The 144,179-nt window shown below is 33.8% G+C and overlaps 10 protein-coding genes and 1 pseudogene across 11 annotated transcripts; 7 read left to right on the forward strand and 4 right to left on the reverse strand.

Annotated features, from left to right (window-relative positions):
• The first annotated feature begins 24,390 nt into the window (after nt 1–24,390).
• LOC146945760 (uncharacterized) lies at nt 24,391–28,413 on the forward strand. Of its 2 annotated transcripts, none has more exons than XM_085744039.1 (3): nt 24,391–24,838; nt 26,203–26,352; nt 27,269–28,413. In XM_085744039.1, exons 1-2 carry the CDS (start codon nt 24,439–24,441, stop codon nt 26,328–26,330), a joined length of 528 nt encoding a protein of 175 aa, XP_085600165.1. In that variant the 5' UTR covers nt 24,391–24,438; the 3' UTR covers nt 26,331–26,352; nt 27,269–28,413. The 2 variants fall into 2 exon arrangements, with proteins under 2 accessions (XP_085600165.1, XP_085600164.1); XM_085744038.1 differs by having other exon boundaries at nt 28,058–28,413.
• Nucleotides 28,414–29,706: 1,293 nt separating this feature from the next.
• LOC146945761 (ENTH/ANTH/VHS superfamily protein) lies at nt 29,707–34,193 on the reverse strand. Its single transcript, XM_085744040.1, has 15 exons — nt 33,942–34,193; nt 33,502–33,571; nt 33,088–33,185; nt 32,718–32,856; nt 32,481–32,608; nt 32,293–32,385; nt 32,127–32,177; nt 31,944–32,009; nt 31,798–31,863; nt 31,605–31,685; nt 31,281–31,358; nt 30,915–31,112; nt 30,747–30,825; nt 30,423–30,538; nt 29,707–30,336 (listed from the first exon to the last, which is right to left on the reverse strand). The coding sequence occupies exons 1-15, from the start codon at nt 34,029–34,031 to the stop codon at nt 29,911–29,913; spliced, it is 1,779 nt and encodes a 592-aa protein (XP_085600166.1). The 5' UTR covers nt 34,032–34,193; the 3' UTR covers nt 29,707–29,910.
• Nucleotides 34,194–37,116: 2,923 nt separating this feature from the next.
• Nucleotides 37,117–41,065, forward strand: LOC146945762 (ATP-dependent RNA helicase). Its single transcript, XM_085744041.1, has 2 exons — nt 37,117–37,482; nt 40,871–41,065. The coding sequence occupies exon 1, from the start codon at nt 37,205–37,207 to the stop codon at nt 37,469–37,471; it is 267 nt and encodes an 88-aa protein (XP_085600167.1). The 5' UTR covers nt 37,117–37,204; the 3' UTR covers nt 37,472–37,482; nt 40,871–41,065.
• A 1,907-nt stretch (nt 41,066–42,972) lies between these two features.
• Nucleotides 42,973–43,407, reverse strand: LOC146945763 (uncharacterized). The gene has a single exon (XM_085748097.1). The coding sequence runs from the start codon at nt 43,405–43,407 to the stop codon at nt 42,973–42,975; it is 435 nt and encodes a 144-aa protein (XP_085604223.1).
• A 2,694-nt stretch (nt 43,408–46,101) lies between these two features.
• On the forward strand, nt 46,102–52,246 carry PRHA (pathogenesis related homeodomain protein A). Its single transcript, XM_085744042.1, has 11 exons — nt 46,102–46,403; nt 47,465–48,008; nt 48,202–48,367; nt 48,462–48,585; nt 48,683–48,795; nt 49,247–49,585; nt 50,051–50,278; nt 50,403–50,492; nt 50,665–50,715; nt 50,911–51,147; nt 51,859–52,246. Exons 2-11 carry the CDS (start codon nt 47,488–47,490, stop codon nt 52,123–52,125), a joined length of 2,136 nt encoding a protein of 711 aa, XP_085600168.1. The 5' UTR covers nt 46,102–46,403; nt 47,465–47,487; the 3' UTR covers nt 52,126–52,246.
• Nucleotides 52,247–53,295: 1,049 nt separating this feature from the next.
• LOC146945765 (PKS-NRPS hybrid synthetase cheA-like) lies at nt 53,296–56,559 on the forward strand (annotated as a pseudogene).
• Nucleotides 56,560–57,978: 1,419 nt separating this feature from the next.
• On the forward strand, nt 57,979–59,886 carry LOC146945766 (uncharacterized). The gene is made up of 2 exons (XM_085744031.1): nt 57,979–59,256; nt 59,489–59,886. Exon 1 carries the CDS (start codon nt 58,218–58,220, stop codon nt 59,175–59,177), a length of 960 nt encoding a protein of 319 aa, XP_085600157.1. The 5' UTR covers nt 57,979–58,217; the 3' UTR covers nt 59,178–59,256; nt 59,489–59,886.
• Nucleotides 59,887–63,601: 3,715 nt separating this feature from the next.
• On the forward strand, nt 63,602–70,140 carry LOC146945767 (RNA-binding KH domain-containing protein PEPPER-like). The gene is made up of 6 exons (XM_085744043.1): nt 63,602–64,006; nt 65,211–65,463; nt 65,917–66,065; nt 67,722–67,979; nt 68,598–68,789; nt 69,524–70,140. The coding sequence occupies exons 1-6, from the start codon at nt 63,707–63,709 to the stop codon at nt 69,734–69,736; spliced, it is 1,365 nt and encodes a 454-aa protein (XP_085600169.1). The 5' UTR covers nt 63,602–63,706; the 3' UTR covers nt 69,737–70,140.
• An 8,602-nt stretch (nt 70,141–78,742) lies between these two features.
• Nucleotides 78,743–92,995, forward strand: ATLIG4 (DNA ligase IV). Its single transcript, XM_085744044.1, has 27 exons — nt 78,743–79,206; nt 80,036–80,127; nt 80,812–80,897; nt 80,974–81,110; nt 81,617–81,691; nt 82,346–82,437; nt 82,835–82,906; nt 83,745–83,824; nt 83,908–83,945; nt 84,027–84,033; nt 84,196–84,351; nt 86,046–86,121; nt 86,552–86,676; nt 86,774–86,808; nt 86,895–86,953; nt 87,717–87,800; nt 88,453–88,542; nt 88,632–88,680; nt 88,792–88,879; nt 88,990–89,193; nt 89,934–90,059; nt 90,148–90,247; nt 90,331–90,436; nt 90,648–90,778; nt 90,914–91,078; nt 91,252–91,407; nt 92,073–92,995. Exons 1-27 carry the CDS (start codon nt 78,874–78,876, stop codon nt 92,812–92,814), a joined length of 3,504 nt encoding a protein of 1,167 aa, XP_085600170.1. The 5' UTR covers nt 78,743–78,873; the 3' UTR covers nt 92,815–92,995.
• A 4,133-nt stretch (nt 92,996–97,128) lies between these two features.
• On the reverse strand, nt 97,129–106,888 carry LOC146945769 (transcription factor bHLH35-like). The gene is made up of 5 exons (XM_085744045.1): nt 106,732–106,888; nt 106,458–106,623; nt 105,444–105,677; nt 103,982–104,152; nt 97,129–97,505 (listed from the first exon to the last, which is right to left on the reverse strand). Exons 1-5 carry the CDS (start codon nt 106,803–106,805, stop codon nt 97,416–97,418), a joined length of 735 nt encoding a protein of 244 aa, XP_085600171.1. The 5' UTR covers nt 106,806–106,888; the 3' UTR covers nt 97,129–97,415.
• Nucleotides 106,889–132,532: 25,644 nt separating this feature from the next.
• Nucleotides 132,533–137,856, reverse strand: LOC146945770 (transcription factor bHLH35-like). The gene is made up of 5 exons (XM_085744046.1): nt 137,693–137,856; nt 137,419–137,584; nt 136,764–136,997; nt 136,058–136,228; nt 132,533–132,783 (listed from the first exon to the last, which is right to left on the reverse strand). Exons 1-5 carry the CDS (start codon nt 137,764–137,766, stop codon nt 132,694–132,696), a joined length of 735 nt encoding a protein of 244 aa, XP_085600172.1. The 5' UTR covers nt 137,767–137,856; the 3' UTR covers nt 132,533–132,693.
• Between the last annotated feature and the right edge of the window lie 6,323 nt (nt 137,857–144,179).

Consider the following 144,179-nt stretch of genomic DNA (forward strand, 5'->3'; position numbering starts at 1 on the left):
CTTTCCTCCAAAGACAAAAATTTTCAGCAGATAAATCACTTCGCCTTGTACTAAGACTCGTGCTTGGGGGGCTGTGAACCGTCATAATACTCCTAAAGGCTCAAAAGACCTTCATAAAGGCTTCTAGACCTTTCCAGAAGCCTCAATGCCCTCCAAAAGGGACTTAAAACCTAAAGGCACGTCCTTCGCAGAATGCTGCCTCTGTCTACTCCAACTTTCTAGAAACGCTCCAATACCCAAAACACCCCCACCACTTGCTAGTCAAGTAACCACAAATCAGGCCCATCAGAGGCTATAAATACCATCCTTGAGAGCATCCTCAAGGCATCCAATAATCAGTCTAAACTCTAGAATATGATACTTAACCCTAGTATCCCTTATTGTGCTTTTTGCAAGTACATACTAGTAGAAGTAAGAAGGCTACATTAAGTTTTCTCGAAGATAATGTTTGGAAAAATAGTAACTCATGGAGTAGTAATGGTTTTTCCCTTTCCGAAAAGGTATAATTCGAATCAATCTGACACCGGATGCCAAATCTGCACTATTCGTATTGAGCCTTTCTTGCGCGCCACTTTATCTTCGATACGTGCAACCATTTTGCCTACATCAATAAATCATTATTATCTTGTCCATGGGAATATATTCGGGTGAAGGGTATAAATTAGGGTTTATTATTTAGGCTAATTTATTTTAACCATTTGGTTTCTCTTTGTAAAGAACTCGTTGATATTAAATTATAGAGATATCCCTCATTCAAACGTAGGTCAAATTTTGGATCAAATTGAATGAACAAATATCGTTGTGTTTTTAATTCCTCTCTTTTCCTATTTTTGTGTTTGTTAATTTGATCGCTTTAATTTTGATTGGTGCTAATTTTACTCCACACATCAAAGTATTTGTGTGAGTTTTGATTTGAATTCACAACATCATGTATGCTTGCATGTTTTATTTCTATATCTATGTTGTTGTTTTTTATTGTAATCATCTACTTTATCTATAGAAATCGGGACGTGGGTGCCCCAAAATTTCTTAGAGTCTTAGTTGTGCAAATCACGATGAAGCTGAAGACGCAACGTGGAGGTGACATTAGTAACGATTAGAGGTAGTTGGGTTCGACGCCGTTGGTGGGTTTCAATTTAGAGCTTTTTTTAGAGTCTTATATGTTTACTTTCTTTACCTTTAAAATTGGATTGTTGTAAATGGTATTACCATGAGCAATGAATACACATACAACATTTTATGTTTTGTGAACTCGTTCCTAAAGGATTTATAAGATATGGCATTTGATCTTGATCGTTGTTTGTGGGAAACACTTTCGCAAGAAACTATTCACTCGATTTTAAATTGAAGACGACTGATAATCTTTTTAATGCAGGGTTTAAGTTGTGTGAAGAAATGCATCTTTGTTGTTATGAATTGAGATGTTACACTTACACTATCACCGTCTATAAGCATTCCATTCTTAAGTAATGGAATCTTGAAAATGATTTTTGCACTAAAATTTCGGTATTGTTTGTTGTTTGTTGGCTGCACAATGGTGTAGATGCAACTTCACCAAGCTTTAGCATTTGAGCTTGAGGGGTAGTATGTGCTTAAAAGTAATCTTGAAGATATAATTTTTCATGTAAAGATTCTTATAAGAAAGTTTTCTCGTGAGGAAATTGAAGAATTTATGCATGGTGTTTGCCTTTATATATATATATATATATATATTATTCGCATTTTCTTCACTTCTTGTTATTATGGAGCTGGGTAACACGTTGATGCTTTGAATATGCTAAGGAAGTCCTTACACTTACATTGTTACACAAACATGCAACAGGAAGAAAGTACATATATGCAACATGGTACAAGCCAAGATGGAGTATTGAGTACCACTATCATGAAAAGTTGCATGTATCATCACTACTTTTGTAGAAAAACTAGAAAAATTTGGTGGACGGTTATATCTTCCATTTCATATGGTAACATTGTTGGAAAAAATGACCCAACAACAAGTGTTGCATCATATTGCCTTAGACCTAATTCCATGGCAAAGAGATATCATCCAATTACGGTTAAGGTGATTGGAGGGTGGTTGCTAAGGTGGCCACTTTTGATAGGTTTGGTAACAAAAAGGAGGCGGTTAGAGAGCGTGGCGTGGGAGGTAAAAATATTGAGGGAGAAAAAAGAATTGATGGTGGTGGGAGAGGTTTTGAGGGAGAAAAAATTATTGTCAAAGAGGGATAAAAAAGAAAGGATGTAGGTTATGCTCAGGTGGTTCGTGGAGGGGATAGAGGAAATGTGGCGACGGAGGTGGTGAACGCGGGCAAAATGCTTATACCTAAGTATACAGCAAAGGAACATGACGTATTATGGGCTCGTAGAGGTGTGGTGGTTTCTATATTGAATGGTGAGGCAATACCGGTGTTACAACGTAGAATTTATGATGCCGGTTTCGAAAAGTTGGATATTTTACCATTGGGGGCGGATAAGGTGTTGTTGTGAATGGAAGATTATAGTGACGTTCGTAGTATTCTAACGGAAGCAGCAGAATTTTTTGATAATTTCTTTGTTAATCCTGTTAGTTGGAAAAAGGATTTGGTGGTCCGCGAGAGAGGTGCTTGGGTAAGAATATATGGAGTACCGTTGCATGCGTGGAATCAAGATTTTTTTAAATTATGTATTTGTGATTGTGGCCGACTTTTGAGAGTGGATGATTTTACGTTGGAAAAGGTTCGGTTTGATTAGCACGTGTTCTTATTTCAACGTCGTCATTGGAAATAGTAAATTCGGATGCAAAAGTTTTTGTGGATGGTGAAATGTTTGATTTTAAAATAATTGAGGAATGGGGGTTTGCACTAGGGGAGGATGCTTGTTTAGATGATATTGTTGAAATTCAAGCAGATGATGAATTACATTCAGAAGGTGTTCATGAAGAGGTGGCTGCTAATGGGGATGTGGAAGCATTGATGAATCATCTTTTGGAGGATTGGCAAAAGGAAGGGGCCATCGATGGTATTTGCAAGCCTGCTGGTCATCAAGATTTGGCATTGCAGAATTTACATCCAGTAGTGAAGAATGATAAAAGTTTTAGAATTTAACCATAAATCTTTAGATACAAATTATAGCATATTATCAATAATAAAAGAATGAATAAAGAAATTATGTACCTTGAATTAGGTTGACGAAGTATAACTGTCAGAAGGAGAAGGATGAGAGGGATGACTACCCTCATTCCGTTTAGCACCAGAATGTTCAGAAATAGTCAACAGTGTTTAATCGTCTGATGGGATGACGTTTAAATAGCTAAACGGCTGAGGGCAGGGACCTCTCATTGGGCTTAGCTAAATGGTCCAACCCATCACTGTCCATTTAGAAAAGAATAGCCCAATCACACATATTCATCAACTAATTAGTGCTCAACACAATAGACCATAATTTATATTATAATATTAACTTATAATAATTGATTATTGTCAATCCATAATTGATTAATTAGATAATTAATCTAACATTCTCCCACTTGGATGACAATACTCAATTACTAAAAGAATATAAAATTTCACTTGTCATAAAGAATTTAACTTTTAAAATTATATGTATGGTCAAAGCACTAATCATTCAAAAGAGAAGTAAGCTTTGATGCTGCAGAAATTGAATCTGATAGGGAAAACAAATCATACAGATCAAAGACTCACTTTTCTAACAAATGATGAATTTATAGTGACACTTTGAATTGAAGAGAATGTGTCATTAAAGAATGGCCCAAGCATTTTAAAAATGCTATAACAAACTCCCACTAACCCAAAATATCATAGACTTAATCAAATCATTATGAGTTACAATACTCATTTATATAAGTCCGTGGTTAGTGGTTCTGCCAATGAGTTTTCAATTCCATAAAAGTCATATATCCACATAGGTATAAGAATAGTAATTACTTATAGGGATAGCCTATAAAGAGAGAGTAATAACATTTAATCAAAATCGATAAATGTTCGTTGACATTCAATTAATCCAAGTTTTAGAAAAAATGTGACTATGAAAATCCATAAAGAAATAGGAAATTCAAGAATCTCCAAAATGGATTAACATAGACACTTAGTTTAAAGAAAAAACGAGATGTGGATTAATGTGGCCACTAAAATGTCAATAATGAACGAACATTTATGATTATCTCAGATTATAAGTACTACAAGAACACAATATTATACTCGATAGGAGTATTGATATTATACATTGTACTTATTATTTATGACCTCGTAAAATGTGGAATGTTGGTAAAAAAGAAGCACAATATATATTTGCATGCTAAGAGGTTATTGTGCATATTCCAACAAAAATGACTTAAGCATCTAATTATGATGCATATTGAGATTAAAAGAATTTTAATATATATCTCAATATAATAGAATGAGACTATGTTTAAAGTCTCTTAAACTATGCCATATATTATAATGTGCACAAGAGTATATAGCAATGACGAGGATTTTAAATTATATTTATATAATATTGTGTACAAATTTCTCTTGATCTCACATATATATAAACAAGAGTGAGATTTCTCATTTGAGCTCATAGTATATAGTATTGCGTACACACTCCCACTGATCCCACATATATATATATATATATATATATATATATATATATGTAAACAAGAGTAAGTGGGATTCTCATTTGTGATCACTGGTATATAGAAATATTTTAAATTGTAATATTCAACAGTGAGATACTTGATAACTAGTGCAAGATTATCAACATAAGTGGTTATATAATTTCAACTAACAGAGTTTCATGAACTCAACCACATATTTTGCACATTAGTATAGCAGAATTATTAACCAAGTGGTAACTCAAGGATAGTATGAAACCCCCATAAATACATATTTTATCAATGGCAGTTATTATCAAGAATTGAGTTTCGTAGTTAACCATATATTCTGCTTTTAGAATATTAAGGAGAATATAAATTTTCATTTAAGAATTATATAACACAACATCTCCTTTTCAGAATTAAAATTTCAAAGAATTTTATAAATATAGTAACCTTTATATGATTGAGTATGATGATTATATAAAAGGTTTATCATCATATGAGTGAGATAAGTCTCTAGTATTATAAAATAGGATATGAGACTATATTCACAGTTTTAATAACTAACTCAAAACTCAAATGCTACAATTATACTTACACACATTTGAGAAAAGATTAGGTTACACGCAGCGGAAATACACAAGACTTATATTTTATTATTATTATTACTGAGGATATAAGAGAAAATAGTCATAAGCTTCCATAAATATTGAAGAATAGAACTAATATAGAATATGTCAAAATATAGTAAAATGGTAAAATAAAATATCCCAAATATACCATTTATAATTATTTAGAATAATGGTTTAGGATTTTGGGATTTTGACATATTGTTTTTACAAAATGAGTTTACAATGATATAAAATAATATGGAAGTGTAAAATAATAATATAATTAATATCCTCAATATAAGTCTCTACAATTTTATATCTAAAGTTATGAAACAAATAAATATATTTGTTTATGAGATATAGTTAATTGACATGTAGAATTTCCCTTGCTTGTTGAAGAATTATATGTTCTCCACTTGGTGAGAATGATAGTTAAACTAATAAGGTATTTTTATTACCCACAAAAGGATGATTATGTTAAGTAATGTCATACCGATAGGGTATGTCCATCACGTTACACAATACATAGCAATGATTCTCCCACTTGATAGAGAATAGATAATGATAGTTGAATTAAAAAGTTTGAAAGATATTTTAAATAAAATATTCAACTATTTCTCTATCATAAAATGATATGTTAAGTAACGTCACACCGATAGGGTATGTCCGCCACTCACATAACAAAGGGATAATAACAATCCAAAATATTTATATATATACAAAATAATATTTAAATAGAAATTTAATTCAAAATTAGAATAATATTGGATTGCAAAATTTATATAGTTTGCTACATGTCTTTTAATAGAGTAACTTACTTATTGTAATCTCATTCGAGATCTTAAGGATAATAAGTAAGAACTATATCATCACAATGTACAATTCTTATGTCTCAAAAATTCAAATATTGATATGGTACTCTAATTATATTTGACATAAGTATAAAAATTAAGGTACATTGAATAATAGCAATTATATTAATAACAACACACCGATAGGGTTTGACTGTCACCAATATAATGCTAATCTATTTAGAAAACTTTGCATAATTGTATCCACGATAGGTGAGATTACAATTATACAAATCAATAATGTTTATGCTCAGGAGAATATGATAAAATAATATCATGCATAAACAATTGTTCTTAATTTAATCAACTTTGGTCATATTCAAATTCAAATAATAGAAAGACATGTTTAACAATATTTTAAATTAGCACATCATAAATATGACATTAGAATTTATTTATATGAAATAGTATAATAACAAGAGTTATTATTTAGAATACACGTGTGTCAATTAGTTTTCTATTTAATCTAGAGTAGAACTCTTAGAAATAAATATATAAGAATTATAGAGTTCTATTTAGAATATTCTTAAAAAAGGATTTCACTTCTATATAGGATATCATGATTGCACAACAAAAGAGAAGAATGAATAAATGTTTTCATATGTGTAATAATATACGATAAATCACAAGAGGATAAAAAAAATTAAATCAAGACTTACCTCGTAGTGTGTGACATTCATCCTTATCCTTAGAGCCAATGACTTTTGATGACTTAACGAGAATATCTTATAATATATTCATCTCAAAATATTCATCAATAGAGAATAAGCAATTATAAATAAACATATGTGAGACTCTAATTATAAATCAATATGATTTATATAAGAATTCAGATGCAAGGATGATACATATTTTAAAAATTGCCTCAATTCTTAATAAGTTGTTTTGATAATAGTTAACGGATAAATAACAAAAAAGGCGTACAAATTTTAATCCATAATTAGAATTTTAGCATAAAAAATGCAACAATGCATTATTCACTATATATAAAATATATAGTTTAATATTATTGTGATCCAAATATTTAATTGCGACAAGACACATAATTAGATAGTTAATGGTGTTTGTCACAAAATTTAGAGTAATAAACTACGGGTCTAGATTTAGAGAGTATAGTAGAAAGCATAATGTATATTAAAGAGAAATATGCCAATTTCAGATTTATATAATGAATGGCATATATAATATACAATTCACTATACTTATATTGAAAACAAAATATTATGAGGACCCTTTAAAACAATTTGTGACAAGAATCAAAGACAAGTGTCTTAGTTTAAATATGTCGCCAAAAGAATGATCAATTAGTGAACTTTGAATCTTTATGCTAAGACAATATGAATTAAAGAATATTTTATATTAGAATATATACAATGCCAAAATTATTTAAAATCATAGAATTTAAATCAATTATATATGGCATTAGAATTAGTAAAATTGAGCCTTTTATAGTAACAATTTAATTGATTAAATAGATAATGTTACTAATATAAGAGAGTATTTTTTTTTAAAACAGTTTAGGCTCAAATATTGAGAAAATATGATTTGAAATAAATTATTCTCAATTTAATTGATATACGACCTTTTTTTTTAATTTTTTTAAGATTTGACAAAATTTTGAAACCCATAAATCAAGAATATATATAGTATAATAGTCAAGTTATTCTTGACATAACAAATAATTTTGAGGGAATCAACAAATCTCAAAATATATATTAATATAGAATATTTGATGCAAGAATATAAGTTTGAGTCTAAAAATTTTCACAATTATAACACCTTAATAGAATAATTCACTTATGTGTTATTAATATAAAAGGGTGTTTTCTTATAGAATATTTTAGACTCAAATCTAAAGAATATATGATTTAAAAGAGTACATGATTCATGATAATTTAAAGAATATACAATTTAAAAGAGTGATTCATATTAATTTACATCAAATATTTAGAGATTTCATAAAGTAATTTAAATCCCAAATTTTATAGGGTATAGAATAAATCATATTTTTTATCTTCTTCTTCCCCGAGTCAAAATTAGGTCAAAATTAGGGATTATTCTCTCCTTGTGAGAAGTAAGTTTTCTGTCATTCTCTCCTTGCTAGAAGCTCCAACCCTTTACCTCCAATCCTACAACAATCCTTAACCAAATCTCCATGGCCTCTCTTCAACAACTCTCCTTGAGTGAAGAGGAGGAAGAACTTGAAATCTTACCTGATATTCCACTCCCACAGCCGGCTGACCCTAACCTTCGACTCATTGGTCGTTTCCTTACTAATCGCCCGATTCGAAACTACATGATGATGGAGAAGATAGAAACATTCTGGAATCCTCTCCGTGGTATCAAAATAGAGGAAATCGAACCAGGCCTATTTTCATTTCAATTTTTCCACCACTTAGATCTTCAAAGAATCCTCAAGAAGGGTCCATGGTACTTTGATAATCACCTTCTGATTCTAGATGTTCTCCCCGAAAACTATGCACCAAACCAAGTAACCCTCCAATCTGTCCCATTTTGGATCCATGTCCACGACCTACCTACAGGATGCATGTCTGAGAAAGTAGGGAAAGACATTGCAAACTTTATTGGTGAATTCCTTGAGTATGATGCCAAGAACAACTCAAACTATCTCCGCTCATATATGAAAATTCGAGTCCTGCTGGATGTTGGAAAACCATTGAAACGCATGAAAAAAATCAAGCTGTCGGGAGGGGAAACTAGGGTCCTCAAATTCAAATATGAGCGTCTAGGCAACTTCTGTTACTTTTGTGGCTTGCTGGGCCACATAGAAGACTATTGCGAGAAGCTGTATTCGATTGATTTAGATGATGGAATCAGATTATGGGGGTCGGATTTGCGTGTTGACAAGCAACGCTCCAATGGCAGCGGCGTTCACAAGCTAAGGGACGGTGGAGCTTCTGTTTCAGTTCCATCCTCAGCCACAAACCCAAACGGTAACGGCAATTCTGTAACTGTCCAATCAAAGGCAGCAGACACAAAGATGCTTGCAAATCTGTTATGTAACCTGCACTTAATGCGCCAGTCAACAAACATAAATGTGTCAGGTACAAATCAGATTAATGAGGAGACAATATTAGAGGAAAATAATGAGGCTATCATTGGCAGCAAACTGAAACGGTCAAGAGAGTTAAATGACACTGCTGAGCATCTAGCTGAGGTGAGTCAGCCACATCAGGTAACTGCTGATGTCAGTAATCCGAAATCCACCCATGATAACAACATCATCTCTCAGCTCTCCCATGACAGCAACAGCAACACCTCTGCCCCTATGGAGATCAATCAAATACCCAAGTATTTTTTATCGGTGGCGCCTGGCTCCCAGGCCCGCCGGGAGCAATGAATATAATCTCTTGGAACTGCCAAGGCCTTGGAAATGTTAAGGCAGTTCCCACCATAAAAGACCTGATCCGCGTCTATAAACCGGATATTGTAATTTTGATTGAAACACTTGTTGATGGAAATAAAATCTCTGATTTATGTTACACAGTTGGTTTTGATAATCACTTTTCTGTTGATCGAATTGGACGTAGTGGTGGGTTAGCAATTTTATGGCGAAATTCAGCAAACTGTTCACTGTTAAACTATTCACATAACTTTATCAATATGGTTATCCAAGATCCTATCAATGGTAATTGGAGACTCACTACCTTTTACGGCTATTCTGACTCTGGAAGACGTCGAGAATCATGGGACCTTCTTCGACAACTAAGCAGCCTTTCAAATGATTCGTGGTGTGTCATAGGCAACTTCAATGACCATCTCTCGTCGTCAGATAAGAGGGGGGTCCTGACCGCCCTTCGTGGCTCATCAGAGGGTTTCAAAATGCAGTTCATGATTGTCGGCTTCTAGACTTACCGCTCCTTGGTTATCAATTCACATGGTTCAAAAGCATTGGTACTGATCATTCTAAAGAAGCTCGACTTGATAGGGCGCTGGTTACCTCCTCATGGCAAAGTATATTTGCAAATTCCACGTTACAAACACTGGTTGCACCTATTTCAGATCATACACCTCTTCTGTTACAATTAGAACCCCTCCCTTGGAGACAACCACACCGAAGTTTCCAATTTAACAATGACTGGCTTTTAGAACCTGACCTTATCGACCTTGTGAAGACAAATTGGGCCCAATATCCTTCCACTAATATCATTACTAAACTACAATATTGTGTGGGTGATATGTCTACTTGGGGTCGGACTTCTGCTCCAAATTTTCGACATCGTATCAATAAGCTACGCGCTTAAATTGAAGACACCAGAAATGTCGCAGAAGATGCATCAGACTCGCAGCTAGAAATTATGCAACAAAATCTTGCTAACTTATTGCTCCAAGAATATAGCTATTGGCGGCAACGTTCAAAAGTCTTTTGGCTCTCAGATTGTGAAACAAATAGTAAGTTTTTCCACGCTTCTGCCTTTGCCCGTCGTAGGAAAAACTCTATTAAAAAGTTACGAGACGAAACCGGGAATTGGGTCTCTTCCCATGATGACCTATGCGCTGTCGTAAGAAACTACTTCACATCTATATTTACAGCAAGGCATGGTGACTATCGTGACATTATTTCCTGTGTGCAAAACAAAGTTTCAGATGATGACAACAACTCTCTCACACAGCCGTTCACCGAGCAAGAATTCCAAGAAGCTATTCTTAGTATGCATCCAGATAAATCCCCTGGCCCAGATGGACTTAATCCGGCTTTCTATCAACGTTTTTGGAAGGAAATAGGTGGAGATATATTTTCAGCTGCAACATCTTGGCTTGCCTCAGGTACTTTTCCTGCAGAACTGAATGCAACTCACATAGTGCTCATGCCCAAAGGTGACACTACAGAAACCATGAAAGACCTCCGCCCCATATCTCTCTGTAACGTGTTTTATAAGATTATCTCCAAGGTACTGTCTAACCGTCTCAGACCCTTAATTAACAAATGGATTTCTCCTAAACAAGCCGCTTTTGTCCCTACTCGCTCAATCATGGACAACGCACTCACTGCTTTTGAAATTCTTCACTACATGCGCTGCAAACATAAAGGTAAAATTGGTGATGTGGCTCTGAAACTTGATATTTCAAAAGCTTTTGATAGTGTTAGTTGGGCTTATTTACAAGCTATTCTTTGCAAGCTGGGTTTCTCTCCCCAATGGGTCTCTTGGATGATGATGTGCATCTCCACTGTTGAATACCATATAATTTTTAATGGTGACCGCATTGGTCCCATAACTCCTGAAAGGGGGCTCAGACAAGGATGTCCTTTATCTCCATACTTGTATCTTTTATGTGCTGAAGGTTTATCTGCCATCATTAAAAATCACGAACGTCGAGGCCATCTCCATGGTGCTCGAATATGCCGCACTGCTCCATCCATCAGCCATCTTTTATTTGCCGATGATAGCTTTCTTTTTTGTAAAGCTACAACTTCAGAAGCTCAGCACCTTAAAGATATTCTAATTGCTTACGAACAAGCTTCAGGTCAGGCGATAAACTTGGGCAAATCAGCCATAGCTTTCAATGCAAATACGCACCAAGACACCATCTCGTCCATCACCTCCTCACTCGGAGTTCACAATACTATTGGCAACGGTAAATACTTGGGGTTACCATCCATGGTGGGGAGAAGTAAGAAGGCCATTTTTTCTTATTTAAAGGATCGGATTTGGAAAAAATGCCAATCTTGGAGCACCCGATCCCTTCTCGCGCAGGTAAGGAAATCTTGATAAAATCTGTCGCTCAAGCTATCCCTTCTTATTGTATGGGTGCCTTTCTCATTCCTACTTCTTTATGTGATGAGATCGAGCGTATGATGAATTCATTTTATTGGGGTTCTAAAAAGAATGGCCGTCGTGGAATTAATTGGATGCGTTGGGGTAAACTCACTATACACAAAAGTTTAGGAGGCCTTGGCTTCCGTAATTTGGAGGCTTTCAATCTATCTATGCTTGGAAAGCAAAGTTGGAAACTCTTATCCGACTCCACCTCTCTACTCACCCAGATCCTCAAAGCTAAATACTTCCCGCGCAGGGATTTCTTGGACGCCAACCTTGGCCATAATCCAAGCTATACTTGGAGGAGTCTATGGAGCACTCAATCTTTACTTTCACTGGGTCATAGATGGAAAATTGGAGATGGCACCAATATTAATGTGTGGAAAATGCCGTGGATCCGCAACCTTCCTTCCCACAAACGCTCTACCTCACCCCCTCTTCACTATGAAGATCTTATGGTAAACGCTTTGCTTAACCCGACTCTGAATTCTTGGAACATTCCTGTCATACAGAATCTGTTTGATGTTACTGATGTAACCGCAATTCTGTCCATTCCACTTTTTGCTCGATCAAGAACCGATTCTCGAATCTGGAAGTCAACTGTGGATGGAGCCTACACTGTCAAATCAGCTTACCGTCTCTGCTCCGATCTTTTACTTGATGATGCACCTGTCCGTAACAATTTCTGCTGGAATTCTATATGGCAGATGCAAATTCCTCACCGAGTTCGCTCCTTTATCTGGTGGTTAGCACATCAGTGTTTACCTACCCGTGCAAACCTCATCAGCCGTGGCATCCCTTGTGCTGATTCTTGTGTTTGATGTGACCTCTTGGCTGAAACGCATATGCATTTCTTCTTTGTTTGCTCAAAAGCTGTCAAATGTTGGGAACAAATAGGCATCCAAAAGATTGTACTCGATCTGCTAGTGACAACTAATGACTTTACTTCCATGGTTTTTGATCTATTTGACAGGTTGCCCACACATCAAAGATATATAGCAGCTATGGTTCTTTGGAGTTTGTGGAAAAACCACAATTCAAAGCTTTGGGATAACTCAAACAACTCACTGGCCTACATAGTTACCCGAGCTAAGGACACTCTCAACGAATGGAGTTGTATGCAAAAAGCAAAGCTGCCTATCCAAGCTTCCATTATTCCTCATGCTTGGAGAAAACCTCCCGTGGGAACAATCAAATGCAATGTTGATGCTGCGTCTTTCAACAACAATTCAATTATGGGGTATGGTATTTGTTTTAGAGATTCCTCGGGATCTTTTATGTTTGGAAAATCTGATTATGTTTATTCTTCCACCACAATCCTAGAAGCCGAAACCATAGGCTTGTTGGAAGCTATAAAAATGGCCATCTTGTATGGAATGACTGCTGTCTTTTTTGAAACTGATTGTAAGTCTCTGGTTGACGCACTCGCCACAAACTCCAACCCTCATAATGAATTTGGCGACCTCATCTCGCAGTGTAGAAGTCTCTTACTTACCAGTCCCGACTTTGTAGTATCGCATATTCGGAGGCAAGCAAATAGTGTTGCTCATAATATAGCTAGAGCATCTCTATATCACACTAGCCCCCATATTTTCAATCTTGTACCAACAACTTTGTATTCGTTGATTATGAATGAAATGGCTTAACTTTGCCTTTGCTCAAAAAAAAGAATAAATCATATTTTCTTAAGAATATTTTGGGTGCAATAGAAATGAGAACTGTATTCCAAAATAATAGAATATTTATAAGTTAATAAGGAGATAAACAATTCCTCATTGACACATAATTATGGAGACTGAAATATGTCTCATGTGTCTTGTAAGAGTAAGGAATGTTCAGACTATACTATCTTAGAATATAATTAATTATCCCCATATAAAATTACATAATATATCTTCAGGTGGCAAAACAAATTTCAAAACTATACCAAAATATTCAGAATATTAAATTATTATTATATGGTAAAAGAAAATAAAAAAATGGAATTTTAAATATTGAACACGCACCCTCACGCGCTACAGCCGCGAGTGGGAATTTTTTTTTAATTGAGCGCGTGGGATTCACGCGCGTTGCATCTTCTTTGCCCGGATAGGCTTAAACGGGTCGCGATTGACCCGTGGGTGACCCGATTGTTTTTGATGATTTACACAGTGGAACACGGCGATTTTGGTACGGATCTTATCGATATTGAGAGAAGAAAAGAACCCATGTATTAATTTTGACAATTATCGACTTAATTGACAGATGTAAAGAATTAGGGTTCGTCATAAAATCCAAAATTAGGACAGTTTATTTCTCATATTATTCTTATCGATTCACTTTGATTCTGGGAAACATAGTCGCGGTGCCGTACATTGCATATGAGAAAAACGGATTTGGGGTCATATGGCAAAACAAAGAATACCAGACTCGTGAATCAAGATGGTGTATATGTTGTTCAACCGATTCAATTACATAATAATAAAATATGATTTATGTAATTAAACAATAGCCATAGATGAACAAAATACACACAATTTTACGAGACTAAATAATAGCCATAATTGTATCTATTTGGCTCTGATACCAATTGATAAAAGTTTTAGAATTTAACCATAAATCATTAGATACAAATTATAGCATATCATCAATAATAAAAGAATGAATAAAGAAATTATGTAGCTTGAATTAGGTTGACGAAGTATAACTGTCAGAAGGAGAAGGACGAGAGGGATGACTACCCTCATTCCGTTTAGCACCAGAATGTTCAGAAATAGTCAACAGTGTTTAATCGTCTGATGGGATGACGTTTAAATAGCTAAACAGCTGAGGCAGGGACCTCTCATTGGGCTTAGCTAAATGGTCCAACCCATCACGGTCCATTTAGAAAAGAATAGCCCAATCACACATATTCATCAACTAATTAGTTCAACACAATAGACCATAATTTATATTATAATATTAACTTATAATAATTGATTATTGTCAATCCATAATTGATTAATTAAATAATTAATCTAACAAAGAAAGGTGCAACATTGGTGGATAGCGCAGTACAACATGTCACAAATGAATTATATGATATTGGTTCAGCTAAAGTGCCTACAGCAGAGACAAAAATAGATGACGTGAGCCAATCAATTGGGTTTTTTGCAAACAAACAGCCAGCTGAAAGTGCATGTCTTCCCAAGGCTCGGCATGCTATTAGTGTTGAAAAGAGACCAGCAAAGCATACATTGTCATGTCCTCCAGGGCGTGCTCACTCGACATCAGCTGGTCCTTGGAGTTTGGAATGGGTTAATAGGCGTAAAATATTTATTAATGATGAGGACGGACCGCAAAAATGCAACGGGAGCAAAGTAAATTCACCTAGTATGCATAAAGCTTCTAATAAGAAAGGCAGTGGGTATCTTCGACATTGTGCACATAATTTGAAGTGAATTGCGAGACTTTCTGAAAAAGATCGTCAAGGAGTGCTCTATACCTTACAGAAGATCCAAAGGCGTCATAAAGGGATTTTTGAGGTTTCTAAAAATAAGGTAACTGTTAATGAAAATTCTTCTCAAAGTGGGTCACAGGCTTCAGTTAATAATGATTGGACGCATTGGTTGCTTTTGCATGGTAGTGATAAGGTCATGTCAGACGATGTTAGGGGGGTCGGAAAGAAGATGGGTTTGAATTTTCAGGGGGATAAAAATAATAAATTTGAAGTATTGTCTAGGGTGGGTAGAAAAAAGTCAGAAGGAAATGGGAAGGAGGGATAGGTGCGGTGGATGGTGTGAGGTGATGGGGGTGTGTGTTTTTTGTGATGAAGATTATTTCTTGGAATGTTAGGGGGTTAAGAGGGTTTGAAAAAAGAAGGGAGGCGAGTCATTTGGTGAGGGAGAAGAAACCGTTCATTCTTTGCATACAAGAAACGAAATTATCTGTTTTAGATGGGTTAGTTTGTAAACCTCTATGGGGTGATACTGCTGTTGATTTTTCTTATCAATCTTCGAGGGGTGCTTCTGGTGGCTTGGCTACGCTTTCGGATGTTAATGAGGTCGAGGTTTGGTCATTTTTCATCTTGAGCATGTGTTAGGGATTCATGGTCGTTTTGTGAAGTCTGGTGAAGAGTTTTATCTGTTGAATGTTTATGCACCTTGTGATATCTCCAGTCAACAAATACTCAGGTATAATATTTCTTTGTGGCTTGCAACTTTTTCTGACCATAATGTATGTGTGTGTGGGGACTTTAATTCTGTTCATTGTATTGTGGAACGGAAAAGTGTGGGAAGCTCAGGTATTCATGCAGGGAGCGCTCATTTCAATCAATTTATCGGTGGTAATTGTTTGATTGATTTACCTCTCCAGGGTCGCAGTTTTACGTGGTTTCTGGGAGATGGGAAATCTATGAGTCGGATTGATCGTTTTTTGTTATCTGAAAAGTGGTGTTTGACATGGCCAAATTGTTTTCAGTTGGCGTCAGCTCGCGGTCTTTCAGACCATTGTACAATTCAGTTGAGTATAAATGAAGAGAATTGGGGTCCTAAACCGTTGCGCATGTTAAAATGCTAGGAGAATTTTTCTGGTTACAATGAGTTTGTCCGTGAAAAGTGGAGAAGTTTCCAAATAGATGGATGGGGTGGCTTTGTTTTGAAAGAAAAATTAAAGTTAATCAAATTAGCTTTAAAAGAATGGCACCAGCGTCACTCAAAAAATTTACCAGCCAAGATATCAGATTTGAAGGACCGTATTACCGATTTAGAGATGAAGGCTGAATCAGTGGGATTGTGATAGTTTCAAATGTCCAGGGCCTGATGGTATTACTTTCGGTTTTGTTAAGGATTTTTGGGATGTGTTGAAGGACGACGTGATGCGTTTCTTGTCGGAATTTCATATGAATGAAAAATTGTCTAAAGGAATAAATAGCATGTTCATTGCGCTTATTCCTAAGGTTGATAGTCCTCATCGTCTTAATGATTTTCATCCCATTTCTTTGGTGGGTAGTATGTACAAAATTTTGGCGAAGATTCTAGCAAATAGGCTCAGAGAGGTGATTGACTCGGTAATTTAAGGTGTTCAGTCGGCTTTTATTAAAGGTCGTCAAATTCTTGATGGGATCTTAGTGGCTAATGAGATTGTCGATGAAGCCAGAAAAAGTAAGAAGGAGTTGATGCTTTTTAAGGTTGACTTTGAGAAAGCATATGATTCCATCGATTGGAACTGTTTGGATGAGGTGATGTTGAAGATGAGTTTTCCGACTCTCTGGCGTAAATGGATAAAAGAGTGTATTGGGACAGCAACGGCTTCGGTCTTGGTGAACGGGTCTCCAACGAATGAGTTCCCTCTGGGAAGGGGATTGAGGCAGGGTGATCCTCTTTCTCCTTTTTTGTTTCTTCTGGCTGCAGACGGTTTTGATGTCTTGATGAATTCTTTGTCTGAAAACATCTTATTTACTGGTTACAAAATGGGAACCATTGATCCGGTTTTGGTTACTCATCTGCAATTTGCGGACGACACGTTAATTTTGGGTTAAAAATCATGGGCCAATATTCGTGCTTTGAGAGCTGTTCTTATTCTCTTTCAAGAGTTGTCTAGGTTAAAGGTGAATTTCACAAAGAGTCAGTTAGTTGGTGTGAATGTTTCTGGTTCTTGGTTGGCTGAAGCAGCATTGGTTTTAAATTGTAAGGTTTGCTCAATTACGTTCATGTACCTTGGACTGCCTATTGGTGGAAATGCTCGTCGGTTGGCTTTTTGGGACCCTCTTATTCATCGCATAACTTTTAGACTGTCGGGGTGGAGTTCGAGATACATGTCTTTGGGTGGCCGGTTAATTTTGTTGAAGTCTGTCCTGTCATCGTTGCGTGTTTATGATCTTTCTTTTTTCAAAGCTCTGTCAGGTACCGTTTCCTCTATCGAATCTATTTTTAATAATTTATTTTTTGGGGGGGGGGGGCGGGGGGGGGGGGGGGGGGGCGGGGGGGGGGGAGTGTAGACCACATGAAAATAACTTGGATTGATTGGCAATCTATTTGTCGGAGTCAGGAGATTGGCGGTTAGGAGAATTAGAGATTTTAATAGTGCGTTATTAGGAAAGTGGTGTTGGAGATTGATGGTGGAGAGGGATAACTTGTAGTTTAGGGTGTTGGCGGCTCGGTACGGAGTGGAGGAAGGTCAAATTTGTGAGGGTGGCCGTGCGGCCTCTAATTGGTGGAGGGACATAGCCGCTTTGCGATCGGAGGAGTGGTTCCATGGTAATGTCAAGCAGTTTATCGGAGATGGTAAAAATACTTTATTTTGGTCAGACGTGTGGTTGGGAGGTTTGTCTTTTAGAGATAGACTTTCTAGACTTTTTGAGTTGTCGTTACTGAAGGGGGAGTCAATATTTAGAATGCATGAGTTAGGGTGGGGGTGGAGGGAGAGGCTTGGCGGTGGAGGCGGAGGTTATTTGCGTGGGAAGAGGAGTTAGTGGGGGAACTATGGATTTTACTTCAAAATGTCTCTTTGCAGGTTGGCAGAATTGATAGGACGTTGTGGACGTTGGAAACATCTTCCGTGTATACGGTTCGCAGCGCGTATAATCTTCTGAATGCTAATTTTTTCTGTTGATCTTGCGGTGCCCGCGTCATTTTTGTGGCATAAAGACGTTCCTTTGAAGGTGGTGTTATTTGCTTGGCGTCTGTTTCGGGATAGGCTTCCTACCAAGGACAACCTTTTCCGTCGTCATGTTATTGATTTTGAAGCTCAGGATTGCGTTGGAGATTATGGGGAAATGGAAACATCTTCTCACTTATTATTACATTGTCATAGTTTTGGGTCTGTTTGGTACTTTATTCTTAGGTGGCTTGGTATTTATTCTGTTATGCCTTTCGATGTACCTAGTCATTTTATCCAATTCAGCTTTTTAGGTGGTGCTGCCAAGTCAAAGAGATCTATTTTACAGGCTATTTGGTATGCGACCGTGTGGGAAATTTGGAAAGAAAGAAACAACAGGGTCTTCAACGATAAAAAATGCACAATTCAGCAGGTGGTTGACAAGATTAAGTCGTTAACTTTCATGTGGTTTAAGGGGAAATACCCCAACCTTCCCCTCAATTATCATGGTTGGTGGCTTAGTTCGTTTACCATTTTAGGCATTGGTTAATTGCTATTTTTTCGTTTCTCCCCGCTTTGGCGGTGTGGCTTTGCCTTGTAATTATAATCTGAATACTGTCTGGATTTTGGTGTTTCTTCCTTAGCACATCTTGTGCTAGGAAGGCCTTTTTGTTGTGGTAATGCATATTTCATTTTAGCCTCTTCAAAAAAAAGAAGATATTATCATGTTTCTCAGCATAACCAAGCCAAGTGATTTTGTCCCTTTTAGTTCTATTTGTTTGTCCCAAATTATTAGAATGTGGGCTAATTGATATAGCTAATTGATATTTTCAGCAAGATAGATGTGAAGTGAAGTCTTATTGCTTATTTTGCATTTGTTGCTTGGTGCAAGAATATGCAGAGCATGGGGGTGGATTTTAATTGTCCCTTCACATTATTTGATTTTTTTCTTGCTTCACCAGTGCCAAACTAATTGACAAAGCATATGAAATTTTGAAGGGAAAAAAACTAACTTTGTTTATATTAAAGAAAGAAGTGAATAATGAATGATTAATTTAGTCTTGTACTTGACCTTCTTCTACTGTATCCTTCTATTTTTTTGGCATTCTATTCCCTAAATAAATCCATTCAACGTTAATGTTTTGATCGTAAGTACGATCCTTCTCCATTTCTGTACTGTTGATTTTATTTTTATATTCTTTAGGGTTAATTAAGTTTTTAGTCCCTATAAATATTCACAGTTTTGTTTTTAGTCCCTACAAAATAAAACCACACTTTTTAGTCTCTGTGACATTTTTCTTAAGCATTTTAAGGACCAAAAATGTTGATGGAATTTTTTTACAGGAACTAAAAATGATGATAGAAAAATTTTATAGAGACTAAAAATGCTGATAGAAAATTTTATAGAGACATTCAAAACAAAATTCTAAATATTTATAAGAATCATTTACTTAATTAACCCTATTCTTTATCCATATCCATTTGGAAGCGCATGACATACGCACGCATCCAACCTTTTCTAGGCAATTAGATTTTTTTTTTCTTTTTTTCTTTTTTTCGATTCCAAAATAGTAAATCACTTTAGTACCATTTTAAGGATGTACACATTAAATTCTTCAAAAAAAAAAAAAGGATGTACACGTTAAAATCATTTCGATGAACAAATAAAAATACTTTTATTTTGTCAAAAAAAAAACTTTTATCTTATGTTTTAAATGAAAAAATATAATTTATCAAAAGAAAAATATAAATATAATTCATATTAAATCTTCCCCTAAAAAAATCATATTAAATCTTATTTTCAACATATAAGTGTATTTGATAATTTTTTATATGTTTAAGAGATGTGAGTTTAGTGCTAAAAGTTTGACAATATAACATCAAAGAGAAATATTATGAACTCTCTCTATAATATTCACTCTTTTATTAAGAATCCTCTAACCTTCAGGAGATCCGCCGCCGTCACCCTCCTTCAAATTCAAACCCCTATTCACAAGATGTAGAATCCTTGGTGGTGGTGATGCGATGACGCTCTGTTGTGATACGTTTTTCCGCATCTTGCATCCGCATCACCTTGTTAGGATTGCTCACGGTGGCCGCCGCGTCGGTGAGTGTTTCCTGGTGGCTGTTCTCGGTTTGTTGGTTCTTTTTCTCTTCTCCTTCCGACAGCCATCGTTATCTCTGTTTAATCCTCAATCGTCGCTTTTCCTTTTGGTTACGCCGTCTTCAAGGAACAGAGAGGTTTACGGTTGGGTACCCAGTACTGGATTTAAGTGTTTCGGTGCCTATGTTGTTATGATCTGTTTGTTTTAGTTTCAACTTGGTGGTTGTTTGTTGGTTGCGCTTTTCGGTGGTGGGGTGTTTGGGTGTACCTGGATGTTTGTCCGCGGTGTATGGTTTGGAGTTGTCTAGTTTCCTCTCTGGATCTGTTTTGGTATGTTTTTTGTCCGGCTTCGTCTTCGTTTGGTCTGATACGCTCCATATCTATATGGTTCGTTTTTAGCGTCAACTTGCAGTCGCGGTTGGCTGCTGCACCGAAGACCTCCTCCGTTTGGTCGAGAGAAATGGCGGTGACGGGGTGATGGTTTTTGTAGTGATGAAGAGGTGGTGTTACACGGTTGTTGGGTGGTTTTGTGGTGGCGAATGGGTGGTGATTTCTGTGGTGGTGAGGAGGTGGTGAAGTGTGGTGTTTAGGTGGTTTTTTGGTGGTGATTGAGTGGTGGTTTTGTGATGGTGATATGTTGGTGAAAGGCAGCTATTTTGTGTTGGTGTTATGGTGGTGAAAGGTAAGGATTTTTGGTTGTGTTGGTTTGTGGTGGTTTCTACGGTGGTGTTGAAACTGGGTCTTTTGTGTTGGTGCTCGTGGTGGCTGGTGCTGGTTTTTGTGGTGGTGCTTTGGTGGTGGTTATGTTTTTGGTGGTTTTCAAATACTTAGACGGTGTTGGTTGTTTCAAGAATTGAATTGTACATTGTGGTTTTGTGGGGGGGTGTGTTTTCTAGGTGGTGATTTACCTGTGTTTAACTGCGCCTTGCAAAAGAGAAGCAAAGTGCAGTTATACGGGTTTTTGGTAGGTTTGTTGGTTATTTTAGAGGGGTTTTGTAACGGTTTGGCACAAGATTTGTTTCTGCTATTGCGCGGGCATTTAGAATTTGGTTTTTGGAGATGACTTTCTGGTTTTGGTGTTTAGTTTTTGTTGGTTTCGGGGGCCCTTAGTGGAGGGTGTTTTTGGTTTGTTTGTAGAAGTTTGTATTTGATGTATGGGTGTTCCACATATATACGACACACTTTTCCTTTGTATGTTACTATTTAAGTCTCCTAGCCAAGCATTCCTTCTGCCTGCTAGGATTCTTTGCATTTTGAATAAATTTCATTTTAACTTCTTCAAAAAAAAAATATTCACTCTTTTATTATACAAAATTCATGTGAGTCTCGCAATTTTATGTGAGATTCTTATTACGTTAATGTGTATAAATTAGAACAATAGTTTTTATGAAATTTTGGTTAAAATTATTTTTATTTTGATTAAAATATAGTTATTCATAATTAGATATTTTGTACTTTCATATTGTAACACACTATATTTATCTTCTGTCTAAAAAATAAACAAAGTATACTTATTTTTTCAATGATACCAACAATATGAGAAAAATAATATAAATTCTTTTTTTTAAATGATATCAACAAAATAACATTTTTATAGTCAAATTTTTTAAGACTATAATTTGAAGTGAAAAAACCAGTTCAAAATCATGTATTCTCTTTATACATGTAGTATAGATGAAATTTTATGTTACTTTCAAAGTTTGAACTATTATGTCACTCATTTAACTTCATAAGCTTAAAAAATTGTTTGGTCGGCCATGCTTACAACGTTTTCCTATTTTTCAATAGAGTTAGAATTTTTTCATGCCGAAATGTGGGCATGTACCTAGGTTTGGATATGGTGTGGAGGGAGAACACCACTCATCTTATAATGGAGAGTGACTCAAAGATTTTGGTTGACATGATTACTAAAAATTACAATTTTAGTGGGACGACTCCTACTTTGGTTAGCCGTATTCGAGAGTTTCTGAGTTTGAGTTGGACAATCAAAATTATCGATACTTGGCGTGAAGACAATTGAAGTGCAGATTAACTTCCTAATTTCAGCATTTCGATAGATTTTCATATTTTAGAGACTCCACCTAGTAAGTTCAGAGTATTTTGTTTGATGACGTTTCCGGGACTTGCATGTCTAGAGACGTACATTTAATTTCTTGGTTTTTTTTTCTCTTTAGGCTTTGTCCTCTTTTGTAAATAAAAATAAATTATAACATATATGTTGAGCAAAAGACAACAAAATTTACAACTTATATATTTTAAAAAAATTACAACTTAAATATTAACAAAAAAAATATATATAACTTATACTTGACAAATAAAGTATTCGTAACTTATAATTTTTCTTATTTTCACCTTATTTATAATTTTTTTTTTAATTTATAACTTGTATCAAATTTGATGGATTCATGTATTTTTTTTAGCACTGTAAAAAAAAATACATTTTTTTTGAATAAAAAAAAATACATGAATCCATCAAATGGAGCGGATCTTTACTCAACTTTAATATTTTTAGGAAAAAAATCTATAAATATGAAACAAACACTCTCTTAGAGTTTAATTTATGAACAAAAAGTTTATACATTTCTCCCAATATTTTTCTTTTTTACAAACACATTTCTTCCAATGTCATTAGAGTTTAATTTAATTTACATGCATTGTCCGTTTATAAATTAGAGTTTAATTTAATGATGTATTGTTATATCAATCAATGAGACATGACATATCATGTATTTCTTAACTTATTAACTAATATGGTCATATATCATTAGGAGTTTAATGGTGGTGGGTTGACGGTTCAAAACAAATTTGTATACACAATCAATCAAAACATTTAAAATCGTCATATTAATTAATGTTTTTAACTTATGTGGCAATTCAGAATGTTTTGATTGATTGCACATGCAAAATTATTTTGGACTGTCAACCCACCACCATTAAACACTATTATTACATATAACATATATGTATAAAAGTGCGAATTTGGAAGCTTCATTCTTTCCACATGTACACGGTCAAAAGTGCTTATAATCACTTAACTAGTTCGGATGTGGCAATTGATGATCGCTGCAATCATATTTTATGGCTTAAGCAAATTCCGCTTAAGTTATGAATTTTTATTTGGCGTTTATTCCTAAATAGATTAGCAACTAAGATGAATCTATTTAGGAGAAATATCTTGGATTATAATTATTCTTTTTGTTCGACTGTTTGCGGATTGGTTGAGGATCAGAACCATTTGGTCTTTCTTGTGCTTTTTATGGTCAATTGTGGCTTCTATTATCGGGATGGTTAGACATCTCAACGACTCTTCAAGGTTCTTTATTTGAGCATTTTCTTCGGTTTGGAAGTCTTTGAGGTTTTTCCAACAAGTCTCATTTGACTTTTAATATTCTTTGGATTTCAGTTATTTTTACTATTTGGAAGGACCGCAATAAGAGACATTTTCATAATAAATTGGAACAATTTCTATCTTTATTGGAAAATGTTAAACTCCAAACATTTTGGTGGTTTAAATCTTATTATGCTCTTTTTGATTTTGAGTATTCAATTTGAAGGTTAAATCCTTTATTATGTTTTCTTAGCTACTTTGTGGTAGCTTGTGGATTGTCTTACTGTAACTTTTGGATATTTTAGCCTCCTTTGGTACATCTTGTGGTAGAGAAGGTTGTGTTGGTTTTTTAATATAATTTGTTTAACTTCTTAAAAAAAAATACTATATGTTTAAAATTTGTTTACACCGACGGTGTAGATTGGTTAGAAAAAATTAAACTCTATATTATTATTAGCTCATAACCTTAATTATCTTGTAAGCAAACTATTTTGATCCGTACACCGAAAACTAATCCTGTATCCACAGTTTTCTCTCTTTCTCTCTACAAATACCCTCTCTCTCCCACGTTTCTCTTCCATTTCTCTCACACATTTTTCTCTCCCACCACCAAAACCCAACCCACCAACCATGGCCAGTTTCATCTCGAAATCCAAAACCCTCTTCCCCAACCCATCAAACTTCACCACCCTCCGTCACCGTTCATCACGCGCCACAGGAAAACTCTACGAAATCGACACATCATCATCATCTTCATCAAATTCATTATCATCAGAGGGTGAACACGAGATGACACTGAAGCTGTTCGACGATTTGATTCATAGAATTCTCGTCAAAAAAGCTACACCTGATTGGTTACCTTTTGTTCCTGGATCTTCTTTTTGGGTCCCACCTAGGCCCACTCCTTCCAATGTTGTTCATCTTGTTCATAAATTAACGGATGATGAACGTCAATCGCCTTTTGAGAATGATGAATCTCCTTCTATCTCTTCTCTTCGTGGTTGGCCTTCGTCTAATTACTTCATTAAAGGTACAAAATTTTGATTTTTTTGCTTAATTGTTTGATGGGTCGATATAATTTTGCTTTAATTTGATTAAAAATGGTTTTTTTGATATTGGATTTGGGGATTTGTGGGGAATTAGGATAAAAGGTAGTAGATTTGCTTTAATTTTTCGCTTTATTGGTTCGTGGGTGGAGGGATTTGTGTCAAAATTAGGGTAAAAGGTGGTAATTTTGCTTTATTGGTTCATGGGGGGAGATAATTTTGCTCTAATTTTGATCAATTTGATGAAAAAAAGGGTTTTTTGGTACCGGGTTTGGAGATTTGTGGGGGAATTAGGGTAAAAGGTAGTAATTTTGGTTTAATTTGGTTTAAAAGGGTTTTTCGTGGTATTGGATTTGGGGATTTGTGGGGGAATTGGGGGTAAAAGCTAGCAATTTTGCTTTATTTTGATTAGAAATGGGTTTTTTTGGTATTGGATTTGGGAATTTGTGGAAGACTCAGGGTAAAAAGAAGGAAGATTTGGGATTTTACAAATTTTGATAGAAAATTACGGGGTAGTTTATTGAATAAGGATTTGGTGCTGTTATTATTGTTTAGAGAATTAATTGTAAGATAATGGTATTGGTATGTTTAATTAATTGATAAAAAATTTTATTTATTGTTTCATGGGAGGAGAAAATTTTGCTTAAATTTTAATTATTTGGTTTAAAATGGGATTAGAAGATTAATTGGAAGATAATGGCATGTTTGGGATATGGGGTTTCATTTATCCTTCTGAATTGATGAGATTGAATTAGGAAGGCGATGGTGGGTAGCACTTGGTAGAACGTTTCTTCTATTGCAAAATCTTTGCTAAAAGTGCTAACTTTTCGTTTATAGCAAGAGGATAAGGTTGTTTTTAAGTTTTAAAAAGTAGAGAAAAAACAATTTTATGATATGGCTGTGGTCTTCCTGTTTTTCAGAAAAGCTTTAAAACCAGTTCTTTTTTTGTTGGAGGGTAGAGGGTTGTTTGCATTTTCAGGAAACTTATCTAATTTTCTCAAAATGAGTATTATATAAGCATAATATCCACTTGTGTAATTATTTTAGGTTAACACAAAACTTGGAATCTTTAAAAAAAAATCTGTTTGCTGCTCCTGCCCCTTAAGGAATTGTATATTTATGATGTGACTGATCAGCATGTGCACTACAATGGCATTTGTGTATTTAACCTGTGAGCATACAGTTATTTGTTATTCAAAAGCATTGTGTACAAAATTGTAAGACTAATTATTTGACATTTGGTAACTGCAAATTAAACAATGAGTGATGCAATATGTATCTTTGTGGTCGGTGAAAATATTGATTTATTTATGAGCTCAAAATGTTGTGTGCTTCTCTGTGACTTCAGGGACTGTTCATGGTGGGGATAGTGGTGTGGAGTTGAAAATCCCAGAAGGGATAGAGGGACCGGTGAAAGTGAAGGTTCTGATGTTTCCAGAAAATTTAGCTCATTCCGAAGATGAGGATGAACCATAACTTAGCTCAGCCAGTTGCTGTGGTGAGAAAACTTGTTCTTTAGCTTGGAAGTTTATTGTTTGTTGATATTACACTAGCAGAAACCATTCTTGCTGATGGGCAACATAGGAAGTGATAACGGATTTCAAATCAAAACTAATAGGGGATGAGGGAATTTTTCATGTTTCATATGGATCTACCGATCTTCTAACTTGTATCTTTATACTTTTAGTTTACAACCTGCCTTTTGAAAGGTTGTGTATATGTATTAAACTAAATGGGAGTGACAAGATTGAAAGTCATGAAAAACCTGCCTTTTTAACTTGCTAATTATAATGCTTGCTTTTGAAAGGTTATGTATATATTAAACTAAAGGGGAGTGACAGGATTGAAATTCATGAAAACATGGTAATTTTAAAATGTGTAGTATGCTTCATAATTCATTCTTTCATCTTGCTTAGCTTATGTCCCTCTGTATTTAGTAATGTAATGGTAAAAAGAGAACTACGCTTGAGGGTTCTAGTTCCTCCAAAGTGAGCAATTTACTTTGGAGGATAAAGTTAAACTTTTCAACTATAGATGTCTAGTTGATACTGTATGTACACAGCACATGCATATGGCATCTTAAGAGTATTTATTAATAATAACCCAAGGGTAACAAACATCGATAAAGCATGATCAGATACATAAGATGTATAAAAATTAATTCCTAAAAACAAATATCAAAGATAAAATCCCTAATCAGGGAAAGATTTACTTCTTTTTTTTATGCAACAAGTAAAGATTTCAAAATACTAAATTATCATCAAGTTCTTGGGTCAAAAACAACCCAAGCAATCTAATCTATTATGTATCATTGTGTCTTCTTTCCTTACAATTTTATTTGTACTACTCAAACTTTTGAATGGTAATTTTATGTACTGACTGGCTCACATTCGCTAAATCTTATCTTGTGACAGGAAAATCCTATAATCAATACACAATCGTATACAGTTATCTTCCTATTTCCACAATACTGGTGTAAAATGTGGATGTTAGTGTTACTACTAATGATTTTGTACTGTAGGACTACAGAAGCATGTGTCATCAATCTTAGTATGTGTGTCTTTGGTTATCTATAGGACTACAGAAGCATGTGTCATCAATCTTAGTATGCGTGTCTTTGGTTATTACAAGTTTTGCTGTATATTCTCAAACGTTAGCAGGAAAGGTGTTGTTTGTTTTTCCTGTTGGTTTGGTGTCAGTTCGACATTTTTGCCAAGCTACTGTGAAATGATTCTAGGTTTGATACCCTGATAATAGTGTGCTATTTTATCAGGAATTTCTCAGGGAATATATGATTGATAAGGCACTACTTTGAAGAAATTTAAAGAAGTGTTAATAACAACTGCATCTTGTGTGCGGATGTTTTTTTCGCTTTTTTTTAAAAGATAGTATCTTAATAAATGCTAATCCAACCACTGCAGAACGTTCTCTTAATTTATCTTATGTTCTAACGTAACAATGTTTAGAAGATGGTATTATCAGTATTTCTGTTTTCTAATCTATTTCACATTTTGTAATGCCTAATATTTTATTTGTGAAACTGGTGACATCTCAAAATGTAAGAAATCTAAATTGTTTGGTGATCATATGATTTTTCTGATCAGAATGTTGAATTGTTTAGATCAAGTATGATTGTACATATTTGCATGTCTATCTGAGAATACCATGCTAAGCACTAATTATGTAAGATTTTCATGGTTCAGCCTAAGCTCGACGAGAAGTCCAAAAAATGCGAGGAAACAAAAAACTAAGCTGTTTGGAGTTTGAGAAGGGCAGTGCAAGCAAATGGAAGTTCGTGCAGATGCTGCACTGGTGATAGTTCTGGAATTAACCTTCTCACACTACTTGGTCTCAACTTTGATCTGTTTAATCAGTAGATGTTGAATACTTGCAATGTTGTTATTATGTTGAATCCTTGTAGGGTGAAATGTATGTATTTATCAAACTAATAATGCTTAAACATCTCGAGTATCCTTCAGAACTAGCAGGCACATGCTCAGTTTAGTGCATATATTATATTGTAAATATATCTATTACTAATAAACATTTCCTTTGGTTACTTATTCTGTTGATTTTTAGCGTTGGGTTGAATTCTACTATTTTTTAGATAAAGTGAATGTGTGTATAAAACATAAAACGTACTGATATAGCGGCCTTGTCAAAGGCCATAATGCTATGTGTATGCCAATGCTTATTTTACATTGTTATATGCTAGAAACACAGGAATGGAAGAAGAATGAGATAAAAAGTGAGTGAAGATAACTCGTCTCTGGTTTGGTACATTAGATGGATAGAGTTGATACAATAAATGACAGATTTGGATTTTTCGTGTATTCATGCAGCTATTGATTTAGACTATCAAATTAAGATCCTACTATTTATATTAACATTGTATTTTGGATTTGATTTAGATTGAATGTAAACTGTATTTATGCTATCTCAGCGGCAAGAGCTTAGTCTTGATTTGTTAAAGTTTTGAGGGAATATATAGGACAATGCATTTTACCAAGATGGTTCATATATAAAAGCATAGGGTCACCTTTAACTGCAAATAAACTATTTTTACGCAGTATCTTATGTATGCTATGGAGTATTGCTTGTATAATAAGAACTTTATCATTAATACCTATAGAAATGAAACGTGTTTGACAAGTGGACACAACCTCAGACATAAGAAGATTAAGCATGTTCACCTTAATTTTAGTCAAGAACTTGTAGCACAAGGAAATGGATCTTAAATGAGTCACAACATGCTCAGGCTTAGATACTTTAGAAATCAGGCTGATATCAGAAGTATTTACACTCAGGATATCTATGGATTCCTCCATAAATTCTTAACAAACTCAATCATATATTTAACTCAATCATCTCTTTAACCATAATCATCTCTTTTACCAAACAAAACCACATTAACTTCCTCTTCAGAAATGATCTCACTGAGCTTCTTTTGAATATGTTGCTCAAGAAGGGGAGGAGATACAATAGGACACCCACTCACCAACCTCACCTTCCTCCTTGAAAAGACCAGAGTAGAAAGAATATAAATGGCTGTAAGATGATCATTATTATCCATCTGATTACCATTAAAATTTAACTAGGATCAACCCTACATGAAGGCTAACGACCTTCTAGAGCTAGGAATGAAATTTCCATTGATTAGAGGGAAGGCTAAGAAGTTAAAGATACAATTGAAGCAACAAATTGTGAGTTTTCTTGGTCCACATTGTACTAATCTCATGGTCATAAAATTAGCTTAAAACTTATAAAAGGGTGCACCCTTAGCTCCATGACAGCAAAGATGTCATGATAAGCTACATCCAAATAATTTATCTAATTCAATGAATCAAAGGAATTTGAAGACTAAAACAATGGTTTGTGGCAATGAATAGTTTATCTAATACAAATTCAAACTTAACCTATGTGTACTAGGATATATCTAGGCAATGAAAAGTTTATCTAAAACAAATTATTGATAACTAAAATAAAAAAAAATACATATCATATTCACTAGTCAACAATGAATCAAAAAAATCCAAAAACAAGTAAAAGGAAAACTCTACATTAAATTGTAATTTCCTTGCTGGGGCATAGAATTATGAGGATAACTAGCAACAGGTAAAGGATCACCAAATGGATTATGAGCACCCATCATCTGTTGAGGATATTGAGCATGAGGTTGTTGTTGGTGAGGTACCATTGCCATGTTATGATGTTGTTGATGTTGTTGTGGAAACATCATTTGTTGTTGCTGCTGTTGTTGAAACGTCATTTGTTGTTGTTGAGCCAATAATGCCATTTGAACATTGGTTGGAGGTGCTATGTTTTGTGACATTGCAAATGGATCATGTTGATTGTAATGATCAAATGGATTTTGTACTGTCATTTCTTCATGTCCATAACCTGCATTTTGAAGTTGAAGTTGTCTCCTCGCATGTTCGTCTTCGTATAAGCTATCTAGTAATAGTTTGTCAAAACCACCGGCCTGAATCCAAATACAAAGGGTTGAAGAAAATATAAATGTTATTTTTCTTGATAAGTAATTGAAATTTGTATAGCAAAGAGACAAACCATTGTGCGATCCGGCGCTTGACTGGTGTGGTTACTCGGTGTTGTAACCAAAGCAAGTTCCCAACCAGTAGTCCCACCAATGTTACTCAAAGCAAGATTGTTTGAATTATTATTTCCTACATAAAATTTCAAAACCTTAGAATTAGATCAAAGATCAAATAACAAGTATAGTTTAATTAATTGTAAATTGTAGTTACAATCGTTGCAATAGCAAATACTGCAGTTGTTGCAATATGTACTGAGGTCATTGCAATATAAATGTTGTTGCAGTTTTTCAAGTGATTTTCAAAACATTGAAATTGTAATGTGATTTGTTTGACATACCACCCGGCGGTACGATTGCAAGGGCTAACGCATTGCTTTCTTCCAATTCTACAGCTTTGGGATTTATTTCATTCAAACCCTACATAGGGAACAACCATATATTCCATCAAATAAACATCACAATCGCGCACGCACCATTAGTTAGATAGGATTATAACCGAAACATACCAGTAAATCATCGGTACCATCGGTTGATATCAGTGGAGGAAGCTCAACTTCCTTTTCCTCTTCCTCTGGTTGGGTTTCTTCCTCAGGTACTTGCTCTTCCTCGGCAACTTCCTCCTCTTGTTTCTCTTCTTCTTTAGGATCTTCTGGTTCTTTTGGTTCTGATTCTTCTTCGGGCGATTCTTCATTTTGCTCATACTCCTGTGTCAAATGACATTTAAGAAACACGTTATACTAATACTCTATGCATGTGTGAAAGGTTATATAAAATGCATATTGGTCCATTGAATTTCATATACAAACATGAGGAATAATGCAATATAATGAACAAGTATTGCACATGAAAATTGATCATAACTTTTTTCTTACCAATCTATTGTTCACTGAGCCTGATTGGGGTGCTTCTTTAATATATTCTTCCATTGTAGCAAGAAAAGACGGAGGCGGCTGTTTATTGAATTAAAAAGCTTCATAAGTTTCTTCTGCTCATGGTATCACATATGAAGTATAAACTATGGGTCTGTTTGATTAAAAAAAATAATTAAGGTAGCAAGACAGATATTTATTCGACGTTTGATTTGAGAAGTGACGACAGGACTAAACAAAGTTGTTCACCAAACACCGTACACGATAAAAAGTTGTCCGGTATTTATTTTTTTGTAAATCAAACGGACCATAAGAAACAAAAGGAACCTGTCTTAGTGTTGGAAACTGGAAATTCCTAGCAAGGTCCAAGCCTTTGCAGTAATCATAAAATTCGGCAAGATTTTCAGCCTGCATAAGTTTGACAAAAGGATTATTCTTTCGGAAAATCTCAATGAGAAAAAATATTCGATTCACAATGGACAACAATAAGAACATATTTAAAGAAAACATCATTACAAACCTGTTGGCCAGCTCTTTTATATATATTTAAGGCCTTCACTGCTTCATGTCTTGAAGTTTCAAAGAACTGCAATTTTCAGTAGTACAATTTAAAATTCAAGTAAATTAACTAATCAAATAGAAAATTAAAAGTGAAATAAACTCTACCATGTCCACAAGATTGATGATTCCGTCATTGAGTGCACAATATATTTTGAAGCTCTCTTTCAATACCTAATAACATTGCCAAGAGCAACAAAAATAGTAACAAAACTAGACACAAGATTAACTAAAGAAAGACAAGACTCAAACTACTCTTATGTGGAATGTACAAATACTAGAGATGCATACCAATGCCAATGCATATTGTACTAAGTAATTGTTATAAGCACATCCTTCAGGCTGCAAAATGTCAAAGAAAATTAAATGTTACCTAAAATTCAAGAAAGTATAATAATTTCAATGGCGAGAGATTATGCGTGACACAATAAAGTGTTTTCATTCCATCAACTCATACCTGACAACCAATAAGACGAAATAAGAGTTGTTGCAATGCCGGTAGCTGCTCCAATAGATCATCATTAGCCAAGGATCGAGTTCTGCTATGGGGCTGTCAAAGGAAAAAGTTAGCGGTATTCTAAACATAAAAATAAGCTTTTTCTTTTGAAAAATTTGGATGTGAATATAGTAAGGTAATGCACAAACTTTAGGTTCAGTTGCCGACGATTTTACTAAACGTTCCGACTCAATGTCATATTTGAGGACTCTAAAACATTCAAGCCTTTCTTCTAAAAATAGTGCGTAGGTTCGAACCCATGCAGAACAATCCCAAGCTGTAACGAGAAAATTATTCGGTTAAGAAATGAAACAGTTAACATTGATTAAGAAAATGACCTAGAAGGCTTAAATCGTTGCAAAGAATAATCGAAAGAACTAATTTACCTAGAGGGCTTGAGTCATCTTTAAAATTGGATATTTGGAGAATATGTCCTTTTCGCGAGTAGTTCAAAAGCTCTTCTCTGAATGTAGGATCACCCTCTCTCAAAGTTCTATGAATCACTATCAATGTCTTTAAAGCAACCTGTTAATTTGTTATTCAGTTACAAATGAATGTTATAGGGTGAAGAATAGTCAATTTCTAAGTAGATTGTGCATAAAATCTCTCCCTAAATCATTTGAGGTGATATCATGATTAATGAACATGTCGTATTCAATTAATTTTGCACGATTTACACTACGAGAGTAACTAACTCATCGTTCATAGTCTCTTTGAAAAAAACCAAGCTATGAATATCATTTCGTAAGTTCTTACTATCCAACTTCGCGTTTTTGTAAGTCTTTTGGAAAGTTTATGAATGCAGTATGCCACATCCGCGCGTGGTTGGTGTGCTGATGTCGCATAGAATACTTCTGCATCAATGAAACAATTTAAGGTAAATTATACAAGTTAAAATAAACTTTGCAATGTAAAATCAAATCAATATCTTAAAACTTAACATTATATGGTAATTGTTTTTATATTTTCTACAACATTATACATCTTTATAGCATGGAAAATGCTACGTTGATTAACTGAAACTATTTTAGATGAATGTTGATCCAAACTCCGAAACTTGTTCTAAAACAAATGTCATGAGATATAGAAGATGAAAATGCAATATAACATCATTTGCATTAGAAAATAAATTGAGAATGATTATATAATGAGGTATATTTATCAACTCACTTCTAACATGACGTTCCTTTGGAGGATATTCAACATGATTGGTAGCTTTCACAATGGCAATATCCAACTCCTTCAAAAACAAAAGGAAGAAAGAAAAAAAATTGAAGAAACTTTTGTGGAAATGTAAGAAAATAAATTTAAAAAACTTAAAAAGTTAGCTAGAGATTCGTATACATATACACATATAGATTTGCAAAAATGTGTATGAAACAACTTCCATTGCGGTTGTAGTAACATAAAAAACTATGATGTCATGACTCAGATCGTGGTCACAACCTCTATTTAAAACCATGGTAAAATGTGACCGAAACAACCAATTATTGAGGTCGTAGAAACATAAAAAACTATGATGTCACGATCCAAAACATGGTAGCAGATCCTTATTGAAATCTTACGTGTTGCATGCATGTGTATATGTAAAAAAATGGAAATGAAATTACCTTGTATTCACTATTAACTTTGGCAAGGCCAACCTTGGTGGAATCCTTGAGAGCACCATAGGCTTTTCTAAAGCTCGTAAATGTTCCCATAAAAAATGGTTTTCCTTTATGATTTTGATGAAGGAAAGAGAGAAAGAAGAAACAATTGTGCTTTGTTTTTTGTTCTATCTACGTAAAGGGTATTTTAGAACTTTTACATTTTGTTGAGCCTAACCAATTTATGAATTTTGACGAGAGAATCAGGTTGAATCCTATGAAAGTTTCTGTAGGATCTAGTGGTTGATTTTTAAGAATAGTAAAAACCGGATTCTGTTTTGTTGCTACTAAAGTTTACCAAAATGCCCATTATAAAGATTTCACCTTGATAGAAGGCTAACTAACTTGAAAATATATTGCTTTGTAATATGGGATTTGTAGTGTAGATTGAATTTGACAAAAACTATTGATCTTCAAGATAAAAGTGTAATAATTTCTTTTTTTATTTATTTCATCATTCAATTAATTTGATTTTAAAATTACATTGTCGTAAAAAAAAATCAATTTGGTAATCAAGTTTTGTTTGCTAATGAGATTCAAATAAACATTTTCTTTTTTTAAAATAATGATATTCGTTTATTTAAATTGATAAAGTACAGCGTTAAAAACCAAAATGGATAAATTTTGGACAAACTTGTAGGATTTAAGTTAATAACATACAACAAAAAAATGTATACAAATAATATAGTAAAAGCAAAGTGACTGAAAGGCCTATGTCTCGAGATTTGCAGTGTTGACATCAAAGTCGTTAATCGAATTTGTAATTGATTGAAATTGATCTTTCAATAGAACTAATCGAGCACAACTCATAAACGGAAAATCAAACAACGTCACACCAAGACGACGAAATCACAAAAAACACAAAATAAAAACTTGATCTATGTGAAAATCACATATTTAAATTGGAGAAGGGGAAAATATTTATTAATTCAAGTGACATTAATGGTCATTTTACAATTGTCCTTAACGGAATTTGAATATTTAAATTGGAGAAGGGGAAAATATTTATTAATTCAAGTGACATTAATGGTCATTTTACGGTTGTCCTTAACGGAATTTGAACTTAGTATCTTGAGGTTACAATGATATGCTCTTCCCATTGAACTAGCACATAAAGTGAAAATCACTTGTTGAGATTAATAGAGAGAGAGAGAGAGAGAGAGAGAGAGAGAGAGAGAGAGAATATAGATGGGTGACTTTAGTAAAAAAAATATCCAAAACCACTCATCTCTAGTGAGTGAGGAAGAAAGAGACTTAGATAGAAGATGAATGTTCTCTCTAAAAGAAACTAGGGCCGGCTCAAGATTCAAATATACTCATTATGTTGTTTTGGGAAAACTCGTGTGACACTTTCTTTGAGAAACAAATCTATTTAAGGAGACATAATACATTAAATATAGACACCTCTCTTAGACCATGTTTGATATCATAGTAAGTTTGCTAAAATCATGATGAACCACACCGTGATTTTGCAAAAACTATACTATGCAACTTTTGCATAATCGGTGTAGTTCATTATGATTTAGTTTAACTAACGGTGATACAAAACATGAACTTACTGAATATTCAAAATGAAATTTGCCACGTTGTGAAAAATTATTCAATTTTGTATCCTTTTGTTGTATTATTCTTCTTCTTCGAGTAATAACTTGAGAGTGACTCTCAATCTAACTTTCTAAATTCTTATAGTATTCCATAAAATTGATAAGTACAAATCGTTGAGTATAAAATAAATATTTGAGTTTATTGTATTCATAGAGACTCATGCGATTTGATGCCTTCAAATATTATTATAGTTTTAAGTATGGAAAGAGGGTTGTTTGTACATGAAAGTTTGTGAAACTATAAGTTGAGAAGGTTGTGCTAGGATTAACTTATGCTCGTTAATCCTTTAATGTCTTTCCTTTATCAATTATGTACTCCTCCAATTTCAATTATATTTTCACCTATCTTCCTTTCTACATCTCGATGTCTCGCATATAAAATTTATTTTATTCATTAAGTTTCAATGTCACGCTAAAAAAGCTAATAAAATAGCATTATGTTCTGATAGTGTGTGTGGTTGTTTTGCAACTAGCATTTAGTAATGTTTTTATTCCATGTCTTTTCGGTAGAAAGTATATGTCTACTTCCTCGGTAGAAAGTACTAGCATCTAGATTTCTTCACCAAATCTCTACTTCCTCAGCCTTTTCATACTTTATTATTCGAATTTGGGATGATTGATATCTATCAACCTCCAACTTGATGGGGGATATTACACCATATTAGCTAAGGAAGGATTACTTGCGCAACAAATAATCATTAGACTGGTAGACAGTTAGTTATAGAATGGTTACTTGTGCAACAAGTAATCATGAGATAATTAAGAGTTAGCAATCTTGTGTTTGTTACACATGATAAGCTAACATAGAGAAAACTTGTGTATATATACAACTTCTGTTAACTAAATTCATTAATGAGAAATCTATTTTCATTCAATTATCTCTATTCGTAATAATTTAAATTTAAAAATTGGAAAATGAATGCAGAAAGATACTATCAGCTTCAATGCATTCCATCAATTAGACGATAAAATAAGTTCTATTTGATACAACACTCATTTCATGAATTTAATGTTGTTGAATGTGTGAAAAACAAGTTCTAGCACTTTGGTCATTGTGATTTGATGATTTCATTTTGCAACTGCTCATTTAGTTAGATGGTTTCATTTCATGATAAAATAAACGTTTAAGGCAAAATTAAATGTCTTTGTTTCTTACAATTAATCTGCATCTGATTCATGGCGTATCATTTGGACAATTCTTACTTATAGTGGTTAAGTGGTTCATAAGTTTGGACAAATGAAAATAAGTACGGGGTTATGTTTTATCATACACACTTCATCTATTCACTGCTGCACAAACAAAATTGTTGGAAAAATTCGTTAAATTTTGTACTCACTCGATGAAAGATCGGCATTGGTAAAGAAGAAATAAAAAGATTAAAAAATTATGGATGGCAAAATGAATTTGGTCCGTCGTTCTCTTTAGCTCGAAATTATTGCATAAGACAAGTGGGAAAAAAAAACCTCATGATTCGGGTCGGGTCACATGAATGGGGCAATAGACAAATAACACCTATTCACCCAATTTCATTTTCAACCACACGTGAAACACCGTTCATTTCTGTTTTCAGCGTTCCGAATCTAAATTTCTAGGGTTTGCAGAATCAATCGAGCAATTCAGCAATGGCGATGAGGAGATTCTACAGCGAGATCAAGGGGAAGAAGGTAACCGAACTCCCCGAACACGTGAAACCTATGCTTTCATTCAATTACATCAAGAATTCCATCAAGAAAGGTTTGGATAATTACGGTGAAAAATACATCGAAACTGATTCTCTTACACCTCTCTACCATGTTCTTTATGGTGGCATGGCTTTTTCTTACCTTGTTGCTCTTCCCAATGAGCGTCGTCATCTCGCTCATAAGGAACATGCTGAATCTCATCACTGATTCAGATTCAGGTTAGCGTTTTTTTTTTTTTTTACTTTTTTGATTTTGTAGATTAATTCAATTTTGATTTGGTTTTATGATGATTTTTTTTATATGGTTGGTTAAAATTTTGATGTTTGTATTGATTGATGTGGTGTTAGTGTTTTGCTTAGTGTATGTTTGGATTTACATTTTGGCTCTGCCAGAAGTGATTTTGAAGACTTAAAATTGATTTTGGTATGTATGGAGATTCCTGATTAGATTCAATTTTGCCTCTATTTTGATTCTAGGTGTGTATGATTGATTCTGACATGGTTGGTTGCTCTCGTGTAGAGTTGATTTTGGTATGTTTGGTGGTTTCCAATTAGATTCAGTTTTCCCTCTATTTTGATTGAAAGTGTATGTTCAGTTTCATTTCTAGAGGGGCCAAAATTGATTCTAAAGGTGTATAATTGATTCTGACATGTTTCGCTGCTCTCGTATAGAATTGATTTTGCCTCCAGCTTGAAATTGAAACTTTTGATTCTAGAATTGATTATAAAAATCAAATTTATTCAACTTACTTTTGTATTAATGTATCCAATCATAAACCACTTTGCCTCAACTCAATTTTAGCTGGGATGAGTTTACTCAAAATCATTTTTTCTCAACACAGAACCCAATTGCTTAGTGCATGTTTGGTTTCCTTTTTTACATTTCTATTTTATTGAATTGTGACCTTTGATTGAATTGAATTAAATCAAATGGATCTAATTGTAAATCGTGTTTATTTATTATGCTTGCATAAAAACTTGTTTTTATTTGATCATATTATGCTTAAGATGCTTTTATTGATTGGTGTGGTGATGATGTTTTGTTAGTACATGTTTGGGTTCACTTCCGGGAGATCTAAAAGTGATTTTTGTTTGTCTGGGGTTCCTGATTAAAACGGATTTTGACTCTAGATTTGATTTTGAATTGATTAATCCTATTGGTAGATGGTGCTATTTTTTATGTTTGTATTAGCTTGATCTCCTGCACGCCACCCTTTCCAACTTGCCCGTGTCAAAATTCTGGTGCTTTTTGTTTTCGCTTGTTTTTTGTTTTTTTTTACATGTATTAACATACTGTTGTTGAAAGATTTTGTGGAAGTATAAGTATTAAAACAAAGTTTGTAAATCATGGTGGTGTTGCGATCCTTGATATTGTGTAAAATTGTGTTCAAGTACTGTGATAGAGCCACAATTGTGGTTGCGATGCAGAGAATTAAAAAGCCTCCACATTGCAGCCGTAATCTGTTTGGCTTGGTTTTTCTTAACCTTAAACGATGCTTCTCCTAGGTTATATTTCTTTAGTTTGGCATTTTAAATCTATGTTTTGCTGGATTGGCACAGATCTATTTAAGCACGTTTTCTTGATTGCTTTAGCCTTCCAACCAGGGTACAGTAATTTTGATTCATCTAACTCAAGAAAAATGATGATAGTTTTGTATCCGTTGTTTTGCCAATAATTTGCAAGCTGACTCAATTTCAAAACTAGCTGCAAATACATTAGTTAATGGCAATCTATCTAATTAAAAATTATGTTTTTCCTGATTGCCAAGCTTTAGGTTTTATCCTAAGAATGTGATTGTTTCAATTATTGAAATGAATACATAAAAGATTTGATTTCTCTGCTAATCTCATTTGAGTGGAATCTTTTTGTGACGACGACAACATAAACTTATTTAGTTTATTTGTTGAATTGAAAAGCTTGACCTCCATGTTTTAAATGTTCTGTAATTCTGCTATTTGAGATCGGATATCTTGTGTTCTGTTTAACATGTCTGGATAGTTATGTACAAGTTATAATTAGTATTGGGTCTTGAGAACAATTTAGCTCTCTTGTATCTCCAATTTTCCAAAAGCGTCTCAGGTATAAGTAACACACTAGGACTTGACATCTCTTTTGTGATGGGTGCATTATAGTGGATTGAATGTGGCGGGTTTATAAATTTGATTGCAAAATCAATGAACTAGATTTTAATAACTTCATAATTTGTCATGCATGTTTTGTATTTTACCATAACTTGAACATTGATTTTAAAATGGATGGTCTTCTTTATTTACTTTGGCTTTGTTTGGGAGTTTGGAGGGGAGGGAAAGGGATGGCTTAGGTGGGTTTGAAATATAGAGGAAAATGTAGAAATATTTCACATTTTTTTTGAAGAGTATATTTTTAGAGAATGATAAATTAATATTTAATGCTTATGATTAATATATTTTTTATTTTAAGAATATTATAACAACATAAATTTAATTTGAATAATTCATATAAACCATCCAAAACCTTCCAATACAACTTTGGAGTTCCCCAAATGAGGAGGATTTTGTATTATGAAGAAAAACAAACCCTCCAAAGCCCTCCTCTCCCAATTTCCTCTATTTCTTCCACTTGCTCCTTCCTTTTTTCCTAAAACCCTCATCTCCCTTCCCCTCTAAACTTGTAAACAAAGCCGAAGGGGTTTTTAGTATGGTATGATGTCCAGTTTTGATATGTATGTTGTCATTTATAATTATAAAATGTCTTATTGTTTCCATTCTCAACTTAAGAACTTTGTAAAGAGGGTATTAAAATAAAGAAATGTATGGGTTAAGAAAATGTTTTATGTTTGTAATTTTAGTTTCCAATTACAATTACAAGTGTGATGTTAAACTGTTTCCTATTTTTGAAGGTTTTGGCCGCTTAGGTATGCTGTGTTTTTTATATCACCATTTTGTGTACTTGAAAATACACAGGAACAACATGGGACAGAACAGTTTGCTTTGTTATGTTATCTTTTATTTTACCTCTTTAAGTGGAATGAAAGTGCAACAATTTTTTGTCCCATGTCCTGATTTGTTCAATTCTTAATATGCACCAGTTCTCTTTATTTTCTCCCAGTGCTATTCAAGTAAAAATTATGTCACATTCTTGTAATCATTAGGGAAAACATTTCTTTTTTCTGTAATAATAAGGTTTTCTTGAGTCAAAGGAGCCAATATTTTCACCATTTCCCTCACAAATCCATGAAAATGAGGTAGTGTTTCACAAGTTGGCCATCCGAAAGGCATTTGTGCAGTATATGTATAGATTGTTGCGTCTGTAGATGGACTAAGATCCGTCTTATCCTTGTATGGAAAATTATTGGTGAAATAGAACTCTGAAACTTGTATGTTTTTTCCAGTGTTCATGGGATGTTGGCATATATAAATATAAATTGACTATCATCATAAAACTTATACTAACTATTCTCTCAAAAGACATTACATGCAAGCAAATTTCATTATCAAACGATGTCTGATGTAACATGCTGTTCATTGTCAATAGAATTACTTAATGTTGTTTATTTTTGCTGTTTCTAATTTTGTTTCATCATTTTGTTGTTGATCTCTAAAAAAATTTTCTTTTGATTGTTGGCAGGATCCTGGTTGTTGATTGGAGATGCTTTGTTTGCTCGATCTTTTTGTTTTAAAAATTGAAAAATGAAGGCAGAAATATACTGCCAGCTTCAATGTATTCATCGTGTAGACGATAAAATAAGATATATTCGATACAGCCTCAAATTTCTTGTGCTTTAAATTCTGTTGGATATGTGAAAAACATACTTGTTCGCTTCGGTCCTTGTGATTTGATGATTTCATCTTGCAACTGCTTATTTAATTGGTTTCATTTACACACTGTCGAAGACAACGTTTATCAAAACAAAATTGAATGTCTGTGGTTTCTTACTATTTGCATTAGAATCTTAGACCATCATTTGGACCATTTGCACAACTGAAAATATGTATATGGCATTATGTTTTTCCAGACACTTTTTTATTTTTAAATGAAACTGGCTTGGGGACCTGCATTACGCACCCTATGGAAATAGAAATTCAGTCCACAGTCCACACAAATATTAAGCGTCCACACTCTTTGTACACCTTCTAAGGTTTTACTATGTTCCGATGTGGACTTCTCTAATAGTTACACTAATATATCTTCGAGTGTTACTTTTCCCACCCTATGGCCTTCTCGCGTGCCCTGCAAAAATTCCCAAAATACCCCTACTCCGGATTACGTTTTCCGAACCAGATTGTTAGTGTTTCCGGATTATAAAATCCGGACATATTCGATATGCATATTTTGTGTCTTTCTTTGATGTCAAGGGTCTCTGTTGACCGTTATACGACCCCCGCGTAAGCTGAAAAGCAATTGCAGGGGTCGTATGAGCGGTCAACAATGACCATGACACCACAAACACTCCTAAAAGCTACCTAAAAAACTTAAAAAAATTGAAGAAAATGTAAGAAAGGAAGTGAAGAAGAATGAAGGAAAATGTTGAAGATCCAAGCCTTTTTATAGCCTTATATAAGTCATAGGTCTTAATTACAGTCAAATAAAACGTGTTACACATTCAAAACCGTAAAAAAATGCATTCAAACTCCACTAACCGGCCTAACCTTTGGTGAAACGTCACCGGCCAAAATGTTACTGAGGGTTTCCGGAAAATACGATCCAGAATGCATGCAGTGATTCCGGATTATATAGTCCGAACTTCACCTGACCCTTTATTTGGATCGTTTTCGTTGTGAATGCCTTGGAAAAAAATAGATCAAAGATACATAACATAAATAAAAGCAACATAAGACAAATAAACAGTTAAAAAAACCATAATAACATAAATGATGAATCTTTTGGGAAGGTGGTTCGAAGAGGAGCTTTTGAACTCGATCTTGCCGGCCTGCCAACTGACATGTTACGATCGGCAGGCCGACATGATCGAGTTCATAAGAACCTCTTCTTTGGAGTTAGATCTGCAACACAATGAAGCAAGGCAAGGTGTTTTCAAGAGGATTTCTTTGAGTTAGATCATGTTGCCTTGCCAAATGACATATTCATCTGGCAGGCAGCAAGATCTAACTCATAGAAACCTCTTGATATTTTTGAGTTATCTATCTACCAAGGAGGCATCAAGGACTATCTATATATTTTTGACAGCATGCTGAAGATCTTCATCATGCCGTTATATAGAGATCTATATATTTAAAACAGCATGAGAAAGATCCTCAGCTTGATGACAAAAATTTGCATGGTTTGCTTTGGTGTGTTTGTGTGTTTTGATGGTATTGAAGGTGAAAACCGGAGAGGATGTATTTATAGAGGTCCTTGGATGTTGTGGACCACATAAACTCTTAGTGCAATGTGGTCCATACAAAAGAATCGTATGCTGAGGCATTCCGGATTTCATTTTCCGGAATACACTTGCGCCCTGTGGTTTCCGGATTTAGTAATCCGAAAAGCATATATTTGGTTATTTTTATCACATCTTTGCCGTAAATTAAAACATAATAACGCCGCACGCAATTAAATTCAACAACAGATAACTAACACGCAATTAAAACATAATGCAACAACTTAATTCAACAACACATTACTAACACGCAATTAAAACATAATGCACCAACTTAATTCAACAACACATTACTAACACGCAATTAAAACAACATAAAACACGCGATTAATTAAAACATAACACATTATCATGGATCATTTAAACTAACTTCTTCCTCCTCTGGTCCTTCCAGCAGAGCCCTGATCTCTTCGTAGTTCCTGGGCCGGTGCAAGCTTTTCAGAATTTGTTCAGTAGATCTAACCAAAGAAGCGTCCAACTCGATCGGTCCTCTAGCGCTGTGTTGACCAAAGGCAGAGAACATGGTTCTCACGTCGTCGTCGTTTGTGAGTTTCATCCGGCTGAAGCGAAGAGATCCGACTGAGTCGCACAATGGACATCGATATTCGACACCGACCACCCTCCTTGTGTCTCTGCGGTTGAGTTGACGGTTGATTTGATCCAGCTCATCCTTCAGCCCGGAGAGGGTGACATCATCACGAATCCTAAACAGATGGGGTGGTGTTCCACCGTTGTAGTAGACTGTCGCTAGCTTGGTGTTCGGATCAAAGCCAGGGAATTCCATGATTTTTTTTCTGGTGTAGTTTACTTGTAATGAAAACAGGGCCCCTATTTATAGAGGTATTTGGGCGTGGTGGACCACAAAAATTGTCGGTGCAATGCGGGCCACACAGAAGAATCCAATGCTGAATCGATCCGGATTATACAATCCGGACCAACCCTCACCATACACAACGTCCCAAGTTTCACTTTGGGACACCCCATTATCGTCTTTTTCCGGAATACGTTATCCGGAGTGCATGTGTAATCCGGATTATATCTTCCGGACTGCACCAGAAGCTTTAGGCCGGTGGTCTGCATCACAAAGAAAACGTTTTTCAAACGTTTTGGGCGGTGGTCAAGTGTAAAAACACGTTTTTTGACCGGCATTGATGGCCTCCCACACGTTTTTTAACCCTATAAATATGGTTCATTTTCTCAAAAAATTTCACACCTTCTTCTTTCTTCTCTTCTCCTATTCTACAACGATGTGTTTCCATCATTGGCCTTTCATAGAAAGAGGCCTCTTTGGAAAAGCATCAGGGGTCATATGATCGGTCAATAGGGTGGGGGTCAGTTTGAATCTGAGGTTGGTTTGCCTGGGTGTCATGTTGACCATCATGGTCTCTTGTTCCCTAGAGGCACCTGTGCCCCCTCTGTCTCCCCACCAACAGATTTTCTTCTTCACCGCCATCTTCTTTCCTCCCACCCTCTTTCCTCTTCATCAGTGGCTGGAGTTAGAGCTGGAGCCACTGGTATAGCTTATGTAATAGGATAGGATTAGAAATAGATTTAGGATATTATGTAATAAGCTTAAAAAGCTTGAAAGCTTGAAAATTATTGTAATGTATTGTTCATATATTAATAAAATGATTTTTTTTTTATTTTTATGTTTTTGTCTTTTTATTTGTTTTTTAGTTTATTTGCATTTTCTTTTACGAATTGTAGACCTTACAATTGCAAAAGTTCTAATAAAACACTGTTCCGGATTATATAATCCGGATATATCTGCAAATTTCTAACAATGAAATTCGGAAAACAAAATCCAGACAAGGGGTAAAATTGGAAAAAAAATAGGGCGCGCGAGGAAAGGCATAGGGTGGGAAAAGTAACACTCTATATCTTCTCTTGTTTGGACTTGGTTTTTTTTCCTTCTTTCCTAAAATACTCAAAAAGTTGTGAAGAAAAGTATTGTAGTAGAATTACAATAATAAAATTCGAGTTGTTGTGTCCCGTGAGCGTTGGCAGGGACATAAACGTTGCATATTATATGCAGGGGTCGGGGTTCGAACTTCGGACACCCCACTTATTCATCTTTATGAGGTAAATTTCTAGCCACTAGGCTATTAGAAAAAAAAACTGTTGTCTATTTCTTCGCAAAAAAAAAAAAAAAGGATAAAAATGTTTAGCTTACTTACTTGTACATATTTCTTCTTCAAATGTCACCGTAGATATCAAATGTGATGTAGTACGCTTAACTTCTAAGCTCAGGTGAGGAAAAAAAACCAAGTCCAAAAGCTTTATTTAAATTTTGATATTTATATTGAATGTCTAAAAACATATTAAAAAATGAAATCACTAGAAAAAAAGATAATGAATGTTTAACTATTGATTTGTTTTTCACCACCAAAGTATAAAAAGCCATGCTTTGAGAATAGTGAACAAGTTAATTGGACGGTATAATTTGAGGGAAAACACACCTGATATGCAACATATGATGGCTAACACTCGATCAAAGACCGTTTGTAGGATCTGTGTTGATCAATTTGCTATTATGGTCTTATCAAAATTTTGTTAAGAGTCTCATCCTCCTTTAAAATGCAAGAAGCATTTAGATGGATATAATTTTAACCTACTATTTTAGTGTTTCTTAGAGAGAGATATTTGGGAGAGAAGAGGAAAGGAGAACTTGTTTTTATTTTCTTTTAGTGTTAGTCCTCATATTTTTCTTGATGTTCCTATCTTTCTTGCCCACTAGATAAATAATGAGATAAGTTGATTTCCCTATAAAAAAGAGAGTATACCATGTACTATATTCCATCTCATATCAAATATTTAAATTTTATTTTGCTTACCTCCTTTTATTTTTAACAAATCACGCAAAGAATCAAGCCATCTTAAAATTGTTCTTGACATGTATACAAGTTACAACCACAATTTTTTCTCCAAATGAAGTATGTTACTACTATATCCTCAAGTAAAAACTGTTTTAACTTCCTAAAATAACTTTCTTAATCTTTTGCTTATATAAATCTTTATGTTAGTCTTCCTATACGTAGCCGGTTTCGGGTCTAGATAAGAAGAAAGTGTTGTGTTAGGTCTCGACAACCAACATAAAATTTTGTCGATCTCTATGACATGAATCAAATATGTAATAGTATAAATGTTATATTGTTGCTCGGAAGCAACTCGTTGTATAGCTTAAATACAATATCAAATGAACCAGGATCGTTGTATCGCCTGAATGCAGTGAAAAGTAAGTAAGGTTTGTTAGTGGAATAAAACTCGTTGTTGTAATATTTAGCTTTGACAAGACTTTTAGGGAAATTAGGGCATAATTTGGCAATAAGATTGTAATCTGATTTAAAAAAAAATACTATATTCTTTTTTAAAAGTTACCCCAAATAGTAAATTTGTTTATTTTTGTGGTAAAAGATGCAAATTTTACTAAACCAAAGGGGACAATACAAAAACAAAACAAAGGTGAAAAACACTCTTCGATTTCACACAAAGAAAAAGACTAATAGAGAAGAGTAACAAAACAAGAAGAAGAACCAACACAACAAGAACCTTAAAGATTGTGATGCTTCGAGAGAAACACAAACACACATACCTAGTATCAACATTGGGAATCTGAAACCCAATTTCAATTTCCTATCCATCATTCAATCGAAAAGGGTTACTTTTTATTCATTCAAACTTCTTAACTTGTGTATAAATATAACTTTTTTTGTTCTTCATGATATAGTTCAAAGCAATTCAAAGTTCAGATCTTTAACCATATTTTCTCTTCAATTTCAGGTTAGTTTTGTTTCATTGGTGTTAAGTTCATGTGGGTTTGTCTTGTTTTGGATTTTTACTTGTGGGGCTTAATAAAGTCAAGGCCTTTTGCACATGAATGATGAATCCTTTTGTTTTAAATCAATTTTTCATAGTAATCACTTGTTACATTAATAATGAAAGTTATTGATTTTGAAATTGAATCAATGTTCTTGAAAAGATTGATGAAGCTTATGATTCTTCATTAGTATTGTTTTCAGTCACCGTACGTGTTCTGAGTCACGTGTTCTAAGTGACTCAGAACACGAATGATGACTCTGACCATGATTTGCTTGAATTGATTGTTCACTCATATTGTGATGTTTACTTGGTGATGTTACATTTTGGATGTGATGTACTGTTATTGTGTTTGATATATTCTTCTTTGATCTAAACTTGTTAGAATTTTCAATTTTTATGCAATTTATTACTTTTTGTTGATGTCATCGTCACTCATCGCCAAGGTGGTTACAATCGAGATTTTACGCAGAATTGAGAAGGGAAAGTAAAATTGTAAAATCTAGAATAGTAAATGAATCATAAGATTATACAGAGTTCATGAAATTCGTATGTATGCATATAAAATAACACAAGATAAATAAAGTGTCTACTTGTCTTTTCTGAAACCTATTAACTCTCTCATCTTTGTATGATTTTATATATGGATTTCATTTACTGTTAATATATATCATGCAATTTTGCCATTGTTGGATAGCATTTTCCATTCATTCGTTATCGTTTTATTGAATCTGCATTTAATGAAATAACAGACTTAGACTTACAGGACTTGATGATGTAATTTCGGCTGTATATAATCATTAAAAATGGCTGTGTGAATTCAGTTACATTTTTCTCTTCTGTTATCTTATTATTTTCTAACATGGATCCATAAGTCAAAGAACTACTTATGTATCAAACTATGAATGATTTATTTCATTGTACTGTTCATGTTTTTTTTACTGATAAACATTTTTTATACAATATGTGTTTCTCCGTTGGAAGAATTCATCTTGACGATCATCTTACTATTATGCCTGTATCAGGGTTGATACGTAAATAGATTAATATGCGGGATACTGAGAAGTTAAATAACCAAGGATCTACAAAACCGAGTAACACAAAGGAACATGTCAAGTTGAAGGTAGATTCCCCCCAGTTCAAAACAAGTAGCACAAAACACCAAAGGAAGAAAGACAGACTGAAATCAAAATCTCATAAACTCGGAGGTTGCACAAATGTGTCGGTGAAGACAGCTACTGATTCTTCCAATAAGGTGCCAACCAAGGATTCTTCAAATAAAAGATTGATTGTTGGACAAAGTCTACATAAAACTGATAGGAATTCAACAAAGATACAAGGAGGAAAAACTTCTCTTAATCATGATAGGAAAGGTGAGATAGATGTTGGTGATCAAGAGGAAAATATTCAAAAACGTAAGAGAAGGAGAAAGAAGAAAAGACAGAGACATGATGTAGATCTTGATGATACTGTACGCCTCCAGAGAAGAACAAGGAATATCTTAATCAGAATGAAGCAAGAGCAGAACCTTATCGATGCTTACGCTGGAGAAGGTTGGAAAGGTCAGAGGTATGAGGAAAATAAATATCGCTTTTATATTTTTTTTCATGTTTGATTAACAATATGCAAGTTTAGAACCTTTTAATCCATAGAATGAGATGCGCATTTCCTTCTTGAATTGTTAGTTATTAGAACTCAAAACTTGTAAGATAGTTTGTAACTGATCATTATTCTTTTGTATTTACTGAAATTCATGTCACAGTCGAGAGAAGATTAGGCCAGAAAAGGAGCTGCAACGAGCAAAAAAGCAGATTTTAAAATGCAAGCTTAGTATCCGTGATGCCATTCACCAACTGGATTCTCTTAGTTCAGTTGGTAGTATTGAAGGTTCTGTCATTGCTACAGATGGATCTGTTTCTCATGAACATGTGAGCAAATATTGAAACTACAAATGCTGTATCGCTATTTTTATGAGATGCCTCATTGTGTTGAAACATTTTTCTGTTTTTTCCCATCCTCTAGATATTCTGTGCAAATTGCAAGATAAACGAAGTTTCTCCAGATAATGATATTATACTCTGTGATGGCACATGCAATCGTGCGTTTCACCAGAGATGTCTTGATCCTCCTTTGGAGACTGAAGACAGTGAGTTCTGATTCATTCTTGTCTCTCAACTAGTTCAATCTTTAATGTGACACGGCTTTTCATTGAGAAAACATATATTGTTTAATTATAATTGCAGTTCCTCCTGAAGACCAAGGCTGGTTTTGCAAGTATTGTGACTGTAAGATAGAAATATTGGAGGCAACAAACGCGCATCTTGGGACTCATTTCCCCTTAGACAGTACTTGGCAGGTTTTTATCTATTTATTTTATGAGAAAAATTTGATGAATCGTCAAAATAGAACTTTTTTACACAGTCAATCAATCTCAAACCATTATTTGCATGACTTTTAAGTTAGGTTTGATTGAAGTCAATTTTTTTTATGATCCAACAGTTTATGATTAACTGATTTTGTAAAAAAACTTTTACACGGTCAGTGTATATCAATTAAATTCTTATCTTGCTGCCCTTTTTTCATGCACAACCAAATCTTCAGATTTTTACTTCCTTCTATTGGTCCTAATATTTTGAATGATCTAACACTCATGATTGACTGATAGTATAAAACTCCTCTACACTGTCAGTGTATATCAATTAGATTTTTATTTTATCACCCTTGTCTCTTACACAACCAAGTATTTTGATTTTCACTTCCTTCTATTGGTCCAAAAATAATAAATGTTTTTTCTGTCAAAAATTAAGGATGTATTCAAGGAAGAAGCTGCTATTCCTGACGGCGATGCTGCATTACTAAATCAAGAAGAAGAATGGCCGTCAGATGATCCTGAAGACGATGACTATAATCCAGAGAGGAAGGAAGAAAGCCATGGTGGCATCAACACAGAAGGAAATGATGAAAACGCATCTGATGATTCAAGTAGTTCTTCCAGCATGTGGTCTTTAAATGGAGAATGTTCTATGTTAGATGAAGGCATCAACCTTGAATATTATTCTAACGACCACATAGATTCTGATGAATCCGGGGAAATAGCATGTGGTCGTAGGCAGCGTAGAGCTGTTGACTACAAGAAGCTTTATGATGTGAGTATATTGAAGTTTTCATTCAATAAGCATATGTTTTCAAAGTAAAATTGAAATCTTTAGCAGTCATACGGAATTCACAAGTGTACTACAAAACATATATGAAGTATAATAAATGATCATATAAATAAAGGTACTATTTAAAACAGGTTAATTAAGTGCCTATTAGCATAAGCGGTTATCACATAAGTGCTTATGTATAAGCTATTCCTATAACAACAGATAAAACAAATTCAAACTGTTTTCATATAAGCTATAAGCTACTTTGGTATAAGCTGTAAGTTTTTTTTTATAATTTATCTTGAAGAGGTTATGAAAATAAGTTGAAACCGGCTTATGGGACATGTCATAAGCTATTTCTCTAAGCTCTCCCAAACAGTATCACAAGTACTTATGCTACTAGATAATCTCAAATAAGTTAATCCAAACCGGACCAAGGTTTCATTTAAGTTCCTATCTTTTCAGGAAATGTTTGGAAAGGATGCTCCACCTTGTGAACAAGTGAGTGAAGATGAAGATTGGGGTCCTGGAAAAAGACGGAGAAGAGAAAAGGAGTCTGAGGCAGTTAATACTCTTATGACTTTACATGAGAGTGAAAATAAATATCCGAATAATAAGAACAATGATAGAATAAAAGGGAATTCTTCAGGCATAAAAAGACCTTGTTTTAGGTTTTCACATGATGCAGTTGAGGTATTTATTGATAGCTACTCTTGTTGTCATCTTTCTTTATTGTTACCTCTCAAAGTTCCAACTGAAAACAAATATTTAAATAGTTGTATGCATGCTAATTCGTGTCCATTATGAAATTTGCCAGAAGCTTCGCCAAGTTTTTGCAGAGAATGAGCTTCCTCCAAAATCCGTGAAGGACGCCCTTTCGAAAGAAATGGGACTTGATGCTGCAAAGGTTATGCCTTAGAGTCTCGAGTCAGATTTTATTTCTATTTTAATCTGAATTTATCCCTATAAATTTGCATCCATCTCCGCAGAGTTATTTGCATTGCTTTTTGGTCTTTATTTGAGTTAAACAGTTCTTGATATGTCCAAACTTCCTGTTATTAACATGTTCGATAATGCAGGTTAACAAATGGTTCAAAAATGCACGTTACATGGCACTTAAAATGAGAAAGGTAAGCTTCAGTGCTATGCTTTTGCTCTCCTTTTTTTTTCTTTTATTAGTGACCTTTTGTAAGAATTGTTTAATTAGATGCAAACTTACGTTAGTTTTAAATCCTATAATAAGGCGTCTGATCATCATAGAATTTAATAAATTGTTTTGTTCTTGGAATTTGCAATAAACTTTGACACAAGTGGGTTTTGTTTAGCTTCAAGAAGGAGGACAACAGCTTCAGAGTATCACTTCTAAGAACTCAAAGGATTCTACATCACAACATGTGCAGGAAGAAGAGGTTTTGAACCCGAAGATCGCAAAAATTACTGTGGTTCGTCCCTTGAAGAAGTGTGAAAATGTTACTGGCAAAGAAAAAACAAAAGCATCTAGCAGTCCTTTGAAGAAAAAGCGACCAGAAATACCTCCACACTTGGGAGAAAATGGCAACAAGGTGCTTTTTTACTTATCCAAATGTCATATTCTGTGCATTTTTGTGCTTGAGAATGAACATTTTCAAAGAACAGAGAAACGTTCATGCAGTTGATATGAGAGGTGGAGAAGATCTACCGTGGAGTGTGGACCCCCTTGATAGGTGGTTTACCATGGACTGGTATCGTAAAATTGTTGGAAACTCACGCTCCTCGTTTTCTTCACTGCTGAGATGTAACATGATCTGTGTCGGTTTGACAAAAATAAAGGAAAACAAATATGAGTTGAATTAAAGCACACATATTTGTTTTCTTTTGTTTTTTCCAAACTTGACAATGATCTAGTCATTGTCTCAGACGTTACAGCAAAAAGGACTGTAACTTCTACTTTCAAGGACTGACATCAGTCATCGTTGAAGTTTCAGACGATTATCAAGTATTGATCCACTGTAGAACTTGCCTGAGAGGTGGACTAAATTGTTGCACCTGTTAAATGTAAAAAAAAAAAAAAGTAACATGTTTTCCCCTAATAGTTTAGCCTTTCGGGATGATTCGTGACATGGTATATAAGTTTTGATCATTATTAATCCAATAACTGTTTTTTATTTAGTTCGATAATTTATTATCATCGAATAACTATGAAAAAAAGTAACAAAGCTATTTATTCATCCGTGCACCTAATAACTTAAGTTTACGTGGTGACTGATCATGACATTTCAATGTTTTATCTTCAGGATTCCATGGAGGTCAGTGATGATGTTAGCTTAATGAAACTATTGCAAGAAAGGAAAAAGAAGGTAAGTTTTGCATTTGAAGGAGACTCCGAGGCAGCAGAGTTGGAATTTGAAAGACTCAGCAAAGTGAAGACGAAAATAGATAGATTGAAGCAAAGATTAACTGGAGTTCAAAATTGCAGATCAAAGGGTTCAGATGAAGTTCATTTGAATGAGCCATCTATTATGTATGTTCCTATAGCTGAGTTAAGGGAAAAGGTGAAATAGAAACTATATATAGAACAATATATTTTTTAAAACATTTTTGCATAGCAGGGTAATAATACATTAATGTATGGTTGTTAGTTTTGTGTACAATGAAATGAAGCAACCGGTTTGAAGTTATAAATTTTCTCAGAATCTGCAACAATTCATATTTTCATTTTGTTCTATGGAAAATTATGATTCATGTGGTGGTTGAGCTCTAATTGATGGAATTAATTTCGTAGGCTTCATTGTCAATTATGATTATAATGAAACTGGGGTGAATTCTAAGTTGGACTACTTTGATAGGTGGTCAATAATAGACCAATATTTGAAGATCGTTGAAAATTTAATTATGACAATTGTGGTCTTTTAAAAAAGTACTAACATAAAACCATTTATTCATCTTTGCTCCCGATATTTCTAGAATATGTCACATTTTAATAATTTTAGGGTCATGTTGATAAGTGTTCAAGAACAATATTTAAACAACCCATCAAATGAATTTGGGTCATGTTGATAAGTGTTCAAGAACAATATTTAAACAACCCATCAAATGAATTTGGACTAGAGTATTACTTTTCCCACCCTATGGCCTTCTCGCGCGCCCTATTTTTTTGACCAAAATACCCTTGACCCGGATAATATATTCCGGACAATATTCGGAATGTATAATCCGGACCGTTTGAAAATCACCCTGTCTCGTGAGGACTTGCGAAACTTGGGGTTGGTCAGTTGAAATACAATCCGGATAACATAATCCGGACATAACAGCTGTATTCCGGAGAAGATATTCCGCACGCCCTGTATTCGAAACGAGCGGGAAAAAGTAGACGTTTTTTTCCAGAATATGTAATCCGGAGAGCTAGGTTATATATAGTTCTCCAGAACCTAGCTGAAGCAGACCACCTTTATCAAAAACACTCCCTACACCTTTAAAAAAAACACTCCATTTGGGCGAAATCATGGTTTGGAGCAGCAATCTGGCCATCAAGGGGTGTTAACATCATCATTTTCGTCTGAATGCAAAGGTAATGTGTATATAAACCTTTCCCTAGTCGATTTTTAGGCGATTAAGCTTTGATCACGTTGTATGATCTTCACTGTACTTTTCCGGAATATGTAATCCGGTCTGTATTCATGCATTCCGGATAACATTTTAAGGACACCAGCAGTACAGAAACATTTTCAGTCATGGTTGTTCCTGTTGATCCCCCGAATGATGATGTACCTCAGAATGAACCTCCTGTTGTGGACCCGCTTCTTTTACTTGAATATGCGCATGATTCCAGAGATACGAAATCCGAGAATCCCCCACATCACCCCCGAAAGTAGTGGATGCTCCTCCTCCTATTCCTCCTGTTGTACCACCTCCAGTTGTTGCTGTTTGTATTGACCAGCGAGAACATTTTACCACCAAACGCAAGTTTGCAACACGGAATGATTTGTTGGAGTGGGTTCGACAGAAATCTAGGAAGCTTGGGTTTTCCACTGTTATTGGTAAATCCGATAACGGTGGCAACGGAAGAAATGCATTTGTTACTTTGATATGTGAAAGGGGAGGTTCATACACTGAGTACAAGAGAAAGAGTCGGCGTGAGATAGCTGGTTCGGTTAAATGTGAGTGTCCATTTAGGCTAAGAGGTTACTTGTTGACTGGTGGTGAGTGGAGCCTCAAAGTTGGTGATGGTAAACACAACCATGACATGACAGATGTGTTGAAAGGTCATAAAACCGTCGGTCGTCTAAACCCAAATGAACGTGTTCACCTTGAAGAGATGGTGGAATCTAATGTTCCTCCGAGGCAAATGCTTACCAACTTAAAGAAGAGGAACCATACCACTTCAACTACCATCAAACACGTTTATAATGCTACTTACAGATATAGGCGGTCCATTAGGGGTACGAGGAATGACATGCAACATCTCTTGAAGTCTTTGGTTGATAATGGTTACGTTTTTCATTGTAGGAAGTATCATGATTCTGATGAAGTCAGTGATGTATTTTGGGCACATCCAGAGTCTATCAAGTTGTTTAACACTTTCTCCACGGTGCTTGTGTTGGATTCCACATACAAGACAAACAAGCATCGTCTTCCATTGCTTGAGTTTGTCGGTAACACCTCTACCATGAAAACATTCTCCATTGCTTTTGCCTATATGATGTTTGAGAGGCAAGACAATGTTTATTGGGCTCTTGAGAGGTGTCGTGAGATGTTGCACTTCAAAGATCTCTATCCCAAAGTAGTTGTCACTGATCGGGACAATGCTTTGATCAATGCTATGGAAAAGGTTTTCCCTAAAGCTACTATTTTGTTGTGCTCATATCACATTGGACAAAATGTGAGAGCAAAGTGTAAAGTGGATTGCAAAGTGACGGATCTCAAAGGCAAGAATGGGCAACCGATTAAGCCTGGTTCGGTTGTGAAGACTATGATGGCTGCATAGATGGATATTGTGGACTTCGACACGGAGGAAGCATATATTGATAATTGGACCCGGTTCAAAGTTGTATGCGCAAAATTTCCCAAGTTTTTGGATTATGTTGAAAAGACAATTTTGGATCCGGTTAAGGATAAGTTTGTGAGGTTTTGGGTTGACAAACACCTTCATATGGGGAATACTACAACAAACAGAGCTGATTCTGCACACGCTCGGTTGAAAAAGTATTTGAGTAGTAGTATGGGTGATTTGAGCACAAACTGGAAATCTGTTCATGCCATGCTAGAGCTGCAACATACCGCAATACATGCTTCATTTCAGACGAGCATTATCATGCTTGAACATCGGTTCAAAGACAAGGTGTTGTGGTCTAAGTTGATCCGGAACATTTCAAGGGAAGCTTTGCATCATCTCGTAGTGGAGTACAATAAAGCACTTGAAATTGGTACGAATAAATCAAGATGTGGTTGTTTGAGTTTGATCACTTACGGATTACCGTGTGCGTGTATGCTAGCTTTGAAGATCAAGAACAGCACTGGCATTCGTTTGGAAGAAATTCACACCCACTAGAAAAGGTTGGGGTTCGAGTACGAGGTTGACCCGAAGCTTAAAAAAGAAGACATCTCTCTATTGCCAGAATGGGATATTCTCCAGGTATTTTTTCCCAACACTGTGTTAGTTTATGTTCTGCCCAGGATTTCTGTTTCTGTATTCTGTACTGGTGCAATCCGGATTACATAATCCAGACATAACAGATGTATTCCGGATTATGTAATCCGGATAAGTAGCATTTACGCCCTATGCAAGTGCATTTAAGGCTCATGCAAAGGGTGTATCGGGAAGTTCCGGATTATACAATCCGGATTACCTTCTCTATTTCAGATTGTATAATCCGGAAGACACCAGTAGTAACAGAATGACATGTTTCTGACTGGTTTTCTTCTGACTGTTTTGTTACACATTGTAGGCGCGGTTCAAGGACGCCGATTACAACATGAAAGTGCATTTGAAAGAACAATTCCGGCAATTTGTTTTACCGGAAACCACCTCTATGCGTCCACCGCCAAATAAGGTCACCACCAAAGGAGCTCCAAAGAAAGAGAAGCAAAGCATTCGATCGACAAGGCGGTCTCCTTCCCTATGGGAGATTGTTGACTCCCAAGAGCAAGAAACACAAGGTTCACAGACACGGTCAACAGGGACAAGTAGAAAGAGAGCACGGAAAAGCAACATGTCTCCTACTCCTCCTAAGCCAATTCCAAAAAATCCCAAGAAGCCAACACCCGTTGAGGTCCACATACCAAACAAAGACCAAATCCCAAATTGGATGCATGGCTTTATTCAAAAGGTTACGGATGTACCCGGTGATGGCCATTGTGGGTTCCGAGCAGTTGCGGTCCTACGTAACTTGACTAATGATGATCACGTATTAGTCCGGTACAACCTTTACAAAGAGCTTATCGGTGTAGAAAATGGCCGCTATCGGAGGATGATTAATGATGATAGGCGGTATAAAGAGGTCTTGGACGCTCTATCCTACTCCGGTATTGGCAATGCACCACCGGATAAATGGATGACAATGCCGGATATGGGGTTCCTCGTCGCACAGAAATTCAACCAAGCGGTTGTTGTGTTGTTCATTGGGAAATCAGAAACCTTTTTCCCTCTATGTGGTCCACCGCCGCCTCCAACTGTCGATCCGTTGATATGTCTGGCATATGTGAATGACAACCATTTTATGGCCTTGAAATTGAAGGATGGTTGTCCAATTCCTCCCACTTCCGCTCTATGGAGATAATACCATCGAGAGGATGCAGACACATGGCCTGATAGATATGTCAGTCGTATGGCAGATTATAATGAGCTAAGTTGGGCGGCGGGTGTAGAGGTCATAGAAGATGATGAAGAATTGTACGTTGTTGAAAATCTTGATCCCGATGAGAGGGTTGGTGCTGGACCTGCTCCTGTTGTGAAGGTTGAAGTGGATGATAGTCCCATTGATCTTTCGGTGCCATAGATTAGATATATATCATTAGTTTAGTTGAAATGTATATCATTAGGTGAAATGTGTAATGATATAAATTCAACTCTTTTTTGGTATAATGATATATATATAATCATTTTTTGAAATAATATTTAAGTTAATTGTCTTTTATACAAACATATATAATGATTTATTGAAAAAAAATGATAAAAACCACAATGACATGAAAATCTGTTTCAGTTCTGTGCACTGATTCATTCCGGATTATATAATCCGGAAATCCCCGAGGGTAATTTTGGAAAAAAATAGGGCGCGATAGGAAAAGCATAGGGTGGGAAAAGTAATACTCTTTGGATTATGCTAACAAGTGTCTTTAGGGTTCTTGTTAAAGAAACCAAAAGTAGTATGTTTGCATTGAATTCAACAATATTTTGACTTTTAAAAAGTTAAATTCATCATTTTTCACTATTTTCCAATACAATATTTCTATTTGTACATCTCCTTAATCAATACCCTAAAGGTACTCTTTAGCATTTTTCAATGAACTTTTATCATGGGAATACAAGTCAAACACTAGCAAAAGTAGTAGTAACAAACAAAAATTATGTAGAAATTTCTTCTTTTTTCAAACAATCTTCCAAAGACATTTATTAGCATTTTTTATACTTTTAAATTTAACTCACAATGTATGAATTCACTAAATCACTTGTTAAGGCAGTGCACCTAAAATCCACCTAAAACTAGATGTTGACTTGCACTAAAATGATATTTTCAAAAAGCTACTAATAAAATATCCACTAAAATAAACTTGTACCTTTTCATTTCTAAAAACAAAAATATTTTACAATTGTGATGAAACAAGTGGAGGGTGTTTAGAAGAACAACGAGTTCTTAGTACCGTGAAACTCCAAGAGAATGAAAACAAATTAACTACAGGACTTAGTATCATGTTTATTGTTTATTGTAGTTCAAAGGTATTTAACTCTATAATGCACAAAGCTATAGTAACAAAATGCTTATGGAGAACTCGAGTTCAATTTCTGGGTCTTTGATCAGATTATCATTATATGACGACCAAATTTTAGATTACTAGAGCCCCTTTCTCCTAAAAATTGAAGGATTAACAAAAAAAAAAAAAAATAACCTTTAAAAATAGGGAAATGTTAACCGGTGCCCCCGGGGCACTGGTTAAGGAATCAAATATGGTAGTATTTGCATTGAAAGTTGCGTAGTCAATGCATTAAAGGCTTAAAAAGTGACATTTTTAAATTAAAATTTCCTCTTTTGGCTATGAGCACTGGTTAACAAGACCCTAAATATTGTACTCTAGTCATTTTAGAGCTATTTTACCATTGTATCTTGTCTTATAAGACATTATAGGTTCATTGAAAAGAGTGGTATTGTCTTTTTCTTCTCTCATTAATTACTATAGTTAATATTCAACAAATTCCCAAGGAATCAAAAAGAGAAACTTGATGAACAAGGACACTATAGTAAAACAAAAAGGAACAAGTCAAATATTATAACCCTAGTAATATGTCTCTTCAACAGCATTGTCTCTTCCTTTGTTCTCATTTCCCTCTCTCACTCTCCCCACCCACTCTCTCCACTTTCCTTATATCTACCTCACATAGCTCCCACAATTTACCAACTAGGGTTTTGCACTTATAGAAAATAATCACGTTTTTCAAATGAGTTCAAGTTTAAGCGGAGGAACCAATTCACTAAATTTCAATGTTGTTATCAAAAAATCCTCATCCTCCACATTAACCTCATGTAATTCCTCTTCTAATTCACCTTCATCAACATTAACAATCTCCGAACCTAGCAATAACATAACCCAAAGCGCAATCCGAACCAAAAGACCCCGAACCAATCGTAAAAGACCTAACCAAACCTACAACGAAGCCGCTGAGTTACTTTCCAAAGCGTATCCGAACCTGTTTCGTAACCTAAAAAATCTACCACCGCCGTGCAAATTCACCAAACCTGTTGTAACGGAGTGTTGTAACAATGATTTCTTTGAACCGTTGTTGTTGCCGTTTGATTTTAGAGGAAGTGATTATGATGATGTGAGTGATTTTTTGATTGAAAGGAAAAGTGATTCTCAAACGCGGTTTTTCAGTGTTCGTGAGAAAGAGAAAGAGGAAGAGGTTTCTGGAATTGTGAATTCGGATGAAGTGGTGGAACGTGATTCTGGAGAGGAATTTGATTGTAAACTGATCTTGGAAGATGAAAAAGATGAAATTGAGGAAGGGATTGATAGCATCATCGGAGGTAGGGTTGAAAACTACTCCGGAAATAGCGGCGGAGATGGTGGAGAAGGAAGTTTCTGTTACGGCGGCGGTGAGAGAGTGAATCCGTGGTTTGGGCGTTTTGGCGGGAAAATCGGTATGACGAAAGCTCTTCGCCACGTCAGCGATGTCAGCTTGTTGAATTTGGCGATGGTTGATGTTCTTGAAATCTCGCCAGGATTGAAGAAGAAACCGGCGGCGGTGATTCCTATGCCGGCGGCGGAGAAAAAGAAGCAGAGGAAGAAAGAAAACGTGGAGAAGAGGAATTCGAGTTTGGCTTTGCCTCTGCGGTTGAAACTGAACTACGCGGATGTTAGGAATTTGTGGTCGGAACGGGGTTTGCCATTTCGCCGGTGATTTTGCCGGTTAGACTACGCCGGAATATGACGTCATTGTTCTTTGGTACTTGGCAGAACATTGAACTATTTACTACTACTACTACCTCCGTCCCGGTATAATTGACCTACTTTGGTTTTTCACACAGATTAAGAAAAGTGTATAAATAAAGGGGAAAGTAGAATATATTGTATTGGGAATAATAAAAGTAGTATTATTTAGTGTTATATTGTATTGGAAATGATGAAAGTTGTATTGAAAATTGAAATGAGTCAGTTATTTTGAGACACTTTTTTTTAGAAAATGGGTCAGTTATTCTGGGACGGAGGGAGTATTTATTTTATTTTCGTATTATTGTTGTTGTTATTATTATTTTTCTTTTTCTTTTTAGGTGCTACTCCCTCCGTGTCAAAATATAAGCAAAATTGACTTTTTAGATTCATTCATTTAATGATGTATGTGGTCCATTTATGAACCACATACATCATTAAATGAATGAACCTAAAAAGTAAATTTTGCTTATATTTTAAAACGGAGGGAGTATTATAGTATTAGTATTTCTAGAGGTTGTTAGTAGTGACATTTTAAGTGCAATTCTCAAAATGTTGTTTCTAATTTATGTGTTTATGGTTCCAAATAGGCATGGATCATGAATGAACACAACCTACTTGAAGAAGTGAACCTAATCTAATTGGGTGCTGTGTATAAGATCCTTGTATATTTTTGTGCATGTTTATATTTGTGCTTCTTTTAATATGTTTGTATTATTTTCTATGATTAATCAAAAAGGTTTAGAAAATTATTATTAGAAATAATCGCATCGGGGGGTTAAGTTTGGTGACTTGGTGTGTGTTTTATAAGACATCAGATAAAAGAAAAATTGTCAAATAGTGGTTAGAGCTTATATTTAGATAAATAAATGAAAAATTTGTTGTTCGAACTTTCATATTTACATATTACGGCTCTGTTTGGTAAGGCCACCAAATGAGCTTATAGCTTATAGCTTATAGCTTATAAGCTCGTTTGACAAAGCTCTGTTTGGTAACGATCTTTTACCACGAGCTTATAGCTTATTTCACGAATTTCCAGGAGCTTATAAGCTATTTTTCAGAAGCTATTTCAAGTAGCGTTTGAGCTTATAGCTTATAGCTTATTGTATTTTATTCCACTTTTGCCCTTGCTATTTTATCTAAAATCCCTTTTTACCCTTTATATTTTATTACAATCTGAAACATGTTACGTTAATGCTGAAACAATTTTCAATCCCATTTTTTTGTCACATGATTTTTTTTTTCATTTAGCAATATAAGTAATTTTTTTGAAAAATGCTAAATAGTATGGAACTTGTGGCCACGAAAATTCACGGACAGGCTAACTGCGGCACTTTTTTTTTTTTTTGAATAGTAAGTGATTTAATTAACTTTTTGGTTCTGATTTAATTAACTTATAAAAGAGAGTTTAAAGGTAAGTACTCTTTTTATTTTATTTTTTTTCGTGAAGGGTTAGCACTCTTTAATCTTTAACACTATTTTTTTTTGAGGGAATTAATCTTAAGCAAACGGTGCAACAAATTGAAACGGTGCTGACCACCTTTTTCTTTGGTTGAATTGCATAACAATAAAGACATAGTGCATAATAATAGATACCGTTCAGGTTGCTTATATGTTCAAGCGTCCGTGAATTTTCGTGAAAATAAATCCCGTACTATATAGCACTTCTCAATTTTTTTTTTACGTAATATGAATCGTAAATATAAGTAATTTTTTTTTACGTAATATGAATCGTAAATATAAGTAATTTTTTTTACGTAATATGAATCGTAAATTAAGTATTTTGACCAAAAAATAAAATATTAATTTATTAATCTATAAAATATATATTAAATTGATTAATTTAAATTATTAAATATCTTAAATATTAATTTATAGTAGTATAAATTTTATATGAATTAATAATGTCCTTTTATGTAATTTTACATTTATCAGCTAGTTCAACCGCTTTTTTTACCAAACACTTTAATTAGCTTATCAGCTATAAGCTATCAGCTAAAAGCTATCAGCTAGCTTATCAGCTAAAAGCTATCAGCTAGCTTATCAGCTAAAAGCTATCAGCTAGCTTATAAGCTATCCGCTATTTTTACCAAACAGAGCCTACAATGTTTTCTACCAACGGAGCCATGTTTGCATGGACATTAAATATAATTATTTTATTCAATGTAAATGTGACATGTTCTATTTGCTCGAACATGTAGAAAAACTCTAAACGAAAACTCTTAAATGAAAGATTGGAGGGAGGGGATTATGGTCTTGTAATACAAGTTACCATAGTCTTACTTTTCACCATCCAAATTTAAGCTATTAATTGCCTTTTAGCACTTTAATCCTCTATTATTTATTTTATACTTAAGAAAATGGCAAGTAACGATTTAATCGCCTTTTAGCTAAGACATCATCTTCCTTCATTTTTAAAGAAAAACCATATTTAGTAGGGTCATGTTAACTTGTGTCCTAAGCGCACATGTTAAGGAACCCAAAAAGAGCAATTTTACATTGGAAATCATAATATTGTAACTTTCAAGAAGTCAAATGCACGACTTTTGATACATATATTTCTATAACGAGTTCCTTAACATGTGCCCTTGAGGGCACAAGTTAACATTTGTCTATTTAGTATCATTCACATGTATGAGTAGTATATAGTTTACACATACAAGCGAGCATGAATTAGGGTTTTCAAAAACTTTGGCAACTTTGCAATTGTGGACAATATTTTTTTTCTTCATGTGTATGAAGTTCGCAAAATCAAAATCTTAAATTGTTGGAAATATATTGCATGGGCATCCTCTTTCGTTCACACATGTGAGCGAAGAGTGTTTTAGAATGTTGTGTGTTTTTGTTCTTCGTGTGTATAAAGGTAGTAGTTTGCACATGTGAAGAAAGTGAGTTTGATTATGTGAAGAAAGTGAGTTTGATTGTTCGTAGAGGATTCATCAAATTTTCTTTAACTTTTTCACTTTTTCTTCTCACATGAATTTGTACCTAAATCCTAACTTTCATCCTCAATTTTTATCCATAATTGAAACTCCCTAAAGCCTTCATTGATCCATGCTAGACTTTGCTGATGGAGAGCTTCTTGAAAGTCAAATACCACAATTGGATCCTTTGCCTCACCGTTGTTGTTCACCTTAATAAGATATACTCCCCCCGTTTTAAAATGAGTGTCGCTTTAGCAAAAAAAAATTGTTTCAAAATGAGTGTCGCTTTCAGTTTCCAATGCAATAATAACTTTTTCTTTTCAATTGTACCCTCCAATTAATACTCTGCACACTACTTCCAAAGTATTACTTTTAAAACTAACCAATAGTTAATAAGGATAATTTGGTAAAATAATCATTCTCTTTCTCTTAATCATTGCATTTCTTAATATGTGTGTAAACACCTAAAATGACACTCATTTTAAAACGGAGGGAGTACTATTTTGTGAATGATACCATCTTTGGATAGTATTTTCAATATGTTTGCTTCCTTATTCCCTGTCTTGAAGATTTTACCTTTATGTGAAACATATACTTGAGAGACCAAACCCTTACATTAAGATCACTATATGCCATTATTGCCACTCCTTAAGATAAGAATTGGCTACATAGTTTTTAAGTTAACCTTATAAAATGTTTTTAGACTTAATATGTCACTCGTTCTTGTCCTATGAGTATTACCCTTTCGGATAGCTAACTTGTCACATTGAGGAATTGCATTGCTTTAAGCTAAGGTAAGAGATAAGATGGTTCGATCAAATTATGATTATTGTTTGTGCGTATAGGAATGCCCAAAATGTCTCATTTCCCACCTTGTTTAGGGCTTACCATTTGCTAAGCCCCGATAATGATTAATTGAATCAATTGAGGCTAAAATTTGAACTATTGATATTAGGCTAAAATGCACTTTTGTTGCAAGTAGTTAGTGAATTATATGGGAGACGCTTATGTGTTAAAGTACTTAAATAAGATATTTGTAGTTGTATTGATGACTATGTGATACCGTGATACTGCTTTAAAATTTAATTAATGTTCATGATGTGTTGTTATAGTATGAATGTGACTAGTCCAGTGACAAGAGCTAGGTATGCCAGTTGGCCCATCCCCTACATAAGCTCGCATGTTAAACGAACCAGTCCATCCACGAATTACAACTAGTTGTGATAGTTGGATCGATTCTGGTCTGTATTGTTGCACAATTTAAACAAGTAGATCCTCTAACCATAAATAAATAAATGAACCACTCTTTTGTAAAAGAAACTTATAATATCAAAACTTTGATTTTTTTTTTTTTTAAATATAACAACCGAAATATTATTTTTCTAAAAAATATAAAAAACCTAGATTTGATTTCATCATTATTTATTCTCCTATGTATATCATCAATTCATCATCATACAGTAATCACGTGCAGAAACTTTCCAAAACAACACAAGAAACCAAAGCACCAACGCACTCGCTTCACTTACCTTAATTTCATCTCTACCCTCTCAAAAACCTCACCTTAACCCTTATTATGGCCACCACCGAACAACCCCAAAACGGCACCGCCACACTCCCACCGGAAAATCCCTCCGCCGACGAATCGACTCAGGAAATCGAGACGGTAACCGAAACTGGAACAGACACCGCCGTCACTCCGCCGGAGCAGAGATGGCCGGGTTGGCCTGGAGACTGTGTGTTCCGTTTGATTGTTCCCGTTGGGAAAGTCGGTGGAATCATTGGTCGTAAAGGAGAACTCATCAAGAAGCTTTGTGACGAAACCAAAGCTCGTGTTCGTGTTCTTGATGCCGATCTTGGTATTCCTGATCGAATTGTAAGTTATTTTGATTTGAATTTCGACTAATTTTTTTCTAGGGTTTTCACTTTTTTAATGTTTTTTAGTTTGAAATTGTAGCTATGTTTTGGTTTTTATTATGAGTTACTAATTCAGTTTAATCTAGTTTATGTGTTACTACTGAAACTGTGTTTAGGTTTTGAATTTTTTTTCTTCAATTTTTTGTGTATGTGGCATGGCTTTTATTTCATGTCATTGAATCTAGTTTTGAAAGTTATATTGATAACTAGAAAATTGTTTTGTTACTTGGAAATTAGAATTTAGGGTTTACAATAAAATGAAAGTTTATTGACTTTATAGATTTGATTTGATTTATTTGCTCGTGTTTAGGTGGTAAATGTATTCACAGTGGCACACTAGTTCTTTCTTTCTAATGTTTTTTATGGATGAGATGAGGACCCTTAGTTAGGTTCTACTTTTGTTTAGGTGGAGAGTAAAATTTCCATTTTTTGGATAAAATTTTCAAGGTCTCAAGTTTGAATCCTTCCGGTGCCCATTTCTGTGGGCTAGTCCATATAGAGCATTGCTCTGTCTGGCTTTAAATGGGCCCCCGCTAGTGGACGATGGGATTGGTCTGCCCCTACGGACTAGTCGTCCTTAGACCAGATACCGAGTTAAAAAAATATCTAGTTTAATATTGATTTTTTAGAATGGAAGTAATAAGATGATAGTTATAACCAAATTCAATGTCTATCCCCTTTCTATGATTGTTATGGTTGTAAACATTATATAATTTAATAAAAAATTAAATATTCTCCTTTCCGGCTGCTAAATGCTTTAGTGCCTACTATATGCTGTAGCTGTTTACATCCATGACGGCTGCTAAACGCTTCATAAAAAAAAAAAAACAAGACCTTTGTCTTATTAGTCTTTTTTTTTTGTTAATTTCAATTTTTAGTTTTTAAGCCTTGGGTGCTTAAACTTGTTTGTTTTATTGACTTTTTTGTTTTTACTTCTATCTTTTACTGAAGACATTAATTTCTATTGTTATTTATGAATATTTATGGAATCGAGTATTATTTTACTTTTTCACCATTTATATACATAATATCAATCATTTAATATATATATATATATATATATATATATATATATATATATATATATCCAAATGTGTTTTTATCTGTTTCCTTTTTATTTATGTTCAATGTGGTCATCTTTTTTTTTTTTTGTTTTTTTGTAGATACTTATATCAGGGAAGGAAGAACTTGAGGCAGCTATTTCCCCTGCAATGGATGCTGCTATAAGGATATTCAAACGCGTCTCTGGATTATCAGAGACTGACAGTGAGATTAAAGGACCTGCTGGGGATTCACTTTGCTCCATCCGATTATTGGTGGCATCAACACAGGCTATCAGTTTGATCGGAAAGCAAGGAACAATAATCAGATCCATACAAGAGAGTTCTGGTGCTTCGGTTAGAGTACTGTCAGGAGGTATGTTTCCAGTCATGTTATCCAATTATACATCTATGTTGGTTCCTGTAATTGTTAGTTGCAAATATTGATTTTGCGTGGATTCTCATATAGATATATGCGAAGCACAGTAATTAGTCCTGGTTAAATGTTGGTTGATGACCACAAAAACGCTATAGCTGTATAGTGGATTGTCGTTGCTTGCTGGGTTGAAATAGTAGATACAACACAAGTTATCTCTAAATAAAACAAACATTTAAGTGCTAAATTAAGTGAAAGTTATCATTAACACAACTCAAGAAACACGGTGGAAAGACAGTCATCAATAATAATTAATTATGCATAACTAATAACAATTAACATCATTTGTCCAAGGCTGCGTGTCAATAGACACTATAATAACATGCTGATAACATGCAGCGGTTTAATCTTGAATAATTATTTTAATGCCAATGCCAAATTATTTTCATGAAGATGAGGTGCAATATTTTGCTACTGCGGAAGAGAGGATTGTAGACCTGCAGGGAGAAGCCTTGATGGTTCTTAAAGCTCTGGAAGCCGTGATTGGCCATCTGAGGAAGTTTTTGGTTGATCACAGCGTTCTTCCCATATACGAGAAAACTGTAAGATCATTATTAATTTTCCTAATATTTAAATATCTAAAAAATATATTTTAGGCCGTCTCTTTATCCCTGATAGGCTTGTGTTAATGGGGTCTCTATGATGTTCCAATGACCCATCTGTAAACGGAGTTTCCATTTACGATATGCATCAAGATTGAATAGCTTCTCTGCAAGACTATTAGTCCTTTCCTTTTGTGCTAAATTTTATCTTGAATTAAGTCTCAAATTCATACCTGACAAAAACCCAGGACACATTATAATCCCCAAAAAGAACATGCTATGTGGCCATGAAATATGCAACTGTAAGATACGTTCTCCCTTTCGTCAATTTTGCATTTGACACTAACGTTCACACATTATGTTACTTACTCAGAAATAACATGGTCAATGTATATCTCCTACTTGAAATGTTAATATTAAAAACATCACATCACCACTTATCACAGTTGCCGAATTGTGTTAAAAGTCAACTTCAACACATTCATTCACTAACTGAATGTAAATGCACCCTCAACAAAGTAACCAAGACTTAAATCTTCAAAGTTATGACGGATAACAAATCAAAATAATTCCCATGATAAAACAACAAAGATGCCGAAAATGCCATCATATCCGTTCCAGACTTATGGGTCACAAGAAGCACGTTTTTTCACCAAAACTTTCTTAATGAATACTTTCAAGAAACAAAAAATTGGGAAAATTTCTATCACAATCAGGTGGCTTTTGCATTCCCCTTAGTTTTCACCTTGTCCACATGCCTCTCTGGATCTATAGCCTCCTATAGTGGTGGTGGTGGTGATGATGTTCTTGCATCTGTTTCCCCTTGAACTGCTTCCCTGTGTCATAGGTGCCCTTCTCTTGAGCTGCCTCCATGATATTTTGGGTGCTCCTTGTGCGTCTGCTGATAACGCTGAACTTGCAGTGTGATGCAGAGGATGCAGAGCACAGCAAAGCTGATGTGGTTGTGACATTCGTTGACCACATATTGGTAGTGTTCCGTCTGGTATTTGGTTGCCTAATGCACACAATGGCCTCATCAACTCAATTTGATTTCAGGTTTACATGTATGTTGGCAATGTCACTTCTATGTATGAAAAACTTAACATGCCAAGGGGGCATATATCTGTTAAATGTAACAACCAAAATGACAGAAGGATAAAATTTCTCATGGTTGCATACTTCATGGACCCCATACACGTTTCTTTTAGAGATCAATGAAACTATCCATGATCTTGTTAAGGACGAATCCGAGACCGATATATATATATATATATATATATATATATATATATATATATATATATATATATATATATATATATATTGGTAGTCTTTGAGATACGGACAAAATAGATAAGGACAATCTGTTTTGTCCGGTTTTCTACTTTTCTTCGATTTCATCCTTTTTAGTTTTACCAAAATGACTTTTTTTTTGCCTTGGTTCCTGTTTTCTTGTAATTTGGAATGTAATAGACAGAGAACATAAATCATATGTTATCCTATCCTAATCTATCTACCAAACACTACATTTGTGTGTAGGACTACTGCTTTGTTTTGTTAATGAGATGATTTCACCTGAGAAAATGAAAATTAGGTTATTTTCTGATTTTTTTTGCTTTATATTTACATTATTATGTGTTTTCTCTGTTGTTCTAGTACAATCAGTCTCTCCCACAACAAGACCGTCAAGCAGAGACCTGGTCTGACAAGCCATTGCTGCATACCACTTCACAAACTAGCATGTTTTCTGATATTCCTTTTCCAACAAAAAGGGATTCTGTCTTCGCTGACCGTGAAAGTCATTTGGACTCATTGCTTTCATCCTCCACTATGTCTCTTTACGGGCAAGATTCTTCTCTTTCTGGTGCTCGTTCTTCATCTCTGAGTCGTGTTGGTGCTCCTATTGTTACTACAGTAAGTTATTTCAACACTTTCCCGTTTTCTATGTATTGCTTTACATGAATTTTGCTTTAAAATGGGAGTCATATCATTTATTGCCTCTATTTTGCCAAATTTTACCAATTATTGCAAAAGAATCTATATGTTAGTTTAGCTATAATAGCATTCTTTAGCAAAGACTGAATATTTTGGGGTAAAAGTTTATTTAAACCCAAATTGGCGGGCTGAAATGTTTCTTGCCCGGGAAGGGTGTGGTAGATGTGAAACCATACCGTTTTTCACATGACAGTTTATTTTTCTGGGTCAGTTCATTTTTGACAATTATAATCATCTTGGTTTTCATCAGGCACTATTTTAGACAATTTACTAGTCTGAACTTGGGATTCCTAATGACATGAGTTTGTGTCTTTTATCTTCCCGTACCCTCTTGTTCACATGCTGATCTGGCTAAAGGCCAAACTACTGTCCATGTATTTAAAAATTGATATATAGCCTGGACTGTATGTTGTCATGTCCACTTATGCTGTGAGCTGAAAGCATTTGAACATGTTTTCTCATACTGTATATTATTTAGTTATCACTTTTGTTGATATTCGTTGTACTACTCTCTTCCCTAAATGTTTACATTATTAGGTGATACAAACCATGCAAATACCGCTATCCTATGCGGAGGACATCATTGGCATTCAAGGGACTAATATAGATTATATTCGCCGCACTAGTGGAGCCATATTGACTGTGCAGGAGAGCAGGGTGCCTGATGAAATCGTTGTGGAAATAAAAGGAACCTCATCCCAGGTTCAAACAGCACAGCAATTGATACAGGTAGGGGACTTCAGATGACCATTTCATCTGAAAAAGGAAGTTATAGTTTCTTTTTATGCCACATGTGTAATTAGCATGTTTTGCGTACATAATTACATACTTGGGCAAAGTTATCAATCTTTTAAATGGATAAAGTTATAGTTGGTAGTAATACATGGGGGAGTTTTTTTTTCTTCAGATGTTTCTTTCCCAGTTGCTCATTTTGTGGCTATTTCTTTAATCATATTCACTTGATTCCTTTATCCTCATCTTCGTGTATAAAATCCTTTACCACTTATATTTTTAACGAGTAAAATGTTGGTCCTTCAAAGGTAGGTAAAAAATCACTACATTAGTCCTTCAAAACAATTTGTCACCAAATCAATTCTTTAAAGATGTAAAATGCTGGCTAGTTGATGCTTAATTTTTGAGAGACGAATTTGGTGACAGAACTTTTGAAAGACTAACGTGCTGATGGCCTGTTGGGAATAACTTTGGCGGACTAACTTGAGTGTTTTCGCAAAATTCCACTTATGATGCAGAGTATAAGCAGGTCCAGTTAATACTTTGTATATATGCAACTGAACATCTTTCATTGATATTACACCAACCATCCCATATTCATCTAAGATATGAAGTTTTCAGACTGACACTTGCAGTTGACACTTGATTAGGCTACTTCCCATTATGATATAGTTCTTATTGAAACACTTAATTTTATTACTTTTACTCACATAAATTTATTTGTGTTGCAGGAAGTTATAAGCAGTCACAGAGAACCTGTCACCAACAGCTACGGAAGGTTGGATGCAGGAAGAATGGATGTGGGTCTAAGGTCTTTATATTCTCAGTCTTCATACTCTCAGTTGGGCAATACATCACGTATCCCACCTTCTTCATTATCATCACAACCATACACAGGTTATGGAGCATCTGGTTTAGGAGACTATAGTACTTTCAGGCTTTAGTTGGTATCTCTTTAGTCAAAGGCCTCAAGGGCACTCCATTTGGACTAGAAGTACTCACTATAATAACCCTCTAACACTCTCTTATTGGTTCGAGATTCATATGGGCCCTGCCAGACCTACATGAATTTTATAAAAGAGGGAATATTGGATTGTGGTAAAGTGAGTGTATCCAACACTTTTCATGGAGAGGATGACGCTTGAATGTATTATGAAGCCTCCCTAAAAGCACGTTCTTGTGTTGTCTGATATCTTGTATGGTGGATAATTTTGAGTTAGCAAATAGTTGACAATTGTAGTAAGATAATGTAATGAAATATCAGCCATTTTAACGATTTTGTTGTCTAACATGTGATGTTTGATTAGCCTGTTATTTGCAATATCAAATATTGATACTTTCATGGCAATATTCCATCGGTGTTTATATTTGGGTTTATACTGTGACATGGAACTAGGTGTACACACAGGTCAATGCACCAATGTAGAAATGGTACATCAGAGAACATGGCACGAGAAACATTAGGTTATATGCAGGTTAAGATTAGTCGTCGAAAAATGGTTAAGACAATCAGAGAGCCCCCTTGTTCTGTTATGCAGTAGTCTGCTCTCAGCCCGTATTTAGTGGTGTTCCGGAGGAGTTCAGCTTTGCGCCATGTTTTGTGCTCCCTTTAATCCTTTTCAATGCATAGGTGTGTTACATTTGGGAAAAACAAATTCACAAATTCAAGGGCTATGAATAAAAGATTAAAAAAAGTATTTAATAAAAATGCAACACGTATTTTTTTTTTTTTTTTGATACACTAATAACATTCAAAAATTGTTACTATGAAATGATGAGTATATGTCGCGTTGTAAAACCAAATACTCATACTCACAATTTTTTGTTGACAAAAGGATAACAATATCATTACACTCTTAATAGCATGACAATACAATATGGTATACAAGAGACAAAATGTTTATTCTCAACAGAAAACCATAATTACATGTTTGTCACCATGATGCCAATCTAACAGTTGTAGTTTTACAGTTCAAAAGTAAGTGTTTAGAGGTTTTTTTTTGTTGTTGTTGAGGGAAGTAAGTATTTAGAGGTTACTAGTATGGATACCCGTGCCAAGCACGAGCTAGAATTTCTTCATATTTGAGGGAGATAATGTTGTGATGTATCAAATGTAAGTTATAGTCTAACATTGAGTAGAAGATTGAAGGTTGAACAACATATAAGTGAAAAAATTCACACTTAGTGCCTTAAAATATTGGGTGAAAATGTGGTATCGTTCTTATTTGTGTGGTTCATCTCTATTCGATTCAACTTTGTGGGGAAAGCAGGAGTGATTCAAGGTGGTAGATCACAGATACAGAGAGTCTCATACTTGAGGAAGAGATGTTAATGAGTCAAATGTGAATTAAAGTTTTGCATTAACGCGAGAGTAAATTTTAAAGAACATTTAAATGATATACCCATATACCTAGCTAATTCCTTTTTTTTGAAGACATACCTAGCTAATTCCTTAAAGTTCTATATTGGATGGAATAGTAGATTTCGAAGAAGGTATCAGTAAAAAGACTCGTATACTTGATGCTATAAGATTTTTTGTAAGGAAGTGGTATCAATCTCACTCGTGTGGTTTCTAGCCTACTGTGGGAATCATACCCAGTGTAGGATTCCCCGGTAGTTCCAAAATTATGATGAATTTTTTTGTTAGTTTTTAGATCCCTGGTATAGTCCCCCAACAACTCAATATATTATGTATACTCTCACAGACAAAGCACACACTCCTTATTTTTTCCCCCTTATCATTTCTCTTATGTTAAAATTCATTTTCATGCTATATTTTTATTCAACCTCTATTATTTTAAATTCCTTTAATTTTGGTATTTGATGAGATGTAACAATGAAAAAATGCAGATGCGTTATGTTGAGTTTACAAAATACATGCTTATTAAACATTTTAAAATGATATTGAGTTTTTTTAATTAAGTCTAATTTGTTGGTAAAATAATTACTCAAGATTCCTCAATTCCTTCAACAAATCTATAAAATTAACGACAACTCGTATTATTCACTATTCTCTTATGGACAAAACACACTGCATTTTTTTTCTCTTATCATTTCTCTCATATCCAATGTCCTTTTTCGTATTCATTTTGTTTCTTCTAATTTTCTTTATCTCTTCTCGTGAAAGAAAGGAACATAAACATACATCCACGAAATCATCATCAACCCAAATTTTTTAACATGTTGTGTCGCTATTTTACTTTCCATGAATGTGTCACATAATTAAGAACACATGTAATCACACAGTTGGTTAAAATATGGTGATATTTTCAAGTGTGAGTTAACATTCTACATATTGGATGAAAGAGTAGATTTTGATCAAGATAGAAATGAAATGACCCATTTACCTGGTGCCTTAAGGTTTTTTGTGAAGACGTAGTGTCAATCTAACTTGTTTGGTTGCTATTGGCATAACACGATTATCCAACCTAATGTAGGCTCTATTGAAAGGCCTAACATTATGATAAACTGATTTGTTAGTTTTTAAATGTCATTTGTTTGATTTTTTTTATCTTAAATTTTAGTTATTAGATGTCATTCGCTTTAATGCTATATTTTTATTCAACCTTAATTTTTTTTTCAAATTCATTTACTTTTGGCATTTGATGGGATTTTACATTAGACAAATGCAGATGTATTATGCTAAGTTGATAAAATACATGCTTATAAAAAATTTAAAATGATGTGATGCTTTTTTGGTTTAGTGTAATTCTTCTTCTGGAAAATATTAAATTTAAGTTTTTCCATGTTGTTCTCTTTCATACCATTTATTTCATTCAACTTGTATTATTTCAAAAAAAAATTATTTTTGGTCTTAGATAGGATTTAACCTTGGAAAAGCACTTTTATGTTATGCTAAGTTGACAACATACATGTTTATTATACGTTTTTAAAAGATGTGGCGTGTTTTTAATTGAGTCTAATGTTTTGGTAAATTAATTATCGAGAAATTCTCAACCCTTTCAAGAAACTCATAAAATTTCCAACAACTTTTGAAAAATGTGTTTAATCGTGTAATTCCAATAATCAAGAACAATTAAATCAATAAATTTTTTCAGTAAAAAACCAAGATGAGGGATGGTTCATGTATAATGAATATGCTATTTATCATGATTAATTTGAATTAAAAATGCATTTTCTATTTCATTGTGATTTTCCGACTCTTTGGGTTTAATCTAGTGGTAAAAAGACAAACTTTGGATTTAGAGGTTCCAACTCATGACAGAAAACACATTACATATCTTTTTCTCTTATCATTTCTCTCATATTCAATGTCCTTTTTCATATTCATTTTGCTTCTAATTTCATTTATCCCTTCTCATGAATGAAAGGAACATAAACCTACATCCATGAAATCACCACTAACCCACATTTTTGAACATGTTTGTGTCTCTATTTTACTTTTTATGACTACGTCACATAATTATGAATGCATAAAATCACACACTTGATTAAAAATACGTTAATGTATGAAGTGTGGGTTAACGTTCTACATATTGGAAGAAAGAGTAGAATTTGATGAACATATAAATGAGATGACCCATATGTCTAGAGCTTTAAGGTTCTGCGTGAAGATGTAGTGTCAAATTAACTTGCGTGATTGCTATTGGCCTAACATGATTACCCAATCCAATGTAGGCTCCACCGAAAATTCTGGCATAATGATAAACTCTCAGGATTTAGTCTAGTTAATTGTGATTTTCCAACTCTCAAGGTTTAGTCTAGTAGTAAAAAGACAAACTTTAGATTTAGAGGTTCCGAATTTTGAACACTGCTAGTATCATTGGAGATAGATGAAATCATATTTCATACCTTTCACAAAATTAACATTCGTCGACATATTTTTTTTATTAAAAATAAATTCATTGTGATTTTTGTTTTTTATTTTATTAACTTCGTTAAATATTATACCTCAAAAATCGTTAGTGCAATGATCATTAAAGAGTTATTCCATGTACATTTTTATTTATAAAATTAGACATAAATGCATTAAAAAATTGTTATTAAGAGACATTTACATGCATTATGCTATTAAAAGGACACGACATACTTTAAAAAAAATTTGAAATACAGACTTTGTAGAAAAATAGTAAAATTGGAATTTAAATAATCATCGGTTATTGCTCAAATTTAATTTTGGGTAACATTCGATTCTTCTTCAAAACTTTGTTATTATTATTTCTATAATTATATGATTTTTTCATTTTATTGAATAATCTTCCCTAAAAAATGTTTTCGATTAATCTTTTTTCTTTTAGAATATGGTAAAATTTAGGCTTTCATTTTGAATCAAAAAGTTGAGATTTTCATTTTTTTTTTTTAAATTTACAATTTAAAAAAATGATAAAATACTTAGATGAGTTAGGCTTCGGAAGCTCATCAGGGTCAGAACAAATTTCATGGCTCAAAGAGCATTTAGAGAGGTACTTGTAAATCATTCACTAAAGAAGTCCTCGCGCAGGCACCATAAGTTAAATCAATTACCTTACAGGTATTTTGAAATTATTTGTAATACTAATAATATCATTCAATTCTCCTTTTAAACGTTGTTGTTATTACTATTTCTATAATTATATGTTTTTTCCATCTTGTTAATTTTTTTTCTTTGGCTTAAATGTCACTTTGGCCTTGTAACTAATTTTAAAGTTCTTCCCTCAAAAAAAAAAAGTTCAATGTAGTCCCATAACTTTAAAATCGGTCAATTTAGCCCATAAACTTATTTTAAAATCTCAGTTTGGTCCCTTAATTTTAATAAGTCAAATTGATCTATTAGCTTGTGTAAGTTAGTGCAACTTGATCCTTTATCGTATAACAAAATCGAACTTTGTTAGTAGCATGAACAAAAAAAACACCATTAAATAGAAGCAATTTAAAAAAGGAATAGGTGTAAAAATATGATGACATATTCAATTTCATTATTTTTAGAAAAGTAATAAAGACCATTTAGTGGAAATTATATTGTTGTATATTTTATGATTATTTTTAGGAAAAATGATAATTAACATTTATTCCCTAAAATAATAATAATGGGTATTTATGTGTCTTTATATTTTTTTTTGTTAACCCTATTGTTCCTAAGAGAAGAGTTCAACCGCGAAGTAACTAAAATTCGGGTTTTTCCAAAAAAAATTATTTGATGGAGTTCATAAACAACTTGAGCCAAAATACCTGATTTTCATATTTTTTTTTTTTAAATTACAATGATTATAATTTCAAAATCAATCAATTTTAATTTTTCAAGTTTGTAGAAGTGTTTTGAAAGAATTGTTTTACCGTAGAAGTCAATGATGGAACGAATATTGTGGAAAGAATTAAATATGGAGTCGATTTTAAACCATTTGTGATTATAAGTTTTAACAATAGAATGAATGCTCCGTAAAAAAAATGAATACAAAGATGGCGTTGAATAAAACATTAATATTTTTTTCTAAAAAATATAATAATTTAATAATCTTTAATTAGAATATTATTTTTAGTCCACGTGAGCTTAGCTCAGTTGGTAGGACAATGCATAAAATATGCAAGGTTTGGGGTTCGAACCCCAGCCACCACCAAACTAAAAAAATAAAAAAAAAGGATATTATTTTTAATAATTGTATGAATTCATCTAAATATTTCATAAGGATGAAGGAAATAAAACTAAAAAAAATAAAAAACACCATACACTAACGCAAGGTCTTGTTTTTGTTTTTTATTTATACACTCGTCAATTAATTAACTTTGTCCACTCAAATATCTTTTTTTTTTAATTATAAAATATTAGTTTTGTTGTTGTCTGTTTTAAATAAATCAAAGGAGCCATAAAAACAATTTTTTTTTGGTATATACAAAAGAAAATAGAAACATGAATAGAGATTCGGTCAATAACAAAGAACATAGAAACAAACACCAAAAAAAAAAAATTAAAAGAGAATATGAATAGAAAATAGCAACATAAGAAATCACAATAAAAAGTAACATACAAATAATAAATGTTAAACAAAAAATAAAAAATAAGAAATAAACAAATAAAAGAAAAGAGAATGGGGTTGAAAACAATGATTTTTTATGGGAGGAAGATGTAGATGAAAATAATGAAAACCAAATTGTCTCTATATATAGGAAAAAATATCATGTCATAATCAATTTTGATTGGCTCATGAAAAATAAATGAGTCATTAATCCATTTTGATTGGCTAATAAAAAATAAATGATTCAATATCCATTTTGATTGGTTGATAGAAAAGCATTAAATGAGATGAAGAGCAGGAAGATGCCACGTGTACTATAGCTTATAGATGTAGGCTTTTGTATTATATAAAGATAAAGATAAAGATAAAGATGTGTCTTTATAATTTTTTTTGTAAACCCTATGGTTCCTAAGAGAAGAGTTCAACAACGAAGTAACTAAAATTCGGGTTCTTCTAAACAAAATTATTTGATGGAGTTCATAAACAACTTGAGCCAAAATACCTGGTTTTCATATTTCTTTTTTAAATTACTATAATTACAATTTCAAAATCAATCAATTTTACTTTTTCAAGTTTGTAGAAGTGTTTTGAAAGAATTGTTTTTCCATAGAAGTCAAGGATGGAACAAATATTGTGGAATGAATTAAATATGAGGTTGGTTTTAAAGCATTTGTGATTATAAGTTTTAATAATATAATGAATGCTCCTTAAAATAAGAATGAATGCAAAGATATGGAGTTGAATAAAACATTAATATTTTTTCTCTAAAAAAATATAATAATTTAATAATCTTTAATTTTTTTGAAGGAAATCTAATAATCTTTAATTATAATATTATTTTTAATAATAGTACGAATTCATTTAAATATTTCATAAGGATGAAGGAAATAAAACTAAAAAAATCAAAAACACCATACACTAATGCAAGGTCTTTTTTTTTTTGACAGAACACTAACGCAAGGTCTTGTTTTTATTTTTAATTTATATGGACATCAATTAATTAACTTTGTCCACTCAAATATCTACTTTTTTATATTTATGAAATATTAGTTTTGTTGTTGTCTGTTTTAAATAAATCAAAGGAGCCATAAAAACAATTTTTCTTTTGCATATACAAAAGAAAATAGAAACATGAATAGAGATTCGGTCAAAAACAAAGAATATAGAAACACACACCAAAAGTAAAATTTAAAAGAGAACATGAATAGAAAATAGCAACATAAGAAATCACAATAAAAAGTAACATCAGAATAATAAATCTTAATCTAACAATAAAAAATAAGAAATAAACAAATAAAAGAAATGAATAGAGATTCGGTCAAAAACAAAGAATATAGAAACAGACACCAAAAGTAAAATTTAAAAGAGAATATGAATAGAAAATAGCAACATAAGAAATCACAATAAAAAGTAACATAAGATTGTCAAAAAAAAAAAAGTAACATAAGAATAATAAATCTTAAACTAACAATAAAAAATAAGAAATAAACAAATAAAAGAAAAGAGAATGGGATTGAAAACAATGATTTTTTATGGGAGGAAGATGTAGATGAAAATAATGAAAAACAAATTCTCTATATATAGCAAAAAAATCATGTCATAATCAATTTTGATTGGCTCATGAAAAGTAAATGAGTCATGATCCATTTTGATTGACTAATAAAAAATAAATGATTCAATATCCATTTTGATTGGTTGATAGAAAAACATTAAATGAGATGAAGAGCAAGAAGATACCACGTGTATTATCGCTTATAGATGTATGCTTTTGTATTATATAAAAATTCTATCCACATTGACTCGTGGCATATTAGCGTCTTTCAACAAATAATCTTTAGTTTTAAATATAATAAAGTAGGGTTTGGTTGTTTATAACAAGATTCACTACAACAATAAATTCAAAAAGAAAGAACAGAGATAAAGTTATTTAATTAGCTATTCCTTTAAAGTATCTTTTTGATCGATTACATACTTTTAATGTTTCAATTATGTATTCACTTATTACTCACCATACATCTCCATGTCTGGAAGATAACAATAGAGACCTATCATGTATATTAATTTCCGATTTTTCGCTCAATTAATCGATAAGATAACATAAGTTTCAATAGTGGTTGGTTATGAATATAATCAGCACCTATCAATGATGACTTATTTAAGGTCATCTTAAATGATTTGTTTGATGTTAGTCTATATTTTGCAAGGATAGATGTGATAGTGAGTTAATATAATTCATGGACGATTTTGCTTCAATTAAGGAGAAATTTTATAGCAAAATGGTCCTTGTGAAAAAATTTCACTTTCCAAAAGTTTCAATCAAATTGGTCCTTGTATACGTGAAAACTGACTTGAAACTTCACATCATAGGTTAATGTCACACATCGGCACTGTTAACATGCAACTTGATGGAAATACTAAATTGATTGAACATTACTCCCTCCCGTCTCAATTATAAGCAATTTTTAACTTTTTAGGTTCATTCAATAAATGATGCATGTGATATATAATATAGACCACATACATCATTTATTAGATGAACCTAAAAAGTAAAAATTTGCATATAATTAAGATTGAAGATACTATAACATTGACGAGCGTTCTAGCTATTTAGATTAATTCGAAAAATAAAATAAAATAATTGATTGGTCAAAATTCAATGTGTATTCATTCAATTAAAATTGAATTAAATGATGTTTATTCCCTATTATTTAAGCGTGTTTTTGGTTTGACTTAAAAAGAAAGTTTGAACCTTCATGACACTAAATTTCTAAATTTAAAGTATTTTTGCCATTTACAAAGTTGAAATCTAAAATTATTTTACATGGTAAATAAAAACTCGCAAAATATAGGTATACACCATTTAACCTGTCCTCGTGAGCTTAACTCAATATTTATGGACAATGTATAATATATGCAAGGTTCAAGGTTCGAACGGACCACACAAAAAAAAAAACACCATTTAACCTATAAAATTGAAGTCAATGTTCCAATTTTGCACCGAATACCAGAAGAATAGAAGACGTACAAAGGAAGCCGTTAATCTTCCCTAACTTTCAGTTTCACTTTCCCACTTTCCAGTCACAAACGCGCGTTTCAAATTAATCCCATTTATTCACAAACGCGCGTTTCAAATGACAGAACTTACAAAATTCAGCGTCCTATGCAGCCTCTTAACATGGACACAACGAACAAAATCGCCGGCGAAGAAACGCGCAAAGTTCCGGAAGTTTCTGGACAATTTCTGCACTGATCGGAACTATTTTCCGGCCATTCGACTCATTCTACCTAACCTTGATCGTGAACGTGGTTCTTATGGGCTTAAAGAATCCGTTCTTGCTACTTCGCTTATTGATGCTCTTGGAATGGCGAAAGACTCGCACGATGCTCTTAGGCTTGTTAATTGGAGGAAAGGTGGTGCCAAAACTGGTGCTAATGCCGGTAATTTCGCGCTTGTCGCCACCGAGGTTATCTTCTACTAGCTCTTCTCCCTTCTTATAAGTAGCAGTGTAGTGTATTTGATGTGTTTATTAGGTGTCGATGTCTAGTGTTACTACAATTAGTAGACGAGGCAAAATTGATTTTAGAGGTGTAGAATTGATCTTGACATGTTTGGATGTTCTTGAGTAGAATTGATTCAGTATCCAGAAATGATTCTAACTTGAAACTAGTATTTGGAGCTTTTGCCTCTATAGTTGATTTTTAGATTCAAATTTAGTGCTAGATTCACTTCTACATCAATGTATCACTATTAAATCATTTTACATTCAACTCACTTTTAGTTAGAATTGATTTTATAGAATAAAAATCAAGTTTTGTCACTGCAGAACAAACACTCACTTAGTAAGTAACATTAATTAGGGGTATATTTGAAAAATAATAATAATTGTATCGAATAATTTGAAAAATAAGGCTTATATTCACAGAAAATATAATATATTTTTTTTTTTTTGTCATCATTCACTTAGTGTAACTTCCTTGTGGTGAGGTTTATCTTGAATTTTATATTTTTGGGTCTTGTTAACCATTGCCCTCAGGGCAATGGTTAAGGAAGCCAAAAGTAGCATGTTTGCATTGGTTTCAACAACATTTTGACTTTTAAAAAGTTAAATTTATCACTTTTCACCATTTTCCAATGCTATATTTCTATTTTTATCCCCTTATCCAATGTCCCAAGGGCAATGGTTAGCATTCTCCTATATTTTTTTAGGGGTTCTGTATCGTGATTGCTGATTGCTTATTGTTTTTGTAACTGTTGTTGCTGAAAATGGAGAGTGGCTGTTGTTTATAAAACAGGTGCTGCAGCTTAGGCAAGGTACTGCTTCAGGTGGACTGACGATAAAGGAGTTGAATGACTTGCTTGATCAATTGTCTTCGAGCGAAAACAGGTTCACAGTTTTTGCTTTGATTGTTTCACCGCTTTGTTATCTATGTGCTATATTTGTTAGACCCTTGCTTTTTCTGCTGTTTGCTGTACTATGTGCAATTGTATTTGCATGCCTAAGGTCTTGAATATGTGGTTGGGGATGAGATTTTTTTTCTGTATGATGTTTATTTTTTTGAAGTTCTGATGGATGGATAAAAATGGAAAAAAAGGCAAGAAGTAGATGATCAATTTTGGTAGGGGCTTTGATAACAGTGTAACTGGACTCCGAATTAGAATATGAAACTGGTATTAATTGTTGGTGCCAACAGGATAAATCAATTTGTAACCATTTCTATTATCTACTACAATTTTGTACTTTCTTAACATTTAATAACCCGCAGGTGAAATTGAAAATTGAGCAAGATTGTTTACACTTTCACCGTGCTTACTTGTTTGCTGGTTACTATTTTATGCATGCCCTGTTTTGTAAAACAGTTATTGTTTGTGTATAAAACATGAAAACACTTTGCAGTACATTGAACTAGAAAACCTTATTTCCATGTTTTTGTATCTAATATGTTGCTATAGTGATTTAAGCTAAATTGGTGAAGTTGAAATATTCAAACAGTTCTTATCATCTGGTCTCACCGTTCTTTATGTAGTTTTTATCTAACATGGTTCTTGGATGGAGTGACTATTGTTACAGGGGTGAGAAGACTTTGGTTCTTTCAACCCTTATCCAAAAGACAAATGCGCAGGAAATGAAGTGGATCATCATGATAATCCTCAAAGGTGCTTTTCATTTGCACCAGTAAATAAATTTTATACCTTAAGTGAGTCTCAGGCATGTAACTAAATTTCATCGCAGATTTGAAGCTCGGAATTAGTGAAAGAAGCATTTTTCATGAATTTCATCCAGATGCTGAAGACTTGTTCAATGTTACGTGTGACTTAAAACTAGTTTGTGAGAAGCTAAGGGATCGGAACCAACGTCATAAGCGGCAGGTTAGCTGTGATTTAAAATTAGTTTTCGAACTCTATACAGCAACAACATCAACAACAACAACAACAACCAAGCCTTAACCCACTAAGTGGGGTCGGTTACTTGGATCAAATTTCGAACTCTATACAGCTTAAAGAAAATAGCATTGCACATGATTTACAGCACTAGGATGTCCTTTTATTCACTTAACTTGGCTCTAAATAAGTTATGTTTGAGCTGAATACTAGCATCCCCATGTTGAACTCACCTAAGTGTAGGTAAAACTGTTCTTTTGGAGAATTGTCATGTAAAAATTGTTTAATACTTGATGATATCCAGCCTTTTAAATTAGCTAAGCTGCTATATAGGGCTACTTGATCTATTCCCACCTTTTTTTTTTGAAGGATGATCTATGCCCACTTTTTGTCTGAATTGTTTTCCTTGGAAAATAATGATAGAAATATCATAGAGATTGAGGTTCCTAACAGAAAATCGCTTCGTTCATGTTTGTGTCCTTTTTTCTTTGTAGGATATTGAAGTTGGAAAAGCTGTGCGTCCTCAATTAGCTAAGAGAGTTGCTAACGCAGCTGACGCATGGAAGAAGGTTTGCTTCACTTAGCCTTTTAACTGGTCATTTATTAAACGGAAATGGGGAACATTTTTTTACATTCAGGGTGTGATCCTGAACAATGATAAAATCCTGAACTGTGAATATCTGGAACAAAATGGTATCCATTTGTCTTAAACATGTAGCCAGTTTTCAATTGTTAAAATATCTACAAAATATCTCAGGGAGGGAGAATGATGTATTATGTAGTTGGATATGTTGCTCTTTTTTGTTGTTTGTTTTAGGTACAGTTGTGTTATCTTATTTTTATGGATCCTAGATTTTTAGGAATCACATCTTATTCTTAGGGATTTTATCCTATCTTGAACGAGCTTGTTTCCTTATTTGATCAGTGCTAGGAGTCTAATACTTAACCAAATTCATAGTATGAATTAGAGCTTGTGCTTGTCTTCTGTATAACATCATGTTATCATTAATCCCTATTTCAATCTAAGAATATCATTGAAAGTCTTTTTCTTTCTTTTTATGCCTTCTTTTGTTTAACGCGATTTTCAACACAATGTTGACTTCTTGATGACAGTAACATTTATTTTTAAAATTATTTCGGTAGATAAATGCCTAATTTCATGCATAGGGAATTCATCAGTTTGATATTCATTACTCCTATTTTGTATGTTTCCTTTTATTTAGCTTCATGGTAAGGAACTGGTTGCTGAGTGCAAATTTGACGGTGATCGCATTCAAATTCATAAAAATGGAACGGATATACATTTTTTCTCAAGGTAATTGCTCTTGTGTATTTTGTACAGTTTAATTACTTTTTACATCAGACTGTAGCCCTTTCATGTCAGGAGGATTCTTGCTTTTACACCACCTTCCCAGTCTGTATATTTGTGTGAAATCAGTTACATCTGATCTTAAAAAAAGGTTCAGTGAAATGTATTTTAGTTAAATAAATGGTTACCTTTTTTTTTTGAAAGGGAATAAATGGTTACTTATTAAGTGAAGAAGCTACAAGATTAATATGACATGGTAGTTGTTCTATCTTTTGTGGGTGTTCGTGTTCCTTATACCTAGGTGTTTCTGAAAATGTCTTACTGTTGTGCATTATAATCTTTTTTTTACCGGTTTTTGCCCAAATAGGTGTTCTGTTATTTACCTTTTCGCCCATGATTGCAGGAACTTTCTTGATCATTCTGAATATGCTCATGGGATGTCAGAAATCATAATTCAAAACATTCTTGTGGATAGGTGAGAACGTTTTCATGTATTATAGTTATGTTCCTTTCAAATGATTTCCGTCCCATTCTTTTATTCTTGTTGATAGGCAATGTAATTATAATTTGGAGGGGTGTGTGTATGTAACATTAAACTTATATCAACGAGTTTGATGTGGGTTTGTTTCTATTTTTAAAATTAATAATATATCAAGAAATTGGAATAACAAAGGTCATGCACTCGTGTTCAACACTCAAGCATACAGTATCCACTACCAATAGTGATGTTATTAAAAGTTAGACAATATAAAAAATATCTTATAATATATTGATCTTGATTTTAGACTATCTAATATTATCTCTTAGAAAATATTTTCACCGGCGACAGAGTGTCTGATTAGATCTCCGGCCACTATTTACAACTGGGAAAGCTTCACAAATTGTGGTTGTTGATGGTGTGAGCTCTGGTGGATGATAGATCTTCAACTTTTGATTTTAATGGCTCTGGCAGCTGTTTTGACTGAGACTCTGACAGTGGTTCTGTAATCATAAAACCAAACAAGTGAAACGAAATAAGAAAGCGGGAAATGAACTACAGAGCTTTGATATTACGATTATAACGGAATTGTACAAATATATTCATTAGAGATTACGATCATAATCAACAATCATAAACAAAAATGATTCATTTCTAAAAATTATCGAGATAGACTCCACTATTTTTGGAAGGGGATTCCTCCACCAGGTTTTCATTTTTTAATACATACAATATGCAAATTTCTAATGGCATTAATATTGTATCATTATAATGCACGTGTGAAAAAGCTTATCCTTTTTTTTTTTTTTGTTTCTGACCTTATGATTTTATTTAGATGCATACTTGATGGTGAAATGTTGGTCTGGGATACATCCTTGAATCGTTTTGCTGAGTTTGGCTCTAATCAGGAAATAGGCATGTACTTTAATATGTCTCAGCTACTTTAAAGCTTTAAATTTCAGTTGCATCACCCGTTTAATATTTTCTGTCATTGGCAGCCAAGGCAGCAAGGGATGGGCTTGAGAGTAATAGACAGGTTCTTAATTTTAGATATTCTTTATCTTAATTTTGTTGAGAAACTGTGATTCTAACTTTTTTTGGTCCTTTTTTGTTGCAGTTATGCTGTATCCTTGTCTCTGATCAATTCAACTATTAATTCCATCTATCAGCAAATGTGATGTGATTTAGTTTCAATGATAGAATGAGCATCTAATTCTGTATATTATGAATATTTTCTAATGCAAGAAAGTTTATATCCAATATGCCTTGACTCAAAAATGGTTTAGATGTGGCATTTGACATCCTTTATTTTGGAGATACTAGTGTAATTCACCAAACATTGAGGGAGCGGCATGAGATTCTAAGTAAAGTTGTGAAGCCATTGAAAGGTCGTTTTGAAATTTTACTACCTAATGGTGGTATCAACAGTCATCGGTCTTCTGGTAATGTTTTCTTTGGACCAATTTGCCTTGTCATGTGTACTTAGTATATTGAAAGACTTCTCCTTGTATGTGAGCAATTATTCATCTGATCCATAAATTGGATGTTCATTACTGATTGATTAAGTATTCTTTTTTGTTTTGCTATCATATTCAAAGTGATTCAATTTGCTCATTTACTTCATTCCAGCTCTGATGGCTTATGGTCATGTGGTCTGAGTTGAACTTTTTCTGGAGAAATTCTTGAACATTTTTAATCACTTTATTATGCTTTTCTAGTTGCATTCAGAGAAAGGGATAGAAAGTTGCACGAGATTTGGAGGCTCTAAATGATGTAATCATGCATAGTCGTAACCCTGGTGCAATATGATTTACTATTGAATTAATTTTGATTTTATGAAAGACTAAAATTAATTTTCATTTCCATTGCCTGGTATATGTCGTGCATCAATGAAGCGGTGCAACGGTTGTTTTTTTAAATCTGTGCACTTAATCAAATTTCAATTATTTTCTTCGTATTATTGTGAAGTTAATTCTGAATGGAGGTAACTAATATCATCTTAGTAGATAACCCACTTGGGTTGGCCTGGTGGTGTTGGCTTGGGACCTTGGAGTGTGCTCCTCTCAAGGTCTCAGGTTCGATTCTCCCCGGTGCAAATTTCGGTGGGTTAGTTTGGCTTATAAAAAAAATATCATCGTAGTAGATAAATCAATGCACAATTCTGTTTATTCACCTTCTATCATTTAATCACTCCCTTTCTATTTTAATTTTATAAAAGAATTGTTGATATTTTTTATTCTTGCTTATTAATCTTATGTTTTGAACTTTGTAGCAATAAGAGCAGGGGATACTCCTGTCAAGCCAAAAATAAATTTTCATAAATTTGTCTTTTCATCTAAGCGTAGCGGAGATGAGGATGTTGCGTTGGATGAGTGGTAAGACTAGACATGATAGGATTAGGAATGACATCATTAGAGAGAGAGTGGGGGTAGCACCTATAGTAGAAAAGTTGGTAGAAAATAGGCTTAGATGGTTTGGACATGTAGAGAGAAGACCCGTAGACGCCGTGGTAAGAAGAGTAGATCAAATGGAGGAGAGTCAAGTTAAAAGAGGTAGAGGAAGACATAAGAAAACCATTAGAGAAACCATTAGAAAAGATTTAGAGGTCAATGAGTTGGATCCAAATATGGTCTGTGATAGAACATTATGGCGTCATTTGATCCATGTAGCCGACCCCACTTAGTGGGATAAGGCTTGGTTGTTGTTGTTGTTGTTGTTGTTGTTGTTGTTGTTGTCTTTTCATTTTATAATTTAAATTGTTTCTTTGCAAAAATAAATATAGTTTTTAAAGTTTTTCATGAATTTGTCTTCATTAAAAAAATAATAAATAAATAGATAAAATATTGTTAATACTTGTTATCATTTCATAGTTGAATTCAATTTCTAGGAAAAAGGAGTTGATAAATATTCTCAAATATTTTAATTTGCACATTTAATTTGCGGTAATCATTTTAAATGGGTGTTGGATGATGGTAATACCTTCCCTACACATAAAAAGGGTGTAAATTAGTAGAAATGGAGAATTCATGTGTAAATCTATTCACAGATTTATTCGTCCAGTGATGCAATGAGTTAGTATATGCTCATATAATATTGGTCACCATGTGCCATATGTTAATTGATTGATGTTATGCAGGTGAACCATGTTGGTCGTTTATTGCTCATAATGTGGAGGAAGTTGAAAGATTTTTCAAAGAAACCATTGAAAATAGGTCAGCAACAAGTAGATTTGGATATTTAAAACTGTAACCTTTTTATTTGTTTAATCTAACACTTATTTTCTTGTGATTTGTCTCAAGACAATGTAATCTAGTAGGGTTTAGAATGCCTCAAACACTTATAGCTAGCTATTTTTACAATTCAAGCTAAATATTCCAGACTTAAACATGATAAATGAACCATAGAAGAATATTCACAACCTAGCAATAAATGGATTTAGGAGGGCAGCGGCTCAGTTCTTGATCTTTAGTATCTTCCTTTTTCAGCTCTTATCAAGCTTGACTAACATTGCTCTGGATTATTTTTCTGTGTGAAGATATGATTTATTTGCTTTGATTCTAAAATATGACATCTTTAATAAAAGTAGAAAAAAGAAGAAATTGGATATGGTTTTTAATAATTTAATTTGTCTCTTTTACTTAGAGAGGAGGGAATTGTAGTAAAAGACCTCAGCTCCAAATGGGAACCTAGTGACCGCAGTGGAAAATGGCTAAAGTTGAAGCCTGATTACGTTCATGCTGGCTCTGATCTGGACGTACTTATCATAGGTTTATATGAGTTGTGTTCTTAAATTTAAGAGTGTACATCTTGGAGTAGCCTGATTAACATAGTTATCTCAGGTTTTCTGTTTTTGATGATTTCTAGGTGGCTACTATGGTTCCGGACGACATGGGGGAGAGGTTTCATAATTATTTCCTAGCATTTGAATTTATAGCAAATTATTCTTTTGTTAAATGGACTTATAGCGGCATGTTTTTCATTACAGGTTGCTCAATTCTTGGTGGGCCTTGCAGAGCGTCCATCACCAAATACACATCCCAAGCGGTATAAATGTTTTAGGGTGTAGTTGTGTTTTTTGTCCTTATTAATATGTCAAATTTTGGCTTTTCTCTATCTTTAGTTTGGGTTTAACTTATGGTTTCTTGTTCTTTAGAAGTGACCAATTTTAGTCCTTAATATTCATATGCTTATGCCAAGTGCTGATGTGGCAAGTAGATTTGCCACATTTCATTGCATAATACGTTAAAAAATTCAGGGACCAAGCTCGATGTGTTATTTAAAGGTCTATTTCTTATGAACGTCTTAAGCTAAGTCATTTGGCCTATCTCTTAATAGACTAATTTGCTAATAGGCCAATATGGTTATGTTCTATCTATAATATAATATAAAAAATAAAAAAACTACAACTAAGAGTCATGGGACATAGAGATAAAAAAAGATAGGACGAACTGAGTTTTATACGATCTAACTGCTTATTTGTATGATATAAATCTTTTTGTAGGTCTAACATGACATTTTAGAGAATCTGACTTTTATATGATCGTCTAGAATATACCTTCGCTCAGATGAGCTTCTTTGGGGTTTGATCAAGCACTTAATCCAGCTCTAGCTTATCCGCCGAACTGGGCCTTAGGACCCTATCAGACCATTGCAATTTTGTGTTTCATTTTGTTTTTGTACGGTTAGAAAAATAGGGTACCTCTTTCTCTATAAAATAGAGAATTGCTATACTCAAGAGTAGCTTGCTTTAATGTATGTGCCATGCTATCTATGCATCTATTAATATTGTCTTTTATTTTCTTTGCAGATTTATCTCCTTATGCAGAGTTGGTACTGGACTTTCTGATGATGAGCTTGAAGCAGTAGTGACCAAACTAAAACCTTACTTCAGGTAGGTTACATTGGAAGAAACCCAAGTCCTACGTTGAAAAGAGATAAGGCCTGAAAATTGTTTATAAATAGAAGGCACCCTTCATCTTACAAACTGTTTTGTAAGGATGAGTTAGGCCCAATATAAAAACCTAATATGGCTTCAAAGCCTATCTATTCAGGCCACCCACCAAAGTATCCACACACCAAGCCCAGTTGTGCTAGATGTGAGGGGTGTATTTGGAAAGGCACCCTTCATCTTACAAACTGTTTTGTAAGGATGAGTTAGGCCCAATATAAAAACCTAATATGGCTTCAAAGCCTATCTATTCAGGCCACCCACCAAAGTATCCACACACCAAGCCCAGTTGTGCTAGATGTGAGGGGTGTATTTGGAAAGGCAAAATTTTTACATTAAAAGAGGTAAGACTTGAAATAATTTGTAAAAAGGAGGCACCCATCGTTTTACTAACAGGATGAGTTAGACCCGATATAAAAACCTAATAGGTTTTATATATGTCAATTTTTTCAATGAGTTAATGTCTCATTACTTTTATTGTGTCTTAGTTGTCTTTAATTTCTAGTATTGAAGCAGAAAAATTTAAATGATGTATTCAATCAAATATTTTCAACTTTTAGTTTAAGCCTGCCTTCTCTCTCTCCCTCTCTCTCAGAAAGTATCCAAAGACGAGCCCGCCAAGTTTTTATCAAGTTACTAATCATTCCAAAGAAAGACCTGATGTGTGGGTCGATAGCCCTGAAAAGTGAGTATTTTAAGCACACATTTGAACTCCAAATTACATACCAATTGCATTTTCAATTTTGATCCCCAATTACTGTTCTCTTTATGCAGATCAATTATTCTGTCTATAACCAGTGACATCCGAACCATAGAATCAGAGGTGTGGCCTTGAAAATGCAGTGTATCTATCTGAGTTTGGAAAGATTGCAGTCTACACAATCTTTCTTGTCTCTTGAACGGCACAGTTTTAATCGAATGTTTTTATTTGCAGGTATTCGCTGCACCTTACTCTCTGAGATTTCCTCGGATTGACAGGGTGAGATATGACAAGGATTGGCATGAATGCCTTGATGTACAATGTAAGGGATTTACAAAATATGTTTTTGCATACTCTGATTTACAAAATATGTTTTTGCATACTCTGATTTTGCCTTGAGGTTAATTCCTTTACTTTTCCCCCCCTTTGCAGCATTTATAGAATTGGTGCAATCTGGCAACGGTACCACACAGAGGAATACAGAATATGGGAGCAACAAGGACAATAAACCAAAACGCATGAAATCCTCTATAAGGGGAGAAAAGAAAAACATGTCTATTGTTCCCTCTCATTTAAGTCAGACTGATGTTTCCAGTGTTACGGGAGGTTCCTTAATGTTTTCAAATATGATGTTCTGTATCCTGAAAAATCTGGCTAGCTACCAATCAACAGTCCTGCTGCAGAATTTTTGTTCTATATATATTGTTTTAGAAATATGCTTTTATACCTATTTCCAAATTATATATATGTTGCCAACCCTAACTATTAGTATAAGGCTCGGTTGTTATCATGGTAGTTAAAATTGGTGTTGACTAGTAAAATTGTACAAGTTCAAGATGTTAGGAGTGCTCTGCATTTCAGATATCACGCAGAGCCGCATTTTGGTGAAACCATACTTGTTATTATTGTACTTTTTCATGTTAAAATAGCATGTTAAGCACATATATTCATTCATATTTTAGTCCATTCTACTGCCCTTTACTAGGGCCTTTTGTTCTATAAAGTAGCCTGGACCCCTATGGGGCGCTACATTTCAAACTTCCTCACATTTTCATCCCTTATGTCTTTTCTTACAAGCAAGTGTTAGTTGCTAGTACATTATGTTAATAGTCATTGTTTAAACCCTAGACCTTCTCAAATACCTCCCAATGTCCCAGAACGGCCCGAGTTATGCCTTGGAGACACACCTTAATGTCTTTTTATTTTGATTTGCTTGTGCTTCCATGTGTTCACATATTTGTTCCTTTAGCCTTTTTCCTCCAATTCTTTTTTAAAGATTTTGACAGTGTAGCAGCATGAGAGAAATAATTCATTAATCATCCTGGCTGATCTGAAAATTGTTAATTGTGCAAAATAGTTTGCCTTGACATGTATAGACTTTGTCAATGTCCCTCCATCTCATTCTCTAGAGTCCTTCCACAAATTAGTTGCTGAGAATGGGGGCACTTTCTCAATGAATTTGAATAACGCAGTCACTCATTGTGTTGCAGCAGACAGCAAAGGTTCGATCTCTCTGATACACATATACAAACACTGCTTGAAAAAGACAGTTGTATTGTCTGCTTATCTAATAAAGACCGTTGTCTGTAGGGTTTAAATTTGAAGCAGCAAAACGTCGTGGTGATATCATTCATTATACTTGGGTGTTAGATTGCTGTGCACAAAAGAAGCTCATCCCCTTACATCCGAAGTGAGTTTCTGACTGAATATGGACTTGTTTAATACTGTAAAGCTGTTCTTATTGTATATTTCTTTCAATGTTTCCTTTGGAAGGTACTTCCTCTTTCTTTCTGAACTGACCAAGAAGAAGTTACAAGAAGATATTGATGAGTTCTCGGACTCTTACTACTTGGATCTCGACCTTGGAGACATCAAACAGGTAATAGCATTAGTGTATGTCCTTGAGTTGAGTCGTATCCTCTTTTCCTTTTGTGTTCCATGATACTTCTACTATAAGGATGGTTGTCTACAATTATGATTTATAGCTACTTTATTGATGTGCCATGGTTTTTTCCTCTTTAATATTTACCAAAGATCTATTTAGGTCATTCCTCAGTAAATCGAGTTAACTTTCATTCATTATTTTGCAGCTCTTAAGTAATATTAATAGGTCAGAAGATGTCAGTACTGTCGACCATTACAGGAAAAAATACTGCCCAAAGGATAAGTGGTCTATCTTTAATGGATGCTCCATTTATTTCCGCACCACAATGCCATCGTTGTAAGCTTCAGTAAATGTGAAATAGGGTCTATGTTTTTTACTAGGCCCGCAGTATGGGGTTGAGGGTTTTGGTCATGATCATATTTTTTCCAAGTTTTCTCTTTAGCTTGCTGATTATTCTCTATTTTCATACAGGAAAGAAGATTGGCAAATTCTACTGGAACTTTCCTCGAAGAGATTCAAGGTTGAAGTTCTCATGGGTGGTGGAAAAGTCACATCTAATCTCAACTCCGCAACTCATGTGGTGGCCTTGTTCTTACCAAGTTGTCATACCAACTATGAAGACGAAACACAGAGTAGGTGAGTGATCTGTTCGTTGGCAATTTGTCATGTTGAATATTCATTATTTACTATTTACGTTTGGTTTGAAAGAAAAATGTGAATATTAATGATTTGTATATCATGTATTATTTATAGTCTTTAACACTTCCTTTTTGGGTTTCTTTTGGGATGGGGGTACTTCAACTATGTAGTTTCACTTCAGTTGAGAGAAAAATTCTTGGAAGAAAGAGGTTGCATATAATTAATTCCAAGTGGTTAGAAGATTGTTTAAACAGTTGCCAAAGATTATCAGAAGACACTTATAGCATTAAGCTCTATGGAATAGAAGAGTCAATTGCTGAGGATTGGTAAGTTAATGCATTTCCAGCATTTACAATCTCCCAATTATTTGGATGACAAGGTTATAAATCTCAGTGCATCTAAATGCTTTGATATTGTTATACTCTACAATACATGTTTTTCACAAGTTCTGTTACCTTTTATTTCCGTATTAAGGGTATGTTTGTTTCAGCTTTAAAAAAAAAAGATTTTGTGTTTAAAGAATCTAGAGCCTTTGTTTTAGAGATTTTAAATTTTTTTGAAGCTATTTCTGTTTGTTTAATTCCCATAAAAATCAAAAATCCTAATAGCTTTTCATTTTAGAGTAAAAAATGATTAATGATTTTTTTGATTAAATGATTTTTTTTAAATCCTAAACGAACACTTAAAAATGACAAAAGTGATCGAGAGAATGGGAGTTCTCTGTTCTGATGTATGCAGAATATGCAATTGGGCCTAAAAATAATTGGATATCGATAGGCTTTGAAAAATGAGAAATTAAATTGAAGAGTTCAAACTCAATCGGGAGTCTATGTTCCTCGTGATATTTTTAGACCACCAAGAACTGTCACCTACTGAAAAATCATTTCCTTGTCCTAAACAAATGATATTATATACTACATCTTTTCTTATTTCAAACAGATTAGGAACTACTTTCGTTAGCATTTGACGTTATTTTTTGGCTCTGTTTTAGTGAACATGACTTGGCGGTAGATGCTCATCTGATCAAAGATAATGTAGAAGACCAAAATGTATCCATCTCTAACAAGGGAAGTAAACAGAGTAGTGTAAAAGCTGCTTCTGAAGACAGATTAACTTTGGCATCCCAAGCGAAGGTTGGACCAAGGAAAAGAGGAAGACCTCCAGGCAGAGGTATTACAAAAATAAAAACAGACACAAATCAAGCTCGAAGAGTACGATCACAAATTGCAAAAAAGCGTGCTAAAATATCTGAATATGAATCAGATGAAAGTGATTCTCTTGATAAAAGACCATACCAGAAAGAGGCTGACAATGCAGAAGGAAGTTTTGATTTTCACTACGTACGTTCACAACCACATGAGACTGAGAAAACTCATAATGTCCTAGGTACTGCAGGAGTAGAAAGTTCTGAACAAAACAAGGGAATCGGGCTAGAGGATTTCAAGGACAACGAACATGAAAATATGTTTGTTCCTGAAATTGAAATGAAAGATGCGCACAATGACCAAAGTAGTCAGGTGACTGAGAAACTTGAAATTATGACTGATCCTGTGCAGGCAATGTTACTTGACATGATTCCTGGCCTTGCTATGAACAAAGTTGAGCAACCTACGAATCGTCATGTTGAGGTAGAGAAGCCACCAGAAATCTATAATGAAGAGCCTTCTTCAACTACAAAGAAAAAGAAAGTTAGCTTCAAGTCCATCGCTGGTGATTTTCTAAAAGATTTGTAGAGCATCATCGTCTTATGTAGATGGTTTGTTATGTTATATGAATATATGGCTCAAAAGTTCATATTTGAAATAGTGTCAAGTTCTTTTCGTATTTGCTTGCAAATAGGATAACTGGTGTTTGTCTATAGATGTAAGATTCAGTGATTCGGAATATCATAGTTTCCACTGGTCATTAAGTAAACAATGTTTTAGTAGCAGAAGTATTTAATTTTTCTTAACAAATGATATGACTAGTTGCAGTTAAAGGGATTTAAAATTATGAAGATACTAGCATTCCAGAGGTTGGAATATGAATGAGTTCTGTGCTCACGATGGAGTAGAAATTTAAGAGAAATGCTTTGTAACAAGAATGTTAAGCGATTACAATTTACAAAGCATCGCTTAAGAGAAATGCTTTGTAGCAAGAATGTTGAGCGATAACCCAAGAGTGCATAGATGAGATTGACACATGCCTATTCTAGCTTTAACAAAGGTCCTGAGTTTGAATCCAACATCGGGCATATGCAACAACGTTAAAACTCTTAGAGTGAGTTTGCCATCTATTTAAGTCTTACAAGAATTGAGGGATTAGTTTCCGCAATAGGCACAGAAGAAACACGATTAACACAAAAAAAAAAAAAAGAATGTAAAGCTGCAAATTAAAAAGTATTGGCTGGTTCTTCTGGTCCTTTTTCTTTGCCTATTCCATCCATTAAAAAGTATGTGTTTGGACAGAATTAAAGAAGAATGTTATACATTTATTTTTATTTTATATATGAATATTGAATATGAATGTTATACATTTATGTAAAATTATCTTTTAGTGTCAATTGCTAAATTTTTATTCAACTACTATAATCATTTGCTTTTTCCTTCAAAAAAAATAATCATTTGCTTTTACAAAATTATATGAACCTCTTTAGAGGCGTGGTATAACTATAAAGATTAATTCTTTATCTATGTAATCATTCAACTGTTCAATATAATTAATTTATGCTTTCAAATGAGTCTCTTGCGATTGTGTGATTCATGTGTAATTGTATCATGTTTAAACTGCCCCATTGGGTCCTTGTACCTCTCCTTATGATAACGTTTTATCATGGTATCCAATTGATTATTGGAGTATTACTTTTCCCACCCTATGGCCTCCTCGCGCGCCCTACGCAAATTACAAACATACCCTCCGGATTATGTAATCCGAAATATAGGTAAAACCTCCGGATTATATAATCCGGACAGTTGCGAGGTATAAAAGGAACTCCACCCCCCATTTTTACAGTTTTACAGTTTCACTTCTCTCTCTCTCTCTCTCTCTCTCTCTCTCTCTCTCTCTCTCTCTCTCTACATTATCCCAAAATCCGGACACCAAAAATCTTGACCAAATTTGGAGTTTTCTTGCTCAAAAGCACCGCATTTCAACCCTTGTCAAGCATCATGGAAGGTAAGTTCGATTTCTCTACACAAGCAAGTTCAATTAGTTCGTATTTTTTTTTTGAATTTCGTTCGAATGAAATCCGGATTTCGTTTTCCGGACTAGGTTGTTGCTCCTCCGGATTACGAAATCCAGAGTAACCCAGAACGTTGTTTTGTTTCTGTTTTGTGCTGTTTGATTGTGCTGTTTGATTGTTATTGTTGATTACCCAAATTTGAATGTTACAGAAGGTTCAACATCAGATACCCGACGCGTAAGAGAGGCAGGGCATGCTTCCCATAGGAGAGAGCGTTCTCGACGGATGCAGGAGGAAGGTGGTCTTCGTCCGAGGCGTCGGGGTGGTAGAGGACGCCATGCTGATGTCGAGCCTGATGTCGAGCATCAACAGTATATGGGGAGATGTCGAGCCTGATGTCGCCATGCTTTCGTGGAGAGGTGGCACGAGGAGACTTCCAGCTTCCACCTTCCGTTTGGGGAGATGACAGTCACACTTGATGATGTGGCCGCTTTGCTGCATATCCCCATTGACGGCATGCTCCTATCCCACGGGTCCATAACACGGGACGAGGCAGTGGAATGGATGGTGGAGTACTTGGGGTCTGATATGGGTGATGCACTCAAAGAGATCGAGAAGACCAAAGGTGCACATTGCAGATTTAACTACTTAGAGAGGATATTCAAGGAGCGGTTGAAGGAGCAGAGGGATTTGGTGGAGGAGTATGGTGTGACTGAGGAGGTGGAGAGGTTGCGGGACCAGGCTGTCCGCATATATTTGCTGTACTTGGTGGGCATCACGATCTTCAGTGACAAAAGCCAGTGGAATGTCCATGTTGTCTACCTGAAGTACTTCAGAGACCTTGATATTTGTGCTGGTTTTTCGTGGGGAGCTGCGGCACTAACTCAGTTGTATAAGGAGCTCAACAATGCTGCACGTTGGAACACCAGTCAGGTGGCAGGATACCTTAGTTTGCTGCAGGTATAAATTAAGAACTATGTTTTATTTTTTTTTTTAATTTAAGTGTATATGGTTTGTATATTTATATGTGGTTGTCTTTGGTGCAGGCTTGGGTGTTTCATCACTTCATAGGTATGGGCAGCAAGGATGTCTGGGAGGGATATGTGGAGAATTTGTATCCACGCGCGATGCTTTTTGTGCCACTGCATGGTTTAGGCACAGTGGACAGTACAAGAGCTATCTACATGCGCTGGATTTGACGAGGGTTGTCATGGCCCCATATGGAGAGCACCGTCAGACACGTCCATTTGAGCGGGTCAGCCTTTACTCTGGATGGCTGAGATGCGGAGAGCGCATGGTGAGATACCTGCCGGAGAGGGTGCTTCGCCAGTTTGGGCGGGTTCAGACCATACCGAGACATCCTGTTCAGAGTGCACCTGTTGATGTTAACTTGGCGGAGATCACAAACTGCTTTCAGCGTGCACTTGATTATGCGCTGACACCTCAGGAGTTGGGACAGGTTGCAGTTCATGGTGTGGAGGTAGCAGATGGATACATCGACTGGTTTTACCAGGTCTCATCCACGCATGATTCTTACAGACATGCCGGTACCGGTGCCACAGCCACCAGAGCGTGAGGTCCTTGATGCCCGAGCTGCTCAAGATGATGGAGACCTTGCGTACTTACAGCTTAGCGGTAGGATGAGCCGCATCAGAGACCACATCTATGCTGTGATGAGAAGCGGTCTGGTGCCGAAAGGGAGTGAGGAATGACAGCATTTGGAGGATGCCTTGAGAGAGGTGCATGATGCCAAAGTTTACCGTCGTCGGAAAGCTACTGAGGGTGGCAGGGGTGGTGGCAGAGGTGGTGGCAGAGGTGGTGGCAGAGGTGGTGGCAGCGGTGGTGGCAGAGGTGTAGTTATTAGGGACTGATAATTTTATGTAATTTTATTGTTTGAATATTTTGGATAATTATGTTATGTACCATTTGGATAATTTTGATATTTTATTAAAGTTTAAAAATTATATTATGTTGTTAATTTTGATGTTATAATTTGATTTTCTGGTTTGCGTATGGTCAAAGGCCAAAAACATTGACTGAATTTGCTCTAAAACAGAGGCTCAGCCAAAACAGATGGCTTCTGCCTCTGAACTGATGCACTCCGAATTATAAACCCCGGACATATTTAACGCTTTCCGGATTATATAATCTGGAACTGTCGTTCACCCCCACTTTTGTTGACTTTCAACGGGGTGATTTACATGTTTCGTATTATATAATCCGGAATATCTCTAACGTTTCGGATTATATAATCCGGACCACTATTTTTATAACTGGTATCATCAACCATCAGGGTGAATGGTGTCAAACTACACGAATAAATCCGGAATATGTATTCCGGAACTGGTTCGGAATAGATAATCCGGACGAAGGGTATTTTGAGAAAAAAATAGGGCGCGCTAGGAAAGGCATAGGGTGGGAAAAGTAACTCCCTTGAATATATTTGTGAGTCGTATACGTGAATATGATCATGTAGTATTTGGGCTCACGTTTTTGCATGGACGTTACATACGAGGGAAACATTAACGTCGATGTGACGTACTTTAACTTAAAATCATACAAATAAAGTGTTTTGCATTAAAATATTAAAATTAATATCAATTTATAAGGTTTTCTATTTGAGATTTAGCTCTATAATTTATTTATCTTATTGTTTATTTATTATTATCTGGTTCAATCGGTTCAACCACGATTGAACTGAATGAACCATGATCTAAAGGTCTCACAGGTTCGATCTCCGGTCTAATTTGTAAAACACCGACTTTAAGGGTAAACTAGGTAACACCCACATCGATATAGATCCACAATTGTTTGAAATTAACTTTTATTGCAGTAAGCATAACATGTAAAGACATAAATGGATGAAAAGAGAAGAAAACTTGCAAGCTTTTCAAGATAACACAACTCCTTAATAATTGGAAAATTGAGTAGGAAGTAAGAGACTAATGATGATGAACTGCTATGAAAATACGAAAGCCACGGTTCCTCAATTCAATACTTATATACTAGTGGCTTGAAAATGATAAATATAAATAATTAAGCATTTCATTAGGAAAATTGCTCTTCTCCCTTTTGTTTTTACCTCACGTCGAAAACTCGAGCGTGAGTTAACTCACGTTGGACATAATTAACGGAATGAGCAATTTTGAAAGGGAAAAGAGCAATTTTCCTTCATTAGATGCTCATAGGGCTTAGAGGGTCATTAAGTGCTGCAATGGCTGTTTGGATATTCATTTGCAATATATCTTTATCTTCCTCATTTGCCTGAAAAAAAGGATAAAAGCAAAGCAACACAAAATGCACATGTTAGTAAGAAACATGATACCTCTCATTTTATTTAATTTTTTGCAATTGCAAATGTTGTTTTGTTTCCCCCTTCCCTAATTTTGAATTAAAAAAAGATGTTGATTGTATAAAGCCACGTCAAGCTTGTTTATCTATCAGAATATTTTGTTGAAGAACTAACTCGATTAAAAAAATCATGAATTGGATACAGCCACGTCAAGCTAGATAGATTTTACATTAAAAAAATTGCATACAAACTATAGATTATTTGAATTGTTTATTACAATGACAAATAATGAGGTACTTCTTTTTTAGGGGACATAATGAAGTACTTGTTTCTTTGTTTTCTAGCCATCCATCTCCATGATAAGTTTTTTTTTTTTTTTTTATGGTTCAATAGCCTAGTGGCTAGATCACACACTTTTAAAGTGTGGAGAAGTAGGGAATCCCTGCAAACATTGTCCCTGGTAGCTACCAACTGAGCTACACTTACGGGACCATCTCCATGATAAGTTATAATACTTATTCGTTTTATTTTTGGTTCAAATAATACTTATCCTTTTATTTTACTAAAATATGGATATATACTCTCTCATTCCCGCAGTGACCAATTTGGCAACAAATTTGTTCTAGAGAGAATGCTAAGTTGGAGTGATAAACTAATTAATTATTAAATACTGTTTTCTTACACAAAAATTATAAATAAATAATGTGTACGATACTGAAATATGGAGTTCTATTGTGGATATTATCAAACACCCCTAAATCAATATGTTTCATTTTATATTATTGGTAATTTTGTTGTTATTGTTAATGATGAATACATTTTGTAAAATTTATGTCATATTTATTTTGTTTATAGTATTTTCTAATAATAAATAAGTGTTCCACTCATTGTGGAACATATCAACTAATAAATACTTTTTCAGGGTTGTCATTAATTAATTAACAATATCTTATAGATTTCGTCAAAAAAAAAAACAATATTTTATACTCCACCCGTCTCACAATATTAGTCGTTTAAGGTTTGTGCACGATTATTAAGGAAATGATTAATTGTGTTGATTTCAATGGTAAAATTAGAAGCATTTACTAAAATATCCTCATTAATTGTAGTTAGTGGAGTAGTTAAGTTTGAAGAAATTCAATAAATAAGGGTATAATAGTGGAAAAAAATAATAAATGCTGCATTGGTATTATAAAGTGACAATTATTTTGAAAAAAAGAAAAAATGCTAAAGAGACAATAATTGTGAGACGGAGGGAGTAGATAAGAGTATTATGACAGCTCTAATATACACCGATTATTAAAAATTAAAATAATAACGACACGCAAACGCGATGCACCTGAGAAATATAAAATTGGACAAAAGAAACAAAAAATATGAATGTGGAGATATCACATTCTAGAAAGCTTTTAGTTTTTGTCGCTAGCTAATGCTATCCAACAGGTTATGATTTTATATTGAATTCTTAATCAGAAAATCTCTATTAATTGATTTGGTTGCTATAAGTCTTTAATTTAAGGGTTAATTATGTTTCTAGTCCCTATAAAATAGCGACCTTGTAAGTTTAGTCCTTACTTAATTTTAATAGCATTTTTAGCCCCTAATTTTGTTTTTTTGCCCTGAGTATTAGTCCCTACTCAATTCAAATTTGTTTAATTTATGCTTAAACTCTTAAATTTTTGAACAATTTTTTGCAGACATGTTTAGAACATTACTAAAAGTTCCTCCGCAAAAAATTATCGCAAAATTTGATTTCTACATCCAGATTTTATTACTTTTTATCTTTAACTTTTGTCGTTTTAAAAAATTCATATTTAATTCATTTCATGTCTGAAAATTCTAAATTTTAGTAAACGAACCTTTCATAGTGTTCTAATCTTGTCTCAAAAAAATCGTTCAAAAATTTAAGAGTTTAAGGATAATTAATCAAACTTTGTTTTAGCAGGGACTAAAATTATAAGTAAATTTTTTTTTATAGGGACTAAAAATGCTATTAAAATTAAGTAAGGACTAAACTTACAAGGTCGCTATTTTATAGGGACTAGAAACATAATTAACCCTTAATTTAATTGATTTTGTTAAAAGGAAAGTACAGTATAATATTATCACATGGTGGTGAATATATAAAATAGATGAGAAATAAGGAAAAAAATTATGGACAAGGACAACTAATGATTCTTATTGTGTCTAATAATTATGCACACATTAGAAAAACTCAATTAAATTTAATATTTAAGGTTAGATTAAATTAAATATATAAATTATTAGTTCTTTCTTGAGTACTATAAAAATTTAACTCATGGGTATTATTCTTAATAAAAAACAGTTTAAATTATTGTAAAAAACAATTTAACTGAAAACATGTGATAAAATAACAATTTAAATGATAACAATATCTGTTTAAAGAAAAGTACGTTGAAAACTTTAAACATTTTGATTTGCTACTGTATCTAAGGATAAATTCAAAATTTAAAATTTATTTCACACTCTTTAAAAATAGGAGCTGTTCTCATTTGATTTTCTCAAAGAAACAATGAAGACATGTTTTTTTTTTTTTTTTTTTTTGGGATAAGGCAGCTCTATATTTTAAATTGTTCCTCATGGAAACTTGCCCATAAATATATAGAGTTACTGAAAAAATAAAATCTAAATTAATAAAAAGAGTATATTAGAGATGAAAGATGTAGTAATTAATTCAAGTTTGCTTATAGTTTAAACCACATAAAAAAAATTGTTTCTTATATTAAGATTAAATGGAGTATTTAGTAACAATTAGCATTTTCTTATACATATAATAATGACAACCAGAATAATCCATATTAAGATTAAATGGAGTATTTAGTAACAATTAGCATTTTCTTATACATATAATAATGACAACCAGAATAATCCATTTCTATGATCTAGGAGAGGTAATGATCAATTAGAATAATCAATTTCAATGGTGGATATTGACTATTGATCAATTAGAATTAGACACAAGCTAAACGACAATTTGTTTGAGTAGAATTGAACATAATGCTTTATATAAGCAACATGTGTTCCTCTCAAAAAAAAAAAAAGCAACATGTGTTAATGAATGTTGGTTCATTCATTTGATAAAAAAAGCTGAAGGTCGTTATCAAGGTGAAGAATCTTTTCTTTGTGGTTAATTTATAAAAGAGAACGTGAGAGTGCTCTCAAAGCATTGGTTAAGCAACTAAAACAAGTAACTTTTTATTAAAAGTAGTGTCATTATTACTTAATTAAAAGTCAAAATTTATAGTATTTTCAAAATAAATTTTTTATTTATAGATTCCTTAACTATTTCCCAGAGAACACTTATTAACAAGATTCATTTATAAATACTTCGGTTAACGTTCGTTAAACCTTGAAATCAACCCTAACTCTGATGAGCTCTGAAGCACTAGTCATTTGTAAGATCGTGATTTTAACTTTCGCTGTCAAGATGAATATCTTTTTAATAGTTGATCGGTAAGTATCTATATTAGTATTCAATGAGTCTTGAAATCAGTTATAAGTTATAACCCTAACGAGCCCCAAAACATTACTAACTTAAACTTTCTTTCTTACAAGATAGAAATATACACGCAGATATGACAAGGATTTTGCCATTTTGGTGTGGGTGATGGGAGAAAGAGTGGCTTTGGTGGAAGGTTCCCATTTTGCAAATTATAGCATGCAATAATTGTACTTAACCTGACATTTTGCCATTATTAGACGAAGAAGAAAAACAAGAACGTGCGTGAAAAAAAAAAAATTAAACCACGCGGTAAGGTCTTGGTCATATGCCGAAATAAATAAATAAGGTAACACAAGAATGAGAAACACGTTTTCAAATTATTGGTCTCATGATACAAGTTAACCCTAATTCATGTATCACTAGTGGAAAAACACACACAAACTACCCTCCACTCTTTTCTACTTTGATTCATTGCATATATATAATTCATTTAAATTTACATTTTTTGTTTTTTTTTTTTGAAGACATAAAAATGGAATATATTAACACTGGCGATGAGTGCTTCTCAGTACAAGGTGTACCAATTTACATTTTTTGTTAGAATTTTATAATCTCTATTCTATGCTTGAGAGGGTAAAATTACAGCAAAGTTTACAAAACCTAATGGAGTTCTATTTTGAAGCTATAGAAGAATACACTTTCCCTAAATATTATTAAATTATTGTTTACTTGGTATTTCAGGTTATTCATATCGACTTCATGATAAATAGAAAAGTATGTTACTCCATCCGTTCCTTTTTAAGTGTCGTTTTAGGGTGAATTTTTCGTTCCTATTCAAGTGTCGTTTTGGTATTTTAAGGGTATGATTTGTCAATTATACCCTTTGTCAATTATTCTTATATTTTTCAATAAAACTAATTAGTGCTATATATTTGGAAAAACAAAGTTTGTTTTTTTAAACAAAGTTTGTTTGTTTTGTTTTAAAGCAAAATTTGTTTCTTGTTATCTTCAAATTTAAACAAAATTTTGTTACCTATGATAATAGTTCCATGAAGAGTTAAAATTCTATAAATAACATGAGTAGTACTTGTTAAAAATTCCAAGAGATAAGCACAATATTTAGAAAATTGGAAATTGTTTGTTATGAGAGAAAGATAAAGCGCACAAAATAATCCGAATTTGTTGGAGAAAGAGAGTAGTAGCTAACAATTGTTTGTTACATATTAAATTTATTGAAAAGATAAAGTGTGTGCAAAAAAATAGGAAATTATCAGTGGATTAAAATGAGGGTATAATAGGAAAAAAATGTGCAAAAATACACTTCACTATTTTTGTGTTAAAATTCTAAAACGACACTTAAAAAGGAACGGAGGGAGTAGTTGTTAACATTTGATGAAGGTGATAAATGAATTCAAAATCACCCTTATTTCTCCCCTTTTTTAACTCTTTCATTTAATCACCATACCAATCTTATTCCTCCCTATTTTTTACTTGACTTATTTTTTTTTTATCAACAAAGATATATGTGTGTCTATATATATATATATATATATATATATATGGGGTTTGCTAGGATACACCCACTAGTTTTTATTAAGGTGTGTTTTAGCAAAGATATAACTAAAAAGTTGTTAAATACACCTTAAGGTGAATATTGCTAAAACACACCTTCTAAAAAATAAGTGGGTGTATGTTAGCAACTCCTATAGGCATTTGCTAGGATACACCCACTTATTTTTTAGAAGGTGTGTTTTAGCAAGTTATAACTAAAAAGTAGTTAAATACACCTTAAGGTGTAGCTTGCTAAAACACTCCCACATATAAACTAGTGGGTGTGTTCTAGCAAATCCCTATATATATATATATATATATATATATATATATATATATATATATATATATATATGTTAAACATGAATAGGAGTATAAAAAAAGAATAGGAGTATAAGTAGTATAATACTCAAAATGGGAGAAATTACACACGTGGTACTTAACTCGAATGTTCTGGTTACAACCCTCATTATTGCCTTTTTTATTTAAAAGTGTTCATTGTTCAATTATGGATGCTCCACTTTTGTAAAAGTGGTGAGCGGTCTATTGATTTTGAAGCATGGAGGCCCCCTTATTCTAGCTGTAATATCTCGTTTTATTTTTAATAATTTAATTTTATACTTTATTTACCTGATAATTTTTAAAATAAAATTGGACTAGATTGTTTAACCGATGAATCGTGAGCTAACAATATTTATGACTCGATTTTTTTAAGTAATTTAGTGATTAAAATTCACTTTTTTCTAGGTAAATAAGTAGAGTGTATGAGGTTCAAACCCCGACCCCTACATATAACAATGCATGTCTCCGTCAACTGAGCTATGCTCACAGAGACAATATTTATGATTCGATTTAAATAATTTAACTAATTGAATTATGTTTCGGATGTCTCATCTTTTGATATTAATTTTATACAATTTTTTAAATATTGTTTGGTTACAACATTTTTTTGTCAGAATCACATTTTAAGATGAATAAGTGGGGTGTCTGTGGTTCGAACTCTGACCTTTAAATATAATTTACATTGATATTGTTAACTTAGCTATGTTTACGGGACTCGTTATAACATTTTAATTTTTTTGTTTTATATTATTTGAGGAAGAAGAAAATGAACGTTTGGTCTACTCTACCTATAAAGCAAATTAAATGGGAATAATATATATTTTTAATAAAGATGATGAACTATCATCATATATTTATTGAGCAATGTTATTTGAACAACCCTTTCTTGTGACAACTTGTTGGACAACTAAATTATACATAGAAGTTTAGGTAGTGGCACAAAAATCAAAGCAATAGAAAGAGAAAGTAGAAGGACAATGTGAGTATGAGAGAGAAAGTTATCACAAAAGTTGTCAAAAAATGGTTGTTCAAATATCATTTCTCATATTCATTATAAAATAAAGAAAGTGAAATTAAAGGATAAAAAGTAACCTCAATGAAGACTGTCTTCAAAAGCCTGCCTGAAAAAGAGGTGATGTTGGCAGTAATAATTTTAAGCTTCAAAGATTCGAAAACTTCACACAATTTCACCATTGTGTCTGCCCTTTTGTTACATGTCAAGCTCACTACCATTGTATTCTCTCCCATGTATGTAACCCTAAGCTGCACTCAACCATATATCAAATTACACACTCATAATTAATTGCTTTAGAAATTCAAAGATAATTATAAAATTATAATCATCACACCCCACATTTATTTTTTTAGCATCAATAATACAAGAGAGAGGTGATGCCTTACAATCTCTTCTATAATCTATATTTATTGTTGGGGGTTGGTCATTAACAAAAAAATAGTGGATAAGTCTGATTTGGTATTTGATAGGTTGTATGAACATGAACATAAAAAATTAGGCTAATATATTTTCTCTACTAGGGTACCGATGGTGTGGCAATGGTAGACCTTATTTAGGCGGTGATTTATAATTGGTTCTCAGCATGGTTTGAAAATCCCACTACTATTTTTTTTTATCTGACTGTCTATTTTATTAGAGAAATGGTATTTTAACAAAACTTTAGCATTTTTTTTCTTTTATTTTAATTTTTTGACAGGAAGACATAAATGAATCATTTATATTATTTTTAATTATTTTTTCAGTCTTCTAATCAAATCAATATTTATATTGGATATTTTTTTTGTAAATGTCCCTATACAATGTCTTATTTTTGTGTATAAATATCATTGTTCGTTTTATAAACAATGTAAAGATCTTCTGAAGTTTGATGATAAGAGGTTCGACTTTATAACTTTCAACAAATAAATTTTTTTTTTTTTAAGATGGTCATTGCAGTGTCACTTTTATTAGCGATGATTTTCTTCTTCTTTAATTATTTTATTAAAAACAATGAAGTGTGAATCTAAGGTGAGGTCTATGCTACACTTTTAAGTATAAAAATTAGGTTATGTTTTCACCCCCTCTGTTTTAAAATGAGTGTCGTTTTGATAAAAAAAAATTGTTTCAAAATAAATGTCACTTTCAGTTTTCAATGCAATAATAACTTTTTCTTTTCAATTATACCCTTCAATTAATATTATATACACTACTTCCAAAGTATTATTTTTTATTTACTGAAAAACAAACTAATACTGTAGTTGATTAGGATAATTCGGTAAAATAACATCTATCTTGCTTTTAATTAATATATTTCTTAATATGTGTTAAAAACCTTAAACAACGTTCATTTTGAAACGGAGGGATGAAGTACTATTCAAATGAAATTTTGTTTGCTTATAAAAAACAGTTTTATGTTTGATTTGATTTTTTTTAACCAAGTTATGTGTGAGTCAATGGTCCATAAGTTGTGAGCTCAGTGATAATGTTTCTTAATATTTGATTCTTAAAAATTTTCAAGAAACAGAAAGAGATGATGATAGAGACAGTGGGCCAATTTACCTCAAGGACTTCAATTGGAAAGTTTCTTGAAGTGACAGAATCATATAACTGATCTGTTCTCTTCTTCTTGGACCTTAGCAACACAGGAAGCTCTTGATCAAAATCATAATTTGGATTAATATTATTAGGCATCCCAGATTCAAGTTCCATTATCTCAGCTTGAATAATCTTCTCTTGCTCATGCAAGTGCTTTATGTACTCAATAGCATCCTTAATAATTGAAGCTTTATCCATCTGGAAAAAAAGTCACTACCACTCATCATTAGAAAGAAATTGATGTCATAGACTAATCATGCCAAATAATTATACCATATGATGGTTGATATTTTCCATTAGATGTCAAAGACATCAATCGAACCTCTAACCTAGGTTGTCAAAATCGGGACTTTATTTCAGGTCGAAAGGGAATAGCAAAATCGGAACTCGTAAAATCGCAATCAAAATCGAAGGATTTTACTCAAGGACTTTTGTAGAATCGATAAAGGAAATTGTAAAATCGCAATCAAAATCGATGGATTTTACCCAAAAAAATTAATACTAAATATATGTTATAAATGGTATATAGTCATAAATGACTTAGTTTATAAGAAATCATAAAATCGCAATCAAAATCGATGGATTTTGTCTATTTTGGGATTCTACTATGCATTTGAGTCGTAGAAGATGAAGAAAGTCGCAAAATCCTGTATTTTAGGATTTAAGTCAGGATTTTGACAACAATACCTCTAACAACATGTTTAAAAAATTAAATTAACTATTCACTGTGTCACATAATATTAATTACTCCGTCTGTAATAAAATATAAATAAAACAATACATACATGTATATATACGGTCTACATATGAACCAAATTAATTTACTTTTGTACTTGGATTTTATGATGAGAGTAGTTTTCACCCAAACCACTTAATTCAAACAAAACAAAAAAATCAATAGCAAAATTGCACCGAGAAATTGAGTAGTACTAATTACTAATAAATAATTAATGGACCGCTAAAATTAGTGATGTTTACCTTGCTAATGTTTGGGACCACTGCTCTAAGTGCAAAGAGTCTTTCATTAAGCTTCTTCCTCCTATTCCTTTCAGAGACAATGTTCTTAGATGAAACTCCTGATGATGCTGCACCATCTGGGGAGCTTGAATCATAATACCCTGAAAAAGCCTCATCCAATCCCCAGCTGCAACCACAACCATATATCTCAATTATCAAGATTAATTATAATTAATTAAATTTCACTAATTGTACCTTCATACTTGAATCAAAGTGAATTAAATGATATTGTTACCTATCAAGCTCTTGGGTTTGGAGGAACATGTTGGTCTCCCAGTAAAGCTTGTACTCATCACCAATGTTCTCCATGGTTGTTAAAGTTGAAATTGAAGGAGACAAACACTAAGAATATGATACTTTGATGATTGAAAGAAATTTAAGGTGGTTGGTTTATTTGGTATCTTTTGCTTTGCCTAGTATATATAGTGATGGAATTTACTCACGTGTTAGCACTTAGGATAAAATAAATACAAATGGGTATAGTATATAGCTTTTGTTGTACTACTATGTGCTTTCTAAGAAAGACCCAAACCGTTCAATTAATTAGCTGGTCAATGACACCGCGTCAAATGACATGGTGTGAATTAGAAATTTATTAATGAATGGTGTGAATTAGAAATTTATTAATGAATGAATTATGATATAATCGAACTATAACTGCTGTTCTAATTACATGACCTAATTGAGTTTTATTTAAAAGGGAATGCTGACATTTGCGCACATGTTCGTATATGAAATGTACAAATCACATTTTGGAAACTGTATTGTTGAGTTCTTTACTTATATGTTTGTACGAAATAGTTTGCACATTTTCTTGTTTAACTAAATAGAGGTGTTTAAAACTGAGCCAACTGTAACGCTCGAGATTGACAAGGACAATGAGTGATTGTCGGTGCATAAGACATGACAATGAGCCGATTCCAGACAACTTCTAGGTGAGCCGAATCATATAAGAATGAGTGGTATCCTACTTTGCAGATATGAGACTGCATGGTTGAAGGAAGACTTACAATAGTAATTGTTTTGTACTACCTATATCAACAAGATGCATCTTTTTGGTAACTCATTCTATAAGAACTCCATCGTTAAACATGTTTGACCTAGATCAGTTTTATGATGAGTGTCCTTCTGGAAAGTTTCATAGAAAACGTGCAAGTGAGGACAAAACACGGTAAAAGGACTCGTGCTGGTTTGTAGGGTGAGTCGACAATTCTGAAAGTCGTATGAGATGTTATAAATGGTAACAGAGTAGACCTCTCCAAATACGATGTGGTTCAGGGCGAACCAAACGGAAGCTAATGGGCATGTAAAGCCCGAGACTGATGAGGGAAAAGAGTGGTCTCCAGTGCAAAAGACATAACAATGAGCGGCTTCCGACAACCTCTAGGTGAGCCGAATCACACAAGAATGAGAGGGGTCATGAGAATTTGCAGGTATGAGACTGCATGGGTAAAGGAAGAGTTATAAGAATTGTTTGGTACTGCCTATATCAACAAGATGCATATTCTTTTTGGTAGCCCATTCCATAAGAACTTCACAATTAAGTGTGTGCTTGACTTGGAGCAATTTTAGGATGGGTGAGTTCTTGGAAGTTTCTCGGAAAGCATGGAAATGGGGACAAAACATGCTAAAATGACTTGTGTTGGTTTGTAGAGTCAGTCAACAATCCTGAAAGTTGTCTGGGATGCTACACCAACCCAATAGAAAACCAACTCAAACTGAAATTGCAAAAAAACCGTATTTAGTTTGGATGAATGCGTGCCATTTTTTTACTCAACCGCGTGGTTCGTTTCGGTTTGCCGATTTTATTTTAACAACCGAACCACAACATAAGTTACACAATCTTAATCTAACCCAATACTCTACATTATATGTTTCTTATGCATTATTTGTTTATTATTGTGTTTGTTTTTTTTATCAGTTTATAGAATGACAAAATTACAAGTTGGAATATAATTTATGTTTTACTAAATTCATTAAATATTAAACATGGGAAAAATCAGTGACATTTTTTTGGTAGTAGACGAAAATGATAAATAATCATTGAAACTTACACATTAGTGGATAAATTGAGGTTCGAACTCAGGTCATGGTGTCCGCCTTCCAATTTCAACATCTTTGTCGGTTGAGCTTGGACTTACTAGTATAATTGTATCAATGTAAAAATATTACTTACTAGTATCAAATCACTACAATTCTCACATAGAAAATTGTATGTAACTTGTCATGTTCCCTTAGTGGAACATGAAACATAAACACCAGTAGTACTTTCAGTTGCGTATTTTCTCGCAAAAACCTGAACAAACTGAATCAATCCAAACTGTATCTGTTTGGTTCGGTTTTATTCTTAAAAGCCAACCAAATCAAATCACGAGTTTTTTCTCTTATGGCTCAACTGCACCGCAAAGCTAAAGATTCTAATTCAAACTCAATCCCAAGAGTGCATTAGCGTTTAAAAAATTTAAGAGAAAACTTTGTTGTCCATTATAATATTATTTTGCTCGATGAATTAACATTGTCATTTGTACATCGACACCTTATTTATACCAAAAATATTTTGATATCTTTCGGCTTATATTTTTTATATACACATATTTCATTTGGTTATTATTATAAGCAAAATAAATTTTTAGGTTTATTGAATAACTGATGTATCTGATCTATATTATAGACCAAATACATCAGTATTTCAATGAACCTAAAAAATGTTTTTTTCTTCTTCTGATAATAGTGATCGAATGAAGTATAAGCAATGAAACCACTAACCATATTTGCAAAATGAAAAACTTTGACCATATGGAAATGGTATGGGTATCCTTCACTTAACTTGTAGTCTAAACTCAATCTTAAGAATACAACAACATTAAATCTGAGACCCTGTTGTTGATCGTATCAAATCACGCCTGTCTATTTGGAAAAGCAGACATTTTTCTTTTAGTGGTCGTCTTGTTCTCCTTAAGTCTGTCCTGACCTCGCTTCTTGTCTATGTTCTTCCCTTCTTCAAAGCTCCCGCAGGTATCATCACCTATATTGATTCTCTTTTACTTCATTTTTTTTTTGTTGGATGGGAGTGAGGATAATAGAAAAATATCTTGGATTGTCTGGGAGTCCATTTGTGTGGACAAGGAGGTTGAAGGCTTGGGGGTAAGGAGAATCAGGAAGTTTAATTTGGCTTTGTTGGAGAAACGGTGTTGGAGGATGTGTTGGATAAAGAAGGTCTCTGATTTAGAGTCTTGGCCGCCAGATATGGTATATAGAGGGGGCGGTTACAAGTTGGGGGCGCGAGGGATCGGTGTGGTGGAGGGATATAGTTAGCATCTGGTACGGTGGTGGTTCTGTGCTAGGTAACTGGTTTCCCGATAATTTATGTCTTCATGTAGGTAATGGTGCTAACACATTTTTTTGGTTAGATAGGTGGGTTGGGGATGTCCCTCTTTGCATCCGGTTTCGCCGGTTGTACGATTTATTCGATGATAAATTGTGTACGGCGGAAAATGTTTGCTTGGGGGTGGGATGTGTAACACCCCAATTTTCTATTTTTAATTAATTCAATAATCTAGAATAAGTGAAGTTTTGATTAATATTATTATTGACGCTGCTTGTGCTTGAGTATTATTTTGTTGTTGAGAAAATAGAATATTGATGATGATTGAGAAGTAGTATGAGAATTTAATTAAAATGAAGGGAGGAGTCAAAATAAAATCATATAGAGTAAGGGGTGTATAATATAAATTTTAAATAAGAAGAGGAAGGGAGGGGGTAAAAGAATAGTGAGTAGACGAGAAGAGAATATTAACAAGTGACCGTCCCAAATATAAATAGAATGGTTAGGAGTTAGAAGTGTCAGTATTGCTGAACGTGGAAACGGAAGAAAAGAGGCGCATAAGAGGAGAAACTCTAGCGGTAGCGAGGTCAAGCCACAAACCGGAATTTTCGAAGCATTCGAGGTAAGTGGGAGGATCTCTTCATCTTTAGGGTTTAATTTTCTGTTTGGGGCTGTAGAAAGGATAGAGAAGGAGAGCTACTGAAATGCTGATGAAGGTTATTTTTGTGGTTGAAAGATTAAAATTCAAAAACCAAAGTTAAGGTAATTGATTAGAGCCTTTAACCACGTGAAGAGTGATGTAATTAGGTAAATTGTGTGAGAAAGTAGTGTTTGGATGTTAGAGTAATCCTAAGTAATGTTTCATATCAGTTTGAGATCATAACGTCTCTGAAAGTGGGGATTTTGGGCAACATAGAAGCAATACCGTGGCTAAAAAATGTAAAACTTGGAAACATCGCAGTACTGCGCTGCAGTAAGGGAGCCTAGTGCCCACAACCTGAGAGTTGGCGCCTCAAGTGTCTGTTCCTGGCGCCTAGCTCACACCTATGGGTTTTTTTCACCCATTTATTTTTCGAACTGGGTCTTGGTGTAAACATGAAAGTTGTAGGTATGGATATTAACTTTCCACTGGATTTGGTTTCACCTTAATCAGACATCCACAACATGAGTTATGATTAATATATCAAACATGGGTCAGCATGGTCGTGCATCTCTCCCATTTCTGTTCAGAATTGGATCTAGGTGTCTTCATGAAAGTTGTAAATATGGGTGTTAGATTTCATTTACCATTGGTTTGAATCCATTAGTACCTCTATAACTTTAGTTGTGAATTAATTAATGAAAGATAATAGGAATGATGATAGCAATGAATAAGATGAGGATCGATTAGAAAAAAGCAAGATGAATAGGAAAGCTGATAAGAGGTAATAGTTATAATGTTTGACGATAATAATAATGACTGGTATCGAGAGAATGAAACCTTGAATTATAATGAAGCCTTAGGGAGGAAAACTGTTGAAGTCGAAAGTAACGATAAGGCGAGGTAATGACTTTAAATTAGAATCAAGTTATGATTAGGAGAATGATAGGTGTATAAATGATGATGAATGTGAGAACGAGGTAATAAGATATAATGCCGCTTTAATGAGACGAATAAGTATGAAAGAATTAATGACGATGGTGAGAAAGAACCTAGTTGTATAGAGAAGAGATGTTGTATGTATTGATAATGAATAAAAAAAAATCTTGAGACTAAGAATGGAATAGGGTATGATATTAGAAATAAAGTATATAGAGAACCTAGAATAGATGCGAGGACAGTGTATGTTCGTAAGATGAGTAATAAAATAAAATAGAGGAATGTTGACGTAGAATGAGTCACGCATTAGGGTTGGATTAATGAAGAGGTTAGATGGTGATATAAACAGTTGATAGAGAGTAAAGATGAGGAATCCTATAACCGTGAGAGTGAATGATGACGATTGATATTATACATATGTGAATAAATAATTAAGGTGAGAAATGGTGAAGTTGTATTATAATAATGATAAGAGTGTTGATGGTTAAATTATGATGATGATGAGAATGACGATAACTATACTGTGATGATGATGAAAGTGGTGGTGATTTGTGTGCTTACTTTTAGAGTCGTGCATTTTAGGGGGGATCTCTCTCTGTGTGTGTGTGTGTGTGTGTGTGGGGGGGGGGGGGGGGGGGGTCTTGCATTAATATGTGGATTATGTGACTATGTATATGCGTGTATTTTCTGTCGAATTTAATTATTGGTTCCATATATAGTATATAGCATGGTGTCGTGCATTGTTGATGAGAAAAGTCCAGTAACATATCTCTGGCAAATTATGACGAGCAAAGTCCGTAACATACCTTGGCAAATTATGACAAGAAAAGTCCAGTAACACACCTCTGGCAAATTATGACGAGTAGGTGTGGTACCACATTCATATAGGTCGTTAGGAGAGTCCATATGGATGGATGTGATGATGTTTGTGCTTGTGGTTGTAAGTGTGAAAATGATGGGCTGCCGTGATTCGTGAAAAGAAGAGATTATACATAATAACTGTTGTGAGTGATGAGATAGTAGAGATTGTAATCCTATGAAATTTATTTAATGTGCGTGTTTTTCCCTATTATTATGTTATGACATGATTTCTCAACCCTTATTTTGGTGTGTTGTTTTCTGTATGGTGGTTGTACTTTTAGTACAAATACTTAGGTTGACGAGGAGTAGCTATGAGACATTTTAAAAGGTGGAGATGAAGGGATGCCCTCTGTTTAGTTCTGTTATCTGGTAGTTGAATAAACATGTAGTAACTACGAGTTCTGATATTGTAACACTAGGGTTGAGGTTGACGATTTAATTCTAATTACATTTTGAGTTGAATCTTGGAAACTTTGTTATTTATTATTTATGATTGTTGAAAGAGAAGTATTAATTTATTAATGTGATCAATGAATGATTTTCTTCTTCTACAGTGGATTTTATTTTAAAACAAAACATTTTATTATTATTATTATTATTATTATTATTATATTATTATTATTATTATTATTATTATTATTATTATTATTATTATTATTATTATTATTATTTTGTGATAAAATGTCAAGTTTTGTAACATCCTTATTATTAAATAATTTCTTATTATTTAATATTTTTCAGCGGGAAATAGGGTGTTACATGACGCGGGTGGTGAGGCTTGGATGTAGCGAAGGAGATTATGGATGTAGGAGGAGGAGATGTTAGTGGAGTGTAGGAATTTATTAATGTTTGTTATGCTACAAGTTGACATTGATGACGTTTAAAGGTGGACTCCTGATCCAGTTGCTGGATACACGGTTAGTGGAACATACCGCATTCTCACTGCTAGGCCGTTCCCCATTGATCATGTCCATGCAACTCTTTTATGGAGGAAGGACATTCCTTTGAAGATTTCCGTGTTCACCTAACGGCTTTTTCAGCACCGATTGCCTACTAAGACTAACTTGTATCGTAGAGGCATATTCCACCTGAGGCTCAGATGTGTGTTGCTGGTTGCGGTTTACAGGAATCACAGAATCGTCTTTTTTTGTCTTGTCCTCTGTTTGGTCAGATTTGGCAGCTTGTTCAGAAATGGCTCAGCGGATCCATGTAATATTGTTGATCATTTTTATCAATTTGGTACTAGTTTAGGTTGTGCCAAATCTAGGTGCTTCTTCATGCATTTGATTTGGTTTACTAGTGTTTGGGTGCTTTGGAAGGAAAGAAACGATAGGATATTCTGTGGTAAAGAGAACTCTACAGTTCAACTTCCGGAAAAATTGAAGTTACTATCCTTTTGATGGGTTAAGGCTAATTATATAGTGTTTCATTATAGCTTTCATAATTGGTGTCAAAACTCATTCTTATGTGCGAGTATTCGCTAATGAGAAATGATATTTGTACAACCATTTTGTTACAACTTTTTGACAACTTTCTCTCTCTTACCCACATGATGTTATTATTCTCTCTCTTCCTTTTTCTCTCTCCATTGTTTTTGACCAATAAAAAGAGAGAAAATCAAAGTTGTCACAAAGTTGTCGATAAATGGATGTACAAATATCATTGCTCTTCGCTAATTCGTGCTTCTTTTTGTTGAACTCTTGTTGTAAATTTTGGCTTTCTTCTCTGATACACCTTCTGTCGGGAGGATAGTCGTCTTTCAGTTATATACATCTAATTTTGCAGAAATAATGAGTACATATGATTTCAATATATTACTACTCTATTTCACACCAAGTCAAATTATAATTGAAATTCTTCCATACGATATGCGCAACTGCAACCTATGTTTCCAATGTTACATACTTTTAATTTTATTTTATTTTTTTCTTCAATAATTTTATTTTTTGATGAACCAATAAATTATTTTTTAATGTTAGTGAGTTGTTACTACTTTGTTAATGAAGATTTGAACTTGTGAATTATGACTATGTGACTCCAACTTCTACTCCACCAAGCTACCGCATCATCACTTGTTTTTTCTTTTGACGCAAACTTCTTGTTTCAATTTGTTACATACGTAAGACAAGAATAAATCAAAACAGTTAATTTTTTTTACCGTTGAATATATTATGTAATATCCTTATCAATTATGATATACAAAGATACTTAATTAAGTTTATTAATTTTTTTTAAAAGACAAATGTTAGTAACTAATTGTTAGATTCATTTTTCTCTTTACTTGGATTTGACCTCAAGACCTTGAACTTTTTATCCTTAATTAAAATCAGTTGAATCACCAAACTCCAAGCTTACCAAAATCTATTTAATTATGAAATAATTTTTTAAAATTTGCTCCAAAATCATAACTCAACGGCAAAATATTAAAATTGTTAGGTCAGATACCATGAGATGAGTTTAAATTCCAACTTTTTGACTTATTTTTATATGAGATTTCAATGATTATTGTAATTTCTTCATAAAGAAATCTTTGAAATTTGTTTTAATGTCCTTTTCCTTACCATTAATTCCTTATAAATAATTTAAAATAAAATCAATAATTGCGTCAGCAATTTGTCTTTTGAATCCCATAATTAAGTTCATATCCATTCTATTCTCTTATATGAATTAATGGTTGGCGTGCCCCAGGTGCCTGAGGGGACCAACAATGACTAGGACCTAGGAAAGAGGCTCATGCATGCCTCACACACTCAGGTCACTTGCAAATACTTTGATCGTAATGGGTCAAAGATATCATGTTCTTCTATATTTATAACTTAAGCATGAAAAAAAATACTGTAATTAGGTTGAATTACTACATGAATATATTATGTCCAGTAAATACAAGTAAATACTATAAGATAGTAATTGATATGTTCGAGGGCAAGTTTTACAATTCTTCATTTCTCTATATTTAATATATAAGTTTTACCGCTAAGTTATTTAAAGAGAAAAAAAAAACTACATGTATTATATATTTATATATTTACCTACTAAAAACATGAATTATTTTTTTCTCTAAAAAAAAAACATGAATTATTTTTTATACAAATTTTTCTCTTTTCAAAATAAAGAAACTGTATATGGTAGACCGAAATAGATTAAAGTATCGGTGAAAGTTGTATAAAAGTATATGATAAAATGTGATGGTGGATGTCTAGAAGTCATAGCTTAACTGACAAATGTCAAAATTGTAAGGCCGGACGTCGCGACCCGGGACCTCACAGTTCTATGTGAGTTTAATTTCAGTGGATTACCACTTCATTTAAGACAAAAAAAATAAAAATGGATGGTGGTAAGCAAAGTTATATATAGAGATATCACTTGTCCTAATAAGTCATTCTTCTATTTAATAATAAATAGATTGTTATCCATGCGAGCTTAGCTCAGTTGGCAGGGATATTGCATATTATATGCAAGGGTCGGGGGTTCGAACCCTGGACACTCCACTTCTCCACATTTAATTGTGTGAGTTCTAGCCACTAGGCTACTTGACAAAAAAAATAAATAAATAGATTGTTGATGATATGGATATGACATATAGTTTGGGTCATATCTACATCATGCTGAGCAAATGAGTTCTAACAACTAGACTACTTGACAAAAAAAATAATAAAATAAATAGATTGTTGATGATATGGATATGACATATAGTTTGGGTCATATCTACATCATGCTGAGCAAATTCAAAGAATATTTTTTTAACCATGTTATTAGTGTGAAATATCCACCAATTTTTCATCAATGAACGATCTCTACGTTAACTTAACATGTGTCCTAAAGGTAAAAATTAGCATTTTTCATATGAATATTATCTTTTGTCGGAGATAAAATTGGATGACCAGAAAATAGTGAGGAGACAAATAGAATCTTTACTCGTATAGTTAGTTATTGTGTTTGAAATGGTGGGACAGAATTTAGCTTAGCTAATGAATTCAATTATGCTGGTTTGAATAGCATGCATTGATCCATGGGTTTGAATCTGCACATGTTGCATTTAGCCGTAAATCAAAGTCATCATGATAGTATCATGGGAAGTAGCAGTATGAAAGAAATTGAAGCTGGAACGTTTTCCATATAAAATAAAAGGACGTGGACTGACTGACTAGTGTGAACTTATTGTACTCTACACCCTCCGGTCACTAATATAAGTAAAAATTAACATTTTGCATTTATTCAATTAATGATGTATATAGTCTTTATTATAGACCACATACATCATTTAATGAATGAATCTAAAATGTTAACTTTTGCTTATATTAGTGACCGGAGGGTGTATTTATATTGCGGCAGGAGTATCCTAGACGGCTCAAGAACAATGGGTCTAAATGTAATAAAAATGACAACTTCGACAAATACGAAAATCATAGTACAATATAATAAATCAAGGTTAGTTACTGAATTTGGTCTTATTATCTCTGCTTAAAGGTTGTTTTGTTCGAAGTTCACAAACTCTAATGTTGAGTTTACTAAGCGACAAACAAATGAGGTAGCTCACGTTTTTGTTGGGGCTGCCACATTATTAGTTAGTCTCACCATTTATTTTATTGTACTTTGTTGTATTGAACATCTGATTATGAATGAAATGTTATAATCACATTTCATTCAAAAAAATACAATATAATAAAACAAAGTTCTTTAGCAAGTTTGTCATTTATCGGCTATAGGGAGCTCTTCCTGTTTTAAAAGTTACTATTAGTAGCAATGTTTCCTTAATTGTTTTTTAATTTTTAATTAGTTTATTTTAAAAGTGTGAATCAATTAAGGTCTTGCTAACTGGTACCCTCAGGGCAATGTTCCTCAAATCGAGAGTTAACTCTCCGAGTTTACCGAGTTTACGTATTTAGGTACCAAAATCGTGTTAACTTGGAGGTAAACTCGATTTCTGATAAAATCGGAAGGTTTGACGAGTTTGTCCGAGATAACACTCAGTAAACTCGTGTAAACTCAACCGAGTTTTACGAGTTTACATCTAAAAAAAATAAAAAAAAGGCCCATTTTTTTCAAAACTCTATTCCTTTTCAAAGCTCATCGATCTTTGTATAGTGGTATGTGGTTTAGTGTACTTGCAAAAGTACAATAATAGAATCTAGGGTTTAGACTGTTTATCTGATGCCTTGAGAATGCTTTCAAGAGGGGTATTTATAGCCCTTCGTGGGCTTGTATTTCGGTGACTTAAGTCCCAAGCAGCTTGGGCCCTAAGTCACTCTAGAGCATTCTAGATGTTTCGATTTATTTTCAGTGGTATTTGGGATTCTGTTTCCTTTGGGTGATCACAATGTTGTTTCTGGTTATTTATTGTTTCCTTCAAAGTCTGTCCTTTATTTAGCTTCGTGGTGCATCTATTTAAGCGATGCTTGCTATTGCTGGCGATTGGTATTTCATTTCACTCATTTTCTAGCGATTATCTTTTGATAACTGTTGACGATTTTTGGCGTTGTAGAGAATATGTTGACGAGTTGAACTTTTCTATGGTGTTGCGTCGAATTTCGTAGCATAGTTTGTGCTTTATATTTTATGGTTGTATCTTTGTAGGCGAACATGGTGTGTAGAATTTTTGTAAGTTTCTCGTTTTTTCAGAGCCTATTTAAGGTTGATATAGAGCCTATAAGTTTGTCTTTATTTGTTTGATCTTGACGTAGTAAAAAATTCTTTAAGGGTTGGCAACTTTTGACCAGAGCCTTGTAGGTTTTAATGTTTTAGTTCAGAGCCTCGTAGGGTTGACTTAAAACTGTTCAGAGCCTCCAAGGGTTGACAGCGCGTTCAGGGCCTCGTAGGGTTGATGCTTTCGTTCAGAGCCTCAAAGGGTTGACGTTGAAAACTGTCTAGAGCCACGTAGGGTTGGCAGAACGTTCAGAGCCTCAAAGGGTTGATGTTTAAAATTGTTCAGAGCCTCTAAGGGTTGACAGGGCGTTCAGGGCCTCGCAGGGGTGAGCCTTAACTCTGTTCAGAGCCTAAATGTCGACGTTCAGAGCCCTCTTTAAGGGTAGACGGAAGTCGATGTTCAGAGCCCTCTTTAAGGGTTGACGGAATGACGACCTTTAGAGCCCTTTTAAGGGTTGACAGAATGGCGACGTTCAGAGCCCTTTTAAGGGTTGACGGAATGACGACGTTCAGAGCGCTCTCTAAGGCTTGACGTTTTAGGCTCCCTTTGAATGTAGAATTCCTTGTAGATTTCGTAGTAGTTATATATGAACAAAGTAGAACAGTAGAAGAAGGAGAGTTCTAAGAAAGTAGGGTGCCTTGTTAAAAACCTGCAAAACAAATCTCAATGGTAAAAAAAGGTTAGAATAACCCTGTGTTTCATCTTTAAGCTCTTAATGACGTGACCGTTGCATCTACATTTCATTATGGCGTGTTGTTTGGTGAGTTCTTCCTTTTTTTTAACCTCGCCCTTGGCGGGCTTGTTAGCCTCCCAAACTTTATTTATTTGAAATATAACGTTACTTTCGAACTTCCAAAATAAAGGAGTCTTAATCATATTCGATCCTATTTAATGAGAACTAATTACTCATTGTCTTCTCTTATTAACTCGCCCATATTTTTTACTCTCCTTCCTATTTTTTTCACCCTCTTACTAACCTTTTACTTGATTATCTTGTGTTTTTAATCCTTTTCTTTCTTCTATTGGATTGGAACTAAGTCTTCCTACTACTTTTCTTAAATCGAAATTCGCTACTTTCTTAGTAGATTTAAACTAACTCGCTCACTTCGTTCTTTTTATTTTATACTCCTTCTCTTTTTCTTACTAACTTGAATTTTAACTAGTTTGGTATTTTATTTTCTCTGTCCTTACTTCCTCCTATGAAGTTAGGACTAAGTCTTCTTCTAAAACTCTTCTACGTGGGTCTGGCGCTATTAATCCATTATTTAAGTTTTTACTAAACAGTTAGTTCAGTTCGCAAAGTAAATGGTAAATGAAAGGGGTTCCCAGGAAAGAGAGGTGGATCACTTGGACCTCTTAAATACCAAGACTTTCCTCGCCAGAATCTCTCATATGTGACCTTTTAACAATACTACACTTTACTTCTACCACGGGGTACCTAGAGTAGTCTTTCTTCTATTAACTTGGTCATACCTCTTGTGTTTTACTCATCATTCTTTCTTTATTTTCTTCAAATCAAACAATATATTTTCTCAAAATATATATTCGGCAATAGATTTTCTCCAAATCAAACAATAAATTTTCTCAAAATATATTGGGCAAGAAATTTTCGTCAAATCAAACAGTATATTTTCTCAAAATATATTGGGCAATAAATTTTCTTCAAATCAAATTTCTCAAAATTGTTTGATTTGAAGAGAATTTATTGTCGAATATATTTTGAGAAAATATACTGTTTGATTTGTCAAAAAGTTATTGTCGAATATATTTTGAGAAAATATACTATTTGATTTGAAGAAAATTTATTCTCTTCAAATCAAACAATATATTTTCTCAAAATATATTCGGCAATAAATTTTCTTCAAATCAAACAGTATATTTTCTCAAAATATATTGGGAAAGAAATTTTCTTCAAATCAAACTGTATATTTTCTCAAAATATATTCGGCAATATTTTCTTAAAATATATGTAGTAAAGAAAGAAAGATGAGTAAAACCATTGTGCATGGCGTTGTTGGCATCGAGAGAAACCGTAATGAATTCATCTCCGCCTGCTCATATGGATGACTATGATGGTGATGAATTGAGATCCTCTTGTTGGTTGGATCTTCCATAGCTAAATAGATCCAAAGTATGTATATTCTCTATTTTCGTGTGATCCTGTTCCTTTTCAAAATAAGATCTTCACATAAGCAAGTTGAATTTAACGAGATAATAAAGGGAACAGAAATGATAAACAAACACATAAATCTTGACACAAAAACGACAGCAGTGGCATTTTCGTAATTCCAATTAAAATACAAGGACAAAATCATAATTTTATCTATTTTTTTATCCAGTCTCTCTCTTCTCTCTTCTCTCCTCTTCGTTCTACTATCGCTGTGCCATGACTTCTCTCTCTCTGATCCAGTGCAGTGAAGGCGGCGGAGAGGAAATGAGAGGTTTGATTGCGGTGGTGATGGAGGACGTTGATGTAGGATGCGGCGGTGGTGAAGGAGCTCGTGGGTGGTGGTCAGATCTGAGAAGCAAGAGATGGTTGCCGGTGAGAGCTGAGGCGGCAGTGACGGTGGTGGTAAGGACGGTGATGACAGTGGTGGCGGTGGGTGAGAGATGGATCTAAGAAGAAGGTTGATGGATGGTGGTGACAGGTGTCGTGAATGCAGATCTGAGAAGAGGGATGGTGGTGGAAACTGGAGAATGGTGGTGAACGGAGATCGTATACGGGTGGGAGCGAGAGGAGCGGTGGTTGCTGGGTGGGTGTGGGAGATGAGAGACAAGAGAATCTTACAGTAAGAGAGGGAGAGAAGAGAGAGAATGAGGACAAAAACTAATAATACGTATATTATACTATGATGTCTGTATTGTGTTTGAAAATCTGTGTTCAGTTATCATAACTGTAAAGGAAATCAATTAATAAACAAGTATAATTGTCTAATGTATACAAAGAAGATTATTTAAGTATTTCATAATAACAAATTTTATTCTCCAAATTAACGATAACCGCACAATAGAAAAAAGGGAAAAATACGTTCACCTCCCCTGAGTTTTCTTTAAATGACATCAATGACCTCCCTTAAATTTTCAATGAATAAACAAATACCTCCCTTCTCTTTTGACACTGTTATCTCTCCCTTAAAATACAAACAAACATGAAATTGAAGTTTTCTCCATCTTTGGTCATTCAATTGATTTTCCTATGAAGATATCCTCATCCCATATAACCAGTGCATTATTTACTTAACTCTCTTCAAGTGAGCCTCCGGAGTGTTTGGAAAAAAGGGGTTAGATGGACTTCAAATTTGATATATTTAGTGTGAAAGTTGATGTTGATTAGCGGAATTTAAAGATAAAATGATAATGAATTCTAGGACAAGGAAAAATACAGGAAGGTATATGTATTTTGAGGGAAAGGTAAATATATATTAGTTTTCTAGTGTCAAGATTAATCAGTATAAACCAAAAACATGTTGAAGGGGAATACGCTGCCATTACACAACTGCTTGTAGCCATCGATGAAGAATTATGATTAATAATGTTAGGCTTAATTGGTTCCAACGGCACTAATGCATTCCATCAGTTTCGAGATTGTAATTCATAGCAGCAAGGATGTCCACGCTCTACCCTATTGCTAGTTTGTGAGGCTTTCTTTTCTGAATTAAACATATAGTTAACAGTGTTAGTTTGAGGGGAGGTTGTTGTATTATTGAAACTAGAGGGGAGGTATGTGTCATTTAACCAAACCTTAGGGGAGGTCATTGTAATTTTCCCTAGAAAAAAATAAAAGGATAACTTTCATGATAATCAAACAATTAATATCAAAGTCATAATTTACTCATAGAAACCGCTTAAAGGTAAAGGTATTAAGAAACACACCAACATATTATTGGAATAGAAGAAAAATATAAAGAAAAGAATGGTTCTTACCTTTGAGATGCGATTTAACCCAGTTTCGAAAAACGGCGGTGAATTCTTTTTGGCGTTAATGGGGACGACAGGCGATGAGAAATTGATAGCACCTGGTGATTGGAAAGATTGATCGCTTGGAGGCAGTTTGATGTTTGATCGTTTGACGGCTTCGCGGGAAAATTAAAGTCGAAGCTGGTTTGGTATTCGTCGGCTCCTCTCTTTTGAGATCGCCGGTAGGTTTTTAGGTTTATGAGTGTGGTCTAGGTTAGTTTTACCATTTCCCACAGACTGCGCCAACTGTACTTGCAAAAGTAAAATAATAGAATCTAGGGTTTAAACTGTTTATCTGATGCCTTGAGAATGCTGTCAAGAGGGGTATTTATATCCCTTAGTGGGCTTGTATTTCAGTGACACAAGCCATTGATTCCTTAACCCCGCAGCCACTAACACAAATGGTTGTTTCTTCTCAAATGATACCCCACGTAAGAAGGTTATCCTTAGTTGAGAGAAGGTTGTGAAAGAGGCACCACGCTTATAAATCTTTTTTTATGTTCTCTTTTCATGCTTGAAGTATACTCAAAATTTTATGTCAAATTTAAATATTGAGAGGAAGTATAAAATATTTTATTTAATTCAAAAATTGTTCCCCGTGCAATGCACGAGTCTACACGCTAATGACATTAATTAAGAAACATAGAAAGTAATTGTATGATGCTAATAAACATCTATGAGACACTCTTTAAAGATTTTAAATAGAAAAAAATGTAACATTAGTATTTCATTGATATTGAAATTCAACTTATAATTTGGACCAATTTTTTTATCAAAGCGACTTATAATTTAGGACGAACGAATTATAGGTTTGCGCAAACAGAAGTCATATGATGAATTCTCTTAATCAGGACTTTGAGCAATGTTGAAATTTGGGAGGCTTTCTTTAATATGTCTTATTAGAAAGCTTCTGTTAACTGCCGATGCTATGTTATAAGAACATAATACACATAGAAATTTCTAAAACTCCATTGTTGAGGTTTTGACTTCCATAGATGCGATTTTCACCAAGCTTAAGCCATTCCAAGCCAATTACAAACACAAAATCAAGTAAGTGCTTTGAATCCTATTGCATTGGTTTTTTTTATTGAATTGTTAGATTTTTTGGAATTTTTTTTGACATATTTAGGTTTTATTGATTTAAGATTTTATGATGATTTTTGATTGATTTGTTAGATGTTGTTTAGAGTAGAATTGATTGAATTGTGTTAGAAAATGTTAGGAATTGTTAGAAATTGTTAGGTATTATTAGAAATTGTTAGGAATTGTTAGAAATTAAAAAAATTGTTAGGAATTTGTGGTAGAATTTTCGATTCGGTGTTTTGATCCGATGTTTGCATCGTGTTAAAATGTCTGAGAAACAGAGCGATGCGGCTCAATTAAAAAAAGAGGGTGAGAAGAAGAAAGATAAATCAACTGTGACATGACACAGAATCGAATGCGATGGTTCCGTTAAAAAAAGCGATTTGAAAGTGCCGGTGTACAACCATTCCAGGATGAGGAGGAGCAGAAGGACATGTTATTTCGGTCCTCAACCAAAAGCAGGTGCCCCGAGGACTGTCTAGGACAAGCCAATTGACTCGTGTGACGTGGAAGATGATTGAATGTAATGGCTTGCAATGTCTAATTGTTTTGGATCTTTTTTATGTTCTTTTATATGCCGCGCATTTTGGTACTTTAAATAAAGCCGCGGTTGAATAATTTCGATTAAAGTTGCGTATTGAATAAATTTGATTAAAGTTGCGTATTGAATACATTTGAATAAAGTTGCACAAATACACAAAATCAATTAAAAAAAAATACACAATTTTATTTAGTTTCAATTTCATCAACATTACATTACATTCTCCCTAAATATATGTGGTATCATCTTGATGTTTCATTTAAATTTAATTGTTGCAAGTTTGCTCAAAATGTTGGGATTGAAGTGTCTTATACTTAGCGTAGTGATATTCAGCGCCCTCTGAAAAGTCAAAAGAATGAAGAGAACACAACACATGTATTCTACAAAATCAGCTATATAAATTCTCACATCGAATTCCCTCATATTCGATGAGTAATCACACAAATGAATGCATTCCAACAAGTTGCTTTGAACTTCATCTTACTGCCCTGCCAACTGACAAGTTTCAATTGACAGAGGTGCATTCCCGTCATCACATAAAAGAATGCATTCCAAGAGGTTGCTTTGAGCTTAATCTTACTGCCCTTCCAACTGACAAGTTTCAATTGATAGAGGAGCACGATTAAACTCAAAGGAACCTCTTAGAGTGCATTCCCTTCCGTGACACTCATCATATACGAAGGAATTTGATGTGAAATTCTATATAGCTGATTCTGCAAAATACATGGTGTGTTCTCTTAATCTTTTGACTTTTCAATGAGGCTTGCAAGTCACTACATTCAACATAAGACACTTCAATACCAACATATTCAATAAACTAACAAGAATTAAATTTAAATTCCAACAAAATAAAGACGCTACCTAAACATAATTTTCTGGCATAATCAAACTGTTAAGAATATCTTCAGGCAAGCTCAACAACGTAGCTTCCAACTTAATTATCGGGAACATGCGTTCCCGATAATGACTGGAGAACATGGTCCTCACTCATTCATCGTCCGTCAATATTATCTTTTGGCCCTGCAAATATCCAAGACGTGCATGCTGAAAGTCCTCCACCCTCCTTGTGTCTCCGGGGTTGAGTTCTTGATTGATTTCGTTCAGTTGATCATTGAGATCCTTTAGTGTGATGTTGACCCGGACCTTGAACGAATGACGGGTTCCACCGTTGAAACGTACTTGAGCTTTGAACAAATGACGGTCCATTGTTTCAGATCTACACCATAAGAAATTAAGCAATCAATGAAAAACTCATTCAAACATTTCATCAAACACATGTAGTGCAAATTATACATAAACCCTAAAAATCATAACTATAACATAAACATGCAAAAAGTTTAACAAAATTAATCAACTTATATCTACTCTTAAAATGAATCATATACTCTTACTTGTAAATCTACTAAAAAACTAAAAATAAAAAAAAAATAGAAAACACCAAAATTTAAATTAACCTAAAACTTTTTTTTGAAGGAATTAACCTAAAACTTATAATTATAACGTAAACATGCAAACATTTTTACAAAATTAATCAACTTACATCTACTCTAAAAATGAATCATAATATGTAAATGTACTCAAAAAATAAAATTATAAAAAATAAAAAAAAAACAAAATTTACATCAACCTAAAACTAAAATTATAAAAAAAGAAAAACAATTATAACAACTAAAATGTATGTTAATAGAACTATGATTACTTACTTGTGATTTTGTTGAATAAATTTGGTTGGGATTTTTAGAGAGATTTTGAGAGATTTGAGAAATTTTGAGAGATTTTGAGAGTAAGAATGGATGAGAGAGCTTCTGTATGAATTTGTATCAGGATCGCATATGTAGTTAATTATCGATGGATCCCGCGGCAGTTAACTACCGCCGGTTCTTTGCGCATCAGCAGTTAACTGCCGTCGGGGCATTTCAGACTTTTTGTGGTGTTTTTCAACCCTATGTGATGTGTCAACAACAAATTTCCTTTTATCTTCGATGTGTTTATGAAAATGGGGATACCACAGAGTATTATAACGCTCATTCTGAATTGTATTACTAGTGTTAGAACTAATGTTCTTTGGAACGGGTCGCACATTGACTATTTTCTTCGGATAGGGGCAGCCGTCAAGGTGATCTCGTGTATCCATTTATCATTGTGATACGCTCTAATTATCTCAGAGTGAAGGAAAGAGCACTCTTAAAGTGAGTGTCAACTCCTAGAGAGAAAAGCGATGAAGGAAGAAAGGGCACTCTTCAAGTGAGTGTAAACTCTTAGAGAGATAATAGAAGAGCAATTAGGGAATAAGGTGAAACCTTGTTATTATTCAACATATATATCTGAATTGGTTCACTGTTACAAGTTACATCATATATAGCTAATCTTGGCATAACAATTTTCATAACAGAATCGTAAATTTAGGAAAGGAAGTAAGTTGAACCATAAAATTAGAAAAGGGAAATAACTAAATGTAATCAAGTTCAACTCTACTTGATGTGGTTGTATCACATTGTTCTTTGTATGGACAAGCTTACACGTCTAAAAGCCAGAAGGACAGGGCTTACTATCTCCCATCTTATGTTTGCTGACAATTTGCTGCTATTTGGTTGAGCCACATATAGACAAATGAGCAGTACTATCAGAGTTATTAAAATAGAACGTTCCTATATTAGGGCAAGCGATGGGTTTGAAAAGAAAAAAAAAACTACTATTTCGTTTTCTAAGAATGTATCTCACCGAACTAGGAATTTGCTTATCTCAAATTTCTGGTTTTAGAGAAACTTACAATCTAGGAAAATAACTCGGTATTCCGTTGATTGGCAGATCTCCTAGGAGAATAGATTTCAATTATCTTATAATGACAAGGTCAAATCCAAGTTTTCTAGGTGGAAATCTAAGCATTTGATCTTAGCAGGCATAGTTACTTTGTCTAGATCGGTGATTCAAGCAGTTTGAATTGGGATTAGAATGGGAGGAATATGAATGTTTACTTGGTGAATTGGGAGACTATAATTCTTCCTAAGCATCTTGGTAGTCTTTTTATAAGGAATCTTCACGCTATAAACAAAAACTTGCTTAATGAAACTAGGTTGTGCTATTAAGGATGGATTTTAATGTGAATTCAGTTTAACATAAGTATTAATGCAATTTTGTTCTGGATTGGCCTAAAGCCTAATTTGACTCCACTCGGGTATGACCCGAATCCATTAAGCAGGCGACACCATACGGTGGAAACCTAATTTATACACACAAAAAAAATTAATGTTAAGCGGTAAATTAAAAAGTATTGGCTGGTCCCTTCTAGTCCTTTTTCTTTGCCTATTCCATCCTTTAAAAAGTAATTTTTTTTTTTTTTTATATATGAATGTTATACATTTATGTAAAATTTATCTTTTACAGTGTCAATTGCCAAATAATCATTTGCTTTTACAAAATTATATGAACCTCTTTAGAGGTGGTATACCTATAAAGATTAATTCATCTATGTAATCATTCAACTGTTCAATATAGCTAATTTATGCTTTCAAATGAGTCTCTTGCGATTGTGTGATTCATGTGTATCATGTTTAAATTTCCCCATTGGGTCCTTGTACCTCTCCACATTTACGATAATATTTTATCATGGTATCCAATTGAATATATTGTGAGGGCGTATACATGAATACACACGATCATGTAGTATTTGAGCTCACATTTTTGCATGGATGCTACATACGAGGCAAACATTACAATGTAACGTACTTTAACTTCAAATATCCATACAAATAAAGTGTTTTGCATTAAAATTATTAAATTAATAACAATTTATATTTTTTGTTAGAGATTCAGCTCTATAATGTATTTAGTTATTAATTTATTTATTATCCGGTTCAACCATGGTTCAACTGAATGAACCGGTTGAGCCATGATCCGAAAGTCTCACCGGTTTGATCTCCAGTCCAATTTTTAAAACATCAACTTTAAAGGTAAATTACGTAACACCTAAATCGATATAGATCCACAATTGTTTAAAATGAACTTTTATTGCATTAAGCATAACATGTTAAGAAATAAATGGATGAAAAGAGAAGAAAAGTTGCAAACTAGCTATTATGAATGAAGTAAAAATGATTCTCATTATTCAATGTTAGAGAGTACAAGCATATATATACATGAAATGATAGCGCATAATAGCTATGGTACACTAGCTCATATAGAATACAAACTGAAACTAGGGTTAGCTAGATAACTTGCTGCGCAAGTTATCTTCTATACTAGTATCATCCAATATCCCCCCACAAGATGGAGCTTGGTAGAGGTCTAGCAAACCCATCTTGGACAATAAAACACCAAAAGGCTGAGGTAAAAGTGACTTGGTGAAGAAATCTGCAAGTTGCTCTTTGGAGGAAACTGGGAGAAGTTTGAAAATGCCTGCATGAAGCTTCTCTCTGACAATATGGCAGTCAATGTCCAAATGCTTGGTTCTTTCATGGAACACAGGGTTGGAAGCTATGTGAATGGCACTCTGATTGTCACAGAAGAGAACAGGAAGCTTAGGACATTGAATGTGGAGATCTCTAAGCAAGTAAAGGAGCCATTGAAGCTCACATGTGGCTGAAGCAAGAGCCCTGTACTCTGCCTCAGAGGAGGATCTGGAAACAGTTAGTTGTTTCTTAGTTCTCCAAGATATCAATGAGTTTCCTAGAAAGAAACATTGGCCACTGATAGATCTTCTAGTATCATAACACCCTGCCCAATCAGCATCAGAAAAACCTTGTAACTGTAAAGATGAGCTTCTGGGAAAGTGCAGACCCTTGCCAGGACATCCCTTGAGGTACTTGAGCACCCTTAAAGCAGCTTGATGATGGATTTGAGTTGGTTTAGATAGAAACTGACTCAGCTGCTGTGTAATGAAGGTAATATCAGGCCTGGTAGTGGTAAGATAAAGTAACCTGCCAATCAACCTTCTATAAGAAGAAATGTCTTCATAAAGAGGGGAAGTATCAGCATGAAGCTTGATAGAAGGGTCTGAGGGTGTGGAAACAGGCTTGGAATCAATAAAACCTGAATCTGAAAGTAAATCTAGACAGTATTTTCTCTGGCATAAAGAGATGCCCTTGTGAGAATGAGCAACTTCAAGACCAAGAAAATATTTGAGCTGACCTAGATTTTTAATCTTGAAAGATGTATGCAGAATGGATTTGATATGATCAAATTCAGATAAAGAGTCACCAGCCAATATAATATCATCCACATATACAAGAAGGAGAGTGAAGGATGAATCAGTTTGTTTGATGAACAAAGAATGGTCAGAAGCTGCTTGAACAAAGTGATGTTGCATTAAGATGGAAGTCAACTTCTCATACCATTGTCTGCTTGCCTGCTTAAGACCATATAAAGACTTCATCAGTTTACAAACTTGATTTGGCTTAGGGGATGAAACACCAGGTGGAAGAGTCATATAGACATCTTCCTGCAGATCTCCATGCAGGAAGGCATTGTTCACATCTAACTGATGTAAATGCCAATGCTTAATTGATGCCAAGGCAAGAACTAATCTGACAGTTGTCATTTTGGCCACTGGAGAGTATGTTTCAAAGAAATCAAGACCTTCAACTTGGTTATAACCCTTGGCTACCAATCTGGCCTTATATCTTTCAATAGTTCCATCTGCATTGTGTTTCACTTTATAGATCCATCTGCATCCAATAGGTTTTGCATGATCTGGCAAATCAACTAATTTCCATGTACCAGTTGACTCAAGAGCAGAAATTTCAGCTTGCATAGCTTGCCTCCAACACTCAAATTTGGTTGCCTCAGTATATGATTTTGGTTCAGGGTTGGAATGTAAAGAGAGGATATAAGAAGAATGATGGTTAGACAATTTATGATGAGAAACATAATCAGAAATAGGATATGCAGAAGTATTAAAACTATTACAAACATAGTCATGGAGATAAGAGGGAGTAGTAGTTTGTCTGGAAGAATGTCTAACAGGAATAGGTAAGGAAGGAGATGGAGAGGAGCTAGGAGGTAATGACTCAATAGGAGGGTCATCAATGATGATAGGGGGATGAACAAGAGATTCATCAGTGTTGGAAGGAGATGATGAAGAGGAAGCAGAAGAAAAATACTCCCAATTAGAGGTAATGGATTCAGAGGTGGTTGGGTAAGGTAAAATATGTTCATGAAATATGACATGTCTGGATACAAAGATGTCTCTAGTGTGCATGTCTAAAAGATTGAAGCCTTTGTATCCTGATTGATATCCTAGAAAGACAGATTTTCTGGATTTGGATTGGAGCTTGGTTCTATGAGCTTGCAATGATGAAGCATAACACAAACAACCAAACACCTTAAATGAAGTGACATCAGGGAGTTTATTGTATAAAACTTGAAAGGGTGATTGATTTTTGAGGACAGGAGTGGTAATCCTATAAATAAGAAAGACAGCATGTAAAATAGCATAAGACCAATATGAGGAAGGTAATTTGGATTGAAAAAGAAGTGCCCTGCCAACATTGAGAATATGTTGGTGTTTTCTTTCTACTCTAGCATTTTGTTGGGGAGTCTCAACACATGATTTTTGGTGTATTATACCATGAGATGCATAGAAAGTAGAAAGCATGAACTCAGGACCATTGTCTGACCTAACAACTTTAGGAGTGACATGAAATTGGTTTTTAATCATGGTAATGAAAGACTGGACATGATGAGCTACTTCAGCTTTGGATTTAAGTAAAATAACCCATAAAAACCTACTATGATCATCAACAATAGTTAAGAAAAATTTGTGACCATGTATAGAGGAAACAGATAGAGGTCCCCATATATCAAGATGAAGTAGTTCAAAATTGCAAGATGCATGAGATAAACTGGTATTGAAAGGTATATGTTTTTGTTTAGCAAAGTGACAAATGTCACAAACAGCTTTATTATCATTGGTAATCATAGGATACAAAGATGACATTTTATTCAATCTTTGATGGGATAAATGTCCCAATCTAAAGTGCCATAAGGCTTGAACAGGAATGGAAATACTTGAATTACAAATAACAGAAGAAATTGAAGTACAAGGTGCATTTATTTTGCTAACAACTGAATCAAAAGAAGCTAAATTGGAAACATGAAACTTGTATAGTCCATCTTGTTGACTAGCCAAACCAATCATCTTCAATGATTTCATGTCCTGTATAAGACATTGATTATCAGAGAAATGAAACACACAAGATAAACTTTGACACACTTTAGCAACAGACATGAGATTCAGTTTGAATGTGGGAGAATAAAGCACATTGGTCAAGTAAAACTGAGGGCTGAAAATAATAGTACCAGCTTGATTAATAACAACAGAAGAACCATTAGGTAGATTGACATATACAGGTGGAATGGAATGTATAGAAGTAAACAAAGATAAAGTAGTGCATATATGTTCATTTGCACCAGAGTCAAGAATCCAAAAAGAATTAGAAGCTGAAGAGCATGAATTAACAATGGTTATACCTGCAGATGAAGAAGAAGCTGAATAACCAGAAGTGATATTGGGAGAGACATTTATGTGGTTAGTAGTGGGGCCAGGGGAAGGGTTAGGAACTGAGGAAACCAAATTTGCTTGCTGAAGAAGCAACACAAGTTGATCAATCTTCTCCTGAGCCAAACCAATACTACCAGATGCATTGCTTGCATCAGAAGATTCAACTGAAGATGCATTAGCTTGAGAATTCATAGAAGCTTGAGAATTCACATTGGTTTGAGGATTAGGTTTGTTAGGAAAACCATGCTTCAGATAGCAATACTCAATAGTATGATTATATCTATTGCAAAAGCTGCAATATCTGCCAGAAGATTTGTTAGAAGATCCCCTTCCACGCCCTTGAGGTCTTCTAGCATCTGAAGCATTTACAAGCACAGAACCTTCTTCTAGAGAAGGTAGAGAAGGAGTATATACATTGTTACTCTCCTCCTGAACAACAAGAGAAAATACCTTGTTCAATGAAGGTAAAGGATCAAGTAAAAGCACTTGAGTTTTCACAACTGAAAACTGATCATTGAGACCAGTTAAAAACTGAATTATTTGATCTTCAATCCTATATTCCTTGTTAACTCTCATAGCAGCACATCTACACTGATGAGGACAAGTGCAAGTTGGAATTGGACGGTGAGAATGAAGTTCTTCCCATAGTGCATTCATTTCAGTGAAGTATTCCAACACAGATTTGGAACCTTGCTTAAGATTGTTAATGGAGGAACGTAGATTGGCAATGCGAATACGATCAACCTTGGAAAATCTCTCCTTGAGATCTTGCCAAACTTCAAAAGCAGTGTTGTGAAAGACAACTGTTTGTGCAATTGAATCAGAGAGTGAAGCAATGAGCCAAGATTGAACGAGGTGATTACACCTTTCCCAAGCATTTTTGTTAAGATCATCATCATCAGGAACAGGAAGAGATCCATTGATGAATGAAAGTTTGTTCTTCGCGCCAAGAGCGCGTTGCATTGATCTACTCCATGCAAGATAGTTGGAACCATTGAACTTTGGAGAAATCACCACAGAATGTGGACCTTCGCTAGGATGAACATAGAAGGGAGATTCAGTATCTTGATTTGATGGTTGAGAACGAACCATAGTGAATTAATCAGAAATGAACCAGAAAACAGAGGATTGAAGAACAACGAAGAAACTAGTGCACAAAAAAGGAGGAAAGGAGAAAAGAGAATCTCAACAAGAAATTGAGATCAAAGAAGAAGAATAATCGGTGAAACAAAGAAGATTCACGCGAAAAGGGATGAAAAATCAGAGAAAAACGAAGCTTGAGAATCAAGCTTCCATGGCGGAAACGGTTAGAAAGAAGAAAAGGATCGTAACTAACTTCTCTCTCTTGAGAGAGTCTCGTGATACCATATTATGAATGAAGTAAAAATGATTCTCATTATTCAATGTTAGAGAGTACAAGCATATATATACATGAAATGATAGCGCATAATAGCTATGGTACACTAGCTCATATAGAATACAAACTGAAACTAGGGTTAGCTAGATAACTTGCTGCGCAAGTTATCTTCTATACTAGTATCATCCAATACTAGCAAAACTCCTTAATAATTGGAAAATTGAGTAGGAAGAAGAAAGGGGGTAAGAAACTAGTGATGATGAACTGCTATGAAAATCGGAAAGCCACGGTTCCTCAACCCAATACTTATATACTAGTGGCTTGAAAATGATGAATATAAATAAGCATTTCATTAGATGCTCATAGGGCTTAGAGGGTCATTGAGAGCTGCAACGGCTGTTTGGATCTTTATTTGCAATAGATCTTTATCTTCCTCATTTGCCTGAAAGAAAAGAAAAAAAAAGGATAAAAGCAAAGCAACACAAAATGCACATGTTGATTAGTAAGAAACATGATGCCTTTCATTTTTTTCTTTTTTTTGCAAATGTTGTTTTGTTCCCCCTTCCCTAATTTTGAATTAAAAAAAATGTTGATTGTATAAAGCCACGTCAAGCTAGATATATTTTACATTTAAAAATTGCATACAAACTACTATATATATTATTAGAATTGTTTATTACAATGACAAATTATGAGGTACTTTTTATAGGGTACATAATGAGGCACCTGTTTCATTGTTTTCTAGCTATTCATATCCATGATAAGTTATAATATTTTTTTTTTTTGGTTCAAATAATACATATTCTTTTATTTAACTAAAAAATATGGACTGGTATATACTCTCTCATTCCTGCAGCAGCCACAATTACTTAGCCTCTGAATCCTTGAACCAAATAATCCATTAGAATTTAGAAGGAATAAAAAGGAGATCTTAGAGAGAAAATATGTTTTACTAAACCCTCTCTTTTGGGACTAATTTAGTAATTTTAATTTTGAAATGTTGAATTGGAGAGATAGAATTTTATTTTTGGTTACAATTGGAGAGATAGAATAATTATTAAGTACTATTTTTTTGGCACAAAATTATAAATAAATAATATGCACATGCAAGACTCATTTAATTACTAAAATATGTAGTTTTATTGTCGATATTATCAAGCACGCCTACGTCAATATGTTTCATTTTATATTATAGGTAATTGTGTTGTTATTTTTTTTTTTTTTTTTTATGAATGGTAATTTTGTTGTTATTGTTAACGATGAATACACCTATGCTAAATAAGTTAAATTTTGTAAAATTTATGTAATTTTTGTTTTGTTTATAGTATTTTTTTTTAATAATGAATAAGTGTTCCACTCATTATGCGACATATCAATCAATAGAGGGTCATGCTAACCAATGCCACAGAGTTAAGAAAGTCAAAAGAGAAAATTTTAGGCCAAAAATAATTTTTTTTAAAACTTTCAATGCATTGACTACATAACTTTTAATGCAAAATATTACGATATTTGACTCCTTAATTAGTGTCCGAAAGCACTGGTTAGCATTTCACATTAATAAATACTTTTTAAGGGTTGTCATTAATTAATTAACAATATCTTACAGATAAAAGTATTATGACAGCTCTAAATTCTACCGAATATTAAAAATTAAAATATGAATGTGGAAATAAAGCTTTTAGTTCTTCTTTCAAAAGGAAAAGAAAAAAGATTCTAGAAAACTTTTAGTTTTTGTCTCTAGCTAATGCTATATTTAGCATGAAGAATCGATTAGGTTATGGTTTTATATTGGAGGTCTTAAATCAGAAAATCCCTATTAATTGATGGAATATGCTTGCTATAAGTCTTTAATTTAATGTTGGTGTGACTATAAGTCTTTGTAACCTATTTTCCTTTTTTTTTTTTTTTAGGAAACCTATTTTCCTATTTTGTGAAAAGGAAAGTACAGTATAATATTACCATACGGCGGTGAAAAATAAAATGGATGATAAATAAGAAAAAAATTATGAGCAACTAATGATTCTTATTGTGTCCAATATTAATTATGCACACATTAGAAAAACTCAGTTAAATTAAATATATAAATAACTATTAGTTCTTATCGTCATAATTTTTGTTGTTGTTGCTTATATTAATATCAAATAGAGTATTTAGTAACAACTAGCATTTTCCTATACATATAATAATTAGAATAATCCATTTCTATGGTTTAGAATGGGTATTGACTATTGATCAATTAGAATTAAACACAAGCTAAACGACAATTTGTTCGAGTAGAATTTAACATAATGCTTTATATAAGCAACATACGTTAATGAATGTTGGTTCATTTAATAAAAAAGAGTTGAATCATGGGTTAATAGGTTTTTACCCCATGTAATATAGGTCATTTCCGATTTTCCCCCCTGTAAAATATTTTTTTTGATTCACCCCCCTGTAATTTTTTTTATTTACCCCTAATAGGCCAAACAAAAACCAATTTTATTTTTTTTTCAAGAAATTTTCGTTTTTGTTTGGCCTATTAGAGGGTAAATCAAAAAATATATATTTTACAGAGGGTAAATCAAAAAAAAAAATTACAGGGTGTAAAACCAGAAATGGCCTATATTACAGGGAGGTAAATACCTATTAACCTAATCATTTATAAGGTCATAACTTAACTTTCACTATCAAGGTGAAGTTCTTTTTTTTTTTTGGGGTTAATTTATAAATACCTCAATTAATGTTCGTTAAACTTTGAAATCAACCCTAACTTTGGTGAGCCCTAAAACACTACACTTAAACTTTCTTTCTTTTATAAGAAAGAAATATATACACACGCAACTATGACAAGGATTTTGCCATTTTGGTGTGGGTGATGTGAGAAAGAGTGGCTTTGGTGGAAGGTTCCCATTTTGCAAATTATAGCATGCAATAATTGTACTTAACCTGACATTTTGCCATTATTAGACGAAGAAGAAAAACAAGAACGTGCGTGAAAAGAAAAAAAAATTAAACCACGCGGTAAGGTCTTGGTCATATGCCGAAATAAATAAGGTAACACAAGAATGAGAAACACGTTTCCTAATTATTGGTCTTTCTATGTCCCCTCTCATGAATACAAGGTAACCCTAATTCATGTATCACACTATCACTAGTGGAAAAACCAACAACACATATTATATTTACATTGTTTTTGTCACTGTCAAAAAAAAAAAAAATACATTTTTTGTTAGAATTTTATAATCTCTATTCTATCTGAATTTATCTCTTTTTGGATAAGTAGAAATTTTATTAATAGCATAGTACACACTATCTTCTTCTATGAAATATGCTTGAGAAGGTAAAATTACACCAAAGTTTACAAAAAGTAATGAAGTTCTATTTTGAAGCTATAGAGCACTGCACCAAAAGAATACACCTTGATATATCTCCCTAAATTTATCTAAATTCCAGTTTTAATATTCATGTTGTATATATAATATATGCTTTTAATTTTTGTGTTGGTAAGAAAAAACTTGTAATAGAAAAATGTTTGGCTAAAATATCGTTTGGTTATAACATTTAAATTTTGTTGTTTTATATTATTTGAGGAAGAAGAAAATGAAGGTTGGTCTACTCTACCTACAAAGCAAATTAAATAGGAATAATATATATTTTTAATAAAGAGGATGAACTATCATATATTTATTATAAAATAAAGAAAGTGAAATGAAATTAAAGGATAAAAAAGTAACCTCAATGAAGACTGTCTTCAAAAGCCTGCCTGAAAAAAAGGTGATGTTGGCAGTAATAATTTTAAGCTTCAAAGATTCGAAAACTTCACACAATTTCACCATTGTGTCTGCCCTTTTGTTACATGTCAAGCTCACTACCATTGTATTCTCTCCCATGTATGTAACCCTAAGCTGCACTCAACCATATATCAAATTACACACTCATAATTAATTACTTTAGAAATTCAAAGATAATTATAAAATTATAATCATCACACCCCACATTTATTTTTTTAGCATCAATAATACAAGAGAGAGGTTATGCCTTACAATCTCTTCTTTAATCTATTTGTTGTTGGGGGTTGGTTGTTAGCAAAAAAAATAATAGTGGATAAAGTCTGATTTGGTATTTGATAGGTTGTAATGGTAATATATTTTCTCTATTAGGGTACCTGGTGGTGTGGCAATGGTAGGCCTTATTAAGGTGGTGATTTATATTTGGTTCTAAGCATGGTTTGAAAATCCCACTATCTATTTTTTTGAAGTTGTGAGCTCAGTGATAATGACAATTTGATAATAATTTATCTATTTCCTATTTTTTTTAAGTTGGTTTCCTTTTTTTTTTTTTTTTAAATTGGAATAATGTTTCTTAATATATTCATTCATTTTGATTCTTAAAAAATTTCATGAAAGAGAAAAAGATGATAGAGACAGTGGGCCAATTTACCTCAAGGACTTCAATTGGAAAGTTTCTTGAAGTGACAGAATCATATAACTGATCTGTTCTCTTCTTCTTGGACCTTAGCAACACAGGAAGCTCTTGATCAAAATCATAATTTGGATTAATATTATTAGGCATCCCAGATTCAAGTTCCATTATCTCAGCTTGAATAATCTTCTCTTGCTCATGCAAGTGCTTTATGTACTCAATAGCATCCTTAATAATTGAAGCTTTATCCATCTGAAAAAGAAAAAGTCACTACCACTCATAATTAGAAAGAAATTGACGTCATAGACTAATCATTCGAAATAATTAAACCATATGATGGTTAATAGTTTTCCAATAGATATCAAAGACATCACTCTAAGATCAAACCTCTAACAACATGTTTAAAAAATTAAATTACCTACCCACTGTGTCACATAATATTAGTTACTCCGTTTGTAATAAAATATAAGCAAAACAATACATGTATATATAGTCTAAATATGAACCAAATTCATTTACTTTTGTACCTATATTTTATGAAGATAGTAGTTTTCACCCAAAACACTTAATTCAAACAAAACAAAAAAATCAATAGCAAAATTGCACCCAAAAAATTGAGTAGTACTAATTATTAATAATTAAATAATGGACTACTAAAATTTGTGATGTTTACCTTGCTAATGTTTGGGACCACTGCTCTAAGTGCAAAGAGTCTTTCATTAAGCTTCTTCCTCCTCTTCCTCTCAGAGTCAATGTTCTTAGATGAAACTCCTGATGATGCTGCACCATCGGGGGAGCTTGAATCATAATATCCTGAAAAAGCTTCATCCAATCCCCAGCTGCAACCACAACCATATATCTCAATTACCATGATTAATTATAATTAATTAAATTTCACTAATTGTACCTTCATACTTGAATCAAAGTGAATTAAATGGTATTTTTACCTATCAAGCTCTTGGGTTTGGAGGAACATGTTGGTCTCCCAGTAAAGCTTGTACTCATCACCAATGTTCTCCATGGTTGTTAAAGTTGAAATTGGAGGAGACAAACACTAAGAATATGATACTTTGATGATTGAAAGAAGTTTAAGGTGGTTGGTTTATTTGGTATCTTTTGCTTTGCCTACTTTGTATATATATAGTGATATAGTGATGGAATTTACTCACGTGTTAGCACTTAGGATAAAATAAATAAATGGGTATAGTATATAGCTTTTGTTGTACTACTATGTGCTTTCTATTCAGGCTTCCTAGAAAGATCCAAGCCGTTCAATTAAATAGCTGGTCAATGACACCGCGTCAAAGGACATGGTGTGAATTAGAAATTAGAAATTTATTGATGAATGAATTATGATGTACTCTAACTATAACTCCTATTGTAATTACGGCTATTCTAATTACATGACCTAATTGAGTTTTATTTGAAAGGGAATGCTGACATTTGCGCACATGTTAGTATATGAAATGTACAAATTATGTTTTGGAAATTGTATTGTTGATTTATTTACTTATACGTTTGGATGAAATAGTTTTCAACTTTTTTTGTTTAACTAAATAGAGGTGTTTAAAACCGAGCCAACTGTAACGCTCGAGACTGATAAAGATGAGGAGTGGTCGTCGGAGTACAAGATATGACAATGAGTGGTTACAGGCAGCTTCTAGGCGAATCGAATCACATTAGAATGAGAGGGATATCACGAAGCTGTGTAGGCATGAGACTGCATGGTTGAAGGAAGACTTATAATAATTGTTTTATACTACCTATATCAACAAGATGCATCTTCTTTTTGGTAGTTCATTCCATAAGAACTCCACAGTTAAATGTGATTGACTTGGAGCAATTTTAGGATGAGTACCATTATGGGAAGTTTCCTAGAAAACGTGTAAGTGATGACAAAACACGTTAAAATGACAAGTGTTGGTTTTTAGGGTGACTCGACAATCTTGAAAGCCGTCTGGGATGTTATAAATGGTATCAGGGCAGACCTCTCCTAATACGATGTGGTTCGGGGTGCACCAAGCGAAAGCTGGTGGACATGTAAAGCCCGAGGCTGAAGAGGGCGGAGAGTGGTCGCCGGTGCACAAGGCATAACAATGAGTGGCTCTCGACAGCTTCTAGGCGAGCCGAATCACATTAGAATGAGAGAGATCCCGAGGATGTGCAGGTATGAGACTGCATGGATAAAGAAAGACGTATAAGAATTGTTTGATACTGCCTATATCAACAACATGCATATTCTTTTTGGTAGCCCATTCCATAAGAACTTAACAATTTAGTGTGTGTTTGACATGGAGCAATTTTAGGATGGATGACGTTCTTGGAAGTTTCCCGGAAAGCTTGGAAGTTTCCCGGAAAGCATGGAAGTGAGAACAGAACACGCTAAAAGGAATCGTGTTGGTTTGTAGGGTCAGTCAGCAATCCTGAAAGCCGTCTGGGATGTTACACCAACCCAATAGAAAACCAACTCAAACTGAAATTGCAAAAAACTGTATTTGGTTTAGATGAATCCGTGCCATTTTCTTACTCAACCGCGTAGTTCGTTTCGGTTGCGGATTTTATTTGAACAAACGAAGCAAACCGAACCGCAACATAAGTTATCTAACCCAGTACTCAACATTATATGTTTCTTAAGCATAAGAATGACATAACAGTGAATGAATGAAGTATAAGAGATAAAACCTCTAACCATATTTATAAACAATGAAAAACTTTGATCATATAGGAAATGGTAAGGATATCCATCACTTAACTTGCAGTCCTAGAGTTTAAAACTCAATCTTAAGAATACAACAACTTGCAGTCCTAGAGTTTAAAACTCAATCTTAAGAAAACAACAAAATTAAATTCTAGAAAATAATTTCAAAATGTAATGTTATATTTAAAAAAAAAATGTTGCATAAATAACGAGTACATATGATTTCAATATATTACTACTCTATTTTACCCTAAATCAAATTATAAATGAAATTCTCCATACAATATGTGCAACTGCAACCTATGTTTCCAATGTTATATATTTTTAATTTTAGTTTTTTCTTCAATAAATTATTTTTTAATATTAGTGACTTGTTAGTTGTTACTACTTTGTTAATGAAGATTTGAAACTTATGACTCTGACTGCAACTTCTACGTCTCTGCAACTTCTTTTTTTCTTTTGACGCAAACTTGTTTCAATTTGTTACATTATTACGTAAGACAAGAATAAATCGAAAGATAATTAATTTTCCTCTAAAAAAAAGATAATTAATTTTTTTAGGTTAAGTAACTAGATATGTGAATAAGTGGAGAGTTTATGGTTAAACCCCAACTTTCACGTATATATTATGTAATTGTCTCTATCAATTGAATTATATAAGGGGAAATTACATTGACCTTCCCTAAAGTCTCCTTAAATAACACAAACACCCCCTCTAGTTTCAAAATAGACACCAACCTCCCTCAAGTTCTCATAAAATAAATAAAAACCTCCCTTACCACTTAACACCGTTTGTTTCACCGTTAATTAATTATATTTCCTCCAACATTATTCTCCCTTGTTGCACACTTTGTTCTTATTATATATATATATATATATATATATATATATATATATATATATATATAGAGAGAGAGAGAGAGAGATATATATATATATATATATATATATATAGAGAGAGAGAGAGAGAGAGAGAGAGAGAGAGAGAGAGAGAGAGAGAGAGAGAGAGAAGGGATCCATTGACTCGAAGAGTAAGTCTTTAGAGTTACTCCCAATCTTAGCCCTCGATTTTAATATTAATTAACGGCCATGATTAATTATTAATGATTTTTATGGTGGGATTTTTCTACACCTTCACTTTAATGATTCAACTGCAAAACGTCGAACAAAGACGGCCAATGTCTTCGTACAACTAATGATGTAACGCTCAATTCCTTCCATCTAATAAAATTAGGTTAAAATAATTTGATACATGTAATTATGTGATTCTTAATATACCTTTTTTGATTAATCTGTGATGCATACTATTTTGAAGAACAACCTACTCTAAGAACAAAGAAGCCATGGAATCCGCCATGGATGAAGCTTGAAGAAGCTTGAAGGAGAAGCAAAGAGAAATGAGAAAAATGATTCTATTATTTCATGATGATGAAAACGGTTACAATCATTGTTTATATAGAAGCCTAGAGTGACACATCATCACTACTACTTCTAACTAACTACATGAAATGTAAATGCAAGCTAAATGTGAAATGAAATTACAATATCAAAGGAAACTTGCATGCCAAGTAATCTCTGCATGCCCTTGTTATAAGCTTGTATCTTGTATCTCTTCAGTGTCTTGCTCCAATACTCCCCCACAAGCTGGAGGTTGGTATATGTCAATCAACCCTAGCTTGCTAACACAGTCATAAAACTGGCGTGGATTTGAAGCCTTAGTAAAAACATCAGCTGTCTGGTTATGTGAGGAAACTGGTAACAACCTCATGACTCCTGCTTGCAGTTTTTCACGCACTAAATGACAATCAATGTCAAGATGCTTTGTGCGCTCGTGAAACACAGGATTTGCATAAATGTGCAAAGCACTCTGATTATCACAGTAAAGAACAGGTAAGCGTGAAGGTGATTGTTGCAAGTCATGAAGAAGGAAACACATCCATTGCAGTTCACGAGTAGCTGAGGCTAAAGCTCTGTATTCAGCTTCTGCAGAGGAACAAGAGATAGTGTTTTGCTTCTTTGATTTCCATGACACCAAAGATTTTCCAATAAAGAAGCAATACCCTGAAATGGATTTTCTAGTATCTATACACCCTCCCCAATCAGCATCACTGAACCCTACAGTTGTAAGTCAGATGAATGGGGGAAAAATAGTCCACGTCCTGGGGATCTCTTAAGATATCTGAGTACTCTCAGTGCAGCAGGATGGTGAGTGACTGTGGGAGAAGCCATGAATTGGCTGAGTTGCTGCGTAGCATAAGCAATGTCAGGCCTAGTAGTGGTGAGATACATCAATCTACCCACCAATCTCCTGTAAGCAGCAACATCATGATAAGCTGAACCTCCATCAAGATGTAAACGTGAAGAGGGATCAAGAGGTGTACTGGCAGGTTTGCACTTGGTAAGCTTAGCATCTGCTAAAAGCTCCAGGCAGTATTTCCTCTGACATAATGAAATACCTTTAGAAGAACGTGCCACTTCAATCCCAAGAAAGAATTTAAGTTGGCCAAGGTTCTTGATTCTGAAGGTTTGATCTAAAGCAAATTTTAATTCATCAAATACAATGAGGGATGTACCAGCTAGAATGATATCATCTACATACACTAAAAGTGCAGTAAAAGATGAAGCAGTTGATTTGATGAATAATGTGTGATCAGAGGTGGCTTGAGTGAATCCCTGTGCATAGAGAAATGTGGTGAGCTTCTCAAACCACTGTCTACTTGCTTGCTTGAGCCCATACAGAGATTTGAGCAGTTTGCAGACTTGTCCAGGTTTGGGAGGAGTCACTCCTGGAGGTACCTTCATGTATACAGTTTCATGTAATTCACCATGAAGGAAGGCATTGTTTACATCTAGTTGGTGAAGATGCCAACCATGTATGGATGCAAGAGCCAAGAGTACTCTAATGGTAGACTTCTTTGCAACAGGAGAGAAGGTTTGAAAATAATCTAAACCTTCAGTCTGTGTATAGCCTTGTGCCACAAGCCTAGCTTTAAATCTCTCAATACTACCATCAGCATGCCTCTTGATTTTGTAGACCCATTTATTACCAATAGCAACAGCTCCAGAAGGTAAATCTACAAACTCTCATGTTTTGTTGACATTGAGAGCTTCCAGTTCAGTTTGCATAGCAGTCATCCACCTGGAGTCTTGATTGGCATGATGAAAATTGGAAGGTTCTATGTCATGGGAAATAGAGAGAGCATAGGCTTGATGTTGTGGGGTGAGTTGAGAGTATGATACATAATTGGTCATGGGGTAAGCAGAAGACTGGCACACATAATCTTGCAAGTGTGAAGGTGTTTTGATGACTCTCTGTGATTTTCTAAGAGGGACAGACTCAAAATCTTCATCAACATGATTAACTTGCTCATCAGGAATAACCTCTTCCTCTGAAACAACTTCAGAAATAGTATCTTGAATACTCACTTCTGAGTCATCAGGTAACTTGACAGGCAAGTTGAAGACATGCTGTCATTACGTAATTTTTAGGACTTATTTTGACATTTTGATAGAGTTCTAAGCAACAATAAGTGTCCAGGAGCAGTTAAAAGCAACAAATTTGGAAGAACTGGATTGAAGCCAATCGTACTGCGATTCTCTAATTGCAATGCGATTTCTTGAAGTCAGAGAGCATGTTTTTCAAGAAGCTGGATCGTAATACGATCCAGCCAATCGTGATACGATTTCAAGAAGGGCTTTTAAGGAAATTAGGGTTCAAAGAAGCCATCGTGGTACGATTTTCAAATCGCAATGCGATTATGGGCGATCCAGAAGTTGCCTATTTAAGCCCAACTTACTCTCAAACATAAGGATTACGATTTTGGAGAGCTAAAGTGCGATTTTAACACCCAGAAGGCTGCAGCGGAGAGGATTTCATCATCTCTAACCCAATTTATGTATGTTTTAATTCTTTCATTGATTATGCTATTTGTAAACTCAATTATGAGTAGCTAAATCTCTTAGAGATTAGGCCAGAGATGAACCTATGTAACCCTAATTGATCATATGTTGCTGTGAAACTCTATTGTTTATTAATGAATTTCTAGTCTTTATTTAATTCAATTGTTCTTAATGCTTTTTATATCCTGATCAAATATAAACATGATTTTGTGAGATTGAATGACTACTGACCATAGCTTTCGACTTAGACCTAATTGAATTGTTCTGATAAACATGGTTAGTCTAGGAATAGATAATCGTTTGTTAGTGATATTAGGTTAACGTTCATAAAACCTTCAAGGATTATTAGACCACCTAAGGAATTAGGGGCTGTAGTTTAAGAAGAGGGTCCTAACTCAAGGGATTGATTAGGGCTAATTTGTTAACTATCGTGAAACTAGAAAACCATTAGTAATAATAGGTGCAGTAACCAATTAGGGGAAACATAGAGGATTCGAAGACCTGATCTCATCTCTCTCCATATTTTCTTAATCAAATTTTATTCTTTTATTTGATTTCATAAAATCAAACCAAATCTACTGCCTAGTGGCAAACAAAAATAAACTTTTATACATCCTATTTTTATAATGCGATTGAATTATTGAAGTTAAAAACAGTCCTCGTGGGATCGATATTTTTACTACTTCGATAGTATTTGGTGCACTTGCCAGAGATCTATCAAGTTTTTGGCGCCGTTGCCGGGGACTGTTGAATTATTTCAACAAGGCAATTACGTTATAATTTAGGGTTTTTGCAATTTAAATTTCTGTTTTTTTTATTTATTTTTATTTTTCTGT

The sequence above is a fragment of the Medicago sativa genome, chromosome 2 (genome assembly GCF_051527215.1).
Source record: "Medicago sativa cultivar Bolivia chromosome 2, Bolivia_mono, whole genome shotgun sequence".
Taxonomy (NCBI): Eukaryota; Viridiplantae; Streptophyta; class Magnoliopsida; order Fabales; family Fabaceae; genus Medicago; species Medicago sativa.

What these genes read in the sequence shown, in the direction of transcription:
- LOC146945763 (XM_085748097.1), bottom strand. Translation starts at nt 43,407, where the DNA reads ATGGAATTCCCTGGCTTTGATCCGAACACCAAGCTAGCGACAGTCTAC.
- LOC146945766 (XM_085744031.1), top strand. Translation starts at nt 58,218, where the DNA reads ATGAGTTCAAGTTTAAGCGGAGGAACCAATTCACTAAATTTCAATGTT.
- PRHA (XM_085744042.1), top strand. Translation starts at nt 47,488, where the DNA reads ATGCGGGATACTGAGAAGTTAAATAACCAAGGATCTACAAAACCGAGT. An exon ending in TTTCACATGATGCAGTTGAG is followed by an intron (nt 50,279 to 50,402) that starts GTATTTATTGAT and finishes GAAATTTGCCAG; the next exon opens with AAGCTTCGCCAAGTTTTTGC. An exon ending in TGGGACTTGATGCTGCAAAG is followed by an intron (nt 50,493 to 50,664) that starts GTTATGCCTTAG and finishes TCGATAATGCAG; the next exon opens with GTTAACAAATGGTTCAAAAA.
- LOC146945769 (XM_085744045.1), bottom strand. Translation starts at nt 106,805, where the DNA reads ATGGAGAACATTGGTGATGAGTACAAGCTTTACTGGGAGACCAACATG. An exon ending in TGGTCCCAAACATTAGCAAG is followed by an intron (nt 105,678 to 106,457) that starts GTAAACATCACT and finishes CTTTTTTTCCAG; the next exon opens with ATGGATAAAGCTTCAATTAT. An exon ending in TTCCAATTGAAGTCCTTGAG is followed by an intron (nt 104,153 to 105,443) that starts GTAAATTGGCCC and finishes GGTTGAGTGCAG; the next exon opens with CTTAGGGTTACATACATGGG.
- ATLIG4 (XM_085744044.1), top strand. Translation starts at nt 78,874, where the DNA reads ATGACAGAACTTACAAAATTCAGCGTCCTATGCAGCCTCTTAACATGG. An exon ending in TGGGTCGATAGCCCTGAAAA is followed by an intron (nt 88,543 to 88,631) that starts GTGAGTATTTTA and finishes CTCTTTATGCAG; the next exon opens with ATCAATTATTCTGTCTATAA. An exon ending in TGAATGCCTTGATGTACAAT is followed by an intron (nt 88,880 to 88,989) that starts GTAAGGGATTTA and finishes CCCCCTTTGCAG; the next exon opens with CATTTATAGAATTGGTGCAA.
- LOC146945767 (XM_085744043.1), top strand. Translation starts at nt 63,707, where the DNA reads ATGGCCACCACCGAACAACCCCAAAACGGCACCGCCACACTCCCACCG. An exon ending in GGTTAGAGTACTGTCAGGAG is followed by an intron (nt 65,464 to 65,916) that starts GTATGTTTCCAG and finishes ATTTTCATGAAG; the next exon opens with ATGAGGTGCAATATTTTGCT. An exon ending in TTCCCATATACGAGAAAACT is followed by an intron (nt 66,066 to 67,721) that starts GTAAGATCATTA and finishes CTGTTGTTCTAG; the next exon opens with TACAATCAGTCTCTCCCACA.
- LOC146945762 (XM_085744041.1), top strand. Translation starts at nt 37,205, where the DNA reads ATGGCGATGAGGAGATTCTACAGCGAGATCAAGGGGAAGAAGGTAACC.
- LOC146945760 (XM_085744039.1), top strand. Translation starts at nt 24,439, where the DNA reads ATGGCCAGTTTCATCTCGAAATCCAAAACCCTCTTCCCCAACCCATCA. An exon ending in GTCTAATTACTTCATTAAAG is followed by an intron (nt 24,839 to 26,202) that starts GTACAAAATTTT and finishes CTGTGACTTCAG; the next exon opens with GGACTGTTCATGGTGGGGAT.
- LOC146945761 (XM_085744040.1), bottom strand. Translation starts at nt 34,031, where the DNA reads ATGGGAACATTTACGAGCTTTAGAAAAGCCTATGGTGCTCTCAAGGAT. An exon ending in AGATGACTCAAGCCCTCTAG is followed by an intron (nt 32,609 to 32,717) that starts GTAAATTAGTTC and finishes TTCTCGTTACAG; the next exon opens with CTTGGGATTGTTCTGCATGG. An exon ending in GCTCAGTGAACAATAGATTG is followed by an intron (nt 31,113 to 31,280) that starts GTAAGAAAAAAG and finishes CATTTGACACAG; the next exon opens with GAGTATGAGCAAAATGAAGA.
- LOC146945770 (XM_085744046.1), bottom strand. Translation starts at nt 137,766, where the DNA reads ATGGAGAACATTGGTGATGAGTACAAGCTTTACTGGGAGACCAACATG. An exon ending in TTCCAATTGAAGTCCTTGAG is followed by an intron (nt 136,229 to 136,763) that starts GTAAATTGGCCC and finishes GGTTGAGTGCAG; the next exon opens with CTTAGGGTTACATACATGGG. An exon ending in TGAAGACAGTCTTCATTGAG is followed by an intron (nt 132,784 to 136,057) that starts GTTACTTTTTTA and finishes CTTTTCTTTCAG; the next exon opens with GCAAATGAGGAAGATAAAGA.